This window comes from Tachypleus tridentatus, chromosome 8 (genome assembly GCF_004210375.1).
Source record: "Tachypleus tridentatus isolate NWPU-2018 chromosome 8, ASM421037v1, whole genome shotgun sequence".
Taxonomy (NCBI): domain Eukaryota; kingdom Metazoa; phylum Arthropoda; class Merostomata; order Xiphosura; family Limulidae; genus Tachypleus; species Tachypleus tridentatus.
In genome coordinates, this window is record NC_134832.1 from 77,804,323 (window position 1) to 77,914,995 (window position 110,673).

The 110,673-nt window shown below is 33.9% G+C and overlaps 2 protein-coding genes across 2 annotated transcripts; one reads left to right on the forward strand and one right to left on the reverse strand.

Moving 5' to 3' along the window:
• Window positions 1–36,427: 36,427 nt before the first annotated feature.
• Window positions 36,428–39,855, reverse strand: LOC143224184 (galactosylceramide sulfotransferase-like). Its single transcript, XM_076452618.1, has 2 exons — window positions 39,738–39,855; window positions 36,428–37,685 (listed from the first exon to the last, which is right to left on the reverse strand). Exons 1-2 carry the CDS (start codon window positions 39,812–39,814, stop codon window positions 36,581–36,583), a joined length of 1,182 nt encoding a protein of 393 aa, XP_076308733.1. The 5' UTR covers window positions 39,815–39,855; the 3' UTR covers window positions 36,428–36,580.
• A 9,289-nt stretch (window positions 39,856–49,144) lies between these two features.
• Window positions 49,145–95,596, forward strand: LOC143222740 (uncharacterized). Its single transcript, XM_076449674.1, has 8 exons — window positions 49,145–50,376; window positions 81,366–81,441; window positions 88,025–88,108; window positions 88,809–88,890; window positions 92,208–92,280; window positions 94,035–94,146; window positions 94,326–94,583; window positions 95,155–95,596. The coding sequence occupies exons 2-8, from the start codon at window positions 81,377–81,379 to the stop codon at window positions 95,258–95,260; spliced, it is 780 nt and encodes a 259-aa protein (XP_076305789.1). The 5' UTR covers window positions 49,145–50,376; window positions 81,366–81,376; the 3' UTR covers window positions 95,261–95,596.
• The last annotated feature ends 15,077 nt before the right edge of the window (window positions 95,597–110,673 follow it).

The window sequence follows — 110,673 nt, forward strand, 5'->3', positions numbered from 1 at the left end:
TCGTTTCTTAAATTTAATCATTTCGTTTCACTCTATGTTGATGATAAGACAGAATTAATGATATAATTGAGAAAATTGAAAATAAAATATAAACATTTTTTTTAAAATCACTTTATATTTATTTAGGAGGTTCTACAGATTATACAAATAAAATATGATGACTATATGATAATTGAATGAAAATCATTTTGCATCTGAATTATTCAGAGTCAAAGTGCATATACGTACGTTAAATAACGAATGGGCCCGGCATGGCCAAGTGTGTTGACGCGTTCGACTCGTAATCCGAGGGTCGCGGGTTCGAATCCCGGGCGCACCAAACATGCTCGCTGTTTTAACCGTGGGGGCGTTATAATGTGACGCTCAATCCCACTATTCGTTGGTAAAAGAGTAGCCCAAGTGCTGGCGATGGGTGGTGATGACTAGCTGCTTTCCCTTCTTTCACTACTAAATTAGGGACGGCTAGAGCAGATAACCCTCGAATAGCTTTGCGCGAAATTCAAAACAAACAAATAATGAATGTTTATTATAAATAATAGAAAACAAATCTAAATTAAATGTCACATTTTCTAAAACAACGTAATCTTAGGATCGTTTAAGACAAAACTATTTTACCAGTTTGTTTCATTTTCATAAAGAACTTTCACGAGAGTTACATACCTACTCACAATGTAAGTTGGTTGTAATATTCATTCTGTATCAGTGTGTTCTGTGAACAATTAATCTTAATGCTCCTAAGCTTCAGAAAGAACTACATACTGATTGAAATGTATCTCAGAACGGCTGGAATTGGTATTAACACTTTTATTAATAAGGAGAGAACAACGTTTAGACTTTTCTCGGTCATCTTCAGGTTAAAAGTGACATAGGAAAATCGCAACGTTGTTCTCTCCTGATTGGCCAGGTGGTTAAGACATTCGACTCTTAGTCCGAGGGTTCCGGTTTCGAATTCCCGTCACACGAAACATGCTCGCCCTTTCAGCCGTGGGGGCGTTATAATGTTACGGTCAATCCCAATATTTGTTGGTAAAAGAGTAGCCCAAGAGTTGATGGTGGGTTGTGATGACTAGATGTCTTCCCTCTAGTCTTATACTGCTAAATTAGAAATGTCTGGTGCAGATAGTCCTCGTGTAGCTTTGCGCGAAATTTAAAATAAACCAAACGAAACTTTATTTTGAACTAATGTTGAAGGGGTCGGATGTTTATCAGAAGAATGATTATACAACTGTGATATAACATCCTTTCAATGATTAAGTATTTGGGTTCAGTCCATTTAAGAATAACGGGAACACGTATTCAATACTAGACATCTCGTTATTACTTTCTAATACCATAGAATCGATTTATCGTTGTTTTGGGTTACTATTTTACCAACGAATAGTTTTTTAACTTCGCCTTCTCTTTCAGCTGCTTTCCAGTATCGTAAGGGTATTTTATTCTGGCCATGAAAGTGGTTTATTTTGGTGTATTCCCCCCACAGTAAAATTATCGCCTTGAATCGTTGAATCCTATGTTCTATACCACGCAAAGATGCCTTCTAATAAGTTACCTTCATATGCTCTGAGAGCAGAAATGTGAGTTTAAGAATTATTCTTTATAAGTGTATAAATGATAACTGCTGGCTATTGTTTTATTTTAGTTTAGAGATGGATCAGCTAAGATGGACAAATGGGTTACATGCTGTCTCAAAATATTGTTTTAGTAAACGAGTCATTTTGTGTATGACACTACCTCTCCATCTGATACCGACATACATCTTACGGCGTATTGCGCAAGAGCTGGGATAACAAGTTATGCCTATTATCTTTTGTTTTTCACAGCTATTACATTAAGTTAAAAGTTGCATAGAAAAACCTAAAAAAACATAATTAAAATTAGTTCATACAAAAATATTTTTTATGAACATCAGTAACCTAAAATTTATCACAAAATTTCATAGGCAGGTGTAACGCTCCGGGTGTTCGAACACGTGTTAGAACTGAAATTCTGTGACAGTTCGTAGCAATGTATAGGTTTACTTAAATCCACATTAATTATTATTTTTGCTTAAAACTTTGTTAGTTCAACATTCCTTTCCATATCATCAAACTACAAAACTATTACTCAAATGAGAAATGGACAAATCAAAACACAGAACCTCCCGCAACCAATTTCTTTGATTTGAAGCTCGTTAATTTAGAATTTGGGGTTCTAGTACTTTGGCGGATGAACTCCTGATAGACCATTTTGCAGCTTTTTACTAAACAAACAAAAATTGGAGAGAAATAACACACTACAAAATAAATTGACATAGAGGGACTATCTGGCTACGTTTACCATACATTTAATAATATAAAAGGCAATTTTTTCTTAACTAAAGCTCATAATAAACACTGGCAGATATCTGTATGCTAACCCTACTTATGGTTAAATATAAAATAATTAGATATCATAGGGAAGCTTAATTGACACATTAGGGTCTCTGTGAACTATGAAGGGTCTGAACTCGACAGTTATTTTGTGCTAGTTACATCTAATATAGGTGTGAGTTTACTTTAAAAATAAATAATAAATTTCTTAAGCTTTAAAGAAGGTGTTTAGTTATTGTACAATTATATGAGTTTTGTTTGTTTTTGAATTTCGCCCAAGGCTATCCCTAATTTAGCAGTGTAAGACTAGAGGGATGGCAGCTAGTCATCACCACCCACCGCCAGCTCTTGGACTACTCTTTTACCAACGAATAGTGGGATTGACCGTACATTATAACGCCCCCACGGCTGAAAGGGTAAGCATGTTTGGCGAGATGGGAATGCGAACCCGCGACCCTTGGATTACGAGTCGCACGCCTTAACGCGCTTGGCTATGCCAGGCCCATTTATATGAGAATTCAAAGTATCTTTAAAAAACGTTGTGACTGTATTATTGAGTCACAGAAAGATGCTAGTTCTTTCAAAAAAGCCTTGGCTTATTATTATTTCGTTAAAGACAGATTCAAACTGTTTTAACAAAAGATGTGACTTTTTAATTAAGGAAATATTCAAAATGTTGTAGTGTATTTAAGAGCAAATCTAATATGCACGGATGTTAACTTCCGAACCTTCTATTTAAGTTGTAAAGCGTCATCTATCGTGTATTTGAATTATAACCAGGCAATGTGTTTGAAAATGTGCTTTAAAAGCTATAATAGTATCTTATCATTTCTGTTTGTTTTTTAATATAGGTCAATTTTGTATTCATATATTTTCTTACGGATTGGTAAAATACCATACAGAAGGTCCATCTGAAGAGACAGAGCTTCAACAAACAGTAGCAGTATGAAAATAGATGAATAACATCTATATTAACTTGTGTTTAACAGTATATTCAAACTGCTTTATTGACTTATATTTTAATAGAAAATAGTCTATTGTGACGTTTAAAATATTTATTTAGCAGGTACTCAGAGGAAAAAGAAATTATGTTAATAAGTTAAAAAATATATATTGTATACCGGACCACAGATCCGAGGTCCCATGATTCGAGCCCCACTGACTGTGCATACTTCTACTTCACTTACTTCAATTTAATGGGAAAAAATTGTACCACGTATTTATGTAGCGATAGGTGCGTTACAAAAGTGACTGTTAAGTAACATTATTGAGTTAGAGTATCATATAGAGTGGTGTTAACTGGCTTTTATTCCCCCTTCATTCTATTGTTTCGAAATTAGGAACGGCAAGAAAACACAGCCCCTGAGCAGCTTCAGGAGAAATTCAATTAGGAACAAACGGAGAAAAATATCATTTTAAACTCTATGAATAGTAAACGATTGTTCCAACAGACAAATAAAAACTGAAAACAGAAATATCTTTGTTTGGATAAAAAGAAATTTTAATGTATTGATAAACAGCTTTTCTTTTGTTCTGATTGACGTCATTTCTTTCTCTCTCTCTCTATCCTTTAACAGAACGCTACAGAATCAGCTATCTTCACTCTGTTCACTTCTTGAATCGAATTCCGGATTTTAGCACTGCAATTCTGTAATACTGACACTGTTTATGGACATTTCTCTTTTCGTTACAGTGATTTTAATTTTGTTTTAATTTGTTTTGTGTCTCGTTAATTTATTTGCTAAGTTTTAACAAAGCTTTAGTGAAGGAAACGAATTTCATTATACATATCAAATAGTTTATGTAACGATATAGATGTAACTGTACTACATACCAAATAGTTTATGTAACGATATAGATGTAACTGTACTACATACCAAATAGTTTATGTAATGAATTAGATGTAACTGTACTACATACCAAATAGTTTATGTAACGATATAGATGTAAGTGTACTACATACTAAATAGTTTATGTAATGAAATAGATGAAATTCGATAAGCAATCATTTTGTAAAAAACACCAGACACACTAGCATATAGCTGATTGAGATTAAAGGTGATGTCTTTCAAATATGTCATACGAAATTTAACACATGTTATAAATATGACTGTAAACTCGCTTGTCCATTAACAAAGTACAACGTTTCTAAACTTGGAAATAATTTTTTTCTGGGGGAGGAATTGTACGTTTATATGTACATTTCTGTTTATGTATAGAAAATTCTCGATTTTTATCTTTTCTGTTTCGTACCAATTCCCAAAGAGTTTTCAAAGCTTCAAGCTAAAATTCCACACTGTCGTACAATGTTAGGTATTTCCTTCAATATTCAAGTGAATTCCTGACGCTAGATATCTATAATTTAGTGAATTTAGTGTAAACAATTTAAGACAGACGAAACAAGATGTTATGACTGAACTTTCTAGTTGATTTCATTAGTCTAAATACCGCATCACCAACTTTTTTGTAATTTTGACCTTTGACCCTGAAATTACTTTCTTGTTTGTGTACCGTTAAATACTGCGTCTCTTTACAGTCTTTAGCGTGATGTTTGAAGTTTTTCTGAAATCTATATAATCTGAGATAATTATCTATATCACATTATCTTTATAAACGTTTCGTCCTGAGTCTAAGCTTCATCTGTCTGCCATAAAATAAAATGTTATGTAAATGTATACGTAATTACTTTTTCCTAAAGGGGACCGAAGTTCCGGGTGCTCCTTCTTTGATGGTCATGATGGCATCCATCACACTTTCCATGTTGAAGCACTGCATGGGCTTACTCACCTTAACCATCCCGTCAATTTCATGCCTGATTACTGTAACTGATTAATGCTGTAATTATTGTGACTACTTTGACTGATGAATCTAGCAAGAAAGGCTTTTCCTTGGTCCTCATCGGCGATTAGTAATTGTCCAAAGTGCTGTACAAAGTGGTTCTTCCAGAACACCTCCGAGCTTTCACCTTGTTATGGAACTTCCAAAACTCCCCCGTATTGAGGTTGGACTTATCACATAACGTATTCCATTGTGCTCTGATGGCTCCAGTTGTAGTTCTCTTGAACCCTGAGGTAGCATGGTTACATTCAATCCTCCGTTTGTGAAGACCTTCAAGTTAGCAGTGGCCCTGCACTGTTCAAACCCTCTTTTCTTTCTGTTCTTTTCTTTCCAGGCTGCATCTACATCAGGATTCCACCAGTTTGGAGGATTCTTGCATGTGATTATGATCCTTGGAGGTTTCTCTTTCCTGATCCTTTCCTTGACAGTAGCCCAAACCCCGAATTTGTTCCTCTAAATGTACAAGGCCTTCTTCATTGAAGGAGTGGCATGATGGAGCTGGTAAAAGAAGCTTACCTCACACAGGAAGTGGTCACTCCCAACTCGGTAGCTCTTTATCCAAACAGCCAAATCCCTGGCGTCTTCAGTTATCAGAGGAAGGTCAATCACTGTGTCAGGGTCCCCATATCTCTTCACAAGCCTTGTAGGTTCTCCAGTGTTGAGGATGCAAAGTCACCGTAAAATAGGAATGTTATGGAATATTAAAGTATTTGTTTGTTTGTAGTTAAGCACAAAGTTATACATTGGGCTATCTGTGCTTTGCCCATCAGGAGTGTGAGAACCCGGTTTCTAGCGTCATGAGACTGCAGGCATACCGCTATGTCACTGGGGGTCGTAATATTCAAGGAAAACAACATGTAACTAATTAAATAGTGCATGTTCTGTGTCGTATTTGTTGAAACTTGACCTTTAACAAAATCACTGATGTGATGAACTTTTTTCTTTGTGTGTAGCTGGTCTGTACTTTATTTTTATTGTTTATGATTCATCAGATGAGCGACAGCATTGCCTTTGTAGGGATGACTCTGGTTGTTTATCGAAACGATATTTTAAATATCTCTTTAACAGGTTATCAATACTATAATTAACAAACTGTGTGTGAAGAAAGTTTTTTTTGTACTTTGGCGCGAAGTTCTAAAACAAGTAATTAGTAGTGTAAGGAAATGCTATAGTAAAATATTATGTAGAGAATTTATGAAAATAATTAACGGTAACTAACTTTAATAATCTATATCAGATCACTAGGTTAATGCACAGATGATATAGCTTTGACTAATCATTATTTAGTACACGTATGTCTTTTGTTGATTTGGTTGTTGAACTAAAATGTAGTATTAGATTAATTTTAAAGTATCATCTAACTTGCAAATCAAATTGTTTTTCTTATTCATTCATTTGCAGGCACCTTTGTAAGTCCTTTAAAGCTCTATTGTTACAAAAAGTATAAACCTAACTCTTGTTGATAACTCATATCAATTGTTAGAATTAAGCGTTTCATAGTTTAATTACAAAATTATGCTTTATTTAGAGAACACTGCAGATGCTGATAGCAGGCCGCCCAAAAGGTTTCTCATATTTTACTACAACTTATTTCATATTTACTTCTGGTATCAATAAGAAAAAGTGTAACAGTTAACAAGTCTGTTATCGTCATTACTACGGATCTTCTTATAGTCACGGGTCAAAGGCCACGTCATTGTGGTTGTAGACTCACATTCAAAATCTTATTTAATTACTATTTTATGAATGTAACACAACAATCTACTTGTTATTATATTGTAGATTTTATGTCCAATTTTAGTATTATACATTAATTTGAAATTAAACGTAAAAAAGAAATGTGTCAGATGGTATGTTGAATGCAGTATTGATTCAAACGATATGTTTCTGATGTCCGAATACAAATATATAGTTTATAAACTTAATGAAACGATATTGAAAAGATAGAACATAAGATAAAAACTTTATTTCCTTTTATTTTCTGTGAATTAACAAGTATTCCCGTGCACTTCTATTTTTGAAAGAACTTTCTTATTACACCTACTTCACTCAGTGACATATGTATAACCAATCGAATGCTCAGAATATCCCATACTGGCTTTCACAACCTCTGAGAAATATTCCTTTTCATGGTAGGTTCTAAGCTGTGATGCATTATCACAAAGTGCAGCTTAGTTACTGAGCTTAATAAATAATAGTGGAATTCCATGGTGTTGATAAAGTAATCTGTGATTTTTTTGTTATTTTAAAATGCAGATATAAAACCTTAAATATTTTAATATTACATACTCCATATTCGAAATCTGGTAAGGCTTAGCAAGTTAGAGCAATGAGCAAACTTGTACACATATATGCAAAAACGACCCGTTTTTGCATATATATTTCTCTACAAGTGGGTTTTCTCGACATCACTGAAACTTGTACACAGTTTGTAACTAGAAGAGGTAATTGCTTTCTGTCTTTCTTTATTTACTGTTCTGTGTTTTTAGAAAAATGATTGAATCTTAAGAACTCATTTGTAAACTATCGTAACCGAGATTTTACTGTATTTTAGAAAACAGACAAGATAAGTCACTTTGCGAAGGCAGATTTATATTCTTGGGTAGAGTAACATGAGTTCACGTGCGTCACCTAATTGCAATTTTTGTAACTTTGTTGTTAGTCGACTACAGATGAAATATAAATAAAATAATATATATATGTTTAATGTAATGAGATTTCAGTGGATCAGGCTAAAGTTTGAATTTTGTTTTATAATTTATAGTAATTTTAAAAAGAAAAAAAGCATAGCTTGCATATATTTCCAAACTAATTATTGTGGTTACGAAGTCGATCAAATCGAACAAACCCGTACAGAGGTAGTAAAAATGTTAGTCTCAGATAAAATAGTTTTCTCTAAAACTTTTTTGATAATTACTTGGAAGTTATAAATATTTTTCTTGTTAAATTTTACAATTTTCTGATGCATAAAGTTACTTTTTATCTTAAAATGATAATTACTTTGCACAATGGATTGTCAAGACGCAAAGAAAAAAAGTGAATGAGCAAATCATTAAAAAAATCTTAAAAACTCAAATTAAAAAATATGACATTTTGCATACGATATCTTTGTAATAATTACTAATTATCTACAAATCTATACCAAGCTCTAAATGGTTATGAGATCGGTCCGTGTGAGAGTTGTAGGAACATAGAATTTCCATCAGTGAGTCTGGCTAAGGATAAGGAAAAATAGTAACACAAATTAGGAAATCAAATTAACACCAGGACAATGAAATGACTACAGATTGAGTTGGGCCGGAGAAGGACAATCATAAATATACAGAATTACGGATGGGAAGTCTGAAAATTCATGTTGTGATACCATTTTGTATTTTGAGTTGTAGCTGAGCTATAATATTGGCAGAAAGTCCTGCTATTCAAAAGAAAAGTAGATATGCAGTTTCTGAGCTGCATCAGTTTACAATGACATGATTACAGTAAAATAGTACGTGAAATGTAATATTAATTATGTCTGTCTGTTGTTTATACATAAGTGAAAAAATGCGTCTGATGTTACCAATTTATACAATTAAATATAACACCGGAAATTCTTTACTCTGCAGTTTTACATAGAGCAGTGTTGAAAATGTATTAACACTATTTAATTACTACATACCATTGTGTGGATTTCTTTATCAAATCCCAATAGATTTACAAATGGAGATCAAGCTTGTTCTAAAGGCTTGTAGCTGTAAAATATAAAAATAAGTTAAGATCTGATCTATGTTTTGTTACTAAATTTTATTATAGTTTCTTTTATTAAGTATAAAATTATTTAAAAACTGTTTCGTAACTGACTATTCCGTTTTATACATTTTTTTCTTAAAGATTAATCGTCACATTGCGGAATATTTATATAACCAATTGTGTCCAGTCAAAACTGAAAGCGTATCGTGTGTTTGAAGAAGATAGAAATTTATCAAAAAACAACAAACAAAATAAAACATGGAAATCACTGACGTCATAGGTAATTTAGGACGTCTTTAGTGTTACATATATAATAATATTACTTGTTCACAGAACCGAGGAACACCCACGGCGTGGAAGATTTTGGCTTCACCATTTCTGGCACTCGATGCTGACGACTGGTATGCCAAACCACATCAGTTACCTAGTGGAAGAATGTCTACATACTGTTTGATACCACCAAGTAAGAATTTGGCCAGTGTCAGAACTACAACCACAAATATGAATAATAAATTCAAAGTTATGAATCAAAATAAAAAGTTTTAAAGCAACTGCTTTTTTTCTTTTCAAATATTATTTTTCTATGAAATTTCCAAACATACTTTACAATAAGCTGTAAATATTATGATGTTTTAAAAACCCAACAAACAAATGTTCCGTTAACTTTGAGCATGCGAGTTTTTCAAAATCTAAAATCTCTTCAACACTAATTTAGGTCTAATTCTCTCTCTACCCTAGTGTCACATCGAAAAGTCTCAAACATTATACGAGAAACATGGTTTAAATATGTGTTGTAGACAAATAACAGATAAAACATGCGCTTAACAACAAATACTCAGACGAAACTAATATTCTGTCATTTATGATGACAAACTCACATTCTACAGACGACTGGTATTGGTATCAGAAGTTTAATTAAAATAAAGTACAAAACAACTTTTCGACTTTCTGATAACCTTAGAATGTGGAAATGTTGTTGTGTGCTTTATTTTAATTGAAGCTTTAGTACCCATACCAGTCGTCTGTAGAATACTTTAATATTCCGTCATTTTAAAAGAGGGTTATTTTTGAGAAAAGATCTTCCACACATTTAGTATTTCGAAAGTTTTTATAATAATATAATTAGTTTGTACAGTTTACCTGAACATAGCTAGAATCTAATGGGTAGAAATACATCTTGCTGTCCATGATTATATGTGTAATTATATTCATTATTTATGTTAAAATGGTGCCAGGTATAAAATGAATGGTTCTACGAGATTTTGCTGTCGACAAAGGGATGCACCATTAATTATTTCACTTACAGTTTTTCTGCATGAACAGAATTTATATTATCGGAATATTACAAAAGTCACCATTACTACGCCGTGGACTCAGCAGATAGCCCGATGTGGTTTTGTTATAAAAAACACACACACCATTACTATGTCAATAAAACTGAGCACGAAAATTACACGTCATAAAATTTGTACCTGTGCAAACATAAATAATAGAGTTCGTACATGCTACATAATGATATAATCCCCCCCCCAGCAACTTATACAGTTATTGTGTAATTACATTTTACTTTCAATCAAGTCTAGTAAGATATTTAATTAGTTCACCCTAGTCTTTATGATTGGGTTTCGTTTGAAATTCGCGCAAATCTACACAATGGCTATCTGCACTAGCCGTCCCTAATTTAGCAGTCTAAGACTAGAGAGAAGGCAGCTAGTCATCACCACCCACCGCCGATTCTTGGGCTACTTTTTATCAACGAACAGTGGGATTGACCGTTACATTATAACACTCCCACGACTGAAAGGGCGCGTATGTTTGGTGTTACGGGGATTCGAATCCACAACCATCAAATTACTAGTCGAGCGCCTTAATCTACCGGGCCATGCTGGTCCGTGCTTTATATGCAACGAGATTATCACAGTGCTAAAATAATACAACATTCATAGACATTACAAAACAAAGCACTCATCAAACTATTCTCACTTCACGGAAAAGCTACATTCGGACAAATTCGAAACCTTTAAACGTAACTTATCATCATAAAAAATTATCGAAGAGGAAGAAAGCCGAGAATAAAGCAAGGAAAATCATTTACCGATGGAGAGCTAATTAGATTATGTATGACTGAAATAGTTGAAGAAATGTGCCGAGAAAAGTGTCTTTTATGAGTTAACAGATGTTTCCGACACTGTTGAAAGTGTGAGTTGTTCCAAGTCCATGGTACTTTTCTGCACTATTCATCAACAGACACTGTATGTAAAATATTTGCATCTGTTACGTGTCATGGAACAAGTAGTTTCAACAGTGAACTTCATTCTCTTTCTTGGATTCAACTGTCGTCAACTCCGTGGATTTCTGGTGGAAATAGAAGCACCTTATCCCGATTGTCCCACCACACTTAACTGTTGGAAAGTTATGTTGTAATTTTGGAGCTTAGAAATGAGATTGAAATTTTCTTAAATGAAAAGAACAGCATTCAGTCATTACTCACAAACAGTAAATGGCTTTGTAAATCAGCTTTCTCTGAAGGCTTGACTATGTATCTGAATGAATTCCATCTTAAATTGCAAGGTGAAACCGCGCTTGTCTATGGTATATACACCGAGATGTTTACATATTTGCTATGTTGTACAAGTTCAAACGCAAGTTTGCCCCAGATATCTTTTGCAATCTGAAACTACAGTTCAAGGAGCGTTTTTCTGACCTTGATGCGAGAGTAACAGAAACAAAGAGTTTCAAACCCATTTGATTGAGTTATTGATGAACTGCTACCTGTAGTTCAAATGGAAGTGACTGATCTACAATCTAACGACATGATGAAGGACAAATACAAAGAAGGGAAACAGACAGAGTTCTATAAATGCCTTCCAAGTGATCAATGTTCATTTAAAAATCTTTGCTGCTAGATTCATTTCAGTTTTTGACACAACCTATTTTTGTGATAAACCATTTTCAAAGATGAAGTACGTGAAATCTAGTTACAGATGAACCTTATCTGACGAGCGTTTGTAGTCACTCTTGATGATAGGGAACACTAATTTTGAACCTCAGTTAAGTGTAAGTTTGTAAGAAAAACAGTAGTTTCATACTTATCACCAAAGATAAAGGAAAACGATTGTACATCGTAAATATTTTCAATATGTGCTCTTGTGAGAAATAAATTAGTGATGGTGTATTCTGATCGTGTTTACATCTCTACTTAATTTTAACACGACACCTCCGGTCCGCGAAGCCTAATAAGATCTACCTCCCTGCTCTTGTCCAAAAAGGTTTGGATACTTCTCTATTAGTTTATGAAAAATTTGTCAGGAGGCGTCATTGAATCAATCATTCAATGTTCTCATCATCGTTTTTACTGTCCATGTTCGTCACGACAACAAGATTTGATGTTACAGCACGAAGTATCTGTCCAGGAAGCACTCAAATTTCTGTTTCAGCTATATTTCTCAGGAAAGCAACGGATGAAAGGTTATGATGCTAGACGTGTATCTTAATATGCTCGTAACTAATGAACAGCAGGAGTGAGGTGAGGGGAAAATGTTGGAAAGTCTATGTAAGCAATATTATTATTGGATGGTGAATATAAGTTAAAGCACAGCCCGGTATAAATATAATATTGTGGACAGCTATCAGCTGATGTATTTTTCGTGTGATATTATGTTAACTTCATCCATTCACAGGGTGTATCAATGAGTCTTCGGATGTTCAATCCTTAAAGAAAACGTTAGCAGTAAAACTACAATGTCATTGATCTATGTGGATTTGTAATGACATGTATGACATAAATAAATAAATAATACAACTGACCTTGAAGAACGGAGTTGTTCTCATCTCTCTTTAAGATGCATCATAATCAAGGTTCATCAACTGTATCATATACCATGAATTCCATTACAAGCGTTTTTTTCTGGATTGTTAGTGGAGTATTTTCTAGCTCCTAAACAAGCTGGATAGAACAAAACATACAGATGTAGGATAATACACGAAACATTCACACAGTTCAACGTTCTTCATCGCGATCATAGGATTATTTCAACAGCAGGAGTTCAAGTCCACATTGGTGTTCGGTGATGTTTGAGGTGACCTCACCTTACACAGTTTACTAAAATTTCTATTCTTCATGAATATTCTAATGAATCATCTGACAGCAACAATTTTGTGTGTGCTGAGTTTCCTGTGTCTGTCTATTATCTTGGGCTACGACGGCGCAGCTGTTACGAAGTTGTCATTTTTTTACATCACCTGGTTTTGTTCAGCGATGGTTGTAACCGGTATATTAAACGTGGATGTTTGTTTTTCTACGTAAAATATTTTTCATTTTCATTTCCGGATTATGTTTCTGCAGTAAGTAATATATCTAATATTCTAGATGTTGTTTTTTTATTATATTTAAAAATAATTTTAACACCTTATAAATCTAACAAATGAGAGAGGTCTTGTAAATATTTATTGTTAGAATTTAGGCTCTCTTTGTCTTCAATATTAATTCTTCCCTGAATTCAGTGTCTTCTACTCTGTATGTGTGTGTTTTTTTTTTTTTTCAATTTCGTGCAAAGCTAGGGTTATCTGCACTAGCCGTCCCTAATTTAGCAGTGTAACACTAGAGAGAAGTCAACTAGTCTTCACCACCCACTGTCAACTAATAGATTACTCCTTTTACCAACGAATAGTGTGATTTGTTGGCTGGTGGGACATCTATTCATTTACAAGACTAAAATTGGGAGTTAGAATCCCGCGGTAGACACAGCAGATATTTCAATGTGGGTTTGCTTAAAATACACTTGTCAGCCCAATTTTGTACGTTTATTTAATATACAAAATCGGTTGGAGAAATTTAAAAAAATACATAAATTATATGTCAAATCTGTAAATATCTTTTTGTACGTATGTGTATAGTTTGGATAAAGAATGTAACTAACTCCCACCAAAAAAAAACAAATTGAGAACCGGTGTTTATACGTCATAAAATAACACACAAACACGTTTTACACGATCTTCGGTGATAACTAAAGGAAGTGTAATAATTGTTTTATTAACAAAATATTTTTACTACTTATATTTTTTGATATCTTGTTTCTTAATATCATTTCTATACTGCGGCTTGATCTTCGATATTTATTGCATCTTTCGTTGTTACTTGTGCTTCCTGGGTTCTGGTAATTGTTGTTCAGGAACGTTTGTGTAAAATTTGTTAAAGTCCTTTGTTTTTATGCAAATCATAAATTATTATTGTTACCAGAGTTTTAAAGTTTTCAACTACATGTTGCGTGTAACAAACTAAAGCAACAACAAACATTTCAAACGAGTGTTAATTTAAAACTAAAGCATTTAGTCACATATTAATATGTATTTAATTTACCTTCCTGTAGTAACTTTGTAACAGTCACAAACTTCATTATGCAAGGGAAGTTCTTACAATGCTAAATTAAGAACAGCTAGCGCAGATAGTCCTCGTGTAGCTTTCCACGAAATTCAAAACAAACAAATCAAAGCACGGTATCTCCGTATATGTTTTCATATAGTATGTAAGGTACAGTACTTTGGCGGATACAACGCCGGATAGACCTTTCTGTAGCTTTTCGGTAAACAAAACGATTAATTAAGTCAAAACAACTTAAAACTTTTAAAATTTATTTGTATAAGGAGATGGTATGGCTGCAAACTGATACATTAAATATTACAAAACACAACTGCGATATTATTTAATATTATAATAATAATGTAAGTCTGTACTCTTTCTTAATTCTTCTAGAACCTAAAAAAACAAAAACTTGCAAAAGTTTTATACAAAGTCAAGTTTTGTTTGTAACACAAGTTTTTACACTTTGTCTTAAGTTTATTTTACCTTCAATTCTTCAATATTTACCAGAAAATATAAAAGTATAGCTTTAATAACAAATGTGTTTCCTACTGGCTTAGTGGAAGGTGTCACTAAAATGTGGGTTTCGACACCTTTGGCGGCCACAGCACAAATAGCCCATTCTCTAGTTATGTGTTTAACAGCAAACAAACGAAGACTGAATGGTGAAACTGTTATTTTATGAGACAATTTTACACGTTGCAGATTACACATTCTTGCAATATCCATATTTATAAATTTCATAATCAGTTCAGGTAAGTCGTTATATTTTCTACCATGGAGTAAATCCACGCACCTTCAGTAACCTATGATGTTCTAAAACGAAACCAATATGATCTATCCTTAGAAGAGGTTAACAAATTTATTTCAATGTTAAGTCTTGTAATATCTCTTGTAATAAATGAAGTGGTGAACACAGGCTTGAGAAATAGTTAAAGGTCCGTATTCTTTAAATTTGTTTAGTAGGAGTAACACTCTGCCTGGTAAAACAATCATTAAAATATTAACAACACCAGCAGGATCAGTAACACAAGAGGCTGTGTTATAAATACGTATTATCTCTACATTACCGTGTTTATTTACAAGTGTTTTTTATTTATGGTTCCTCATATGTAAAAAGTTATTATCTTGAAAGCGTCTGTTCAAGTAAGTACTTGATGCTGAAGAAGCACCTTTAGTTCTAACTATTAATTGTATCTATAAAGATTACCTGCATGTTTCAAAGGGATGATAGTCTTTGCTTACTTCTAACCATAGGTAATAAAGTTAGGTTCGTCCAAAGAGAATAATTGCCACCATTCAATTTAATATTTCAACATATAGAAAACGTATTACGAAGTTTACAATGATGCTCTACAAAAAAGGAAAAATCTGAATCAACAATTGGTTCTCCACTTATAATTAGCGTAACTTAGAAGCAAGGTTAAAGGTTTTCACCTTTACCATTAACAAGTATTTTATCGTCTTGTAATAAACGTTGATAAAATTAATGATAGAGAAAATGACAGTATTAATACATAATTATCTGAAACATCTCAACAATTTGTAAAAGCATTATCAAGTGTTGGTACAGTAGCCCCTACTAACGCAGTGAACTGAAAAAAAATCATATTTTAATCACCTAAACAAAATTCAGTTATCGTAATTGATTTATCAACAAGTGATTCCAAAGCGACGACAAAATTGTTATGTTTATCAGAACATGGATAACAAATGTAAACAACGGTATGAAATTATTCTTTAGTAAATCGACATAACTGAATGTGGTAAGTGATAATAATAGAATTGAAATTAGATTTATACTTCAGGTCAGAGCTTGAATATACAACAATCCCGCCACCGCGTTCAGTGGGTCTATCTATAAAATCTATATTATAGTTTAATAAAGGTTGTATTTCCCAATAACATATTAAGTGATCAATCTTCTGCCTTGCCTATTTAACATTATTCATCTTATTAGTAGAGTCTTCTTTAACATCCGTGAGATAACGTCTTAGACGAAAAATAAATTGACAGTTAAACCTGCTGGCTAAAGTTTGATTTATTTTTGTTGTAAAATAAAGCTGAATTGTTTGTTAAGAATATTTCATTATTAAGACACAGATTTTGGCGTTTTATAAATCTTCTAGCATACTCATACAAAATGTTTTCAGAAAATGTTTTACTACTTGTGTTGGCCGTATTGGAACAAGAAGAATGCTTCTGTCATGTCATTTGGCATTCTTTCTTGACTGGTTGAAGGTAAAACCTTAAAAACCTGTTACATAGTGTCAGAAACTACAGATCTACATCAGGTTATTTTTTTTAACCAAAAAAAAGGTTTCCAAACTTCAGTTTCGGCAACATGTTCAAGGTATGCTTGGCTCACCACAACTAATATATTTTATACCCTTCTAGTGGCTCAGCGGTAAATCTGAAACGGTTTGGTTTGGTTTTTGGATTTTCGCACAAAGTTACTCGAGGGCTATCTGTGCTAGCCGTCCCTAATTTAGCAGTGTAAGACTAGAGGGAAGGCAGCTAGTTATCACCACCCACCGCCAACTCTTGGGCTACTCTTTTACCAACGAATAGTGGGATTGACCGTCACATTATAACGCCCCCACGGCTGGGAGGGCGAGCATGTTTGGCGCGACACGGGCGCGAACCCGCGACCCTTGGATTACGAGTCGAACGCTTTAACACGCTTTTAGTGCAATTTTAGTGTTGGATTTCTTTTAATGGTAATAAAAGAAGCATCATCTAACAGATGGCCAGGTGGTTAAAGCGTTCGAAAAACTTGCTGGCTCTCGTAAGTCAGTAAAAAAGCTTCACTCTGGTAACATATTGTCGGAAACATCCACTTCTAAACATAGCGAACTCTTCTTGCATTCGAAGGTGATTGAGAATATACCCATTGAAGTTACTCCCCATGCTATTTTGCATTCGTCACGTAGAGTTATTGTTGAGAGGAATTTGAAGAACATCCCCGAGTCAGAGATCCTCACTGATTTCTCCACCCATGGAGTTTATGCAGTGAGGCATATCTCTACTCGCAAAGATGGAATTATGATGCCGACCAATGTCCTAATTTTGACATTTACATCACTACGTCCTCCTGCCACCATCAAGGTAGGTTATCTAAATTGCAAGGTATGGCCATATATTCCGAATCCTCTCAGATGTTTCCAATGTCAGCAGTATGGTCACTTAAAGACATCATGTCCTTGACGTGTGCTCGTTGCGGTTGCAAGGACTACAATGCTTATAAGTGTGAAACAGACTTCATTGCGTTAATTGTAATGGTTCTCACCTATCCCACTTTTGTTCTTGTCCTAAGTGGTTGGAGGAAAAAGATATTCAGTGTTTGAAAACGATTCAAAGCCTTACTTACACTGAGGTTCAAAAGTTACTGTCCACCACTTTACGTTGGACGTGTGCTGCTGCATTTTGTTTCACTACTACTTTGAGAGTGCACACGGATCTCTCCGTACCCCTAAAAGAATCGTTCTCAAGCCATATGAAAAGTATTTTGACCTCCATGGTAAAGAAAGTTGATGAATCAACAACAACACCCATTTCTGTTCCTATCATTCGTTCCAGCAAATACACGGATCCACTTTCTTTGGTCTCAGGTACAGGAATTTCCTGGGATATATCTTCTCTGGCCCAGAAACGCGAAACAATCATTCGTTCATGCTCCCAGTCGCTAGATTCTTCTTCTAACTACAGGGACATTCCTAATCGACCCAGAGCAGGATCTGGAGACCGATAGACTTTCCTGGAATAAAAAAAAACGTTATCAAAAACAGAAGAGCTCTTCACCCAATTCGCCTACACATAAATAAAAATGACCACTTTGATGGAGTGGAACTATCGAGTTTTACATTCTAATCTGGATGACAACAAAGCACTGATTGCTTCCTACCATCATGTGTGTCTTTTTTTACAGGAAACTTATCTGAAACCTGCCGATACAGTCACCTTTCGGCAGTTTTCTTTATATAGAAATGACAGGTTGAGTGACATACGAGAGCATGGAGGGGTAGCACTGTTGGTTGTTCAGCATGTTACCATTCGACACATTCATGGAAGTCGTAGCCATCTCTGTTTTCTTGGGTTACCATCCCTGTTTGTTCTCTTTGCTTATCTCTTGAAGAAACCTATGATCAGTCAGACCTAGATGCTCTCTTTGAACAGTTGTTATCTCCCTTTTAAATCCTGAGGGACTTTAATTGACATAATCCTTTCTGGAGAGGTACCGATATTGATGGGAGGGGTTTTATATTTATTTATCTCTTATGCTGGTTATCATACATATTTACATGCACCTAGTCAGTCTTTTACTGCTATTGATCTCTCAGTTTTATCTCCTTCACTCTTCTCCCACTTTTCATGGAGGGTTGAGAGATACTTTCCAATCATTTTGAGAGAGAATGGTCGTGGTCGATGTCACCCGTCCCGCGTATCCCAGTAGAAGCTGGATCAAGCCAATTTGATCTTTCCATCATTTGTAAGCCATCGATAGACGACTGCGTGACAGCTGTGGCTGACTGTATTATAGAAGAAGCTGCTCAATGTATTCCCAAATCCTTGACACGTTTCCCACGATATCCTTGTCCGTAATGGAATTATTCCTGTCATACGGTAAGAAAGGCTCAAAAACGGGACTTGGAATACCTTTCTTAGGTATCCCACATTTTCGAACCACATTGCTTTCCAGCGGACACGTGCACATGCTCGGCAAGTAAGACGTCTCATAAGAGACAAGAATTGAAAGGTCAGTGGGTAGTATTATTCTGTCCTCCTTTCGATCTTGCTCTCTGATAGCTAGGTAATAGCTGATGCCCGGAGCATTGCTGAAACTTCCCGGGAAAGCTTTTGCCGGGTACCTAGCACTTCTGCTTCATCCTCCACCTTCTTAGCCATCAAGATTTAGGCCGAGTTATCACTTCTTTCTTTTTGGGCTAATCATCTCTATGACCATAATCGTCCTATTACACTGGTGGAACTTAAATTGGTCCTTTTTTCGTCTGGCACTTCATAGGTCGGACCAGAAGATATACTCTACGAGATGCTTCGCCGTCTATATCCTGCTTCTCTTGCTATTCTTCTGGTTGTTTTTAACCGGATCTGGCAGGAGAATGTTTTTCCTGGTGCATGGTGCCAGGCTATTGTCTACCTTTCTATAAGATTAGGAAAAATCCCAAGATCCCTTCAAACTACCATCTAATTGCTCTGACGAACTATCTCTGTAAGACCATAGAAAGACTGGTTAATGCTCATCTTGTTTGGTTCCTCTAATAAAAAAACTTCCTCTCGCCCACTCAGCGTGGTTTCTGACGACATCGCTTCACCAGCGTCGATCAGAGAAGCCTTTTTCAAATGAAAACATCTTGTATCAATATTCTTAGACCTTGTAAAGACTTATGATACAACGTGGAGGCATAGCATTTTGCGAGACTTTTACTTATATGTATTATGTGGCAATTTGCCCATTTTTATTAAACAAATTAATGGGTAGACGATTCAAAGTCGTGTTGGTTCGACACTTTTGCGTTCTTTTCTACAGGAACTTGGAGTCCCTCAGGGCTGTGTTTTGAGTGTCACAATTTTCAATATAAAGATTAATGCCACCACTGAACAACTCCCTTTTACTATTGCAAATGGGCTCTGTGTCAAGGAGTTTCACATCTCATGCCAGTCGTCGAACATGAGGTTTATTGAGTGGCAGCTATAGATTTCCTTCAATCGTTTACTGAAGTGGACCACATCAAACGGTTTTAATTTCTCTCTCTCTTTCAAACCATTTGCATGCACTTTTGCCGCCAACGAGGTATTCACCTCGATCCTGAACTTCGTGTTGGTGAAGTTGTGCTTCCCGTGGTCCCTATGACAAAGTTTTTGGGGCTCATCTTTGACCGTAAGCTGATCTTTATACTACACATCAAGCAGCTACGAGTCAAATGTACATGAGCACTGAACATTCTCTGCATCCTCTCTTCCACCATTTGGGAAGCAGATAGATGTTCTATGCTAAAGTTTGGGTCTCTGGTCTATGACTCTGCCAGGAACTCGGCATTAAAGATGCTGTGCCTCATGGACTTCAGCTCTGCACTGGGGCTTTCTGCAGAGCTTATACACAGAGTCTCATGAACCTTCTCTACACCTCCGCCGTACATACAGTAACATGTTCGTATATAGGTTGAGACAGTTAATTTCTTAATTGGGATTACCAGTACATTCATTAACTGGAAAGAAGCTGTCAGGATTTATCACAGTTTTTATAAGAAATTTTACGTGTTCTTTTTATTTTGAAAGGAAAATAGGCTTACGTCCGACAGAACCAACACACCCCATCTCCAGAATCTGTCATATACACGAGTTTTGATCTTTAGTGGATGATGAATATGTTGTTATATGTAGTGTTGTTAGCCAATTAAAAACGTCAGTAAAGAGGCCACAATGATATTCTATAACTAAATGGATAATGTTCTTTCTTAGTTCTTTATTTTTCAGAGATCAATCTGTTCAACACTTGCTTCAGTTACGATGGTAACACAAATTTATGTTTTTGGAACGAGTTCGATGCAGGATTTGAATCTATACTTCATATCACAGTATGAGATCATGTGAGGGTTAAGCATCAAATTCAATTCACGTACTTTGCCTGTAACTTAGTTGTTGCTTTTGTGGCTGGAGTCGAAGATATCCTCTTTTTTGTGGTTGTTTGCTTTTAATTAATTCGTCCTGAGAGGACAAAAGGACAAAAAGTTAATACAATTCATCACATGATAAAACGAATCTTTTATTAGTTTAAGAAAGAAATGTTAAAACTAAACCGTCCTTTCACTTTTAAATCCGGTGCAAAATATTCACAATCACGGAAACTTCAGATTTTTACTCTCTTATGAACTACATTTTTCATGAAAACAATTTTCAATCCATAAGTAGTACTGATATATAGTTGCAGAATAATTCTAATATTTTAACTTCCAAAGATTGCTATCGTGCTATTGAACAGAGGAGGACAGTTTCAGAAAATTAGATGTTTCATTATAACGTGATTATTTCTAACAATTTTATATTTAATTATATATTAAGTTCACTATTTTTAAGGGAATTGTTAGAAATATTAGACAAACCTAATAACCATAAAAGATAGAGCTTCTATTTTATTGATCAGCTGACTGATCAGAAAATGTCACTTGATAAATAATTTTCTGTTTGAATTTCACTCTGAGCTATACGAGAACTATTTCCGCTTGCCGTCCTTAATATAGCAGTTAAAGACCCACCGACGACTGTAGGGCTACTATTTTAAGAATAAATAGTGGGATTTACCATGACTTTATAACACCACCTACGTACGAAAGAGCGAGTGTGACGGAGAATCGACCACGTGACCCTCAAATTATTTGACGAGCGCCCTGACCACCTGGCCAATTAATGAATTGTAAAATATTTGAAAAATATCGTTCAATTTGATAATATAAAAATATATTATTGTATGTATAACAAAAAGTCATGTAATCCACTTTCTTAAAAACATTTATCGTTTATACTTAAATAATTAGATTGCTCCATTACCTTCAGTTAAAACATAATCATATTTAAATAATGACGTATTCCACTTACCTTGAACAAAATTATCTTCCTATTATGCTTTAAAATTTGAATTGTATTTTACATAATGTATTTTTGACTTGTACAGTTATCAAAATTAATTTCCGTGAAGTTTCTTTATTTTGTATTTCAGCGATTCTTTTACTTTTAGATTTTATTTTGCACGTCTGGTTATATCAAAGACAATTAACTAAAAATTAATATTAATAAGTTATAGATATTTCAAGCAAATTTATTCTAATACTCGAGTCATCATTTAAAAGTCCTACCTAAACTTTCAAGTGTATGTTATAAATGTATTTAGGTATTTATGTAAATTATACAATATATTGTAGAAAAAAATCATTTTTTAGAATAAAACTAATGAAACAAGAACTTAAAAATTAATATTTTTTCCATTTTATTTTTCTTTGCCTTTGATACTTTTCAAAATTTCACCACAAATGTATAATTCACAGTAGACAAAAATCAAGGCTAACAGAATGTTCTCGCGCTTTCTTTCTTTCTTTACTGAAAGAGCACGTCCTGGTGTTAGGGTATCTGGAAGGTTCATATTCGCGTCCCGCTGTCAAAAAAATTCAATCATACTTTAGGAAATGGATCGGCTACAAGAGGGACAGTAAAATTCTAATTCGATTATCTCCTCAAATGTGAAAACACTGGAACAGTTTCATGCAACTTTAGGCTCGTTTTCTGACACAAAATGAAGAACTCTCAACTTCAAGTATTTTGTTTCTTTATTTGTTTGTTTGTAATTAAGTACAAAGCTATACAATGGGCAATCTGTGCTCTGCCCACCACGGATCTACAAATCCGTTTTCTAGCGTTGAAAGTCCGCAGATATACCGCTGTGCCACTGGAGTGGGGCCCTGCAGGTATTATTTTCAACAGCAACATACGCCATACTGTATACGAATCGACAGATTGACAATTTGTCCAAGATAAGCTTTGTCTGTTGACGTTGTACACTTATTCGTGTTTCTAGCGGGAGATTCAAATCGCTTTATGTGGTCGCCGTGCGGTGAAGACAATAATAAAATAATAAAAATATATATACATATATGTATATATATGTATCAAACAATAAAAAGAAATGCCACCAACAAACTTGACATTCTGCTAATAGAATAAAATAATCACTATACATGAGCCACAATACATGGACATTGCCCTGAAAAGGGTCAAAATAATATTCAGTTCTACAATTATAAATACTAATCCGTCAAGAACATAAGTACGGGGAGGAGGAAGAGGTCATAGAGAACCTGACCCTCCAGGGTATGAACTTTTCTTACCCAAACACCGACAGAGATTCGAGATACAGTGAAGGCTGCCTAATCTATTACAGGTCTAATATATGTTTCATAGATTTTTTAGGATATTATCTGTAGATGCTCCACTGTTTTTATCAGTTAGACTCCTAGCATAGCTAGTTCTTCGCCAGACTTTATTTTTAATTTCGTTAACATGATTGATCCAAGTTAGTTTTGAATCATAGGTCAGACCTAAAAATTTTGCCGATGGGGCAGTCTGAAGTAGTGTGCCATTCATATATATTTCTGGCTGTTGTTTCTTGTGTTTTGTCAACTTTGTAAAAACTACGAGTTGTGTTTTTGCTGTGTTTATTTTTATTCTATATTTTTGACAGTATTCACTTATTCTATTTAGTTGCGGTTGCATGTTGGTGGCTCCTATCGTGAGTGTTGCGGCACTTTTCCAAACTGCCACATCATCTGCGAACTGTGAAGAGAATCCATGATTTGGATCCCTCAGTGGCATATTGTTTACATGCATGATGAAGAGTATAGGGCTAACCACCCCTCCCTGAGGGACACCAGCTTGTGGAGTAAAGTACTCAGAAAATGTTCCTTCAACATTTACTCTACACTTTCTATTTTCCAAAAAGTTAGATAACCAGCGAATAATTCCTCGCGGTAGTTCCATTTCATTCATTCGGAACCTTTGACCATCGTGCCATACAGTGTCGAATGCTTTCTCGATATCAAGGAAGCAAGTGACTGTACATTCTTTTTTTGTTGAAGCTATCTATTATGGTTTCGGTTAATCTGATTAGGTGGTCTGTCGTTTGTTTAAATTTCCTGAATTCATTTTGTTCTTTTGGTAATTTTGATGTTATCTCCAAGAATGTGGAGAGTCTATTACTGATTATTCTTTTGAGAATTTTTGCCTACACAGCTGGTCAGGCTGATTGGTCGGTAGCTATTAGGTTTATTTGCTGGCTTTCCTTCCTTATGGAATATTAATATATTAGCAAGCTTCCAAGAAAATGGAATGTATCCTGAGGATAGAGATAGGTTAAAAAGGTAGTCAAACAATTTCAGAGTGCCCTTTTTTAGAAGGATAGCTTGTATTCCATCTTCACCTGGTGCTTTGTGCTTTTTATTGCTTCGAGTAGTTCTTGAAGGTATATTTCATTTGTTAGTAACGTGCTTGTATAATCTGTGTCGGAACTTGTATTTGTAACAGTTATGTTTATTGGAAAAATTGGTCCAAATTGTTGTTTATTGTTTAATATGTGGTTAGTGAGTTTATTGTAGAAATATGTATCCATATCTGGATCAGTGTGAGTTTTAAATGTATTTTGAAGTTGATCTTTGAAAGCTTCGGCTATTTCTTTATTTGTGTGTGCTATAGTATTATTATGTTCGAGTGCAGGATATTTCTTTGGGATTGTATTATTATTGGTGAGTCTTTTAAGGTGTGACCAGAATTTTTTCGGGTCAGTTTTATCATGTAGTTTTGAGCAGTAGTTGTACCATTTATCTTGTTTTTCTTGTTTTATTTGTGTTCTGATGTGATTTCTAATATTGTTTATTTGCGATTTTGTTTCTCTGTTTCTTGTTATCATGTACTGTCTTCTTAATTGTCTTCGTTTTTTGATTATGGTGATTATTTCTGTGGTGGGTTTCCATGTGTTGTTTATTGTTTTATGGTGTTGTTTTGGTATTGTTATCTTGGCTGCTTTCTGAAGGAACTCCGTTATTGTTTTGCAGTAGTTATCCATCTCAATATGGGTTTTAACTTCTTTTATAACTTTATTAGGTAATAGGTTGTCTAATTCCTGTTTGTAATTTTGCCAATTTGCTTTGCTGTAATTAAATTTTTCTTTCCTAAGGATTATATTTTTATAAGGGGCGAGATCGAAGACACAATATATTGGAAGGTGATTACTATCAACATCTTTTCCCACTTGGAATTTTATTAGTTTTTGGCTTAGATTATATGTACAAATGCACAGGTCTAGTATGTCACTGGAGTTAGTGGCATACGCTATGTGTGTAGGGGTGGTATCGTTTAATAAAACTATATTGTTGTCATCTGTGAACTGTAAGAGACTTCTTCCACTGTTGTTTGAGCTCCGGCATCCAAAGTTAACATTTTTACTATTTAAGTCACCCATGACTATAGAGTTTTGGTTGTGGGAAAAGATGTTGTTGAGTAATGCTATATCTAGTTGTTTATTTGGTGAGCAATAAATTCCTGCTACAGTTACTTTTGTTTTGTTTCTTGCAGGATATCGACAGTAACATGTTCGTTGTTACTGCTGAACTTAATTTCTATCACTGATAGCTCCATTTTGTAAAGCAGCATAATGCCTCTGTTTTCATCATTTTGTTTATTCTGTCTTTCCTTATTGTTGTATAATTTGGTATTTTAAATCTATTGTTATTGTATATTAGAGTTTCGCTTACTATTATAATGTGGGGGTTAGTTTCTTGTATTAGGTCTTCGATCTCATGTTTCTTGGAAGCTATTGCACCTTGGATGTTGATATATACTACTGTGAACATTATGCTGTGAACATGTAACCAGTAAGTGTTGATATTATGTAGGGTATGTGGGGTGTGATGTGTTTTATGGAGATATTAATCAGTAATTCGAAGCAGTTGGTTGTTTGGTTCCGTTTTGTGTATTCTGTTACAAATTCTGTAAATATATATTTGATTATGGTTGTAAAAAGGCTTGTTTTACCTGGTGTGTTAGTATTCGTTTCTTGGAATGTGGTGCTGTTTTCTTGTGGCTTTTGTGTTTGTGTTAAGGTGTTCTTATCCTGAGTAATAATGTTCTGTTCTTGCTGTTTGTGGGGTTCTTTTCCTTTTAACATTTCTGCACATGTGGTTTTAGTTGTTTTATTAAATTCTGTTGATATGTCTGTTTTTGATTGTCTGTTTGTATTTGGTTGATCCTGTTCTGATGATGGTGTTCTTATCTGATAAATACGTTGTTTTCTTTGTTTTTTTTATCACATCCTTTATAGTTGGCTGTGTGGGTTTGACCACAGTTACAATATTTGGGTGTTTCTTTGTCTTTTTTGCACTGGGAGATATGGTGTTCCCAGCCACAACCGCAGCACCTCGGTGTTGCTAAGCAGGCTGCAGAAAAAAGTCCATATCTTTGGCAACTGTAACATTGTGTTACTACAATTGCCGGAGTTTTTAGCTGTTCCACTTGGTATTTTTCATACCAAAGCGTCATTCCATTATTAATTAGATTTAGAATGTTGTAACTGTCGTCTATGTCTACACGTATAAGATTTGTGGGTGCTTGTGTTTTCTTTGATATTATCCGTTGTATGTTGGTATGTGGAATGCCTTGTTCGTCTAAAGCTTGGATAATAGATTCAAGGTTAACGGTTTGATGAACCCCTCTTACGACAATGGCTTTAGGCTGCGGCTTACTTCCTGGCAGGTAGATTTTAATTTTACCTGGTTTGAAAGCATCTGCTGGCCACTCTTTTACTAACCTGTTTAGGTCAGCAGCTCTTGTCCTTGAACAAGGACACCGCCTCTGGGCAGACGCTTGATATTAACAATAGTCACATACGGCTTCCAGCGTTTAACCTCTGTCGCAAGTAAGGGTTCATTGTATTGGCCTGGAATACCTTCTATAATAATTGAGAATTGTGGTGATTTTGTTTTTTTTTTACAATATTGTTTCTTATTTTTTGTTCTTTCTGTTATGTTTTTTTTCCTTTTTGATGTGACTGTAATAAAGCCTTCTTGATCTTCGGTGTCTAGCTCACTGTCTGTGGTATTTTTCATAATATTGTTTTGAGTGTTTTCAGTTGATCTATCAACATCCACGGTGTTTGATTTTTCTTCTATTTCTTTTACATTGTTAGTTTGTTTAATGTTAATTGCAGGGGAAACTACCTCTACCTCAGTATTAGTTGCAACACCTGCTTCTTCTCCATTTTCGGAATTTTCCATAGAGTTAGTAAGTTTTATAATTTTTCTTTTGACTTTTCGTCTTTTTCTTACATTACTGGCCCGGCATAGCCAAGCGTGTTAAGGCGTGCGACTCGTAATCTGAGGGTCGCGGGTACGCATCCCAGTCGCGCCAAACATGCTCGCCCTTTCAGTCGTGGTGGCGTTATTATGTGACGTTCAATCCCACTATTCGTTGGTAAAAGAGTAGCCCAAGAGTTGGCGGTGGGTGGTGATGATTAGCTGCCTTCCCTCTAGTCTTACACTGCTAAATTAGGGACGGCTAGCACAGATAGCCCTCGAGTAGTTTTGTGCGAAATTCAAAACCAAACTTACATTATTTTTATTTGTTTTTCTGCTGTACTTAGTTCTTTTTTAGCTATTGTACATAGCGCTAGTAATGGTGAACTAGTTAAATTACTTTTTGTTTTGCCACCAACAAGACTTGACTTACTTGTTTTCTGTATTTCCTGATCGACATCGGTACTTTTTCCGTCTGCCATAGTTTGTCCTGGTCTGGTTATAGTCTCCATGTGAGATTTATACGCGGTTTTCCGCTCTACAGTCGGTGATTTCTTCAGATGGCCGCCACTTTGTAGTCAATCGCATGGATAAGTAGGTATAAATCTTTTAGGCCGTATTAGTTGGGGAAGCCTATCTATTCAATCTTTCTTTTTATCGTTGAGAGAACACGTCTGTATCTTTCTCACTCTCGTCAAAGAACCTGCCGTCAGAAATTGTTTGTTTGTTTTTTGAATTTCGCACAAAGCTACTCGAGGGCTATCTGTGCTAGCCGTCCCTAATTTAGCCTTGTAAGGCTAGAGAGAAGGCAGTTAGTAATCACCACCCACTGCCAACTCTTGTGTTACTCTTTCATCAACAAATAGTGCGATTGAGCGTCACATTATATCATTTCCACGGCTGAAAGGGTGAGCATGTTTGGTGTGAAGGAGATTCAAACCCCCGACTCTCAGATTACAAGTCAGATTACAATAAAAGTTGTGCGCTTTGAAAACGGAAGAAAACATCGGATTTTTCGCCAAAACGCATTCGTGTCCAATAAATTTGTTTGAGAGATCTGCATGTTCTGCAAATGCAACAAGTGCAAAATCCCTATAAAAGTGACGGGTTCTCGGTTTCCATAGCTCAGTGTTAAGCCACGACACGCAAAGACTGACTGAAGCACAACGCAACACACCATTGGTCGCTTGGAAACAGGCGAATCTCGATTAGATGTTGCCGGATCTGTGAATGTCCACCCAAGCACTACCACAAGGCTATGGAATCGTCACCAACAACATAGATCAACTCGTGACCGTCCACGATCTGGCAGACCTCGTGTGACCACACCCGCACAAGATTGCAACATCCGGTTACGTCACCTTCGGAATAGGACCACCATTGCGACGTCTACTGCCTCAACCATACCAGGGCTGCGTAGGATTTCCGATCAGACCTACGCAACCGTCTACGAGATGCAGGAATCCGACCTCGACGTCCAGTCAGAGGCGTCATCCTCACCCAGTAATATCGTCAAGCACGGCTGCAGTGGACTCGGGCACATCGGGTATGGCCTCATTGACGATGGAGGCTGTTTGGTTCAGCGATGAATCACGTTTTATGCTTCGTAGGCAGGATGGAAAGACCCGTGTTTACCGTCGCCAAGGTGAACGTTTTGCAGCAAACTGTGTGCAGGATGTTGACAGATTTGGTGGTGGCAGCATCATGATGTGGGCTGCCATCGTCTACAATGCCAGAACAGACCTTTTGCACATTTGAGGGAATCTTACGGCTCAACAATACGTCGACGAGATTCTTAGGCCCCATGTGCAACCCGTCATAGTGAACGTCAACGAAGTTTTTCAACATGACAACGCCCGTCCTCACACAGCTCGATTCACCATTGTCTTCTTGAGACACCACAACATCAACGTTCTTCCCTGGCCCTCCAGATTACCAGATTTAAACCCCATCGAACATCTTTGGGACGAGTTGGACCGACGTCTGCGACGGCAACAACCTCAACCGCAGACTCTACCTCAGCTTGCAGCAGCTTTGCAGGCTGAGTGGACAGCCATTCCACAGGATGTGATTCGTCATCTCATCGCTTCCATGGGCAGGAGATGCCAAGCAGTTATTGATGCTCACGGGGGGCATACTCGTTATTGACGTTGAGTGACGTTAAACTTCGCCTAGTGAGCGTGGACTTCGCCTTTGCAGACTTTGGATGTTCAACAGTGAATGTGCAAAGTTTCACACATATCATACAGAACTACCCGTAATAAACTTGTTAACAATTTGTCTCATATTTTGCCTTTTGCGTTTCTTTTTTTGAAGAGTATATAAAACTCAGTAGAAGAATCCTCATAGAAAAGTTACGACAGAAAAATCATCATGGCACATTATTTGTAGAACAATGATTCTTCGAAGCTACACAATAGGCTATCTGCGTAGTGTCGCATGCTCACCACATGTATTAAATACCTGTTTTTAGCAATATGAGCCCTCATTCTCACTGTTGAGCCGCTGAAGGGGACTCGTGGTAGACATTCAATGCTCAAGAGGGACCGATGTTGGGTACCAAAATGACGATCTTATTCTGTTAAAGTAACTTGGCGACTAGGTCATATACAGTAGACTCAGCTATCTCAGTAAAAAGAGGCTAAACAATCCCGTACCCGGTTTATTAACACATAAAGACAAGTTACAAAGGACAATTCATTAATATTGGACAAGTGACATTTACTTATTGAGTTGCGATGAAGACAACAGCTACACGGCTACTCTTTCCTCACTCAAGTAGAAGTGGGAAGTATCCGTCTCCTTACACACACATAATGCTTCAAAACGTCTTTTGCCAGTACTAAGCAAAACAGATAACTGTATTTGTAGTATCCATAACAATACGGTTTGCATATTTTGAGATGTTGTTATCATCATTAGATTCCATCTAGGAACATAGGGCCGCAATCGCTTGCGGATTCTTCAACAAGTATTTAAGTGAGCAGGTTGTTAGCCCACTGCACCGAGCCGTCCCTAATTTAGCAGTGTAAGACTAAAGGGAAGGCAGCTAGTCATCACCACCCACCGCCAACTCTTGGGCTACTCTTTTACCAACGAATAGTGGGATTGGTTTCCTATTATTAATGCTTTTGATTATTTCAACTATTCAAATAATCGATATACTGCTTTTATAATTTCTTTTTATTATTTCCAGTTACTACAAAGTTGTACGTATTAATCGATTAATGTTAACAAAATAATCAAATAATCTAGATCCTATTCATCCCGCATTTTACATTAGAAGAATACACGTTTGGTTTATTATGCTTTCCATATAACTTGCTTATAAAAAGTGTTAATTACCTTCAGCTTTATAAAATACTACGTTTTTTGCTTCTTATAACGAAGCTTTAGTACTGGATTGTAATATATATTAATATATAGGTGACTTTTGAAACACAAGCATATTTCGTTCATTTCTCCCCATATGTTTAAGATAACATGTTTTATTTCCATTAATGGGTGCATAATTCTAATGATTTGTTTTCCTTTTAAAAGGCACCTGTGTTATATTACTTAGATCGTGAGTTAATAATGACAAGGATGGATAATGGAAATTTTTGTGTTTGTTTTATAGTCTCATTGTGAATGTTTGAATTTGTACATATACATATATATATTATTTAGAGTGTTGCTTCAAAAGTGTAAGATTATTATGTGTGAAACTTGTATAATTTTACAATATTAGCATTCGGTAACGTTTGATGTTTCAATGAGCCATTTTCCCAAATCCATATTAAACATAAACCAGGGTAGGAATGAACGCTCAGAAATATTATCATGACTAATATTTAAGTTGAATAATATACAAACAAATACTTCAAACGTGAATAAAATATTATTTCCTCCATTTTGACATGATTTGTTATCCATAACACATCAAATATGATGATTAAGTATCTGAAAGGAAACGGGAAATGAAGTAAGCTTCAGCTTGCTCAGTTTGGCTTGTGGATATTATTATAGCATATCGTCTGTTTAAGTTTGTTACATAAGTTCATTATATGGGGTGCAGCTGAATTCCTATTTTTGTGATGTAAAAAAAAATGCTTGTATAGTTATAGCGCAGTTGTTTACGATATTTAATGTTTCCTACATAGTCTACATTCTTTCACATTCCAGCATGGCCCGGCATCGCTAGGTGGTAAAGGCGTTCGACTCGTAATCCGAGGGTCGCGGGTTCGATTTCCAGTCGCACCAAACATGCTCGCCCTTTCAGCCGTGGTGGTCAATCCCGCTATTCGTTGGTAAAAAAGTAACCCAAGAGTTGGCGGTGGGTGGTGATGACTAGCTGACTTCCTTCTAGTCTTACCCTGCTAAATTAGGGACGGCTAGCGCAGATAGCCCTAGAGTAGCTTTGCGCGAAATTCAAAACAAACACACATTCTAGCATTGTTTGATTTGAAGTAGTCGCATGCAATGGCTTCTTTTGATGCTTTGTAATTGGAAATTCTAAGCCGTATTACTACTGTCAGGTTTAGTAGGCCAAATTTTTTACAGTAGGTAAAGTGTTGGCGATAGATTTTAACATTAAACAAACAGTAACATAGTCTACTTGTTTTAAAATAATATATCAAAACTTTTTTTTTTTAATTTCGCGCAAAGCTACGCGAGGGCTATCTGCGCTAGCCGTATATAGAAATACTCGTTGCTGTGTTGGTTATGAAACTTGTATCCATAGCTTTAAATAATTGTTTTTTTTTTCTTTCGTCAAAGTCTACACAAGCTAGTTCAGTTACCTTGGAATACAATTGACAAGACCAATTATTATTCATTGCTCTGTTATTAAAACACAGCTTTTGATACTTTCATTTTAAAAGTCGCCACTATACGCTCTTTATCCTTAAACTTTCAATCACGCAGTCTCGATCTAAATAATAATCTATAGAGGCGTATTTATTCTCCAACAGAAGCCTAAAACATTCCTCACATATTAGATATTCTGATATGATAATATTTAATTAAAACAACGAAAAGAATTAAGAAAGTTCTAGCAATGTAATGCAATAATATGTTAATCGCTAACTCACAATAATTGAACGTACATGTTACACAACACATGGTTCGTAAACAATTACGAGGGGGATTCTTTTAATGCATTGAGTGCACAGAACTGGAAATAAACATTATCAGGTTCACCTTCAGGAATCCAACCTAATTATGGTAAACGGTGACAGGCAGTAACGTTTCGACGTCAATACAGTGGATCAAAACACATTCAGTGGAAGACTTATCTGGCAAACAGGAGAAGGAGAAATATAGAGAAACAAAGGCTGCACTTCGAATTCGTAAAGGAAGCATGCATAAAATGTGCAACATACTTTCCCAGTATCACAATATGTTAGAATACTGCAATTTAAGGAGGATCAGAAGAACAAAATACTTTGAAAAGCTAACTTTCCTAAAATTGTTATTCGTTTAAGATAATTTTCAACTTCTGTTTGTATAAAATGATTAGCTTAACATGTATTTTTCAATCATTATCCAGGTGTTACCTTTACTTTACTTAGACACTTAAGTATAGCTATGTATACGTATATAGCCCATTCTAAAGTGAAATATCCCTAACACTTCCTTGCATAATGCATTGTTGCCAGATACACTATACCGTAAATTAGACACCCAACAATCACAGAAAAATATCTAAACATTTCCTGGAAAAGCGGATGACCTTCATGACGCCATTCAAATCCCTTTATACATCACTTATTTTATTATACCAATATTCTAAGCTTACCCCTGAAGAAAGCGCTCGAATTATAATTTTTTTTTTTTATCATTGAGATTACAAGGTTGTCAGTAATCACCTCATGCATCAGATGTTTCTGAAGAGTGTTATATATAGTGGCATAAAACAAACTAGAAATCTATTCAAGGCTGTCAAGTTAACTGGTAGTACCCACGACTTGAACCATTTCTCTACCATCGAGAAAAGTAAAGGAACAATTTTTTTTTTTTTTTGCAAAAGAAACACTGATACTTATAAAACTTTGAAAGCATGTCTTAAAAATCAGTTCATAAGGGTAACACATGGCCTAGCTGAGATAGAAGGAACAAGCATTGCGTGGATGACCAGCTTAAAAACCACGAGATCTAGAAGAGAATAAAAAGTACAACAAGACCAATCTCACAAGCATTTTGTTGTAACACTTATACAAGCCTGTGTCTGGTACATGAAGCAAAGAGATGATAATCTCGATCCTTTGTGGTTATGATTGTTTTTCCACTACAAAGAAATAAAAACCAAAGTTAAGGTCATCATGCATAACAACATTAAGGCATCATTGCATTGAATGTTGCAACATGAAATAGCGTAAACGTCAATAAACCATATTACTTCTGTAGATACCAATCAAATGGGATATTGCCTAATAACATTCATCAGCAAACAAGTGATATACAGTTACCACTGAGTTAATTGGTTATCAACAGATTGCAGAAAAGCCTTTCAGAAACTATCTGAAGACCATTGTGAACAATTACCTGTTGTAAAAGCCATAGATAATTCCTACACCACAGTTATCGGGCATTCGTCATCTCATGAAGCAACAATATTCTGCATAAGTGTTGTGGAACATTCAAGTTTCCTACAAAATACAATGGTGGAGTTTAAACAAATAGAGCAAACTTTCATTTGGGTTGCAGAAAGTACTGACTCGCAAATGGGCAATGCCACCAATATAATATTTATAGGTGATTCGTAGGAAGTGCAGCATAAAATTCAATGGACTGACCTCAGCTGGCTAGCGTATAATACAGGAACTATATAGTGAGATCATTACCATGACGTATGTGCCAAGCTATACAAGATGGAGATAAACAACGAAGCTGATAATTTTGCAAGAGATCCCACTTTATCAGACCCGGCCCAGTTTTTATTGCACGATATCGACCTTCCGTGCACTAATACAACAAAACGTGTTAATCATGAAATATTTTTATCAACACTAAAAGGAAATGAGACTACTGCAAACTAGATGTAGTTAGGAATAGCAAAAGATGGAAAATCATTAAAACAGCATACAAACAGAAAATCCTGGTAATGGCTATAAACATATCTTCTCTACTTCCTGTAATGTAGTGGGACTTTCATTAGGAGTCAGAAAATGTAAATGCAATTCGACTGATCACAAAGTTTAATATTATACACTAAGAAGAAGGTAGCAAGTCAATACAATATGAGCTAGAGAAAAAGTGGTTTGATTATCACTACTATAATATTTCTATGGTCCTAAAGTGCAGAATGTGAATTTTTCTTCAATTTGAACATTAAGGCCTGACTCACTCTCAATACAGATAGCTCTAGCGTAGACAGAGAATTTAGAGCAATTCTAAAACATAACTTTATACTTCAGTAAAACTTGTAAATGGTATTTTCCAGATGAAGGAATTATCTACGAATGGAAAAGTTAGACACTGAGGGAAGAGCATGATATAAGAGAGAAGTATGATCTAGGATGTAGACTTTTCAGTTATACTGCAGAAGGCGATATCTAGAACTTCTATCTGTCTGTAGCTTGTTTCTTTGTTTTAGAGCATATTCATATTAGGCTATTTGCTATGTATCACAAGGAATCAAACCCCGTATTTTAGCACTGTTCCACTTGAGTACGGATTTAGTCAGAAATGGAAATATGACCATCACTGCCGCTTACATAAATTTACTCCAGGAGATAAACATTGACTCACAGAAAGCACTGTTGATTGAGAATGAGTTAGTGTGGTTGTATAAGAAATTGAAACTATTTTCACCTAGGGCAATAGAGCCCAACCTTAAATGTTTCATTCTGTTACCAGCTGAAAAAGACTGATTGTGCTACTGATGGTTATAGTCTTCCAGCAAGCAACGGCTGCTGAAGATGGTGACCTGTAGAACAAATAAAAGCTTCTTTAATATGGAAGACATGTTGAGTCGCTATAAGATATTATGTTGTGCAGTATATTGAGACAGATTTTCTTTAGTAACTCACTCTACCTCCTGTACATGTCTTAGCCTGGTGTTGGCCATGAAATTATTAGATATGTCTTGTTTCTGCACCCAGAGGCCCCTGTGAGCATGGTGAAGCATATTTCTCCTGCAGTATTATTAATGGGTATAGCTAAAACAACATTGACTGTTTTCTTAATGTTTCACTGCTTAACATGGATGAACGCAAGCACCAGTGATGCAGCGTCTGAAAATGAGTCCTAAAAGACCAAAGTTTGACTTGACTGAATACTTGGATTAGCAACAATGCAACTCAATGAGTGGATCGCAGCTATAGCTAACTTGTGCTAGCATTTTTTACTTGGTAGGGAACCCAGCTATACACTGGACTGGGTGTGAAAGGTGTTTCACAGAACTTGGCTTTTTATGCTAATGACTTGCAATTATTGTGGTAAATGTGTCATCATGAAAGAAAATTATAATCCGAGCACCACATTGAAATATAATGGTTTTCTAAAGGTTAGGTGCAATTAAACCAGTAAAAAGAAACAAATATGTAATAATAATATAAATGTGAGGGGAACCATGAGATATGCAATATTGTCAATGGACGGTGATCTCAGTAAAAATAAAAGAGTGTGAATCTTTAGTTCGTTGATATGGTGTCGTGCCTCGTGATCTATGTTTTGCAGCCAATCAAATATAAGTTAGCTTTTTTATCTGTTTCGTCAAGTTGAAATAATTAGTTCAAAATTATTATTTGTTTTTTGTTACGTGTTAAAGGTATTTTGTGCTTGGATCCAAACACAATGCTCAGAATAGAGAATGCTTCATTACTTGTTTTAAAACTGAAGTATATTTAAAGAATTCTAAATGCTAAAGAGTTCGTTAGTAGTTTGTGCAGTAACGCAAACTTATTTAGAAATATTTTAACGGCTGGTGTTTAGTCTCTTTTTTGTTCTTTAATGAGGGTTTTTGCGATAGCTCAGATGAACGTTTTGCAGAGCTTTAACTACATTTTGTTATAAAATAAAACAAAACATTAGTTAATTTTAGTGGAGTTGTATTCTGTTAAAATTAGTTAATTATGTCCTTGAAAATGACAGTTTGGTCCTGAAAAGTTTTTAATTTTTTTTCACTTGTTTATACATATTATGCAAACTTCCTGTCAATGTGAAGACTGAGTATTGAACTTTTGTGTTTCTATTAATAAAAAAAGGTAGAAAACATGTGTTGAGTTTACAAATATTGAATAAAAAGAGAAGGAAAACTTTCCGAATATTTCAATATATTTTATTTCTCAAAACGTATACGACTCATCTGACAAGCTCAAAAGAATCAAGTTGAAAAATGCATACATATCACCGTTCATAAATATTAATAAGTGGCTTGAATTATTTGATAAAGCAGTTTTGTTGCAAAAAAGACCTAAACCAACAACAAAGTGTCTATAACTGATAAAAACTAATAACAAAATGTGTTCAGTTTAGATAAGATTTCTACCTTTTGTGTTGCGAATCCATTCGTATTGTTTATTACGTAAGTGTTTTACGTAACTTGATGGAGCTGCAGCCATCTGGAGGCAAGTTAGATTTGTTTCTTTCTGAGGCCTTAAGCGAAATCCTAGCACTTTATTGGACCAATGTTTTAATGGTTCAGGTAGTTCCTTGCTCACTTGTTCATTCAGAACGCATTCTTCATATAGTTGTTTGTTGAGTTGTTGAAGCAAATTCACTTCACGCTTCATTCTTTCTTGTCCAAATTCGGTAATCTTTTTAACTAATTTTTTTCTGAAGTAATCATATAGAATGGTATCACCAATATTCCAGGCTGCAATGCCCTCCTTTACTTTCACTGATATTTCACTTTCTCTCCAAATATCTGTTCGACTGTTTCTTTTGAAAGCAGTCACATCTTTTAACTGCCAACACATTAGCTCTTTAAGTAACACCATTGATTCAGTCATCATATCAGTGATCATAACTAGATCAAATATTTTATCAATATTTTTAACCTCGTTTTCAAAGAAACTTTTATTCTGACTGTATTTTCCATAAACTCCCAGGTTGTAAAGTTGCGGATTCCGTACACGGAAACCAAAACCTTTACGTAATAGTTGCGTTTTATTAATTAGACTAAATTCAGCAAAAGGCATTTTGAACATTTTTCGTAGTTCATAATAGTTGTAGATAGATTCGAAATGAGAACTTGGTTCTCGAACAATAGTGACATAAACAGTGTCAGGTGGCATTACTTCATGCAAGGTTTTAGAAACAAAACGAGTATGGACACAAAATATATTGAAAATTCCTAAACTGACCCATGGCAGAGATTGCACAGATTCTTTAGAAAGGGGTTTATTGTTAAAGTTTATATCTTTCTCCGGTATCAAAAATGAGAGATTATTGTTATCTCCATATCGCAATAATATGTTTTGAACTGTATCAGAACCACATTTATAATTTTTTGAAAAAACTATATTTTTCTTCGGCCTACATTTGCTATGTTCTTCAGAGAGTTTTCCAGAAATGTTAATAAGGTCTTTCATGAGATCAAACGTTTTAAAAGAACGTTCTTTCGCCCAAAAATTCCTGTATACATATAAGGACAAAATAATATGAATAATTAAAGTATACATTTTTTATACTTATTAAACAAACAACAAATATATAAATGTAACTTTACTCCCATGTTAAATATTAAGTCAAGGTTGGTCTTACAGCGGTATACGGATTTATAACGCTAAAATTAGGGGCTCGATTCCCCTCGGTGAACTCAATAGATAGCCTGATGTGGCTTTGCTATAAGAAAACCACACACACACACACAAGGTTGGCCTCATGCAAAAAGGTTCTTCAAGTGAGAGAAGAATCAGTTCCCTTAGGCATATTAACGCCTAATATTTTACTTTAGGGAATATTAAAAACTAAACACTTGACAAATCCAAACACTATTTGCCGAGTATGGCCAGGTGGGTTAAGGCGTTCGACTTGTAATCTGAGGGGCACGGGTTTGAATCCCCGTCGCACCAAACATGCTCGCCATTTTAGCCGTGGGGACGTTATAAAGTTACGGTCAATCCCACTATTCGTTGGTAAAAGAGTAGCCCTCTAGTCTTACATTGTAAAATTAGGGACGGCTAGCGCAGATAGCCCTTGTGTAGCTTTGCGCGAAATTCAAAACTATACAAGCAGTATTTACAAAATTCTTTTTTCAGTTACTTTTTAATTTCACGCCTTCAACCTTTGGCACTATTTGTATGAGTAAGGCTTTCAAAACAACAAACCCAAACTACAATCTTAAGTATATATTGAGAACCGTGGTGTCTGTCCGAGCGTTCGTCTGTCTTCTATTTATGGCGGCCATTTTATTTGCTGCGCTTAAAAATCTCAATATTCACTTTTGAAATGACGAGAAAACAGACATGAATAATATTGATTCAAAAATTTTATTTCTCAAACAGAATATTCTACGCTAGGAATTTATCAGACTATCATTCACATTTCAAAATGTAATTAACAAAAATATATATTTACTGTATGTTACTGTTGAGTGGCTCTTAGCGTGACCGACATGCTCAACAAATTACTTGTCGCGGTGTATAAGTAGTCTCAGAGCCTTGGATCTGAGTAAACACAAGAGTGTAACACAATTAACCTTTTCATAAGTCCATTAAATAATTTAAACTGATAGATTAACTGTTATCCCGTTACTGAGAATGGGTACTTTTGCTTGTATGGTATAATTTTGTTTGTTTGTGTTTTGAATTTCGCGCTAAGCTACTTGAGGGCTATCTGCGCTAACCGTCCATAATTTAGCAGTGTGAGACTAGAGGGTAGGCAGCTAGTCATCACCACTCACCGCCAACTCTTGGGCTATTCTTTTGACCAACGAATAGTGGGATTGACCGTCACATTATAACGCTCCCACGGCTGAAAGGGCGAGGATGTTTAGTGTGACGAGGATTCGAACCCGCGACCCTCGGATTACGAATCGAACGCCTTAACACACTTGGCCATGCTGGGCCGGTATATTTTTGAACGTACTTGTTAAAAGAAGCAAATATATATGTTAATATTATAGTAAACTGGAAAACTAAAGCAGAGTAAAGTGGTTTATTTCTGAAGAGGTATACTACATGTTTCAAAGGAAGACGGGATAAACCTCTACATTATACTTGTATATTTCGTCATTTGCCAATTTATTACTTCAAAGGTACTTTCAAAACAATAAAGTATGGTTTTGAAGCTACTTACAAAACACTATTTAAGATGAAAACATTTTGGAATTTTCAAGTAATTTGTTTTTACTATATATTTTGATATAAAAGAAGATTGATTTTTTCATTCAAGATTAACAAATTGCAAAATAATCCACTTAATATTTTGTATTATTTTTCTATCAAACCATCAGAATGGTTTGTTTTTCTGTCTTTTTTACAAAAAGCCCACGAAATAAACACTAATATAAATCTAAGAGTAGATCACGTCAAAACACTCTTTCGTATGAAATATTTGGACAACTCATAAATTTTATGTACACCTAAAAAAATACTTTTATGCTTATATAATAAATGAACAAATATAAACTAAAGACAAATTTATCCACTTACAAAAATATTTTTTCTCTGTAATATTACTTACCATTTTATATTAAAAATCAACATCCAAATTGATAGCAACATCATAAACGCCATACAGTACGAAGGGAGTGTTCGCATTTTGATGAGTTTGGTCTTTTGATTTACTTGTTAAATTTGTTAACAGCTGTATATATTTGATATTTACCTAAGTTCTGTACATTAACTGAACTGAAAGTTCTTTAAAAAACACATAACTAGCGTCAATTAAATTCTATTAATAAATATCACCAAACAGGTAACCAGTTCTTATCACGAAACTTCATTTAATAATACATTTTCTACAGTAACCAAATATAACATTTTGTGAACAGGTGTGTCAATGACTAGCACATAACAAACACCTGTCATGCTAAGTTTTGTTATTAGAAATAAAACGAATCTACCTCACTTTATGAAAATCTAGCCATTTTAATATAGACCATAAACAAAAACAATCTCATAAAATCAAGAAAGTTTTTAATAGTGGATTGTTGTAATCTTTTTGCACTTCCAACACAGGTCAGGTGGTTAGGTCGTCGATTGGTAATCTGAGGGTTGCCAGCTCGAATCCCCGTCCAAATATGCTCGCCCTTTTAGCTGTGTGGCGTTATAAAGTTACGATGAATCCCACTATTAGTTTCAAAACGATTGTTTGTAAAACTTTTGTATATAAACCATTATTTATAATAACAGTTATAAACTGTATTGTTGTTTGTATATTAAAATATATTTGTGTTAAGAAAAACTGTATGTATCAATATTGTTAAAAACATCATAAATTTATTACATCTCTACATTTAACTAAGCTCTAAAACTGAACGCCAATTAACTCGGTTTCAGGCTATTTGAAAATGTAATATGTAACATAATAAACTGCTAACGTGTGGGTTAAAATATAATACAGAGCACGCTCATCAGATAACAGCCCAACAATAAAGGCAATTATAAACATTTTAAAATTTCATCTCACAGAACCAAAACCAATAAAACAAATAATACTCTATCACATTCGTTATAAATCTAAAAAAAAACTGCATTACACCAATAATACCATTTATAGTAAAAAATGCATGAACGCATTATTGACACAAACTTTCACAACCAACACATTGTTCCATGCTGCTATAGTAATTGTAGTTATCTGGTTTATACTTCATAATTGTATGGAAGTGAGATTCAAAGTTCAATGATCTTTAACACAATGGTTTCTTAAAAAGATACCGTGAACCAGATATTTACCGTGTAAATATACCAACCTACGTGTACATGTAGGTGTTGAATATCGTTAACTAACTTACAGTAGACTTCAGACTTGTGTCTACTCTTGTTTCATGTGCATTGGTCTGTTACAAGGTTGGTTAAGTCAGATTTGTACGTATTATGGCTTTAGGGAACTTAACATTCTACGGATTTACAACGTGAAAATCCGGAGTTCGATTTCCCTCAGTGGACACAGCAGATAGCCCGATGTGGCCTTGCTATAAGAAAAACACACACATACTTTTTAACACATCCCAGGTGATCTTGCTTCAAGAGGCACGAGACCAAAACCTGATAATGCATACTAATCCTGACATTGTAGTAATTACTGAAACTATGCATTATACACACAATTCACTTAAATTTTAAGGATATATCACCTCAAGAGTAAATAGAATAAACAAAAATTACTTCAATAGAAGTATAGCATTACTGTATAAATCTACTCTTTCTATTACGCAAATAGATATTCAAAATAACAACCACAGTATTACCATAGATGTCGATGTATCAGATAATAAAATTATAACAATAGCTGGAACTTACAACTGTCCAATCTAAATACTGGATACCCAATTAATAAAACATAATAAACAATCAATAATAGTAAGTGATCCTAATAGTAAACATAAAATATTGGCTGCAATAACACAACACGATATGGAATAAGGCTCTTAAAGTTTTTAAATAATTCCAGTTGTGTGTTGTTAAATGATAACACTCCTACCGTACCAGTGACGGATATCACACAAGTGATATACTAGTTTTCTGTATTAGTACAACAGAACTAGCGAAAAAGTGTTCAAATTTTTATGTTTACAGTGATATAGGTAGTGATCACACACCAATAACCTGTCTCTTCAATTTCGCACCTCATCACAATCAACCAACAATAAAACTTATACTTGAATACCGGAAAGCTAACTGATCTAAATAACCAAATGAGCTAGATTAATTACTTCGAAATTTAATACTTAAAACTGTATGAAAACATCAAATATTGGTGTATAATATCAAACAATCTAAGAGATCTGATGAATGCCGCTGAAAAAACACCACCAAAACAACAATCATGCAATTCTTAACAACATGGAAACCACATACACGTATAATAGACTTAGTCAAAAGAAGACAATACATGAATACAGGAGACCCAAAAATTAATATATAAATTTACTTCAAAAGATATAAAATAAGAAATGAAATTAAGCAATGAGAATAAGATAGCTCAGACAATTACTGTTACAATCTGACTGTATATATATTGACTCGAAGAAATTTCGAACATCTTTAGAAACGAAATAGCCTAAACAAACTGTAACGGATTTACCGTCAGACGTTTACTTTACTATCTATATCTGTTTCAGTATACCTTCCTTTTTTTGCATGTGACGTATATTGTTGGTTATGAATCGCGCAAGTCTTGCCTGTTCTCTAAATTTGAAAAAAATTATTGAGAGTAAGAATCAACAATATTTGTTTTACAAAAACGAACCAGCGGTTTCGAACATTGTTGAAACTTGAAGAAACTGGTGTGATTCGTATAAAAGAAGCTAGTCCAGAGACAATAACAAAAGATTATTATTAGTCAGCTACAATAAGTTTGCTACAGGCCTTGGATGTTATAATTGTGATTAACGCTTATTAATCGGAAAACTACAGAACTGAACCAGGAACATTTAGATTTCGAACATTAAAAACCATTCAACTTCACTGAATTACTTCGGACGTTATCATTTCTACGACGATACTACATATATTTCTGCGTAAGAAGTGAGCTTGTAACCGCTGTAAGCCAACCAAACTAGCTAGCTTAAGCAAGATGTGACAATATCAATTCAGAATTAATTTTGCTCGTCATAATTCCCGGATTGTCGATAAAATATTCAGTTCTAGACCAGATACAAGAATCAGTAGTGTCTGCAAGTTCGTAAAATTCTTGTACCATGTTTTGTAATAACTGTTAATAATAGGCCCGGCATGGCCAAGTGGGTTAAGGCATGCGTAATCCGAGGATCGCGGGTTCGCATCCCCGTCGCGTCAAACCCAAAAATTGGCGGTGGGTGGTGATGACTATCTACCTTCCCTCTAATCTTACACTGTTAAATTAGGGACGGCTAGCGCAGATAACCCTCGAGAAGTGGGCAAGAGGATTTATGTACTGTAAGTCACAAAATATCTTAGTAAGATTGGTGGAACTGCTGCCACCTTATTCTTACGTTTATCTTTGTTTTGTTTTCAAAATTTAGCTAACCAAAATGGGTATTTAATGATTATTTCTCCCCTACTAATTAATGGTTCTGTATTTCAAAGTCTGACTTCTCCTTTAATGTCTAACAACTGGATAATGATACGAAAATGTTATCGACAATAACCTATTGATTTATTTATTTCTATTTAAGCGCAAAGTTACACAATGGGCTATCTGTGCTCTTCCCATCACAGATAACGAAATCCGGTTTCTTATGTTATAAGTCCAGTGGATCAATATTTTATTGAAATTCCCAATTCAGAAGGTCTGTCGCTTGTGCAGGAATGTAAATGGTACATGGCAGATATTCTCATGGCATGGGCAGATTATTTATATAATGATAATATTACGTATTTATTCTGAGAGGTTTGTTTGTTTGTTTTCGGAATTTCGCACAAAGCTACTCGAGGGCTATCTGTACTAGCCGTCCCTAATTTAGCAGTGTAAGACTAGAGGGAAGGCAGCTAGTCATCACCACCCACTGCCAACTCTTGGGCTACTCTTTTACCAACGAATAGTGGAATTGACCGTCACATTATAACGCCCCCACGGCTGGGATTCTGAGAAGTATACATTGCCCCTTTTCTTTCTATATCGAGATATAATTCTATTGTTTTGTCTGCTATCATTATTTGAACTTTCATATTGTATTATTTTTATATCTTATGCGTAATTAATATAACATATTATTATACACATAATTTTCTAATACTTTTAGAGGACAATGCATATATTTTCAAAAGCTGTTAGAGAAATTTCAAACATTTCTTTCGACCCGTGATGAAGTAATTCGTGATTTTCAAGAAACTCACTTGAAGTAAAAATGTGTCTCAGGACAGTTGGTATGGGTATTAACACTTACTAATAAAGCAGTGAACAACGTTTCGGCCTTCTTAGGCCATCTTCAGATAAACAGAGAGAGAGTTTGCAACTGTTAATGCCCATACCAGCCGTCCTGAGATACGTTTCCTTCGACCGTGACCAATGAGGTTAAGTACCTTACAGTGAAATTATTAAACTAAAATAATGACACTATGCTAATAAGATTTTTGTATGTGAATGGCAGAGTATAGACTTTATGGAATAGATTAATAAATGACTTATTATATTGTTCTGAATTTGTACATGAATATTTTTAAATGATTTTTGTAAATTTTGAAAGTATTAATATAAACTTATGATTGTTGACGCAAAATTGTGGTCGTGGATAATGCACTCATGTAAATATCAGTATATTTTATACATACAGTACTGTGTATAAAATGTTAGGACAAAGTCAAAACTAAACTTTGGGCTACTTTTAAAGAACAAAGGAAGGTAAGTCACAGGTTAAACATCAAATTTTTACCAATCTTCATATTTAATCTTCATCTCGGTGGAAATCCTTAAGTTCAGTAAACGGTTAATATTTTATGTGTTCCCTTTTTGCTTAAGCAACTGCAGACAGTCTTCAGATATTGTTGAAACATAAGAAAGTGTCCGTTGGGAGTTTACTCTAAATGTATCTAATACACTTCCATAAAATTTCTTTGAACAAATACAAAGGAACACCTTTATACCTATATTAATTTTTAACTTAATATTTAACTGCAATTCTCCCTACAATCTCGCACCCTTTTACACTCTCGTCCCTAACATATGTGCCCAGCAACAGTTAATTGCAACCTCTCTTTGTTAACTCAAAGATTACCTAAGAAGGTCGATACATTGTTCTGTTCTTTATTTAGATAAAAATTTTAATACCCATACCAGCCATCTTTAAAATACAATTTTCCACTTTTTGTAGCTCAAATTGTGCTAATCCAAACTATATAACATATTTTCAACGGATATGCTCTGCTGGAATTTGACTTCACATGCAAATCTCAAGGTTATTCATTAAGAAAGGTCTAAGATATAACATTTCTAATTTTGGTTGAATTTCTTTCTTTTTTCCATCGCACTAAATCTGCGATGCACTAAATTTTTATCAAATTTGCTACACTGATAGATATTTACAACGTACAATTAAGAGAACCTTACGACACATGCACAGGTATCATTTGAATGTTTTTATACAATGTGACAAGCCATACAAAACGATCAGACATCACAGTGCTGTTCAAAATATCATTCACATATATGTATCTATTGTACACCGAATAATATATATAGGACATATAACACAATATGTATAGTAATATTATGTACAATGTGCGCAAAGAAAACACAATATAAAGGACATGAAACGATCCATAACAAAATGATTCTAGAAGCGATCATAAATAACATCCAATTTTATTTGCATTGCCCCTTCTGACTTAGGTAACAGCGACATCAAATGATTGAACTGTTTTTTTATGGCACTACAGAGCTTGCTTTCGACAAGGTTTATTGCGGACAAATGGTACTCACAAGATGTGAGTGACAACCGTCAGGATAAAGCAAGAAAGAAAACGCAAATTTAGATTAATCTTTCTAATTATCTCTCTTATATCCAAATAAATTTGATGAATTCGTTTAGTTTGAAGGGCTGGATGAATTCTGCAATTAATTGAGCAAACAGCTAATATTCAGAAACCAAAAACTCATAGCTAAATTTATCAAGGTGACATTGATGTTTTTTTCTACATTTGGAAACACTAAACTACCAGAGGACAACAACCGTTCAACATATTTTTACATAAACAATTCTGAAAGTATTCAACATGAAGCAAATTATCAAAACAAAATAATATGATTCAGTAATGATATTTGTTAATGAATATAACTTTAATTTTAAAATGTGGATCCAGTATACAGAAAACGTTTTGAGTTCTTAATAAGTAACATTAATATTGTGTGTGTTCTTTCATCTATTACAAAATGTTGTTTAAACGCTTCCGCATTCTTTATGATCTCTGGTTCTCAAACTATTACTTGAATCTGAAATGCCGCTACTGCAATGTTTATATTCTCACCTTATAAATGTAATGTAAACTTCACAATAGTAATTATGCTGAGGAGTCTGATACAATATGCTACTTGGTTTGACCAATATCCTGTGCACGATGGCTACATGGTGCCAGTTTTTAAGATCAGTTGCAATTGAATGCCCTTGAAGAAACCTTGTCCCTTTGTGCAGACTTCAATAAATAAAAATAGTTTCTGGTCTAATCCAACGAAGTATCTTCAAATTTGTCCTTCATACATGAGTTTACAACTATTAAACTGTTAAATATGCCTTTGTAGTAAAATATTTTACATGTTTACATTGTAATATAATACTTTGGTTTATGATATGAGAATCATGACCTTTGTTCCCTAGATCTTCCCTGTTCTATAATTTATTTATTTACTATCACTCTCTGAAGTATGGAATTTAATGTAACTTAGTCATTATAATATAGGTATCACTAAGGCAAAGTTAAATTTTTAGAGCTTTTAATCTTATTTATTTACAGAATCATAATTTAAAACATCAAACTCACTTTTCACGCTCACCTGTCATATCCTTTATTTCACAAATTGCCAAAGTTTTTTCCAACGTTTTATACTATATCACTTATAACCAATAGAAAGGAAAAGTTCTGATGAGAGAATGACATATAATGATAATAATACATTGTTTTTTAATACAGAGTATTTTCAAATCCATCTTCAGTTTGAAAGTTTATCTCGTGCAGTTCAGGTGAAGCGGCAAATGGAATTTAATATAAGCCTAACTTGTTCTAGTTAGAAAGCAAGTGAAATTATAATAGTTATATCACATTGTTTATTTTATGGATGTTATTGTTCTGTTACTAGCCATTTTCTGAAAAAAAAGTTAGATATTGAGGTAAAGTTTGATTTATATTGTAATCTTTGGATTTATTATTTATTATAGATGCTGGTAAACTAAAATTGTTGCACAATTGTAAATTTATAGAAGTTGAAAAAGGACCTTTATGCAATGTATTGAAATTATGGGAAAATGTACTGGTTATGAAAATGTAGATATGCACGTGGTAGTGGTAGAGTAAGACGCATAACTACTTACAGCAAATACTGGATATAGAGAAAATTATACATATATCGTTATACCGAAATACCGGATATGTTTTAAGTTATGCAGATTAGACAACACCAGACTAATGAAACGATAATGAAAAGTGACACGTCTTGTTTGCTTTTAATTATGTAAGTATATACCCATAAATATGTGGCATATTTAAAAGTTGCAACTTTCTTTGCAGGATGAAGTTTATATAATTAGCAATTTCATAACTTGTCATATTTTTTCTGAAATCAGCACCAGTTAAACATATCATATTAAATGTAAACACTATTTTCATGCTTTAATCTGCCTTGTCTTGTGCTATATCAGTAGTATGATTTTTATCTAAAATAAAATGTTTTGCTCAATTAAGTAACCTGGCTATTATGTCAACATTAAAAGGTGAACCCCATTTAGGGAATGATATTTGGTCTTAACGCAAGTTAATTTTAAGAGCCATTGTTCTAATGAGGAGAATGTTAACATTTCATCCAAAAGATTTTGTTCTGATCAAACAATAATAATATCAGTGAAATATTTTAAACTCTTTCTTCTCCGGAAGAAGAGCAGTGAACCTTTAGAAAACGCTCAGGTTTTGGGTATCGTTTGAAAACCATGAAATCAAGATAATAAATTTACAGTATCATGAGAAATTTTATTTTTTCCTTACAGTATGGGCCTGGCATGGCCAAGCGCATTAAGGCGTGTGACTCGTAATCCGAGGGTTGCGGGTTCGAATCCCCGTCGCGCTAAACATGCTCGCCCTCCCAGCCGTGGGGGTGTATAATGTGACGGTCAATCCCACTATTCGTTGGTAAAAGAGTAGCCCAAGAGTAGGCGGTGGGTGGTGATGACTAGCTGCCTTCCCTCTAGTCTTACACTGCTAAATTAGGGACGGCTAGCACAGATAGCCCTCGAGTAGCTTTGTGCGAAATTCCAAAACAAACAAACAAACACACTTACAGTATGATACTGGTTAATTACGTACATGAGTTTAGCTGTAAAAATTGGAGGGTTTTAGTAAGGTTTTTCTTCACTTTAAGCATTTAATTATAAGACCTTACGGAGGCCATTTGTAGAGAAGGGGTTTAGATATAAAAAGATCCAGTAGTAGTTAAAGGGAGGGGAGGAGAGCACGATCATTCAGTCATAGATCGATAAAAAATGGTTTATTTATTGAAGTTAAACATAAAGCTACAGAGTGAACTATCTGTGCTTTGTACATGACGTGTATCGAAACCGGTTTCGTTGCATGTCCGCAGACATACGGCTGTGCCATAGGAGGAAAGTCTTTAAAAGAGTAACATTGCTAAATTTATTGTCTTTCGATCTGTTACAGTATATGTAATACATCACTGGTGAACTAAGTGTAATTACTTGTGTTACTTTTTTGGGATTCATGTTGTGTATATATATATATATATAGGCCCGACATGGCCAGGTGGTTAAGAGATTCGACTTGTAATCTGAGGGTAGTGGGTTCGAATTCTCGTTGCATCAAATATGCCGTGGAGTCGTTATATATTGTTACAGTCAATCCCACTATTCGTTGGTAAAAGTGTAGCTCAAGAGTTGGCTGCGGGTGGTGATGACTAACTGTTTTTAAGTTCTAAACAAACAAACCCTCGTGTATCTTTGCGCGAAATTAAAAATATATATATTTTCCCCAATCATTTGTATCAATTTTAACACAAATTATTAAATACATCTAAAATAATTTTATTTTTAATAGTATATTTTCTTAATTATTTCCATTCACTTCAATTGAAAACGTTGAATGTTTAGAGGTGTATATACCTAAATGACATTCCTGAGAAAAAGGACATAATGCGCTACTTCTGGTCCATTGACAACAATATTTGATATGTATATATTTTCTGACACCGAGTAAAAAGAACGGATTATAATCTTGAGATTTAAAAGGGTGTTTTGTGAATGATTTTGCACTAATTTTTAAATGAAATTCAGGTTTAGATTATCTTGGCTTGACAAATTCATTTAAGTTAAATAACAAAATCATCCAATTATCTAGCTCAGGTGTAAAACGGCTACAAGTTGTGGTGTGAGATCGCCTTGCCATTATTAGTTCCATCAAGTTTGACAATCGGGCGTTAAAAGTTGAACAGGTAGCAATGGCGGTTGCTTGCGCATGCCAACAATCACGTGATTTTATTTAAGGATGGTTAGAATGTGTAGGTGAGAAGGAATAAGTTCAATATTATGTGAAAAGCATAGTGGGAAATTTATTTTGACTACTATTTCATTTATACTTCAAAATGGGGTTAAGAATTTATACGTTATTTATAGGAGTGTTAAAAAAATTATTTCACTTGTGTTGCCTAAATTTTAAGTCAAAACAAAGTATAGGCTGCTGAACAACTTACGTTATTGCTATACTACGGTACTGTGAATATCACTACAACCATCCATATCAATATTACTCGGTAACACTACAAATGGCAACCTAAAATTTTGCGTTCATTTCCCTGGGTGTTTGTTTGACAGTGTAACACTAATGTTGTAAGTGTAACCGACTAATTTTTTTAAAGATTCGTTTACTTGATCATCTGCTACTGGGAGCCCAAATCAAGAATCTTTTTGTCGAAAGTCATGAGAATTGAAGTTATAAACAATTTGACACGCGCCTAACACATTAATATTTAACATTTATTTATTAAAGCTGCACCAGAAGTTAAAAGTAGTTTATAATTCCAGGTTTTTCTCTTTCTTTCTTTCGCTTTGCTGTTGTCTAAACCAAAGCCTCGTAAAGCAGTGTTAATGTTACTTGTTATTTTAAGTCAGAAATTATGTGTATCTGTTTAAAAATAAATGATAACATCATTGCATATATGTTTTGAATTACGTTTAAAAGTTCATAAAAAAATTTGCAACTTAGTTTTAGGAAGTATAATAGTGAATCAAGAAAGCATGTTTCCGTGGTTAATAATTCTAAGAATAAAAAGAATGAGTGATTTTCTCTCTCCAGGTAAATGAGCATTGTTTACTGATTTGTAATGCTCATGCTTTGAACCACATTGCCATTGTCAATGTAAATGATATACGTATAACTGAGAGACATTGGGTGTAATTTTCTTGCTGCTAAGTTTGGTAATTAGGTAACAAGCTGCCGAAGTTGATACCAGCTACGCACCAAAGGTAAGCATAAGATGATAAATCTATTCATCCCAAAACTATAAAATAAGAGCATCTGTAAAAAAAAAAAAAAAAAATCAAGAATTGTTATTAGATAAAAGATCTTTAACAAAAAATGTCAGTTTTTATTGTAAAATTTATCATAAAACTTGAAACACAAGCATACTACCTCTCACAATTACATCAATTGTACTACTACTAGCAAAAACATCACAGCATTAGAAATAATTTACCCATTGTTCACTAGAAATAAATCCTCTTACTGTAATACATTTACTGGTAACAAAAGAGATTGCAATAGTTGAATCACTGAATATAATGCTATTCCAGATATTTCCATTATAATAGTTTGATTGGGCATGAAACCATTTGTTTTTTTGAGATTGATATTTAACCTTATTCCCACAGCAAAAATTTCATATATATTTAATATCCTTTTTTCATTGTTAGCTGTGGTATAATATGCTGAACATAAATTACAGAAATGTAAACTAAACAAAGTAATGTATAGAAATCCTGTAATATGTACTGTGGTTAGTTTTATGGACCAGTAGTTAAAACAAGGTTTGAATATCACTTCTGTAGAATATAGATAACAGTATTAATACAAATATCTGTTTCTTGAAACGTGAAGAAAATAAGTGCTCTTTTCTGGATGAGTTCATTCATATTAATAAGGTGTTGGAAGCCATAACATACACTACACTGTAGGTACTCTAATACTTGTTTTGCGAGTGTTGATGTGTAAGTGAAATGCAACTATAATAATTTATACAGACTACTCGAATAGCAATTGCTTGATTACATTACCAAATTAAACAATATTCAGAGATAATGGAAATGCTGTATATCGTGTTTTCCCTTTGGTTTTCAATATGTATGGCTTTTTTGCTGCTCCATATTTCCCACCAATTTCCGAGATTTGCACAAATTGAAAGTTGTGTTAATGATACACTAAGGCATAGAAAAAAAAATGGCTAAATTTGACAAATTATTTTTAAATAAAGCAGAAAATATTGGTTTAATACAAATTTTCAACATCCAAAGAGCATACTTACAAACTATTACACAGAGCTTTTTTTATGCACTATGTTCCTCCTTGTGTGTTTGAAAAGGTAGGAACAGTTATTATGATTGTTAAAACTTCAGTACAGTTTATGTTTGTCAGTGTTTTATATAGATCCATATTCTTTATTACACATGTTTATAAAAACTAAGTAATTATTATTAAATCACCAAATAAACTCAGTAATACCTCATAAACTAAACAGTCTTGTGTATCCAATATTACTTCTGGACAAAATTTATGATTGGAATAATATAATAATTGGACAGAATGTGTTCTTCTTTTGGTGGCATACCTTATCAAAATAATAGCAATGAAATGGAGAAGAACTGTAAACAAATTAATGCTTAAACATTTTCTGTCACCAGTGATATTTTCTGTTTTTGTTACTTAAACAATTAATTAAAGTAATAAAATTTCCAAGTTAAATATGATTTTTTGCAAGTTTTATTGTGGTTTGCAAATACAGTGAATCTTTGCAATAAGCCTGAAAACAAAAGAAAGTTTACAAGTGCCTGACTATAAAATTCACTAGAGTGCACTAACTAGTTACAGTGCATTTCAAACAGATGAATTTTGTAGTGACAAGTTATGAGTGAATGTGTGTGTGCGTGCACACACACACACACATACATACATACATACATACATACATACATAGAGGTATAGATAAGAATTAACTTTTATTAAATGAATTCAACAAATTTTACTTTGTAAAGCAAGTAAAAAGGTAAAAAACACTATCAACTATTTAAAAAAAATGTTTTCATGGGTTTCATGTGATTTTTTTCCAAATTTAGTAGGCCTTTAGTGCCATACCTTAGAGTCTTTGCTATATAAACTTGTTTTTTTTTAACTATGGAAGAATTTAAGTAAATATACAGGAATTGCAGATAATAAATAATTGCAACTGAATATTTAAATTATAACATACAGACAGTGAGGCATTATTTGATCCTTCAGGCTGTCCCTGTGTACCTCTTTTGAAAAAAAGTAAAAGCAGTTCAAGATGTTTCTCACACCTACTCAATGTTTGGTTCATCTGGGTGTGTTGCTCAACCATTGTCTATGTTGGATTCAACCGTTGTCTTTTTGCAAGTGAGTGAAGGAAAGTTTTTGTCATCATGATTTATGCTTCTTGTTTACCCCTGCTGCATAAGGGTTTTTAGTGTTGAGTATTTTTACTTTCTTAGAACCACTCAGTCCCTTAGGCTGTGCACCTGTACCTCCTCCAGTGGATATTGAGGGATAAGTGGAACTTTTCTAGGGATTGTTGTACTCAGTTGTATGTATCCCTGCACTTATTTTCAGAGACTTATCTAAACAACATGACTGTGCCAATACCTGATGGGTATCCCTTTGTTGTCCTCTGACTAGATCTCCATCTTTTTTGAGTGTTGTTCCATTGGGCTATGGCACATCTCTGAATGATGACAAACTTCAGATGTGTGGTCTCAAGGATGATTTCATGGTCTCTTGTTATGGAAATTATCAAGGGAGTATCTGATCCACCACTCTTTCTTTTCTTGCATTGTATCTGTTGTTTAGAGCTCATTCTCATTGAGTAATTTCATAATCTTTCATGTGCAGGAAGCTCTAAACCTGGTTGTGTATTGCCTATAATAACTGGATTGGATTCTACCCATATAGTGTCTGTCCCTCATCAATACCTTTATTACTATTATTACCTCCAAACTTCCACTCTTCATGTTCTCAGCTTATTATTTTTTGCCCTAGCAGTTGGTGCTTTCAGCCAGAACTAATCTTACTGTTTTTTCTCCATGCCTATCCTCCTGTTTGTCTCTTCTTTCATGTACTTGTCTTATCTCTGATTTGTTAGTTCCTGCTGTTGGCAGTGCCTTTCAATTGTGCACATCCTTTTTATTTTCTCTGCTTTGTCAGTTGACGATGCTTTAACTACTATTATTACCTCCAAACTTTAACTTTCATTGTCCTCAGCTTATTATCTTTTGGACTTGATAGTTGGTGCTTTTAGCTAGGACTAATCTTACCTTTTTTTCTCCATGCTTATACTCCTCTTTGTCTCTTTTCTCATGTACTTGTATTATCTGTGACTTTTCCTGCTGTTGGTGGTGCCTCTTTGGTATGCACATCCTTTGTTTCCTCTGCTTTGTCATTTGACATCCAAGCCTTTTCTGTCTCTGCCACATTCCACCTTTCTCTTGTTCCAACTTCCCCCTTTTTTTCACTTAGGTGAGTCATCCTTTCATTTTCACATGTTGAATTTGTTCAGTCCTTTTTCTGCCCCTCGGTGAAGATTCCTGTATGTGGTGAGGGGACCTCCCAGGGAAGGTTCTGTTGTTTCAGTTTACCTCCTCTGGGATCTGAATATCTGTCCATGTGTTTGCTGTGCATGGTGACCCATGAAGAGGAGGAGAGGATCCTGGTGTTTGAGGGCTCCAACCCTAACACACCACTTTGGCCTTGAATTTCTGTAGACAGGCAGCCTTGGGTGGCCCCCTTGGATCAATCAGCTGGTCCACTTGTACCAGTGTTGGAAGTTCTCAACAGGTGTTGGGGACATTGTGTCTAATGCTGGTGTTTGGGTATAGTGCTCACGAAACCCTGGCGTTGCTGCAGTGTCCTTGCTTGACATTGTAGTGCATCCCCTCGTAGGGCTCCATGGTGGGTGGGGTCAGTGGGCACCGAAATTTTCTTTTTTCTTTTGGATCCTCCTAATACAAATTTAAAGAAAATAGTGAAAAACAGCCAGTAGGTAAATGACCATGTCTTGAAGATTCTGATCAGCAATTTTCAACATCTGTACCATATTTTCTTATCCTACATTCTTTTTCAGAGAAACAAAGGTTGTGAACCTGACGATGACCGAAGAAGGTCGAAACGTTGTTCGCTCTTCTATGTAAAATATTTTCTCAACCCAAACGAGCCATTTTTGCATATAAATTTCTCAACAAGTGGGTTTCTCGACATCACTGATTATTATTAATAATGTTCATGAAAGAGTGAGAGACTAACAGTTGTTCTTTAATAAGTTGTCCAAATATGATAATTCTGTGTGCAGTTCATCTTCCTACTTTATTTCTTTTCCTTCACAACCTTCCAACTTGGCCAGTGACATTGTTCATAATTTATTGTTGAAAATACAGTCAAGATTGTTGTCAAATAGATAAACATTTAATATATATTTACACTATATTAGGATAGTATGGAATTTAAATTCATTGCTTTCCCTTTTTTGCTTTTGACACTGTGTGTGTGTGTTGAGAGTGGTCATTTCATGTTCAATGTATAATAAGCCTTTTTTCCCCAGTTAAACTAAAGTACAGTACATGTAATGGAATTAAACAATAATCTTGTATTTTTTACATGATATGTTTAATAATTGGTCTTTTTTTTATAAAAGTATATTCAAAATGAGGTTAACTTATGAATACATGTAATTTCTTTGTAAATAACTGATAGGAAAATTTTATTAAATATTAAAGAGAATTCTATACATACATATGCAGTAACATTTTAAAGATTTTTCTATACTTAAGATGCCTCAGGATATTTTTGTCAGTGGAAAAGACATTTGGCTGTGCTGTTTCTTAAAAGAGATTTAAGAGGTTCTGAAGAAAATAGCACAAACACCTAAGTATTTATACTGTTAGAAAACCATGAAGTTGTTATGTGTGAGAGGAAAGAAAAGTGTTAGAGGATTCAAATTAATTACATTTGAGAACAACTACCCAGTTTGAGAAACAGTAATATTTACTTATAAAATACTAAGTTGGACTTCCTTGAAAGAAACTATATAATTATAATTTACAGTACTTAAAAAATTTGTACCCGTGCTAGTAGTTTAGACTCAAGTCAGATTTAGGAGATTCATATCTGAAAGACAATTGCTGTAATTATTATCACACTACTGTGCATTTGCCCACTTTGTCTAAATTTATCTTTGTTAGAAGGAAAGTATTGTCTTGTAAACAAATGAAACAAAAATATAAAAAAACATATGAATGTTAACAATTACAATATGTTATTATCAAGACTGAAAAATTGTTTTCTTGTACAGTCTGGTTTTAGAACATTTTTCAATGAATATGGGGATAATCTTTCTCAATGTGCATTTATTACTGATGTTTCAAATAGAGTTGTTTACAAGAAAATGGCTGTGTTGTAAATAATAAAATAGGTTTGGGAAAATACCAATGTTTAGCTTAAGGTAGGTACAGGAAATCCATTTATTCCCATAAAATATTAACTTTCCAGAAGTAATTACTTAATAGTTGTATTTACTTATGACCTTGATAGAAAAATACATCAGTGCCTTTAAATTATTTCTACAAATTTTTTTATTATAAAACTGTCAAAGCTGAAATGAATCCCTCTATAGGTATATTTTTGTGAAAATTCATGTTTAAACAATTGTTGAAGTAATGTCTCAAGATAAGCAGATAATGTTGTTGATGTTCTACTGTTTACTTCTGAGGTGATTAAGAAATTGAGGCATTTTTATGATTACTAAAGAGAATACAATTATCATAAAAATAGCTACACTAATATAATGGCTTAAAGGACATAAAAACATCTTTTATGGGGTTAATAATAGTAATTAATCCAAGACGAAATTAGGCTTAATTCCATAAGCATTTGATTACCGTGGCCATGAAACTGTTTTTAACTGTTTAGGAAATTTTCTTAATTGCATATTTTGCAAGTCAACAAATTTAGAAAGTTTGATATTTTTTTTCTTTTCCAAGTAAGTTACCAAGTGACTATATATTTTCTTATATCTTACATTACAACTAGCACAATAAAACCTGCAATGAAACTTGAAGTATTGCATATCTAAGAAAATTAAAAGATCTAATTAGGTATAGATATATATTCATTATAAGTAAAGTTTGCAAGGAAAAGTGACCAAAATCATGCGTGCCATTTTTCCGCTGAAATGCGGATTTCCGCGGTTTTCAAACGGCCAACGAACACCCACGAGATTCGTGTAAATTCGAAGAGAAAATATGAGCGATTTGGGGGCCGGGTAGGTGGTTTTTGAGGAGAAATCGTATTTTTTCAATGTTTATTGCAGAAAAAAAAAATCTGACCGCCATCTTGGAGGCAGTCTCGTCTCGTTTCATCTCGTTGTAGGTCTTGTGGTCTGGTATCGTGTGCATACCAGAGGATAAAATATTCTCTACGCTCCAAAGAAACAACAGCGATTGAAATGTTTAAAAGGAAAGATGTTCATTTTGATCCTGTAGACAAGAGAATGTGTAAGGACATTAGATCAGCAGCTTCAAAGTATACCTCAAAGCTGAGGGAGAATCAGAAGAAAAGGGCAGAAAGGCTTGAGGCCTATGGTTCTGTGAAATCTGGCCCAGCCACCTTAGCTAAAGAAAAAGTCCAGAAAGCTGCAGAGGCACAGAGAGCTGCCCATTCAGAGAATTAACGAAACAATCATATTTTTGTAATTATTTCACAAGTTTATCTGTGTATTTTGTAAATAATAAATTTAAAAGAAACTTAGCTTTATTTAAAGCTATGTTTTTGATCTATTTAATTAATTTGAAAAACCTATTTTAAAATGTTATACGTATTTAGTTGGGGTTGCATCTTACTGTAGTCACATATTTGCCCATTGCTGTGCATTAACAAAACCAACATTCCAAATAAATAAAAATTGATAATTTGAAACTTAAAATTAGGATCTCAAAAATGTAAGTATTGTTTGTTTGTTTTGGAATTTCGCTCAAAGCTACTCGAGGGCTATCTGTGCTAGCCGTCCCTAATTTAGCGGTGTAAGACTAGAGGGAAGGCAGCTATTCATCACCACCCACCGCCAACTCTGGGGCTACTCTTTTACCAACGAATAGTGGGATTGACCGTCACATTATAACGCCCCCACGGCTAGGAGGGCGAGCATGTTTGGCGCGACACGGACGCAAACCCGCGACCCTTGGATTACGAGTCTCACGCCTTACGCGCTTGGCCATGCCAGGCCAAAATATAAAAATGTAAGTAAACAAGGTTGAAAATCTACTGCTGACAGTTTGCTCAAGCTATAAACCTCTATCATGACTCCACTATAAAATTATTGCAAGTGATGTCTAGTGTAGTGTGTGATCACACAGAAATTATGCAAAGAAAAAGAGAGTACTTTTAAATTTAATTCGATCTCCTTAATTTCGTCGCGCAGCGAAAATTTCTAAGTCCCTCACTTTCCATCACCAAAAGATCCAGTGTTCTCTTAGTATCCACATTAGTTGGAACTACAACTCATGTATTTTCTGGTTCATTAACAACAAACGTTTTTCTGCTCAGAATTGACCTGAATGCCATAACTGAAACTATCATATTTATTATATCAACAGGTAGAAAAGTTGCTTTATAGTATACAGCAATGTATAAAACTGTACGATCATAAGACTCGCAGGAAAAATTAGATGCTAAGATGATTGTTTATTTATCATCAATATTGTAATAGAATAAGATATTTCTTTACCTTTCGAGGTGGGTTTATGTACATAGTGAGCGACATTTCAAGGAAGATTTTGTATTTTCAGTTTACCTCCTTTGAGAGCTCAACATCCGCCCACGTGTTTGCCGTGCTTGATGATCCGTGAAAAGGAAGAGAGGATTCTGGTGGTTGAGGGTCCAACACCAACGCAACACTTTGGCTTTGAATTCCTGCAGAAGTGTGGCCTTACAGTTGCGATCCAGGGTTAGTTAGCTGATCCTGTTAGGCTAGGGTCAACCGAGTACCAGTGATGGACGTTCTCAGTGAGTGTTATGGACATTTTGCCTGATGCTGGTGTTTGGGTGTTGTGCTCACGAAACCTTGGCATTGCTGCAGTGTGCTTGTTTGGCAGTGTATGGTATCTCCTTGTAGGACTTTACAGTGGGTGGAGTCAGTGGTCACTGAATCTTCCTCTCTTTATTATCGATCCCATAATCCTTCAAGAAACAATAAAACAACAGCTTATAAGTAAATTACTACGTATAGAAGACTCTGATACACAATCATCACAACCCTGCACCTCGGGTTTTAATTCTTTATTCTTTATTTAACTCTTTATCCTCAGGGCAAATGGCTCTCTTTTTTTTTTTTTTTTCGTTCTGGAGGGATTAGAGGGGTTTACTGTCTCTTCCAATTCCGTGAAGAGGTTGCACTCTGAAGACATTTTGGTGGAAATGTCTACTCATACACATAGCAAACTCCTCCTGAGTTCAAAGACTGTTGGCGATATACATATTGAGGTCATTCTTTATGTTACTTTGAATTCCTCCTGAGAAATGATCGTCGAGAGGAATTTGAAGAACATTTTCGAATCACAGTTCTTCAACGGTTCCTCTAGCCAAGGAATTTCTGTTATGTGCCATATCACAACTTTCAAGGACAGAATTATGTTGCCAACTGATGTCTTAATTATGACATTACACCGCCACGTCCTGTCTTTGTCAAAGCAAGTTATGTGAACTGTAAGGTACGGCTATACATTCCTAATCCTCTTTGATGTCTTCAGTGTCAGCGGCTCGAAAATTCAAAAGCACCATGTCGTAGCTCTTTCATGTGTGCTCATTTTGGTTACAAAGACTAAGACACCTATGAGTGTCAACTGAATCCTCCCTCTGTCGTTTATGGTACTTTACACCTCTCTTACTAATAATCTTGCCCTAAATTAGTGGAGGAGATAGAGGTAGAACATTTACATACTGTCCATAATCTTTCTTACCCCAAATCTCAGAAGTTGTTGCCTCAGCTCCATCACAAACACATACTACTGCACTTCATTCCAGTACTTCTGGTCAACCAACACATGCCCACCCTCTCTTTGCCACTTGATACACCCGTGGAGGCCATAGCCATCCATGTTTTAATTTATCGTACTATCACTCTTTGTTCTCTGTACCTGTCTCCTGGGGAGACCTGTGATCAATCAGACATTGATTCTCTCATTTAACAGTTCTTGTCTCCTTTTTTCTTCCTAGGAGACATTAATGGGGATATGTTTGTTTTTGAATTTAGTTCAAAACTACACAAGGGCTATCTGCACTAACTGTCCCTAATTTAGCAGTGAGGGAAGGCAGTCATCACCACCCACCACCAACCTTTGGGTTATTCTTGCCAACTAATAATGGGATTTACCGTTACATTATAATGCTCCCATGGTTGAAATGGCGGGCATGTTTGGTGTGATTGGGATTCGAAAGTGCAAACCTCAAATTAAGTCGAACGCCTTAATCATCTGGTGATGCTGGGCCTAGAACATATGCTCTCAGATCAATATTGGTTTTTATACTTATTTTTATGCACCAGGTCAGTCATTTACTGTTATTTTTTCACCATCTGCTTCCCTTCGTTGTTTTTTCACTTTTCTTGGAGGGTTAACAGTGACCTATAGGGCAATGATAAATTTTCTGTCATTTTAAGGGATATTGACCGTGGTGGATGCCACCTGACCCTATGCCTCTGTGGAAGTTTGACTGTGCTAAATGTCTCTCTTTTACCATTTTATGGAACTTAATCCTGCTGTCGTCTGTCTGTCATTGAAAGACGACTGCATGATAGCAGTGACTGACTGTATTGTTCAGACAGCTGGTCAATCTGTTCCTAAGATCTCGACCCATTTCCACGCTATCCTCGTCCATGGTGGAGTCTTGCCTGCAGGAGACACAGAAGACTCAGAAACAGGCCTAGAATACCTCCTGATGCTATCCCTATTTTTCTGTCTGCATCATTTGTCAGTGGGCCCGTGTCTTTGTTCGGCAGGTCAGGCATCAAAGCCAAAAGGAATATTAAATTAAGTTCACAACTAGCATCTCTTCTGTCACCAGTTCCAAAACAATATGAGACAAGATTCAAAAGGTCAATGGGAGATAATCCTCCTGTCCCCTTTCCATCTTACTCTTCAATGGCCAGAAAGTTACTGATGTACAGAACATTACCCATACTCCTGGTGAAAGTTTGTTTCGAGCACCCAGCACTTTTGTTTCTTCCCATACCTTCTTGGCCATCAAGTTGGGAGGGAAATCACTTCCTCCCTTTCTGGATGATCTTCTCGACGACTCTAATCGCCACTTGACACTGGTGGAACTCAAACTTGCTCTTCATCAGTCTGGCAATACATTGTTCAGACCTGATGATGCTCACTATGAGATTTTGTGCTATCTGTCCCCTGCTTATTTTGCTACTCATCTGGTTGTTTTAAATTATATTTGGCAGTATAATGTTTTTCTGAGTTTTGGTGTCGGGCTGTTGTCCTCTCATTATCTAAGCCTGGAAAGGATCCCAAGATTCCTTCTAAGTATCGTCCAATTACTTTGACTAGTTGTCTCTGTAAGGTCTTAGAGAGGATGGTTAATGCTTGTCTTGTTTGGTTCCTCGAATCAAACCTCCTCCTCTTGCTCACCCAGTGAGGGTTCCGTCGATCAGGGAAGCCTTCCTCAAGAGGGAAAATCTTGTTTTCATGTTCTTTGACCTTGAGCAGCTTACTATATGGAGATACGGCATTTTGCAGGACCTCTATTTCTATGGGTTGTGTGGCAATTTGCCCATTTTTATTTGGAATATTTTACTGGACAGACGATTCTAAGCCCGTGTGGGTGCTCGCGTATTGAATAAAAGTAAAAATTCAGAAGAATTATTTCAACTCCAGTTTTATCACTAGTATAATGCCTATTCACATACTGTCACGTAATACTTATTCGTTTCGATATAAATCTCTTAGTGACTTGATGAATTTTGTTTTTTAATCGAGAAAATTTCGTGATTTTGTCATCACTGTTTTACGTAATTTGGGTGTTTTTCATTCTACACGTGAGCTTGCTTAACTTTAAAATGTCTAATTTTCACCTTAAGATGAGAAAATACCTGTGTATAAACTGTAATCTTACTTTCAATGATCCGTCTGACTTGAAATGTTAGCATGATGGTTGGAAGTGTTGTAGTTTTGTGGTGTATGTGTCAGATACATAAGTTTGATTTAATATTGAAAATATTAAGAGGTTAATTTTATTGTTAGAACCAAGGCCATCTTCTTCGTTCTTAGTTTGAAGCGTAACTTGGTTGATTACACATGAAGTCGGAGCTTTCATGAGTGTTTTAAAATTGACTTAAAAGATTGGCTACTTTCTATGCTCTAATGTTCGATAATCAATTTATTTATCTTCACATTACAATTAAATTTAGTGTTTGTAAATTTTTAAAATTCTGGAAGAAAAATGAAACGAAATATTCCAAGCTTCACGTTACGCTAGCCAACAATCAATATACTACACTTTTTAATTTCGTCAAGTGTAAAAGATGTAAGCTTTTTCTCTTCACTAAACACCATTATATATGTGTGTGTGTTTTGTATATATATATGCATAAATCGGTTTTGTACAAACACTTGTATCCTTTTATATTGAGAGAAAACACGTTATTACTAAACAACCACCACGATCCTTGAATGATGCAAACACGTTCAATACAAAACTGTACATTACCAGAAGTAAAAATAAACATTTTGCTTTCATTCAAAATTCACATCATGCACTTTGCTATATCCACAGTTTATAGATGTAATATATAAATTTGTTTAAATATCAAAGAGACGTTAAACAATTCGATTTTGGTTCACGAGTTGCAGTTAAAGAAGCTCGAAACGTTCGTGTAGAGAACTGTGTACAGTATTTTTGGTGTGTACTGTACATTTATTAACTTTCAAGTTCCAGGTATGGTGTACAGAAATACTGCCCAGTTCTTTTACTATGTTTTTATGTAAACAACGCATTAAAAGCTACCATCTTGTGTTATAAAATTAAAAGTCTTAGGATGTAAAGTACAGATCCTTCATGCCGTCTTCATCCAGGAGTTCCAAAACTTTCTCAGTACAAGCCCTCCTCCCGAGACAATAAAACTACAGATAATGAGTACCGTAACATTACTGTGTTTATTTTATTATAGCAAAACCATATCGGGCTGTCTTCTGTGTCCATCAGTGAATCGAACCACTAATTTTAGCATAGTAAATTCAAAGACTTACCAACGTTCTGCGCGAGGGAAACATTATTGTGTAATTTGTATGTCTTCCTTAACAGTTCTCTTCATTCTCCTCTGAAGTCAGTGTTTATAGTTTGTGATCCTTGTCTTAATGAAATACGATTCTACGCAAATAATTAGTGCAGTGGGTAAAGAGCGTTATTCAACCACCTGTGTTTTATATTTTGAAGTGTGTGTTTTCTTATAGCGAAGCCACATCGAGCTATCTGCTGTGTCCACCGAGGGGAATCGAACCCCTAATTTTAGCATAGTAAATTCAAAGACTTACCAGCGTTCTGCGCGAGGGAAACATTATTGTGTAATTTGTATGTCTTCCTTAACAGTTCTCTTCATTCTCCTCTGAAGTCAGTGTTTATAGTTTGTGATCCTTGTCTTAATGAAATACGATTCTACGCAAATAATTAGTGCAGTGGGTAAAGAGCGTTATTCAACCACCTGTGTTTTATATTTTGAAGTGTGTGTTTTCTTATAGCAAAGCCACATCGAGCTATCTGCTGTGTCCACCGAGGGGAATCGAACCGCTAATTTTATCGTGGTAAATCCGAAGACTTCAGGCTGTCTCAGTGGGAACATATTTTGAGGTGTTGGTGTTTTACTATTAAACAGAAATCAAGGAAGAGAACGTAATAGCATATATAATTGCTTTTTGGGCTCTTTGGGCTCAAATATTCAATGGCGCTGCATTCATTTGATAGCAAATAGAATAATACATTTTTCTCTTATAAAATTCAAATACGGCAAATTTTATATACAAACTACAAATGAAGTAAGGCACTGAAAATGGTTTACTCGTTTGACTATTTGAAGTATCTTTTCCACTCAAATGAAGAAGGTTTTCATAATTGAAATTAAATTACTCTTAAGTTGTTCAACTTAAAATATGGTGGAACCAATAATACATTTCCGTGTAATGAATAATTCATAATATCTTTGTTTTCCCCAGACATATATCTAGTAAATCATGAACTTGTTTTGATATTACCAATAAATTCAGAAATAGATACAAGAAAAAATCACTTAAAAACATTTTTAACTTACTTATAAAAGGTTATAAAAAATGGTTCGCTATACGTAAGTAAGTACAAGGTTCGATGAATCGGAGTTTTTCCGAGTTACATGTATCTTTATTTTGGTCCCACCGGAGGATCAGCTGTAAGTTTATAGACTTATAACACTAAAGTTTTGGGTTTGATTCCCAGTGTTGAACGGAGAGAATGTAACCTATTACATAGCTTTACACTAAAACAAAACTCGCATCCTCACTTTATGTATATATGGATTACTGATCTTTTAATTTCTTAAGGCAGTTTTCTTTATATATACGTTTGAGGTCACTATTGAACAACTGATCAGTATAAACTCGTAATAAATTTTTTCTTTAAGTTTGTGTGGTAACTCTGTGTTCTTTAAACTTATATTTTTTTCTTCTTCAATGCGAACTTTGATAGATCCGTTGTTTTATTCACACAGTGTGATTACTTGCTTAATATTTCAGTCTCATCAGTTGAGTAGGTTACTGAATCCAGTCTGAATAGCTGAGTGGGTTACAGATTGAAGCGTAATTAACTACGTAGGTTACAGATTGGACTCTAAATAACCAAGTAGGTTATTAGTTACAGATTGAGACCTGAACAGCTGTGTTAAAAATTAGCTACAGCTTGAATAGTAAAGTACATTAACTGGAGTCTAAATAGCCACGTAAGCTAGAAATATAAGCCTCAACAACTGAGTCTATGAAAGTGACTTAATGATTTTTATGTATTAGAAGTGTGTGTTTGTGTGTTTTTCTTATAGCAAAGCCACATCGGGCTATCTGCTGAACCAATTAATGCGAATCAAACCCTTAATTTTAGCGTTGTAAATCCGAATATTTATCGCTGTCCCACCGGGGGACGTATTATAAGTCTCCGATTTATTATGTTAACGTATTGTTATGTCAAATAACCGGAATTTCGAATTTAGAAGTTAATTAAATGTTGATATGTATCAGATTTATGATACTTGACAACAAGATTGATACACAGAATTTTTTTTAATGCAAGTTTATTTTAATATACAAAAACAACATCAATACAATTTATAATAATGGCTATTACCAATAGTTATTACAGATAATGATTCATATACAAGAGCTCTACAAACTTACCGACAACACTGAGTGCTATAGCTGGTCTGGAACTGAAAAATTTTATCGACGAACCAGGCCAACAACTAGCAAATTAATTCTAAGTTAATATTGTCGTACCTCGTTTAAGCTAGCTAATTTAGTTCTTATTTGGCTTTGCACTGTTACAAGTTGATTTTTTTCGGAGAAGGTATTTAATGTCCTCGTACAAATAATAATGTCCGAAGTAATTTAATGAAGTTGAATGGTTTGTAATGTTTGAAATCGATAAACGTTCCTGGTCAAATTTTGTTGTACTCCGATTGATAGGCGTGAACCACAATTATAGCTTCCGAGGCCTACAGCACACTGACTATAGCTGACAAATAATAATTTTCTTCTATCTCTTGGCTAAGTGCTTTTATACTACGCACGGGAGTTTCTAGACGTTTCAACAATGTTCTACGCATTTTTGTAAAACAAATATTGTTAATTCTTATTCCTAAGAATCTTCTACAAATTTAGAGAACAGGCGTGACTTGCACAATACACAATACAAAAATGTACGTCACATGCAGAAAATAAAACTATACTGAAACAAGCGTAGATATTAAAATAAACGTATACTGGGAAATCTGTTACACCCCCTTCTCAGAGGTTTATAAATTGGCGTTAGACAGTTTTTAACTAAGATATTACACACACGTAAATGAGTTGATAACATTCTATTAAATACAATACATTGTCAAAGAATTATACAATTTCAAAATCGTGACAATATATATCACAACAAAAATAACCTAATATCAATAAAATTACTTAGCACGTAAAAGCGCTTAAACACAGATGCTATCTTTTTGGCTTAAGGTAATCAATAATCACAAAATTAAGGTGTTCTTCGAAAGTTGAGATAGGTTTCAAAGGAGTAACATAGATTTTCTGGTTGTTTTTTTTAGCCAATTGACAGGTATGACAAGTTTTACAAAACTGAGAAGCATCTTGTCTCGTAATTTTGTTACGTGTCTTGATGATATCTAAGTAACTTCTTATGGAATATTCATGAGCGACCTTCAATGTTTCCAGATTATATGCTTTTGGAACAACAATTTGATAAATTACAGCCCAGTCTTCTCAAGCTTGCATTTTAAGTAGTTTCCAGTTTCCCTTATGAGCACACCATTTTTGAAAACGTAACCACTTGGAACTTTCTTCAGTTCATCTTTTGGGAGTGCATATTTATATATTGATGAGATCTTTGGATCCTTTTCTTGCTCATAGATCATTTTGCTTCTAGCAAACGGAACTTCGCCAGTTGAACTAGATTCCTCACGTTCATTATTATCACACACTTAATCCACAAGATCCCCGTTGGATCCAAAAACGTCTGATACAAATCTATAATATCGTCTTCTGAAGAAATGTCTGTCATCTCTTTTTTCATGCTTTATTTCTTAGCCTAAGCTCGAGTCACAGCACACGAGGAAAACACTTATGAATTATCGTCAACATCATCATCCTCAGATGGATTAAGCAACAACTTTTCCCCAGCCAAATTGTTTTGATAATGATACACTATTAATTGACAGAGGTCTTCCTCCAACCACAACTGGTTCCGAAACTAGGTCTGATGCGAAATAAATGTTATGAAGAGGAACATTTACAAAACCACCCTCAATACCCTGAGCAATAACAGATTCCCCAGTGGCAAAACTCTAATCTAAAGGCAATACACCTTTTAAAAACAATTATTGAGTCGCCCCAATATCACGTAAAATACGTATGGGTACGGGATTAGCAGTGTCATTTGTCAAAGACACAAAACCAATAGACAAAAGAAAAGGTCTAAATTCCTCACTAACTACATGAGACTTTTTATCAGTGGCCAAATCAACAACATTGGATGAACTGGTGAAACTACATCCACATGTGGACATGAACGCACTCGTGTTTCTTTCCTTTTTTTTTTCTTTTGGAAATGCTAATAATCGGACATAATAAGATCTGTTTTTTTACAGAAATGGCAGATAGATATCGATGATTTTAATAAAGTTTTATTCCGTCTCTAAGAATATTTCGAATTAGAGGAGCTAGATTATTTATAAGAATCCTTAATTTTAGTAGATTGAACAGGTTTTTGCTGCGATGGCAGAAATATCTTTTTATGAAAAATGGTTTCATGAATTAAAATGTAATCATCGGCTGTTTCCTTAGTGTTTCAACTTTCTTTTTACCCAAACAAGTTTTGAGGCCGTCACTTATACAGCATTTAAATTTTTGAACTAAACATAATTGTCTTACTTTGTCAAAACTGTTGCCAATATGTATAGTATTACACCATTGATCAAAATAAACATCTTTTTTTAAGAGCGAATTCCATATAAGTTTGGTTATCTTGCTTGCGATAACCCTCTGGTGTAAACTTCTATACTTTGAGGATATCTGCTTTAACCTGATCATAATTGGTGAAATCTTCCAGAGAAAGAGTACCAAAACACCAACAATAATGATTATTTTTTTTGGTGAGCCATTTAATGTTTAGGGTAATTTTCTCAAAATGTTGGAAATATTTATCAACTTCATTTTCATTAAATGTGGTACTTTACTTAATATATTGATTGAGTTCAGTGTTTTCTTTTTTCGTTAGTCGATCAAAGTTTAATCTAATATCCATTTCTTTCAGCCTAATTTCATTTTTGTCTACAACACAGGCTTATGCAGCCTCGAGACATTTACTTTCTTTGTCCACTTCGATACAGGCTTTCTCTTTCTCCTTTTCATCTTTGATATTGGCTTACTCAGTCACGAGACGTTTGCTTTCTTTTTTGCTTCGATATGGGCTTCGTTTTTCTGGGCTTTGATAGGGGCTTTTCAAGCTCGATTTGTTTGAGTTTTAATTGGGTTTCTAACTTCTTCTTATCACTCAACTCTGGTTGACAGTGGAGACACTAGAATATTCTCTTAATGATTCCTCAGACAAAAATAATCATAGACGAATATTTCAACAACACTTTTTTTAGCTATTTTTCTTGTTGATTTGTTAACTCCTTGTTCTAAAATTTTGAGCAGCTCGTTTCTGTTACATTTTTCTATTTGTTCAAAAAATTAGATATCAGACATGATCAAATCTTCCTGGCATAAATAAATATAAATTGAATTAAGATTTAGATTTTAATTTATTTCGAATTTTATCTCTAATTCTGAACTGTGACACAACTTCCCAGTTTATTATGTTACTACATATTATAATTTATCTCGGACAAGTCTCCGATTTATGGCCTGGCATGGCCAAGTGGGTTAAGGCGTTCGAGTCGTAATTTGAGGGTCGCGGATTCGAATCCCCGTCACACCAAACATGCTTTCCCTTTCAGCCGTAGTGGCGTTTTAATGTGACGGTAAAAGAGTAGTCCGAAAGTTGACGGTGGGTGATGATGACTAGCTGCCTTCCCTCTGGTCTTACAATACTAATTTAGGGACAACTAATGCAGATAGCCCTCGTGCAGCTTTGCGCGAAATTCAAACAAGCAAACACCGATTTATTATGTATATTAACATGTTATTTTAAATAACTAAAACGTTGAATTAAGAAGTTAATTAAATATTAATATGTATCAAATTTATGGTATTTGCCAATAAGATTGATACATATAATTTTCATTTTTAATACAAATATATTTCAATGTACAAAAACAACAACAATACTATTTATAATAATGTTTATTACCAATCGTTATTACAGATAATGATTTATATACAAGAGTTTTACAAACTTACAAATACCACTGATTCTTATATCTGGTCTGGAACTGAATATTTTTCGACAAACCAGGCCCACGACTAGCAAATATATTCTGAGTTAATATTGTCGCGCCTCGTTTAAGCAAGCTAATTTGGTTCTTGTTCGGCTTCATACTCTTACAAGCTGATTTTTTTCCGGTGAAGATCCTCGTAGAACTAATAACTTCAGGGCCGGCATGGCCAGGGGGTTAATGCACTCGACTCGTAATCTGAGGGTTGCGGGTTCGAATTCCTGTCTAACCAAACATGCTCGCTCTTTCAGCCGTGGGGGCGTTATAATGTTACGGCAAATCCCACTATTCGTTGGTAAAAGTGTAGCCCAAGAGTTGGAAGTGAGTGGTAATGGCTAACAGCCTTCCCTCTAGTCTTACACTGCTAAATTACGGATGGCTAGCGCAGATAGCTCTCGTGTAGCTTTGCGCGAAATTCAAAATAAACCAAATCAATAATAACGTCCGAAGTAATTCACTGAAGTTGAATGGTTTGTGAGGTTTGGTATCTATAAACTTTTCTGATCAAATTTTGTAGTATTACGATTAATGGACATGAATCACAATTATAGTTTATGAGACCTATAGCATACTGACTATAGCTGATAAATAATAAACGTCTTCTGTCTCTCGGCTCACGGCTTTTATACAACTCACGCGAGTTCTCGAAGTTTCTACAATGTTGTAGCGTGTTTTCGTGAAACACATATTGTTGATTGTTACTCTCAAAAGAGATAGACCTAGGCCAAACATTATCTGAATAAAGCTGTTGCATGTACAAAATGCTTGGCGAAGTTTTGGTGATCATTTGTGATATTTCATTGGAAATGTTGTCTTCCTGTAGAAGGTGTAATTATTAGCATTACTATTTTGATAATTTTGTAAAGAAATATTCATCGAAATAAATAGATGAGATTGCAAGTTAGTGCCCATTCAACTATTCTAACAGTCGTTAAAATCCTTACTTGGGTTGAATTGTTAATGAAAACCAAAAGACAAAGAAAAGATATTCGAATACTTAATGGGTTTAGCGAAATAATAACGATTTTTTTTAAACTACGTTTTAGAATAATTACATTTTTAAAATAAAATAAATGTGGATTTTAACTACAGTTTTGTTGAAATCAGTAAACTGGAGAACATTGTTGACAAGTTTAGCTGTGCACACGTCTTCAATTCACAACGCTTCTTCTTTATGGGTATGTTGGAAATTTTGATACTCAGGAGGGTCAGGTGCAAAAAAAAACCTCTTCCTCCATCCATAACTTTCATTTTCAGCTACTACTATGTTGTAGTTGTAGTGCTTGAGGGCCAAGATAACCCACAATACTCTGGCCCTTTTCAGGGCAATATCCATATATTGTCTTGAATTGCTTTTATTTATTTATTTTTTAAATCTATTTATGTAAAGATATTTATAAACTATGTATATTATATTAATTCTAAAAGTCTAGTGCTTGGTTTTCTGTTTGACTATTTCTTAAATATATATTCATAGGAGTGAGGTACTCAGGGCTGTGTTCATCATGTACGTAGTATCTGTCGAGATCACACAATAAATCATTTTTATGCCATTTTTTATTAAAATAATTTGGTGCATTATGCAAGAGTCTATCGGATACTGTTTCTAAGTTTGCATACTTGTGCATAAATGTGGATGAAGTACTACGGGGTACTTTATATGCTGAGGTTAAGATTGAATTTTGTATTTTATGCAATTTGTGTAATTATTTTTGTATTATGTTTAACCAGGGTGGACATGCGTATTGTATAATGGGTTTAATATATGTTTTGTAGATTTTTATTACACTATCTGGAGAAGTGCCTTGATTTTTACCCAATAGGCATCTTGCATAATTTGCTCTTTTCCAGATTCTAGTCAGGATATTGTTAGTATGCTGTATCCACGTTAATTTGGTATCGTAAGTTAATTTTAAAAATTTAGCCGAAATAGCAGTCTGTAAAAGTGATCCGTTCATCTATAACTTCGGTGGATCTCTTTTTAGTTTATTTAATATGGTGAATAGTATTACTTGGTTTTCGAAATATTTATTTTTATTCTATATTTCTGACAGTATTCTTCTACGTTATTCAGGACTGGTTAGAGGTTTGTTGCTGTTATTGAAGGAACGGGGGCACTTTTCCAGACCGCTACACCGTCAGCAAATTGTGATGCAAAACCTAAGTTTAGGTCCGACAGTGGCGTATTACTCACATACGTGATAAATAAGATAGGACTAACTACCCATCCTTGTGGGACTCTTGCCTCAAGTGAAAAAGACTGAGTAGGCCCCATTCACATCTACCTTACACGTTCTGTTGTCCAGAAGTTAGATAGCCAGCGAATAGTTCCTTGAGGTAAATCCATTTTCGTTAAGTGGTATCGTAATCTGTGATGCCAGATATTGAGAAAGCAAGCGACATTGTTTCTGTTAATCTCATTAGGTGGTCTGTAGTTTGTTTATATTTCCTAAAGCTGTTTTGAATTTCGGGTAATTTTGAGGTTTCTTCTAAGTATATTGATAGTCGGTTATTAATTATTCTTTCTAATATTCTTCCTACGCAGCTGTTTAGACTAATCGAGCGGTAATTGTTTGGTTTATTTGCTGGCTTTCCTTCTTTCTGGAACATTTAAATTACAGCTTGTTTCCAAGAAACAGGGATATATTCAGCTGTAACTGATAAGTTAAACAGAGCTGTTAGGTGTTCGTATAATTTCTGAGTACCATTTTTAGGAGGATGGCTTGTATTCCATCTTCTCCAGGTGCTTTGTTTTTCGTGTTTTCTATGGCTGTTGATACTTCCGTTACTGTTATTTCTTTTATCAGTTGATGAGTGCTCCAGTCGATTGTTTTATCTGATTTTATTGATGTGTTTACTGGAAATGTTGGTATGTATATGGCTTTATTCTGTTATGTCTGGTTCATGGTGTGTTTTGAACGTGTTTTCCAGGTGTCTTTAAATATTTCTGTTTTTTCTAGGTTAGTGTAAGCTGTTTTTTCATGCTATTCTAGTGGTACGTACTCTTTGTTTTTCTGTGTCGGTATATCTTTTCAAGTATGTCCAGAATTGTTTTGGATCTGTTTTATGATTTAATTATGAGCAGAAGGTGTCCCAACTGTCTTGTTTTTGTTGTCGAATTTGATTTATTTTATTTCTTATAGTATTTATTTGTGTTTTACTGTCGGATTTCAATTTTGTATGTACTGTCTGCGTAGTTTTCTTTTTTCTTTTATCAGGTGTATTAATTTTATTAGGCGTCGCGCTAAACATGCTCACCCTCCCAGCCGTGGGGGTGTATAATGTGACGGTCAATCCCACTATTCGTTGGTAAAAGAGTAGCCCAAGAGTTGGCGGTGGGTGGTGATGACTAGCTGCCTTCCCTCTAGTCTTACACTGCTAAATTAGGGATGGCTAGCACAGATAGCTCTCAAGTAGCTTTGTGCGAAATTCCAAAACAAACAAACAAACAAACAAAATTTAGTCTATGATTAGAAGAAATTCTGACCAATTAGTTTTTTTATAATTTAATTTATCTTTTACTTTAATTTTGTTTAAGTGATACTGAAGATACACAAGACTGAAAGTTGGTCACTATCCATATCGTGGCCAACTGAGAAGTTTACGAATTTGCGACACGTATTATTTGAACACAGGCATTTCACTGGTGCCATGTGCATACGACATATGTGTCGGTGTTGCATAATTTAACAGAATCGTATTAGTTTCGGTAAGAAATTTATGAAGTATTTTACCATTAGAGTTTGTATATCTACAGTTGAAGGTGATATGTTTACTATTTTGATCTCCTATAATTACTATATTAGGGTTGTGGTTATATATCGAGTGTAATAGATTGGTATCTAATACTTTGCTAGGCTAGTAGTAATGCCAGCCACAATAACTTCAGTGTTATTTTGACTTCTTACCTATATTGCTACAGATTCATTTGAGGAAGGTATCTTACTTCCTGAATTATAAGTTCAGTTTTATAGAATAATAAAATTCCTTTATTTGAATCTGTCTTATCCTTTCTATTCTGTCTGGTAATAGAATATCCTTTTATTTTAAATCTATGGTGGTTATAGAGTCCTGTTTCACTAATTACAAAGACATTTGGTTTTATGGTGTTGTTTATATCTTTAATCTCATGTTTCTTGGAAGCAACAGCACCCTGGATATTGATGTGTAATACTGTGAATTTATCTGTGATTGATAGAGTTCATGATGTATGTTAAGATCTGTGGTAGGTATTTTTTGGATGTTTTTCATAAATACTTTAATTACTATGTCTGTTCAACTGTTTCCATTATTAGGTTTAGTGTATTCGGCCATTATTTCAGAAAAAGTAGGTGTAATGGTATCAGTTATTGTACTTTCAATTTTCACTGGTGTGGTTTTGTGTGTGTCTTCAGTAGTTTTGGGTAAATCTTCACTAGTTATTGATGATTTTTCCTGACTGCGTAATGTTTTTTGACTGTTGCATTATATGAGTTTATTTGTGTACTCGTGGTTGTGGTGCAGGTTATTTCTTGAGGTTTCTGGGTAGTAGGTGGTTTTGTTTGTTCTTTGTTTTGGGTGTCGCAGGCTTGTGTGTGTTTTGATTTTTAATTTCGTATACATGTATTTTAATTGATTTATATTTTTGGCAGCCTTTATAGTTTGACGTATGCTCATCCCCACAGTTACAACATTTTGGTTTGGAGTTTTGTTTAGTGTGCTAAGATATGTAATGGTTTTCTCCACAGCGTTCACAACCCGCAGTTGCTTAGCATGCTGCTGCAATGTGTCCAAACCTTTGGCACTGGTAACACTGCGTTACTACTACTCCAGGCTGAACATCATAGTATCGATAAAAATATGCATAACATTCATACGCCCTGTTATAGAATAATGGCTGTCAAACAACATTCAACATGTTAGAAAATATCATATAAAACTGCAACAAAACAAGGCAATTAGATTAGCCCTAAGGTTCTCAAAATTTACTCCCATAAAATTATCGACCACCCTACCTTACTAATTAGGCTTATTAAGTTTGCCTACGAATTCTACAGTAAAGTGGATAAAGGAACAGTCACGCTATATATTATATTGTATATATATTCTATATATTGTAAGTCACACTCTATATTCTGTTTAAAACAAACCACAAAAATCAATAACACAGGTCAACAAAACACCCATAGCTGTTGAGTTACAAATATCGTACCAAGTCACACTGTTTTAACTATTACGTTTCTTTCCACAACCTTGTCTTAACTTATCTAAAAAAGAAGTGTGAATCTTAGATAGTAAGAAGGAAGAAAAATGAATTGTTACGAACAACCTAAGTACAAATTCTACTAGTTTATCTTTCTAAATAGCGAATTATCACATCAGAAAGCCGAGATAAAAACAACTAAAGTATTTAGCCCAGTATTCTTTTACAGTATTTGGTTCGATCGTCATCTTCTGATTTTGCCCTTCCAATAAAAATCTGTATATATAGAGGTACAATGTACATAGCAAACATATTATGCATTTTGTTTTTTAACTCAATTCAACCAAATGGATGACACTAGATATCAATCGATAGGGTCGTGATTGTTTCTAAACCTAAACTTTCCACAGGTATAAGATGAAAGGTGAACAAACAATAGTATTAAACAATTATGAATTTCAAAATAATGTTAGGCATGAGTTTTAACATTATTTAGAAACAAAAAACTGTTTTAGGTTACTTTATTGGTGATCGAAAAGTACTTAAAACCCAAATTAACGTTGTATACGATCATCGTTATAAGAGGCCTAACTGCGTTTAATTGATGAGCCAGCCCATGGCAGTCGGTACGGCCAAATAAGTGAAACATTAGGTCACTACGTCATGGATTCTCCTTTTAATTTTACCTTTGATGAAATTAGAAGAAAAATCTTTAATATAATATGTAAACTACAGTATTATTTTATTTTAATGGCGATGTTTTGAGCAAACGTTCTTTTTCCAGCCAGAAACAAGCTTATTAATTAACGACAAAACCTAGGAAACGTTTTGAATTGAAACATTATATCAAAAGAGAATGTGACGTAATAGAGCAACGAGATTTAAATAATGTTACGAATTGACTGAATGAAGTAATTAAAACTATTAAAAATATGCAACAAGCTTTACATAACAATGAAAAAATTAATATAAACATTTTAAGGTATTAAATAAAGGTAGTGTAATTTTTTTTACAAATATCTGAACCATTGGTTAATAAATCACACACATACATACATATCGTTAAACAACCATGCAACGTGCAGTAAATGATGGTTTAGAAACAATTGTTATGCGTCACAGTACCATAGCAACCTAACGGAAATTCGAAAAAAAGTGCAATAATTCGAATCGTGAGAAAAATGTGTAAATATAGTTTAAAGGTATTAGTTCAAGAAAATATCGATATTAGTTAACTGGAAATAATTACAAAACAAACAAATCTTCTTCAAATTTCTTAACACAAACTAAATATGGTAAAACAGTTTGATTTAAATTTTACAAAATCTTATAGAAGGAATTAATCGGTAAAAATTCCTTAGATATTTTAACCAGTTGCTGGTTTGGATTCAAATTAAAAGGCCTAAAACAGCATAACCTCATCGTAATTTTACCACAATATCGACACACGTTTTAATTATTTCATCAAATACAAAATAATTGTTATTTAAAGAATAAATAATTAAATATGTAAGTTATTATTTAATTAAGCCATGAACAAGAAATTCTTCTTGTAAGTTTTTTTTTTTCCAAAGAAATACAAATGGTCTAATATATGCGATATTTGTGAATAAAGACTTGATATAACAACTAGCCACGAAACATTCATTATAAGGATGTAGATCTTTTAACTTTTTATTTAACAAATGAAAACGATCCAAGGAAAGTAAATTCACAAAATGTTAACGGTATAAAAATGGGTATAACATCTTTAAGAAAGCGTTGTATATTTCCTTCCCTTTGAATGGTTAGCTAAAGCGTATTCGACGTAATTGGTATGAACTTTGTGGGTGTCTCTCGAAATGATCTTCATTTTTTCAAGAAAATCTTGTGTATGATAACACAACTCAATTTCCTTTATCCGAGGGTATTATGTTTGTATTGTGTGAAAGCTATTTTATATCTGAAAATTCGTCATTTTTAAAGGAGGAAAAGTGGTGAGAAAAACTAATTATGGATAGATGAAAACTCGAGGGTTTTAAATTTAGTCTTGAATAAGTTTTGAGTTACAGTAGAATTACTGGGAACATAAATAGGCAAATTTGTTATGTGCTTGTATGCAATTTCTAAAGGACATATGTAATAAACAAAACTTACATTTGAGGAAACAGAGAAACTAAGATCTTTACCAACGGAAAATTTGCAAGATTCGGTTAAAGTAACATTACTAAAGTTAAAATTTAAATTGCCAAGATCAATACATTTTTTGCTGTAAGTAACATTACAAAATTTCATTACTTTCGTATTTTGTAAATGCTCATGACAAGCAGTTTTTCCATTCTTACATATAAAAATTAAACTTTCTAAACGTACAAAGTCTAACCAGGTAACGATGCTTTCAAAAATAAGTCTCGTTTATGTTGAACTTTGACGTGAGAAGACTTATGTCGATGTTTTCACTTGAGTCCTACCAGCAGACATTTTAGACACTGATTGTAGGCTGTAGCATTACAGTTTAACATGAAAGGACTTGGGTATAACATTTTTTACTTTTGTAAGTTGATAAAAGCTGGATATAAATCCACGTTCTTTAGTTTGAATCCAGACTTCTCTACTGAATAGAAAGATTATAATGCATTTTGACCTTATTTTCAAATCAATATATTTATTTTCTACAGATATTCTGGAAGGAAACGCAGTTTTGTGAAAAATAAAATAAAATTATTGTAATCACAAAAACAAAAAAAAAATATTATACGTCGTTGTTTCTAACTTGTAAAATGTTTATCACGAAGGAATACACGCTTATATATATATAAATACCTAGGCAACTTATTCATCTTCTACTTAGGGCCCGGCATGGCCAAGCGTCTTAAGGCGTGGGACTCGTAACCTGAGGGTCGCGGGTTCGCATCCCCGTCACGCCTCTTCAGCCGTGGAGGCGTTATAATGTGACGGTCAATCCCACTATTCGTTGGCAGTGGGTGGTGAAGACTAGCTGCCTTCCCTCTAGTCTTACACTGCTAAATTAGGGACGGCTAGCACAGATAGCCCTCGAGTAGCTTTGTGCGAAATTCCAAAACACACAAAATCTTCTACTTAGGCCATCATTATCTTTTCAATTATAACTTTGGTGAAATTGGAAGAAATATGTGTAACTTATGTATGTGATCATTGATCTAAAATGCCTTTTGACATTATTTTATTACTACTATATTTGCGGAAATACTTAATTACTTTAATGCGAAACATATAAGCAGTTTAAGCAATAATTTAGATATAGTTATTGACATATATGTATCATACTTGTTTTTATAACCTTGTACACACATATGCATCATTACATTCCTTGATCAATAATATGAACATGACATTATTAGATGCAGTTAAACTACTAAATTTTTCTAAATAGAAATAATAAAGTTAGCAAGTTTCCAGAGAAATCAACATTTACTAATTTAATTCTGCGGTAATAGCTCAGAATGGTTTTTTTATTTTTCATAAATATAAAACTTTCGCTTATTATGCAACCATTTTCATACACTTCTGAGACTGCAAATCACATTTCTGAATAAATGTTTTCCTTACTTGCATAGAAAATAAATCTAGCAACAAAAAACAAAAAACTTGCACTTCTTAGAAACTTATTGTAGTAACGTGATAAACATTTGTTCCTCTCAAAAACTAGTAGGTAAAGGTTTGCAAATTAGCATGTCTTCTTCAAAACTAGCTTTGTGAATATAGCGAACAAACACAAGCAACATCGCATCGTTTTTAGAAAAGAAAGTCGTGATTGAAGGTTTAAGCCATTTTGTTTGTTTGGAAATTTTGCACAAAGCTACTGAAGGGCTATCTGTGCTAGCCGTCCCTAATTTAGCAGTGTAAGACTAGAGGGAAGGCAGCTAGTCATCACCACCCACCGCCAACTCTGGGGCTACTTTTTACCAACGAATAGTGGGATTGACCGTCACATTATACACCCCCACGGCTGGGAGGGCGAGCATGTTTAGCGCGACGCGGGCGCGAACCCGCGACCCTCGGATTACGAGTCGCACGCCTTACGCGCTAGGCCATGCCGGGCCTAAGCCATTTTGATAAAATGTATATGAAATTATGTTTACATTACCAATTACATTGAAGTATTGCATTAAAATCATATTCATTTATATTTCTATCATAGTTTTTGCTATAGTAACTGATATTTCTAAGTCTTTAATTTCATATAGTAATATTTTATTAAAATGATTTTTTTTTTAAATTCTCGATTTTTAAACCACTTTCGTAAATTCTTCCCTAGTGGCATAGTGGTGTGTCTGCGCGTTTACAAAACCGCATTTCGATACACGTGATGGGCAAAACACGTTTAGCCTACATGTAGTTTTGTGATTAAATACAAACAAACGCTTTCGCGACGACGAAAGTGTTAATTCCAGGAAGCAAGGAAAATTAGAAAAGTTAAGAAATATAAATTTTTGTATTTTCTTAACTTATTGTATGTTTTATTGTAGAAAAATCCTATACACTATATATTACTTAATTCAATGTGAAAAAATGAAGTGTGCACACATGCTCTTTTAGTTAGTAAAGTGCACACGAATTTTTCAGGACTGACAAAACTGAGTATTATCATAAGAGATTGTATATTAATTGTTATATTTGTTACTTCCCACGGTCCGTGGCCTTGCATGTTCCTAAGAGTATCGGTACTATGTTGTCTAAAGTACTGTAATCGTGTTAAAGCTATCAAATTTAGCCCAAAATAAATAGGCCTAGGAAGAGGAAGTTCTAGACAAACTTCTCTTCAACCATAATCCTCTTTTTCCCAAGTTCTCAACGCCTGATCGGGTGAAAACAATAAGTTCGGAATTTCAATAACTGTGAAATGACTCAAATATTTCCAATATTTGAGAAAGTTATCTTTTTAAAAAAAAACAAAAAATGGCCTTTTAATTTTATGACTATTCACTGTGTGTTTTTTTTTCCAGATTTTAACCAGATTTGGCATCCAGTTTTATTATTAACATAACATTGAAGAGTCAAATTATCAACAATTTCTTTGAACAATTACGAAAAGCTCGTCTCTTCAAGAGGCTCGGCATGGCCGAGCGCGTAAGGCGTGCGACTCGTAATCCGAGGGTCGCGGGTTCGAGCCCGCGTCGCGCTAAACATGCTCGCCCTCCCAGCCGTGGGGGTGTATATGTCACGATCAATTCCACTATTCGTTGGTAAAAGAGTAGCCCAAGAGTTGGCGGTGGGTGGTGATGACTAGCTGCCTTCCCTCTAGTCTTACACTGCTAAATTAGCACAGATAGCCCTCGAGTAGCTTTGTGCGAAATTCCAAAACAAACAAATTCTCAAAAGGGTATCGACCCAATACACAGAACCAGTGCAATAAAATTAATGGAGAATTCGAAACATTTTGAGATCAACACAAGGTTATTTAAAGTGCATGATTTTCGGAGCTTTTAAAGTCGTAGTTAGGCCTGAGAATTTTTAATTTTATTCAAATTATCACAGACATACAATTTCAAGAAAATTATTTCTACCATTTTTTACACATACATATACCTTAAAACCATAAAACATGCGAATGACTTGCTCTACATTCAACATAAATGTTTTCGACAATAATTGTTTTAATGGAACAATTCCAGTAGGAAAAGATAAATATGAGGATATATAATACTAAAAATCAAGCTTTTATACTGGCGGTGAGCAGAAGACAGTTAGTCCATTGTGTAGTTTTGTGCTTGAAAACGAACAAATACGTTTTCATTTATTCTGCAATAAATATTTTAATGAGCACAATATTTTACTTTTGTAGGATTTTTATGATTTTTTAACTTATAAATTTGGTTGTTCTAAAACATCTGAATTAAAAAAGCAAATTATTATTTATTTGTCTGTTGTTGTTTTAGTTCAAAGCTACACAATAGGCTATCTAGGCTCTGTCCACTACAAGAATGAAACCCCATATTTTAGCACTGTAGCTTTAATAAACTCAATACTGACTCAGGAGAGGACAAAAGAAAAGTAAACTGAAACCATGTGTTTCACCTCAGAGAGGTCTTGAATGTGTGTTATTGTTTTTCATATCACCTTCGTTAATAAAAGGAATTAATTAAAGTACAATTATACACAAAACCAAAACTTTTTAAATGTGTATCTAATGTGCATGAAGACTGATTTCCATACATATATAAAACCTACTGATATCATCAACAACGGTCAATTTTTCCGTATTTTTGTTAAATACAACGGTTCCTACTAAAAGTACTTCACTCCAAAGAATCACTAAGTGCTCTACATTGTCGTTGAACACGTACTAACTGTGATTTGTGGAAAAACAAGCATATACAATATTTTGAAGTTATTGTTTTACGAACCTGTTTAAATAGTCTTTTAACCAGTGATTTAAAGAATTGATAGCTGATGCAGTAATGGGTTATTGTAGAGAAATGTTTGTTTGGTTGGTTCGCACCAATGAGATTAAATGAAATCATGAGCACACGTGCGGTTTAATTGGGTTTTCTTCAAATAAGCCGGTGCCTTTTTCGGAAGAAATAGTTCCTCGTAAAGTTCCGACGTTGTTTCCAAATTACTTCAAAATATGAACAAGGGTCGCACGGAGATCAAATAATGTTGAAAGTCTTCGTAATTAACTAATGTTTTTTTTCGAACCATTCAGGAATAGTGAGAAAGACAAACAGCTTCCTTTTTTTAATCTTGCCTAGAAGAGTTCTTATTTTGATAAACCTTACACTATGGTCACTGAAAAATGTCATTATGGTTCTGTTAAGTGTGCCACCGTTGTGTAAAATCTGAAGAAGATTATGCGATGGACATTTGGCATATCCTTCATAATTCAGGACATTGTATGTGAGGCTATCAGTGGACAGGAATAGGAAATATTTTTTATTGTCCATGGTTGATGTAAATTGTTTGACGTAATCGAATACAAGTTACATTTCCAACTCTAAATGACTGGATTTTTTGTTTCTTTTTAACATGTCGGACTTCACAACATTAAGGGAAAATGTTCGATAGTAATAACCTCTAGGTGAATGTAGAAGCCCCTTTTTGTTATAGTTAAATATAACGTACTACTGCATATCTTCAGTAAACAGTGTACGAAGACCTCTTACAGAATATTTCTTTTAGATACATTTAAGTAGTCAAAAAACATATATTTTTAGTTTTATTCCAGTATTGGTTGGCAAAGAACTTGGTGAGAAATGGAGTAAGATCATAAAAGGTATTATCTTCAACTTTGTTGTACCCTCTTAGTTCAAAGGCTTTCAGCACACTTTGAAGGTACGTATGCGTTTCTGTAAAATGAGGAATCAAATTTTTGGTGTTTCTAATTTTAAATTGATTGTATGTGATTAGGTTATGATGTCCAGGCTCTCGAAAAATTAGTTTATAGACACAGTTAATTTTACCAAAAGACAAATTCTAATTTTTATAAGTAACTTTATATTAACCTTTAGCTTAATGTTGCTTTAAGATTTATAGATAACTGGTCCGGCATGGCCAAGTGGTTAGGGAGCTCGACTTATAATCTGAGGTAGCAGGTTCAAATCCCCGTCACACCAAACATGCTCACGCTTTCAGCCATGGAGGCGTTATAATGTTACGTAAATCCCAATATTCGTTGGTAAATAGCAGCCCAAGAGTTGACAGTGGGTGGTGGTGACTAGTTTCCTTCCCTCTAGTCTTACACTGCTAAATTAGGGTGGCTAACGCAGATTGCTTTCGTGTAGGTATGCGCGAAATTAACAAAAAACTATAAGTAACTTTTACTTTTTACAATATTCGTTATTTCACACTTTATGAATTAGGGACATTACTGATGAATCAAATGGATCCAAGTTGTGGATTCTACAACCTGGAGTGTCAAACAGATATTGAGATAAGGTATGTACAAGTTTTGTTTATCTAATTTTTTTCAAAATAACTACCATATTTCATGTACAGGCGTAGGATTCTTTGATTCGTTTAGAAAGGCAAATAACATCTAGAATGTTTCCAAAAATTTTGTTGATTTTGTCCATTCTACACTAATGAATCTCCACATTTACACTATGTCGAAGAAGGGCTTTCCCAAAATGATAATACAAAATTCAATGAAAATTTCACCCAACGAATATAGCTTTCGTAAAATAATAATATAGTATTCATTCACATTTCAATCCTTCGAATACAATTTTGTCAATATGATAAAATTTTCACTCTTTGGACGTCAGATAAAACAGTGCTATAAAAAATGTATTTTTCCTCCTCTGATATGAGAACTTGATGTTAAAAATGGCAGAGTAATCTTAAGACCACATAATTTCTTAACGTCAGTGCAATACCTTAATAGAACGAGGTTTTTATGTAGTGTTCTACATAGCACAAAATTAAATGAAAGAAACGAGAATCGAAGAAAAAATTTTCACCAGAAAGATACAATTTAAAAGCATTTTTAATTACAAGTAGTATTTGTTCATGTTAGAACAAAGTCATATTGGACTACCTGTGTTTCCATCACGGAGAATCGACCTCCTGATTTTAGTGTTGTCTATCTGTAAAATTACTGATCTTCCACCATAGGAGTTAAGAGTAAAGTTTCTGAGTCGAATTATGATGTTTTTAAATGAGAATCGAAATATATAAGTATATAAATTAACTTAAGAAATGTTTGTCTCCTATTGGGTCAGCGATAAGTCTGCAAACTTATGACGCTGAATCATTTAAAACACTTAAAACATAGCTATTGGTTATACAAGGCTGTTTAGTATGAGTTATTTTTCAGTGATTTAATTATTATATAGCTTTCATAACAAGAAACTTACTTACCTGTGGCACAGAGTATGCCTGTGAACTATAATGCTAAAACCGAGTTTCGATACGCGTGGTGGGCAGAGAACAGATAGCCCATGGGTAGCTTTGTGCTCAACTTCAAATAAAAACAAACAATAGTGTTAAAATATAATTAGTTTAGAAGTCTTAGTCACGACAAATTTCGTTGCGTTAATCGGTATGAGTCGTATGTTGTGTGTGTAGTTTATGTTTTAAGATGACATCACATTACTTGAATTTTATTAATTTTTCTCATTTCCTTAAGTGAGTGTTGTCACATCTTATCGTCTGACGGTTGGTAAACAGTTCTAGGCCTATGTTAGGTGTTTGATATATAGGCAACTAAGTGAACGCAAGAAAAAATGTTAAGTCAGAAAACGTTAAGCTAGTGAAAATGAAGTTAGACTTCGTAGTTATTGGTCTAGCCAGTGAAACATTTCAGACAATGCCTTCTGGGATCTTTAGTGGAACAGTAAATTCGTAAATGCAAAGCTCTAAAGAGAAGATTATGTGACAAAATAACAACTAAACGTGTATAAAGATTTTACAGACTCTGGAAGCCGAATGTCAGAGAACTGCTGAATTGTATATACACGAGTAACAAAATGTGAGTGATAAAATAAACGAATTACTTTTCGAGATGAACCACCTTAACAATAAATACTTGGTCCAATATATAATGTGAAATAGTGATTTAGGCACAAGCTCTGACGTTATTCAAATACCTAAACTATTTCAGGTTACATTATTGGTGATCGAAAAGTACTTAAAACCCAATTTAACGTTGTATACAATCACCGTTATACGAGGCCTAACTGTGTTTATTTGATTAGCCAGCCTATATCAGAGAGTAGGGCCAAATAAGTGAAACATTAGGCGTATACATCATAGGTTCTCCTTTAAATTTTACCTTTCATGAAACTGGAAGAAGAATCTAAACCTAATATATAAACTATGGTATTATTTTATTCTATTGACGACGTTTCGAGCAACGTTCTTTTCAACCCAGAAACAAGCCTATTAGTTAACGACAAAACCTAGGAAACATTTTGAAAAGAAACGATATATGAAAATAGAATGTGACGTAGTAGAGCAACGAGTTTGTTTGTTTGTTTTTGAATTTCGCACAAAGCTACTCGAGGGCTATCTGTGCTAGCCGTCCCTAATTTAGCAGTGTAAGACTAGAGGGAAGGCAGCTAGTCATCACCACCCACCGCCAACTCTTGGGCTTCTCTTTTACCAACGAATAGTGGAATTGATCTTGACATTATAACGCCCCCACGGCTGGGAGGGCGAGCATGTTTGGCGCGACGCGGGCGCGCACTCGCGACTCTTGGATTACGAGTCGCACGCCTTACGCGTTTGGCCATGCCGGGCCCCAGAACAACGAGAATTAAAAAATATTATAAAGTGATTGAAAAAGTAATAAAAATATAAAAAATATAAAACAAGCTTTACATAACAATGAACAAATTAATATAAACATTTTAAGGTGATAAATGAAGGTATGGTAATTTTTTTTATAAAAACATAACCATTGGTTAATAAATACACACACACTTATACGTTTAATTCAATGATTATGAATATATGAAAATACAGGGGGTTTTAAATTTAGTCCTAAATAAGTCTTGAGTTACAGTAGAATTATTGGGAACATAAATAGGCAAATTTGTTATGTGCTTGCCGTGAGATGACTTTTATGCCGATGTTTCCAATTGAGTTCTTCCAGTAAGCGTTTTTGACATCGATTGTAGACTGTAATATAAAGTTTAATATTTAAGGACTTGAGTATAACCTTTTAGTTTTGCAAGTTGATAAAAGCTGTATCTAAGTCCACCTTCTGTAGTTTTGAAGGCAGAATGTTCGTGTGAATGAATAAATAATGCATTTTGACCGTATCTTTGAATTAATATATTGGCTGCCGATTTTCTGGTATGTAAACGCAGATTTATAGAAATATTATAATTATTGTAATCAGGGGCGTAGATCCTGGGGGATGGGGATATATCCCCCTTCATTTTAGGTGGGGAGTATGGTGCATATAATCAACCCCCTGCAGTTTGGTATGTTGAATTGTTTTATTGCATCACAGCCCTACAAATTGTATGTTTGTTCTTGTGATTCTCGTGTTCTTACCAATCGAATTACATAATTAGGCCTAGATGTAGGCTTTATCAGTAGCCGAAATGTACATATTTAATAGAGGCGTGCTTCTAAGCTTTTCGATCTAAGCGATAGTTCGTATCAGTCAGTAGGCCTAAGTATACATGCAAGGCTTGCAAGCACTGTCACAGAATCTGCCTACGTCTTGTACGTAGTGTAAGATTAAGTAAAATTTTCATCACAACAGATTGAACAGAGCATGAAATTCGAAAATATTACTCCCAAGCGTAAACTCCTGTGATCTAGATCTGGGAGGCCATTTGTAGCTTGTAGCTGCATCAATCTTATGTGTATATTGTGCGGTTTTCCTACGCCATTTGTTCTTAGGCGTGTCTAGCCGGTTTTGTTGTCAAAAAGGCTTACTTTCCTTAGCTGCAGAAGCCGAAGACAATGGTGTACGTTTAGTGTACAGCTAACGACAGGTTCGGGCCGCTTGGATCCAAACTCGCCCTACATACCCCCCCCCCCTTCTCCCTTTAGTTTGAGCCTCGATTTTACAACAGGGCTCATGAGACCTGTGTTTATGGCCCTCATTAATCCATGAAATTTCAGATTATTACCGCCCTCTAATAAAGTGCTGGTGCTTTATGGTAAAAGAACAATATATTCTCTTATCATAGATAGTAAAAATATTTTATTTTCTTGTATAATTAGAACACAAAAGGAGTGATTTCAACGGCCTGAAGCCTCAACTCGAATTGTGTTGCTAGTCCTTGTTTGAGTGTTTTAATTTAATAGACGTGCTTATAGACATTATATCACAACGTGTTTGCCTTTTGATGAACTTTAACAGGAATATAATATATTTGTGATTGTTTAAGTATTTTTCGAGAAACTTGTGCAATTACTATACTTGACATAGTGACTAGACTCAATTTACCACTGTCAGGATTAAGAGCACAAACTTATGATGGAGCCGCTAACATGAGTGGTGCGTACAGTAAATGGCAGGCAAAAATAAAAGAGAAGCAACCGTCAGATTTGTTTTACCAAGGCTATTTTAATAATGTAACATGCAGTTGAAGTTTGTGAATGTGTTCGAGATTCTATCCAGTGGGTACATGAACTTGGTGTCTTGCTTCAGAGGTCAGGCAAATACAAGACAATCTTTATAAATATTGTATCGTCAGACAGTCACAATGGTCCAGTTAAATACATCCACCAACTGTGTCAAACACGCTGGTTCTGTCGCCTATCTGCAATTACATGTGCTAATGATCACTATAGTGACATTGTTGATTCTTTGTCTGAATTAGCAGGTGAAAAATCAGATGTAACAGTGAAAGCACGAGGTCTGCTGGACAGATTTGACAGTTTTAGGATTGTTGATGGCTCAACATCCATTAGCTGCATTAGAGGAACTAAACCGTGCATTCCAAGCAAAATCAGCGACAGTATGTGGCATGATTGAAGCATCTGCAATGACAGTTGAGCAACTGCGGGAATTGCGAACGGAGGAAAATTACAACAAGATATTTGATGAAGCTGAGAAGAAGGTAATTTCCCTAAATCTGGTGCCTATTGAACTACCACGCATTCGCAGATCCCCCAGAAGGATCACAGGTGATGGCTCAGCACACCATTCTGCAACAGCTAGAGATTACTACAGAAGCCAATATTTTGAATATGTGGACACAGTTATATAACATCTGACCACTAGATTCAATGCAGACAACAATGACTTGAGGCAATATCTGGCACTTGAGAACATTATCACATTTCGCAAGATTGACAACTCGGTTATAAACTTCTATCCAGAAATCTCTGCACAACGGCTCGAATTTCAGTTGCCCATGTTCAAAGAAACAACAAAAGCAGTATCCCTGAAAGGTGCGAAGAATGCTTACTGTAAAATGCATGAAACAAACCAGCAGATGTTTAGTGAAGTGTTTCTTCTGAAAATTTTCCTTGTATGTCCAGTATCCAGCTGCAAATGTGAATGCAGTTTTTCTGCATTAAGACGTTTGAAGACGTGGTTAAGGTCAACTATGTCTTAGTGCCGCCTCAACCATGTGGCAATTTGTCACACTCACAAAGATGAAGTCGACAAGATAAATATAGAAGAGCTTATGAAAGAATTCATAAACAGATCATCGCAAAGGAGGTCTACGTTTGGGAACAAGAGGACTAAATGAATCTTACTTCAATGAAAAGTATGAATAATTATGTGCTACATTGTATTGATGTGTAATTTTCAAGAGTTCTCAAAGACATTTTAATTATTTTTATCAAACAACATGAACAGTTTTTCAGTAGATATAAACTTATCAAGGGTAATTACTAATTTTATTAATATTTGAAAACGTAATTCATGCAATGAAAATTATTAGTAACCTTGTCAAGTATAATGGCCATCTTTTATACTGTGCAGTTGCAGGAATAAAATCATGTGGCAGTTAATTTGTGACACATTTGTCTTTATCCTATTAACATTTTGAAAACTGTTCACAACACCTCACTTATACAAACCTACATGGAAACCTTGAAGTATCGTGGCAACAAGATTACTCTGTGACTGCATGTTTACAGCTTTCAGGTTCACATGATCAGAGATTACCAATTTGCAAATTGAACAGTCCACATAGGTGGTTGCAAAATCATCCTCCCCATCAGGTGTAAAACATCTACGCCCGTGTCCTTAAGACTACTTTCTGAAGTTAATATTTTCACAGGTCATGTACATCTCACTTAATGTATCATAAATTAAAAATACGACACCTTGAAAACATGAGCGCTTTCAAAGTGGGAACATTTCTTCTTCATACGTTAACTACGAATGATCTTTTTGTTTTGTTTCTGTCTGTCTGTGACCTTTGTCGAAGTTTTGTTCTTATATATTTGGAAGAGCCAGGTGCGTTTCTGTCTCAAAGATCTACGAAGGTCTGTTTGTAGTTGACCTCTTCTCAAAACCAAGTTCATATATTTTTATCTATTGTCTGTTGTCATTATGATGCTGACTTATTTTGTTTGTTGTGTTCTTTTATCTTCTGCTTTATGTTTTGTTCAGCTCCTGAACTGTTGTATTATGTATGGGAATAAAAGTATGTTGTTTAGTGATGTTTATGACTAATGTTATGAAATCTTCTTGTGTGGATTCATGATGGGGAAACAACATGGTTTGTCCAAAGGCAAACAAATACAGCCTTTTTATAACAGAAGTTTGAAGTTACTTCAGTGACTTTTAGCCATGTTAAAATTTTGCAATCTTTCTATAAGAGTACATTCCACAATTCTTTAGACATAGTTTTTAATCTTATGTATTATTTTGGTTTAAAATATTCAAACTAGTCAAGTCGGTTAATAGCGAGTATCAAGCTGACGTGAGATTGATCTATGTTACTGAGTGACGGTGTGACACAAACATTGCAACTAAACAAGTTTAATTAATTGATGGTTTACATTTGTGACTATTACTAGCAATACAAAAGTAAAATCATTTATAAGGAGAAAGAAAGTATAAGACAACCTATTGCCATTGTTTTCATTTCAGAACCCATAACAGTGAAGATGTCTACACTTTCGTTTCGTTTTTATTTGCGACAGTGGGAATACCACTTTTAATATGTTTATTATAGTAAGTATAATATTTCTGTTGGTTAGATTTGTTTAATTTTAGGTACAAAGCCATCCAATGGGATCGAACTCCTAATCGTTGTGCTATTAATCTTGAAGTTTACAGGTAATTGGTTGGAAGAAGTAATAGTTTAGAAATACTTCAATGTTTCTGACGTTTAGTATCATGAACTTTAAAGTTATTTCGAATATTGAAAATTTACAATGATACTTACGATTTTCATACTAATTAAATATATCTAACATATAAACAATTTACGACGTAGGAGTTATAGAATTAGCAATTAAATTCGAATATTTAACTTGTACCCACACTAGGCAAAATAATTTAGATTAAATTATTATTTATCAGTGTTGATTAGATTTACTAAATCACGAGTTAATTCATTTAATATAGAATTGATATTTTCGTATTTATTTCTTTTCCCCTTACCTGAATCTAGGATCTAATTCAAAGTTGTCTTCGAATAACGAAAATTTGTGATGTTGATCAAAAGAAATAAGAATGCTATCATAAAACATGTTAGGTAGCTGGTGTACTAATATACCACTGTCAACTTATAATGAAGTTAACGATTGACATGTTACGGTAAAATTGCCCCTATTTGTCGCCGGTTTCATCCTACTATTAATATAAAGGTATACCTACTTATGTCTATAACTACAAACAGATATAGCAAAATTACTTCTTTTTCTTTCAGTATTATAATGTGGAAGCGGAGACAAACAAACCAGCAACAACAGAAAGACACAACAACAAAAGATATTTCAGAAATTTATGACGTGAGTGTTAACAACCATTTAGTTTAAGGTGCTGATAAGCAATATTTATGTTTCAAAATTATGCAATGAGCACAGAAATGTAGTTTTACTTTAGTTTATTTGTTGTGGAGCATAAGGCTACACTACACAATGGGCTATCTATGCTGTCTCCATCAGTGCTAACGAAACTCAGTTTGAACTTTATAAAGCTTCAGATTTACCACTGTGGTACTTAGTTTCAAAGAAAAATATGTTACTTTCTGTGAAACGTATATTGATTCTTTCATATTTTCTGAATGATGTTATTTGTTTTCGTACAACTCTGAACAACAGTTGGTCTGGCATGTCCTGGTGATTAGTGAGCTACATTCACGAGGTCGAATCCTTCCATCGAACATGACTTTTGTTACTGCCTTGTGGCCATTATACTGTAACGATCAATTTCACTATCCATTAGCCAAGTAACCCATATCTAGTTTTGGAATATTACAGTTAGAGACAAATAGCGGTCATAACCCTAGCTTTGTACGAGATTGAACAACAACAAGAAATATAAAAGGAAAACAAGAACTGTTAGTGCCATTCGTCCTGAATTTTGAAGTGGTAGACTACAGAGAAGATAGCTGGCCAACACCACACGCCACAAACGCTTGAACTACGAAAATCGATTAATGGGATTTCACCGTCACTCTTATAACGCACTCACAACCCGAAAGTCTAGAAAGTAAATTTACAGTAAAGGAATTCCATCTATGGACCCATTCTAACTGTTAAGCAACGCTGGATAACTGATTGGAGAAACATAATAATATTCTAGATATAGATTTAATTAAACAGTTAATATAGTGACACATAAAATACAGATCAACTATAGAGTGAATCCCGGATAACACGTACTTTATACTTATTGTACTTACACTTTAAATATATGTTGTATGTACATATTGAATTTATATTCAAATTTGAATATAACTGTTGTGATCGAATGTTAAGCCATTCTTTGGAAGGATTTTTAAATTTCAAATTTGACACTGTGACTTTAAAGAAGTAGTTCATCAAATTACGTATCTATTATATTTTAGTAATAAGTAAAGGAGACAAATTTGTTTTCCAGCCTCAGATATATTAACTTTAACTCAGTTTTAGGATGGTAGCTCGGGTTTCTGTCATGTCAGTTCTGCATTAAAAGTTCTGATGGACCTGATGATTAACGGGTCAGCTTTAAATTTGAGTTGAACGTAAATTAATTTTGATAAATCTCATTAGCACTGAAAATAATTTAACAATAATAAGTGCTGTTCTTTATTTTGATATTCATTGATGCCTCCTTAAATTCTGAAAATGACAAAATAATATACATTTATATCAAAGACAGTTTAATATTTACAATAAATATTGCTATGAGAAAATATAAAAATCACACACCTGATTCTTTAAAATGAAATAAGTTTAATGTATTTGTAAAATTAATATTAATGTATTTGGGTTACTTTATAATCAGTGTTTCTTCTCCTACCTAAAGATTTTGATTATTTTTAAATATTGTTTTAAAAGGAATACTAATATATCTAATAAAACAACAAATCGTCTGACTTCTTTTACTAATTTCTTTTACAGGTATTTCGACATTAACGGTCACTGTTCAGGAAATAGTTTTACTGATAATCAATACAAAAACATACATATACTGGTTTTCAACTGAATATAAATAATCTTAAATAAATACTTAAGTAGCAATATTATACAGTCTATGTAGAAACTAAGTTCATTTCAAATGTTAAGAAACAAATATAATTAATCAATATACTTTCCTTTTCATGATAAGATGTTATTCTAATGATTCTTTCCTTATAATTATAATATAAATAAAATTTATTCTATAATTTTATAATTTTATTTACTTTTTTTCTATATAAGTCTCATTAACTGTTTTTACAATTTTACAACTTCTACTATCTTTACGAATACAGTTTCTTCTCCCTCTTACTACTGGCGATTTAAAGTGGTACCAAAACTTTGATTAAGTGATTTAGTTTTACAATGTTAGCACAAAGATACAAAAGTGGCTCTCACTGCTTTGCTCACCACAGATATTGAAACCAGGTATTTAACATTGTAAGACATACTGCTGTACCACAGCGGTCGCGCAAAAAAAAAAAAAAAAAAATTTTCGAAAAAAATAATCTTTTATCTTTTATATTACATTCCCAGAAAATGAAAACATGAAATATACCTCTTTTAGGGCTCGCCAGATGGGTTAAGACAATCGACTCGTAACCTGAGGGTCGTGGGTTCGAATCTCCGTCGCACCAAACATGCTCGCCTTTTCAAACGTGGCAGCGTTGTTATGTGATAGTCAATCCCACTATTCGTTGTTAAAAGAGTCGGTGATGGGTGGTGATGATTAGTTACCTTCCCTCTAGTCTTACACTGTTAATGTAGGGACGGCTAGCGCAGATAGCCCTCGTGTAGCTTTGCGAAATAAACAAAAAAACACAATATTTCATGACTAAATTACATTATTAAAAGATATCGATATATTTACATAAATTACATGTTAGATTTCCCGAAAAAGTCCACTATATGCCAATAAACAGTTTCTGAGCGTATCTTGAAAATATTTATAGTTCTAAACAAAACACTACATTTTAATGTGTTCCTTTTTTGAGAACGTAGTGTAAATCAGAAAAGACTGTTTTTCGCAAAAATATTTGGAATTTTTTTGGCACTATTATAATTATCTTGTGGTAAAAGTACAGAAAAATGTGGTTGTGTAAAACCTATAGTAACTGTGAAACCGTGACAAAATTTACTGACAATTAGAAAAAACAAACAAACAAACAATTAGAGAAAACAAAAAGTAAGTAAAACTTAGAAATTATAAAATAAATAAGTTCCATTTCTATTATAATTATGAGGAATAGAATGGTTAGGATAATATTTAAAAGGGAAAGTATGATGACTAATTTTAGTTAGTTTTGAACATTTGTAATGTATTAAAATTATACATGGAGTTTATTGTGTATCTGAATCTTTGAAAAGCATACGTATTTATTTAGATTATTCATATGTAGTTGAAAGGTAATATTTGTATGTTTTTCTCTGAAAGTTTTCTCAGTAAAACTATTTTCTGAACAGAAACTTTTGAAGTTAAGAAACCGGAAGAATAAATTAATAAAAGAAGCGGCATATCCGTGGATTTACAACGTTAGAAACCTAGTTTCAATACCCGTGATGGGCAAACCGCAAAGAGCTCATTGTGTAGCTTTGGCTTAAATTCAAACAAACAATTTTTTGGTTAAATTTATATATATATATATATGCAGTTGTTTCACTAGGATACCACAAAACCAACGACTTCCAACCATACCAAAAGCCTCGAACATGCCGAGAAAAGCTCAAAAGAAAAAGGTAAAATATCTCTATTTTTCGACTGTCTATTGTTAAAATTATTAGGTTTTAGTCAGAACTTTTCTGAAATATTTATTTTATATGTGACAAAATCTCTTCTTCTTCCTCTTTACTAATTCACACACTTGAAGTACTTGAATACAAGCAACCAAAGTATAGAAGTGAAACTTCACCAAAATAAAACAGAAATGTTTCACAAACAATTTCTATCGAAAAACGGAGAAAAGGGATTGGAAAAGAAAACATTTTGTATCAGTTCACTACTTTCAACGCATAAACTTTCATTTTCTACAACTGAACTTTGTGTTCGACAATATGCATTCAAAATATTAATATGATAAAAACGACTAATCAGTTAATCAAATAGAATTAGTCAATACACATCCTGAACTCTTTTCTTATCAAAGCAAAGACAGACCATATGAGCCCAATGTTTCAAGCCAGAGTTATGCAGGACCATCAAAGTGTCTTAGGCCTTAAAAACTAACACGTCTTATATTCGGTACATCTTACCAGCTTCTTACTACATCAAATATAATTAAAAAGGATCAAAACGTAGAGAGCAAAACACATTTCTTATAGCTCAGAAATATATTGAAGACAAAAGAAAATCTTGCTCAGGGACTTGTCGCGCTCTAGCAGACATCTTTCTTTAGAAGAGTTGGAACAAAACCAAAATCGTTTTGACTATATTTTAAGTGAGCATGAGTTATCATTCATTCTAATGGAATACCAAATAATAAACTGGAATAGACTACACACAGATAAAATAAGACAAAATTCGAATCTCACATTACAGCCAATTAATGCCGCAAACTTAATTCATCAACAATTTACAGCATCACTATCGCGAAAAGTTGGATGAAAGAAAAGTAAAAATCATAAGACAACCAATTTGCATGACCCTTTTACCACATGAACATCTCAAATAACTTTCGAATTAGCAACCACAATTACGTGCTTCTAATGATTACCCAAGGCTAAACACCAGACCAGGGGATGAGACACCATACTGAGTTATTACACTTGTAATATTTATAAACAAAAAAGTATGAGAAGAAGTCTTGACACATTCTTAGAAATAAATATTATTATTTTTTCTACATACCTGATGTCCTGTTAAACGATATTTTAGATCATGTTTTGTCTGTACATCACAATTTCTTCGATATCAACATCCAAATTGATAAGTTTCAACCTTTTGTTTTAATTGTATATATCCTTCAACATTAACGAAAATTTACTTTATCTTATTCGTCGATTGAAATATAGGATAAAATATTTTGCTGATATTAAACACATAAAATTAAATAATAATTAAACATAGAACATAAGGCAGAAGTACACATTCCTTTTGATACTTATGTGAAGAAGCACATTAGGCTGACATAACGACAAGCTGGCAAACAACGATTTATACATACAATGAAGTGATGTACATGTTTCCACAGAATATTGGCCTGTCTTCTTCAAATATGGTCTTTAACTCAGCAGTACATGGTTTAAGCTGTTCAATTCAGTTTCTAAGTCGTTTTTGCAAGTACATAATTGTAATAAAATGTAGTAGTGAGTTAGTGAATGTAGGGTTCCCCCAAACCAAAATGTAATTGTTCATTTTACATCCTGTATACATATATATATATATAAATATGCTTGTGTTTGTATTAAATGAAATAATTCGTAAAGATATTAGTTAGAAACATTTTAGAAGGCAAGTTTATAAAGAAAACATCTGTATAATATTTTTTCTTCAGGTGTAATACTATCACAGAAGATCAAGCACGTGGGAACAACTCAACAATGTCAAAAAGCTAACGTCTTCTGTGACGAACAAGAACAGTCAGCTCCTCCAAAAGTGATCAAAACGTATGTATTTTGAAGTAAATCCCATCTCTTAGCTTTACTGATTGTCAGGGTCCTTTGTCACAGTCTATGGGACGCAGATTTGAACTCTCGTCACACCGAACAACCTCATCCTTTTTGCCGTGAAGAATGTAAATGTATTATGACGTATTCATTACTTGTAATAATTGCTTTTATTCCAGCGAACTGTGCAAAGACTCGAAGTCGTTGAAAAAGTCACTCAAAAAGCGACTTCAGGTCTTTGCAAGATCTGCCAGAAGTACCATCAAAGACATCTTCTGCAGGGAAGATACCAACAGACCAAACAAGAAGGAAAGACGGCAAAATCCGCGAAGGTCGAGAAAATCATGTTGTTTTTTGAGAAGGCAGAGAATTTCCACGTGCTTCGGAAGAGAAAAAGGAAGTACTGACAACCAGACTGACTTTGTGTATCACGACTCGTAAGTACGAGGATTTAAATAGGATACAGAATTTTCATACTGCATATACTGAACGCAAACTATTGAATTACAAGAAACAAGTTGTAATAAATAAATTGTAACTGTAAAAATTTTGTTCAGAACATGGCCTGACTAGCCTTATCGCTCCTTTAAGAAACATACATTTTTGATTATACATATATGCATATGCTGGGCTGTCCTAGTAGAAGAGATTAGAATAAATTAACGTTTAAGTTTAACTTCAGTAAAGATCTGTTTCAAAGAAGCGTGTTTTTTTTTTTTTCAGATATGAAAAATACAGTAGTTTTGACATCACTTTGGATGATCTATGATTATTAATTTAATATTCATTTCATAGCAAAGCTTAACTTGTCCATACAATTTGTATATTATACATATTAGTATAATTTCTTTTAACAACCATGTCGTATTTTTTATGTTTGTTACTATCGTCCACTTGACATAATAGCAATTTAATGTTTTAACTTTTTCATCCATGTTAATATAAAAGGAAAATGCCAATCTGTACATTAACTTATTTATTCACATGACGTATTAAACCACATTTCAGTCACCCTACATCTGAGGAATCTAAAAAAATTTTCTACCTCTTTTCAAATACACGTGTGGTCGATCAGTTAAGTTTCCGTCGGATGGAACACGTGTTGTGGAAGTAACAAAATCTCCAAATATGTCATACGGATTTTTTATCGCTCAGAGAAAGGTCGGAAACAACAAAGGTAAGCATCCTCTTGTTTGTACCAGAATATCGTTTCTTTTATTATTACTATTTCCGCAAAGGAGGTCCAAGATCGCCTAGAGGTATTACCTGTTGTTACCATTTGCACCGCCGTACAGTTGTTTTCTTCTCTGTTTGTTTCTCAGTCTGAAGGCACTAAAATTATGTCATGGTCCAGCATGGCCAGGCGGGTTAAGGCGTTCGACTCGTAATCTGAGGGTCACGGGTTCGAATCCCCGTCGCACCAAACATGCTCGCCCTTTCAGCGGTGGGGGCGTTATAATGTTATGGTGCATCCCACTATTCGTTGGTAAAAGAGTAGCCCAAGAGTTGGCAATAGGTGGTGATGACTAGCTGCCATCTTACACTACTAAATTAGAGACGGCTAGTGCTGATAGCCCTCGAGTAGCTTTGCACAAAATTAATAAAAAAATAAACAAACAATGATGTAATATAAATGAGACTTAACATTGCAATTTGTATTGCCGTGACATTAGTAAAATGTGCACATGCCATGAATCATGAGAATAATTATGCACTCTATAACATGCAACATAGCATGACACGTGAACTTGAAAAACAAGAAATAAAAATATTTGTTACTCTTAATTTTGTTTTTACCTACCCTTGAAACAAAACACATTAGAGGACCTTTTAGTAAGCATCAATTTTTTGAATATATTTCATCGGTGCAAATCTAACCAAAGATGAAAGGATTATTTGTTATTTTCAGGTTAATTAATTACAGGGAAAACAATATTGTCCTGACAATTATCATGACATAATCTTAAATAAAATAAAGTAACCGTTAATTTGAAAATAGAATTACAACAATTTAACTGTTTAAGGTACCATGTTAAAGGTTCAAACGATGTAGTTATTAAAAGTGAGAATTTACTTCATGTCGAAGTTGTTGTTATTGTATTTTGAAATGAATTATGTGGTCCAGCAAATTCGTTACTAAATATCAAGTCGAAGCTTGTTTCGGCGCTACATAATATTTTATCAATCAGTTATTTTTTATTTTAGGAGAAAGTAAAAATCACCTGTATTAACTGATTTTGAAATGATATACAGATTAACTGTTTTATATCGTAACTGAAACGATCTTATCTAAACTTTTTACAATTTATCTTTACCAGTTATACCTTTTGGGTTAAAGAAAGAAGGTTTCAAAATAATGTTTGGATAATAGCTGTGGTGGACATAGCGCAGATAGTCCCTTCTTAGCATAAAACACGCACACACACAGATTAACATCAAATTGTCGTAACAAATTGATTAATTTGTGTTTTAGCATATTTTTCACTCAAAGTCCCATATGGGATAACTGAGCATAACTGGTAATGTAGATGGGAGTTATTCACGGAATTACACCCACCAACAACTGCTGTACCCACGAATGGCACATCTGTATGCTTGTGGGCTCACACCGCTAAAAATTGGGTTTTGATATTCGTGATGGGTCGAGCACAGATAACCCATTGTGTATCTGTTCTTTAATCCAAATAAACAATCCAACTCTTAAAACGTTATTTTCTAACCGAATAAGTGTGATTTGACTTTCACTCTCAAAGCATACCCACAGCCTTAAAGATTGAAGTATCTTCTTATGGCGGTGAGACACGAACTATAATACACGCGGGTCCACTTTCCTTTTCTGCTAACTCTAAGGTCAAGCCCTGTCCACTTAACACTTTCAACAGGAAAAAAACAAAATTATTTGACATGACCTTGTGTATTGCCTCTCTTCAGTAGTTAAAAGCCTGAAAAAATGTTTGTGATTTGAGATACAAGTCAGGGAAAAAGGATGCGAAATTGAGCATGGTTAATAATGACCCCATTTGCTCCAGGACACGTTGTAATACTAACAGTTATACAACAAACCTCATTAAAAGAAATGGGATAATTACGCCTATATAATTGTAATTCGCTGTTCCGCATGTTTTTAATTTATTTGATGTTGCTTTAAGCCACAATGTGTTATTACTTGTTTTCTGCCAAAAATAGTTAAATAAATTTCAGTATAACTGATATATGATTAATATATTAAAAACATTGAATTGTTAGTTTGGGAAATCCTTACCTGTAGAGAAAACGCAATCTAATTTTTCATGTATTTCGACAAGCATAGTCGAACAAATTTCACTATTCATATATATATATATATATATATCGTTTTGTTGGTTTCAGGAACATTTGTAACCCGGATGAGGGATTGTGAATCATCGATTTTTCTCTCTGGGCTTCTCGACGCAGGCGATGAGATTTTAGAGGTGGACAAAATAAATGTAAAAGGAAAAGACATCATAGAGGTAGAACACCTAATAATAAAGAAAAGCAAAGTATTGTTGACAATATTACCTCGATCAAAACGGAATGACAACTAAAAATATAGAAAAAAGTTCATCGACCATTGCAGGTTCGCCAGCGTTTTCATTTTTAAAGATACTTTTGTAAAATAAACTTAAATTATATGCTTTACTGTATTATATGTGTGTTACAAAATTTTATTTTACATCCGTTGTTTCTCAGTATTAATCTTTAAGTCGTAGCATATATACATATATGCATACGTACAGATTAATACTGAGAAACAATGGATGTAAAATAAACTTAAATTCTATTATTTACTGTATTATATGTATGTTACAAAGTTTTATTGGTCAATAAATTGAATCATACCCGCAGAATAGCTATAGATGAATCAATCGATAAGAGATTTAAGTTCTGTATAAAGTTTTACTGAGACTAAAGGGTTTTAGTCCCTACAACCAGAATAATTAAACAATGTAACTGTCTTTACCAACAGATCTTACGTGGTTGGCAGCGCGTTAAATATAAATCACTGTTGAAAACAACAAAGTCTGAATAGATTATAAGAAAGATATTTCTTATAATGTGTAACTCTTGTCATTATCCATAAAAAGAAGGTTATGTGGAACATTGCATACAGAAACTTTCTACTCAAATTATAACAAAAATTATAAACTCTAGTTTACTGTTGTTCATTAAAAATATTTTTGTATGACCGAACTTTTATTATATTTTTAGTTTTTTCCATGCAATTTCTAACTTTATGTAATAGTTATGAAAAACAAAATATAATATCCATAACTAATTACTCCAGCTCTTATGCAATACGCAGTCAGATGTATGTAGGAATCAGATGGAGAGATGGTGTCATACACAACATGACACTTTTACTAAATTAACTTTTTGGAACAGCATGCAGCATATTTGTCCATATCAGCTGTTTCATCCTCTAAACTAAATTAAAATAATTTTAAGAATTATAGTCAGCCATTGAGCATTTGAAGGTAACCCATGTCAAACGCCAACCACTCTCTTGGAAAATTGAAACTGTGTGAGCTGAATATGACTTCTACTCTGTCAAAACTTATATTTGTGTACCATATTTCAATCAGATCTACCATAACTCTTCTTTTAGCAAGAGAAAACAATTTCAGAGGATTTAATATCTCCTCGTATGACAACCCCTCCATCTCAGACACTGTACTAGTAACGCTTCTGTGAACCATTTCCAACAATTCAATGTCTTTCTTAAAGTAAGGAGCCCAAGACTGAACACAATATTCCAAATATTATCGAACTTGTGAAAAGTTCAATGAAATCATAACCTCTTTAGACTTATATTCAATATTTCTGTAGCTACAATTTAAATTTTTATTTGCTCTATCACTTGCAACATCTCACTACTTAGAGGCAGACTGATCAATCATTAAACCACACTCCTTTTCTTTCATGATATTGATAATGTCGTTCCCATTCAAACTATACTTATAATAAAATTATTAGTACTCACATGTAACATTCTTCATTTTACATAATTAAAACTCATCTCCCATTTATTTTCTTTTTTTATATAATTTACAAATATTTTCCCACAACTGATGTAAAACTAATCGGTCTAAATTCACTGAGACAATTTGTATTACCTCTCTTGAAAAGACAATATACCTGAGCTAACTTCCAATCCTCTGGTTTTTGACAACTGTTTTAAAACTGATAAAAAATAGTAGTAAATGTCCCACCTAACCAATCTCTAACCTCCCTCAAAACCATTAGAGAAATGTGATATGACTTAGGAGTCTTATCATTTCTTTAATCATCTAATGTTTTTCTTAACCAGTTGAAAATTAATTCAGTAAAGTAGTTCAAACTCGTTTACATTAATCAATTGTTCAAAACGTTGAAAAATGCTTAAATATTCGTAAATAAAAATCGAAGAAAAACAAAATTTAGTAACCCAGCCATCTCATAATCATGATATACTAAGCTTTCTATATCACCCTTGAAGGGTCCTAACTAACAGCATTCTAACATTTTGTTTACCCTTTATGTACATAAAGAAATCTTTACTGTTAATTTTTAAATTTCCAGCCAGTATTTTATCATGCATCCTTTCCATTGTTCTAATTTCGTGTTTCACAATTTTTTTATATTCTATAATCTTATGAAACTCCTGTCATACAGGTCAATTTATGATGTTTTACTTAGATTTTATCTCTCAAACCCTTTCTGAGCCAACTTGTTCTTTTTTTTTACCTCCTGCTACCTCTTTCTTTCTCTGAGGAATATATTTATCATGAATATTGAAAAATTACCTTTAAAAATATTCCACATTTGAGCAGTGTCGCCACATAACTTACATGACCAATTAACAACAGATAATTCTTGTTGCATCCTTTCAAAACATTTTTTGAAATTTGTAACCAAAATATCTTTATTATTTATCTCCATTTGTACCAAAACATTGAACTTAATAAACCAATTATCATTTGCATCGAGATGTTCTCTAGCTCCAACACTCTTGATCATTTCCATATTTGAAAAAAACAATAAATCTAAAATAGCATTGTTTCTGATAGGTTCCTTGACTATTTGGTAAGTAAATAAAGTAATCCTGAAAATATTCCAAAACATTTGTCTTCATGGTTTGACCCTAGCAGTTCCCAATATATATGCCTAAAATTAGAATCGTCCAAAATTATTACTTCATTAACAATTTAAATCTTAATCGCATTATAGAGATTCTCAATTATTACATCAGTATCATCTGGTGATCTCTAAGAAATTCCCACTAAATAGCTTTTCCTTTTTATCCACTGATACAGACCGTAATGAATTTAATCTTCATACTATTATCTTTAATATTTTCAATTACAACAGGATGTAACCTACATTGTGCATATACAGTCACTCTTCTCCTACCTCTTTAATACTCCATTCCTATTAAATAACCAAAAACCCTCAACTTCAAAACAACCTCTATATCAAAATCATCTAGGGTTACTCGTGTTTCGATTATTTTCATTATATAAAAATCGTTCATTCCTACCAGTGCTTTAAGTTATCTTTTTCATTTCTTATACGTCTAGTATTACAATAATAACAAATAAACTTATCCTTATAACTCCTTCTATGCTTATTACATATCTAAAACATTTCTTTGCCTCTTATTTGTTTTGCATTTAGTTTTTCTGATCCTTAATATTGTTTAGACCTAATTAAAATCTTCTCTTACAGCTGAGTTAATAATCTTAGCAAGCAAGCCTGCCCCTACCCTATGTAAATGTAAATCATCCATTACAATAAATCTCCCTGTATCCGCTGAACTGATCCCATAAGTCAACTAGAATATCTGTTTATCTTTAAATCTAGCACTTAATCCTAGTGACATATTTATAGCTTCATCACTACAATTAATTTTTGGCAGTATCTATGATAAAACTAACTTATGGTCTTTTTCATTAAATGATTCTATAACTAACTGCATCTCTGCAGGCTCTCTTTATTACATTGCCTGATCTGTCACTTATATCCTCCATGTGTGTCACTGGGTAGCATAATCTTACTCTCTTCTCCTTCTTTAACACACTGGTTATTGTACACACATGTCTATTCAAAGAATCACCTATAACTATACCCTCCTTTGGTGTTTCTTCCATCCAATAGTTCCTCAGAGTCAACATAATAGGCACATTGTAACTAACTTCATTACGTTTTACTCTGATACTGTTTGTTTTGTCTTCCTGAAAGTTACTGTTAGTTGATTTATCCCTTGCATGCAAAAACTTAAGCTCCTCCTAAAATCCTGCTGTCATTTATCTATTGCCTTAACTTTATAAAGATGGCCTCTAACTTCTCCTCCAACCTACAAACGCTACATATAAATTGCATATGTTCATCACTACTTATATTAAAGTATATGGTAGTCTCAAGTTCCTAAATAAAACACACACATTGCACTCAATACATGTAACAGCTGTGAACACTTAACTCCTACATTGGTCTGAACCACTGCATTTATAATTATGGTCTGACAATAAATATTCAGTACCAAATACCCGTAGTCTATTGTTAACACTAATGTTTAAAGGACGTATTCACATGAAAACGTTTCACAAGAAAATCATTAACAAATATATCGTTATTATATCTGTGGGATTCAAATTTAGACAGGGGTTTCTGTTTCAACGCGTCGACCACGATAATAAACATAGTATATACAATATTGTCAATACTCTGAGAACTACAGTACGTCTTGGTTGTAAGTTCATCTTTCACAGTTCTTCTTCACGAAGATTTTTATATTATATTTATGGAGGTTATCCTGATGGGTTAAAATATTCTACTTTTTGATTTCATCGAAAGTAAACATAAATCCAATAGTGACTACTGGATTTATGGCTCGGATCCAGGTTGACGATTATAACTGTTTTTCTGCATGGTCAGGTTGGTAATCACTGGTAAATATATGCCCTCAAACTTTTTTAATGTACATAAATCTTGTGTGAGTATGAAATATATTTCTAATTTCATAGCTTTTACATATCGGATACAATGTTTCTAGAGTTACAGATCTCTAAAATTGAATGAAATTATGCATATTTTCGAACATTTATAGTATTGGGTAAGGCATTACCAAAACGTATTTCAATTTGCATATTTCCATGTTTCACCAAGTTAAAGTAAAAATCTGAGGAAGATAGATGGGCTGTAAGATCAAAGGCAACGAGTGTATATCGTTTCGAGTATTCGTCATATCTTATATCGATTTCTTGATCTTAAAATTGTTTTCTGTTGCACTAAATATTTCATAAAGCTCTTGTCACGTTGCCTCTCCTTCCATAAAAGGCACCTGGTAGATCAAGGCATGAAAGTACTGCCTGGTCCCTAAAGAAATTCATTAAAACTGTATAATTAGGCTTCATTTTCTTAAACATTATCTCCAATATTGCTATGACCTCGTATCCTAAAGTTTTCGATAGTTTCTATTTATCAAATATACGATTTCAAATAAATCACATGGGTCCATTTAGAACAACAACATTCTTTGTGTCAATGTCGTAATATTTATTCCAGTAATATTGATGGCACCCGCAAACCTCGTATATCATATTTTATTACACGCAGAAGCATTCTACTCTATAATTTAAGATTTGTTTCTCTTCACAGTTATAAACATGTGGTATATTTACTTCACTGGGCTTTTGTAAATAATCTAACCATTGAATATTTACTTGGCTGTACTTTTTGGTGGTAAGGTATTAACGTTGTGATATAAACCTCCATCTGAATCCAGTCATACATATGGTAACAATAATCGTGTACATGAACGAACGTACATCATAGGTTGTGAGTAATTTTTCCCTGGATTGAAGACAGCACCATCGAAATATTTCTACATTTGATCGACAGTATCTAAAGATAAAAATAAAAAACGATAATTGCAAATTTCAACACAATTTTCAAGAGAACAATAAAAATTGATAAAAAACATTGATGTGTTTTTTTTTCTCTTTTCTCTGTGAATCTACTTTGGAAAGTCAAAGATGTATTCTTCCTCTTATTGCTGAAAGTGACAATCCAGGAACTTTTGTATTATGAATACTGACATGGTGTCAGGATAATTAAAACACTGGCATCCAGTAGAGGTTCTCTATACTTCTAACTTGAAGTTTTATTGAAAAGATAAGAAGAATATAATTTTTTTATTTATTTTAATGGAAACGTTTTTGGAAACAATGATAAAGACATAGGTATAAAATGTTAATTGTAAATTATTCTAATTCTGAGACTTTTGACAACCATAAGCACATTTTTTTCCGCCATTTATAATAATTTCAGATTATATTCCTTGACAAATAAGATAATACAGGATAAAATTTCAGTCTAAATTTTTCATATTATATAGTATAAATTTATAATTCGTGCGTTCTTTCTAAAACAAGAATCGACAGAATTCTTCAAATGAAATATAACAGTAATTTACCTCATGAATTTTGGTTTCCTGATCTGTCTGGAAATTAGAAAATAAGTATTTATTTGACGAATATTTGAAATGGTTATTTAAACCACACGACTTACAACCCTCACATATGATTTTTACATATCAATGAAATTCAGGATTACATTTTTCATTTTTGCTAGTAATAGGCCAAATGGTTAGGGCGCTGCACTCAGGGTCTGAGGGTCGGGGTTTCGAATGTCTGTCACACCAAACATGCTCGCTCTTGCATCCGTGGGGACGTTATAAAGTTACTGCCAATCCCACTATTCGTTAGTAAAAGAGTATCTCAATAATTGTCGGTGGGTGATGATGACAAGCTGCCTTCCCTCTAGTCTTACACTGCTAAATTAGGGATGGATAGCGCAGATAGCCCTCGAGTAGCTTTGCGCAAAATTAAGAAAAACAAAGTGCCAGTGATGAGAAAAGTATTTTTACGCTGGTAAAAATTATCACATAAAGATGTCGTTTTTTGTTATTCCTTGATTCATGTCTGTTCATTCTTGTGTGATTCTTTCTACAGACTTATAAAATCTGTTATAAACAGTGCAAACCATGGGTTTAACTTTCAAGACTTCATCACTATGAGAAACATTACGATATTCAGAACAATTATGCTCATTTAAAGGTTCAAATGCTTTATCACATTCTGAACAGTAATAATTTACACTGAGGAACCTTTCATTGACTTTATGACGTTGAAATGACGAGTTGGTACCATTTTGTCTTTCAGAGTGAAGGACATTTATATATTACACAGTTGAAAATTTCTGAAGACACTACTTGTATTTGAGACTTTAATTGACATTGAAATGTAGAAGTGCCTTGTATACCGAATGGTCTTTCTGTCACATTACAAGTATGCAAGTCTTTAGCCATAAATGTGAATAGCGGTCGTTGATAATTTCTAATACTGTTATATTTTGGTTCATTTCTGAGCAGTACTGAGGCCAGCACTATGACAAGGTCATTGTTATTATTTATAGCATTGTTGAACAGTACTAATGGTTGATGTGATTTCTACAGGTAATTACAATGTAGTAAGTTAAATTTTGAATAAATCATTCAATGTGTCTTTTTACTTTGATTTAGTCTTTTGCTGCTAGTTAAAACCTTTTTAGATGAGAAAGTTCTTTATTCTGTAAGCCTGTACTGATTAGTTTATCCAAATAATCTGAATAAGTGCATATCCTTACTTTACTTTCTAGTTGTTTTGTTGTACTGTCTGTTATATTTTGAATATTCTTATACAGCGTGTCGATAATATTTATTAGTCTGTGTGTTTTGTGATTAAACAATAGTTTGTTGTTTTTTTGAAACTGCAACCTCAGAAGATTTTCATGAATTAAACAAGAAGGCAAAATATCAAAGACAGATATCTAAAGAAATGATTCATTTAAAAGGCAAACAGGCGACACTGCTAAATTAGGGACGGCTAGCGCAGATAGCTCTCTTGTAGCTTTGCGCGTTATTAAAAAAGAAATAAACAAGCTACAGCAGAAAAAATTGGGTTAGATAAGTGGAAGTTAACTAATTCTGTGATTATAACATTGTGCTTGGTGGTGATGCTATTAAGTATAGTATTATATACAGTACATGAGAAATTAACTTTAATGAAATTTTGGAAATTAGATGGGCTGTGCAAATTTGAAAAGAAAAGCAAAACAGGGCCTAGCAACAATAGAAGGTTGTGTTATTTAGAGGCCACTAAAATCATTGAATTACATGAACCCATCTAATTAAGATAAAGATTGGTTTGTGGTAGACTGATGACAAAATTCAAACTATTTTAACCAATTGGAGATGTTAGCTGATTATAAATTGAGCGTTAGAGATCAAAATTATGAGGAAAAATTAATAAGATTAGAAAAACAACAAGAATCAAACTGTGAAAAATGTGAGAATTCAGACTAGAACGAAAACTAGTAAAGTGAAGATGACGATAAGTTCGAGAACCAAATGCTAGGATAATAAGATTAGTTAGCTGCAGATAATGATGAAAAAAGTTTTGAAGTGACACTACCAGGCAAAACTTAGTCACTGATGATAGAAAAGAAGCCGACACTATAACACTACAATAGTGAGGAAAACGCTATTCAAGTAACGGAACACAGCTCGAGTGGAAGTGTGTTAGGAAACGAACATTGGTAGTGGTGCTAGTAATTATAGTGTTATATACAGTACGTGAGAAGTTGGTTTTAATGAAATTTTGGAAATTAGATGCTATGTGTAAATTCAAAAATAAAACCAGAGCAGGGCCAGGCAACTATAGAAGGCTGTCTTATTCAGAGATCATAAGTGGTTGAATTCGATAATGGTGACCCATCAAGTTAGGATGTAGATTGATTTTCTTACAGACTAATGAAAAACTTGAATTAACTTAACCAAATGATGAGATTAGCTGATTATAAAGTGAACATTATAGATTAAAATTATTAGACAAAATTAACAGGATTAGAAAAAATAAAACAACAACATACAAAAATAAAATCTAGAATCAAGATGTGAAATGTTTGAAAATTCAGAGATAGTTGGGCCCGGCATGGCCGGGTGAGTTAAGGAGTTCGACTCATAATCTGAGGGTCGCAGATTCGAATCGCCGTCGCACCAAACATGCTCGCCCTTTCAGCCGTGGGGGCGTTATAATGTTACGGTCAATCCCACCATTCGTTGATAAAAGAGTTGGCGGTGGTGACTAGCTGCGTTCCCTCTAGTCTTAATTGCTAAGTTAGGGATGGCTAGCGCAGATAGCCCTTGATTAGCTTTGCGCGAAATTCAGGACAAACAAACAAATCAGAGATAGTTAGAATGAATTAGTAATTGATGATGATAAAAAGTTCGAGAATCAAACGTTAGAAGAATTAATTTGCTGGAAATCACAACGAGAAAGTTATGAAGTGACACTGTCAGACAAGACTTATTCAATGATGATAGAGGGCAGAGAGAGAGATAGCTCACACTACAAGTATAATAAAAATGTTGAAGAATATTCGAGAGGAAGTGTGTTAGGCAATGAATCAAAGTGCAAATGATATAATGAAGTGTGCTATAGAATTACCACATATTCGGTTTGTTACAAGAAATCTGAGTGTTGACCGTGTGTATGTTTCACCATGCCTAAAACAATATAATTGCAGGAAAAGAAAAGACAAATCTGTTATAATAAAAGTTGAAAGATTCTGAATAGTGGATGTATATGTTGTGAAGGAGTTGGCCATCGAGAATGTCTACACTGGTGGATGGACCGGCACCTACAGTTTCAAGACACTTTTTCTGAGGGAAATGTTATTTGAAGAAGACAGAAGACACATTGAGTGATCTGCAACATATTTATACAACCTAGAATTAGAAAAGTAACAGTAAGACTGCTTGTACTTAATTGACATCTATCAGGTCATAAACCAAAGGTACACCAAAATGTACTTGAAAGGTCTGGAGAAGACAAAGCTTATCACTTGATTCACTGGTATAATGTGTGTAAGCCTTGATAATATTGGCTTTCCAGTGTACAGACAATTGACTTATGATAGTCCTACAATATGCAATTATCATGAACACTGTGTGAAATGCAAGTTTGCATACTATATGAATGGATCATTAATAGTGAGGAATAGTTTTGCTTTGAGTTCTAAAGAGAACATTAAGAGAGACAGAGTAACTGCAAGACCTGAAGAAAATGAAGAAATAAGACGTCGATTGATGATGGTCTTCAGTTTGATGTGATAGTTAAATGGTATTAAACTAGCTATTTGGTAGCAGTATTAATATTTATGGTTTACTATATAAAGTAACTATGTAATACATATGATATAATATGATTATATTTTTTGTGATTAAGTATTGTAAAATGTGTTAATTGTTATTGGATAAAATCACGAGCAAAGTATATCTATACATATGATTAATATTTTTAGAGTTTATACTAGAAATGAATAGGGAGTGCATATGTATATTAAGGATTAATTTGTTTATGAAGATAGTTAAAAGAATAAGGGAGTAAAAGTAGTAACTTGTTATTCAGTTGAAGACTGACTAAAATGTGAAATATCAGAAAGAGGATTGTAAATGGAAAGGTGGAAACAGAGGTTTAGTAATGACATTTTGACGAGGATAAAAACATTTCTAAGGAAGGAAGTAATGAAGCATTTGCGTCATTTCTGGAAATTTCATATGCTTCAAGAATTGAGCAAATATATGCAGTATGGAGAAGTGTGATGTGTATTGACAAAAAGCATTAGAATGATTATATAACGGTGATTGCCTAAGAAGAAATATACGTTTAAAAGTGTTCTTCTTTATTCTAACTACAAACAACACTATCAAGGTCATGAAAAGGGTTATAAAAGTCCCATTAAAGAAACAGAAATTAGATTGTTATCTACAGATTGATGCCGTCATAGCAGTATAGAAGCTACAGTGAATGCTTTCATTATTATGTACAAGATTGTCAAGAAAGGAAATAAGGTCGGAACTTTGACGTAGTATCCGTGTCAAAAGTGTATGTATGGATACAAGTAAGAAGGCTGTCAATTTACCAACTTTATTTGCAACCAGTGAGTAAGTTGTTTTTGTTCTGGTTTTGAGAATTGTGAAATGATCAAAGAAATCAGCCAGTTCAGTGTCAGCGAAACTTGCAGACAGTTGTGTAGACTACTTCGAAGATTGTAAGAATACGAAATGAAGTTTCTATAAAAACTCTTTTTTGAGGCCCAAAAATCAGTAATTGAGGGGAATTGAAGAGCAGTTGCAGCCATCGCATCAGAATCTCTGAAACTTGTAGTCAAATCACGACCACATTAGTGATAAGCCCACCAAACGTGTCTCGCCTGTTCTCTCTATAAGTAACTTATTGCCATCTTTCGTAACATCAAATAACATGGTTAAGATATAGTTAAGTGATATTGTATAATGATTTAGACATGTATATTTAATGAATATTTGTTGGTTATACTGAAAGAGTTTTGTTAGCTTAATCAATGTATTAAAAGTTATTTTATCGAATTGATTGTAACATAGAATGTTCTGAAAAGCATATTCAAAATATTTTATTGTGTGAAACTTAGTCTTATAGTCATATTCTTTACTTTAACTGTAGATTCCTCGAGTTAGTGCTTGTATGCTCCACTCGCCACTGCATTCCTCAAATAATGCAAATAAATTGTGACTGATATATATAGTTAAAACTCCAATGACTACCCAGCCTTCCAATCAGAGATCGAATAGCTATGATGATTACAATGTATGATGTAGTATGCATTAATGATTAGTTTAAGTTTCTGATGATGTATTTGGTAAACTAATGGACAGATAAAACTTTTAATGATCTAAACGAGTTCAACAGTTAGTTTATTATCTTAATGATATAGACAGTATAATGGACAGATCAACCTATAATGGCTAGATTATAAGTTAATAATATTTCCCTAATTTCATACAGGTTTCCTTCATGGGTTTGTAAGAATATTCATGTATGTAATGTTTGGATAGTGGACTTTGTTTGGTTTGATTTGTCATAGAATTAGGAGGATATAAATATAACTTTTATATTGAATTTGTCATTTATATTTTTTTGATATGTGTATACCATCTTCAAAACAAAGTTGACATAATAATTATCTTATCATTATATACTTCCAACACATTATTAATTAAGAAAGGCTGAAATATTTTGCATTTACAGAAAATCTATGTCTCTATATAGAGGAGTAAGCTTAAAGACTTTGCCCAAAACGTTGTATCGACAATAGTATATATATTAAATATATATATGTATATTATAGCTAACTTGGTGGTTTGACCTTCAACATTTTGCCCCTCTATTTTTTAAACTTTAAGCTTTGAAAGTGAGATTTATTTTGCTATCCATTTATTATTAGTTACCTTTGAGTATACACATTAACGTTGCCCTTCTATTATTAATTTATTAAGTTGCCCCATTGTATTAACTGAGTAGAGCTTAAAAGTCTGAAACTGTGGGATTCTCTTGTTCCACTGTTTATTAATTGCTATGGAAAATTAAAGTCGTGTATACATATATGAAATATTTATGTGCTAAATAGCTATTAAATAATTTGTATGTTCAGAATTTGCTCCCCTTCATTGTAAAATATACAAAGCAAGAGAGAAAAGTCTACATGTATGAGCCATGCTATATGCTATAGCTAAGTAGAAGTTAAACATCTGTGTATAAATAAATAAATCTTTCTGCTCATCTAACACTGCCTACAGTATTCGTTATGCTAATTTGTCAAGATGTCATGAAATTAACTCTCGTATATCAGTAATATTTAAAGTTTATCACGTTATATAAAATGTACAAAAATATATTTGAGTTACAACTATTTCTTCTCATCGTGAAAAACAGAGTCACTATGAAAATAATACAAATATATCATTACTTGTTAGAGGGACACCTAAAGTACTTTTATATTGATTTATGTTGCATTGAAGGTTTTAAGCTTTTGTCCCTTCCTCAGTGGCACAGTGGTATTTCTGCAGATGTATACCGCTGTAAACTGGGTTTCGATCCGCGTGGTGGGCAAAAGCACAGATAACTTATTGCGTAGCTTTGTAACTAACTACAAACAAACAAATTTTAAGCGGTTGGCCCCCTGTGACCCAGTGGTAATTGTGGAGGCTTATAAGACTTAATAATTCAACACCTATGGTAGGCATATCTTCGAGCTTAACAACAAACATGCAGAAAAATCAATTCACGTGGTTATTTTTATGCTTTCTATTTACAAATCACTTTTAATCTTTTAATAAACCAGTATATACTCGCGTCCTTGCATAACTGTCAAATCTTTTTTTGATGACTTAAAAGTGCATAACATGTAAAAGACAAATTAAAACTTATGGTGAAAAAAAAGAAAATAACCGATATAAATTAGCTTTAGGAAATAAATATTATAAGTGGCCATACTACAGATTCATGGATGTTGCTTGAAATTAATATAGTATAACAATTCGAAATGCGTTATTAATGTAGCCTAACATTAAATGATTGCAATAATGATTTGTAGAAGATGGGCCCA

What these genes read in the sequence shown, in the direction of transcription:
- LOC143224184 (XM_076452618.1), bottom strand. Translation starts at nt 39,814, where the DNA reads ATGCGAACACTCCCTTCGTACTGTATGGCGTTTATGATGTTGCTATCA. An exon ending in TTGATTTTTAATATAAAATG is followed by an intron (nt 37,686 to 39,737) that starts GTAAGTAATATT and finishes ATATGTATACAG; the next exon opens with GAATTTTTGGGCGAAAGAAC.
- LOC143222740 (XM_076449674.1), top strand. Translation starts at nt 81,377, where the DNA reads ATGAATCAAATGGATCCAAGTTGTGGATTCTACAACCTGGAGTGTCAA. An exon ending in CAAACAGATATTGAGATAAG is followed by an intron (nt 81,442 to 88,024) that starts GTATGTACAAGT and finishes TTTTCATTTCAG; the next exon opens with AACCCATAACAGTGAAGATG. An exon ending in GAAAAGCTCAAAAGAAAAAG is followed by an intron (nt 92,281 to 94,034) that starts GTAAAATATCTC and finishes TTTTTTCTTCAG; the next exon opens with GTGTAATACTATCACAGAAG.